General features: G+C 43.6%; 3 protein-coding genes and 1 long non-coding RNA gene across 4 annotated transcripts; all 4 read right to left on the bottom strand.

The window, feature by feature from the left end:
* Positions 1 to 8,395: 8,395 nt before the first annotated feature.
* Positions 8,396 to 10,377, bottom strand: LOC105697011 (pollen-specific leucine-rich repeat extensin-like protein 1). The gene is made up of 2 exons (XM_012419944.2): positions 10,373 to 10,377; positions 8,396 to 10,301 (listed from the first exon to the last, which is right to left on the bottom strand). The coding sequence occupies exons 1-2, from the start codon at positions 10,375 to 10,377 to the stop codon at positions 8,495 to 8,497; spliced, it is 1,812 nt and encodes a 603-aa protein (XP_012275367.1). The 3' UTR covers positions 8,396 to 8,494.
* Positions 10,378 to 10,394: 17 nt separating this feature from the next.
* On the bottom strand, positions 10,395 to 25,810 carry LOC105697026 (cyclin-dependent kinase 5 activator 1). The gene is made up of 4 exons (XM_012419964.2): positions 25,376 to 25,810; positions 23,936 to 24,178; positions 11,085 to 11,381; positions 10,395 to 10,682 (listed from the first exon to the last, which is right to left on the bottom strand). The coding sequence occupies exons 1-4, from the start codon at positions 25,808 to 25,810 to the stop codon at positions 10,587 to 10,589; spliced, it is 1,071 nt and encodes a 356-aa protein (XP_012275387.1). The 3' UTR covers positions 10,395 to 10,586.
* A 13,088-nt stretch (positions 25,811 to 38,898) lies between these two features.
* LOC105697030 (protein gustavus) lies at positions 38,899 to 105,047 on the bottom strand. Its single transcript, XM_012419968.1, has 6 exons — positions 104,803 to 105,047; positions 53,395 to 53,828; positions 49,327 to 49,556; positions 47,525 to 47,855; positions 46,645 to 46,803; positions 38,899 to 46,415 (listed from the first exon to the last, which is right to left on the bottom strand). The coding sequence occupies exons 1-6, from the start codon at positions 104,829 to 104,831 to the stop codon at positions 46,276 to 46,278; spliced, it is 1,323 nt and encodes a 440-aa protein (XP_012275391.1). The 5' UTR covers positions 104,832 to 105,047; the 3' UTR covers positions 38,899 to 46,275.
* Positions 69,337 to 70,330, bottom strand: LOC105697031. The gene is made up of 2 exons (XR_001103773.2): positions 70,168 to 70,330; positions 69,337 to 70,013 (listed from the first exon to the last, which is right to left on the bottom strand). It is a non-coding gene; the product is annotated as an uncharacterized LOC105697031 (long non-coding RNA).
* Positions 105,048 to 129,727: the final 24,680 nt, after the last annotated feature.

Here is a 129,727-nt window from a genome sequence, read left to right as displayed (position 1 = left end):
ATGGGCCACTTCGGAGAATCTGGCGACTTACTGGTGTTTCTTCAATGTTCTGCTTTACCTGTACTTTTGTGTCCCTTTGCAGGTTTAGGTGGATCACCTGGAAGCAGCCATTTTTGGTAAAGTCATCATGGGCAGTTAATCGAAATCGAGCTTGCTGCACTTGTTGGTAGAAGATGTTAAAGGATGTTTGTGAATTTTTTTCGCAACGCGAATTGCGTCCACAGTAGCTTGATAGGGAAGGTTGTTCGGTTTAAGTTGATCTCTCGAGCTAGTGGCTGCGATTTTTTTCGGAGGAGGTACAGGGTTTTGGTGTTTTTGTGAGGAGTTTTTCACTTTTTCAGCCGGTTCTCCGGCTGCCCAGAGTTGTAACAGGTGGCAAGTGCATTAACCGTCTGTATCCTCCACCGGAGGTCGCACAGGACGCGGTCGCTCGATCCTTCCCGTGAATCTCTGAACTCATCTCTGATTTAGCAGAGATGAGTTGGGAGACTGCCATAATGTTAAGCCACCACCGTCAACTGCCGCATGGTATTACCATCACGAATACGTGAGCCGCCAGCGGCAACTGGTAGATGGCACAGCCGTCGTGATTGCGCGAGCGCCTACCAGAAATTCGTTGCGCCGCCCTTGGGGGCAAAAAACGGTGAAAGCTAACGTACGAAACCAGAGGGCAGCACACGATGCGATCGCGCGACCCTGCCCGTGAGCAACCTCCCAACTCATCTCTGTATATAAGCACTTTAAAACAGCGTCGATCGGGTTTGGAAGACGTTTGACCACCGTTCGGTAAAGACGTATCCTCGGAACTTTCCGACTGTTAGAACTCTGCCTCAGTGTAGGGGACTGATCAGGCTTAGGTATCGATAGCCACCGTATGTACATCCTTAAGGTGAAGTGAAACACGTCGAGGAACTTGATCGACGTCAATAAAGAAGATTTTTCTAAATACCTACGTTGCCAACGTTCGTTTTTATATCGACGGTTGTGTCGAATTATACTGAGTATTGTACCAAATAACATACTCCATCTGTCGTTTTCGTACAATAATTATAAAGGAATCGAAGTAAAACTCCAGAAATCCTTTGGATTCATGTTTTCTGGGGCCGTAATTGACTGCAGAAGAACCCCCTGTGCCACCTGTGATTTCCAGGTCAATTCAATTTTCACTCCGAGACCTCGTATTCCTATCGTTTTAGCATAGAAGTGCATAAGACACTTTTTTTGCCTTTATCCCGCTCAAATGCGAGTTTATCGATTACCAGAGTGTTCTAAATCGTCATAAAATTGTTCTGACCCTTTCGTTTCTCATATCAGAGCCTTGAATAATTGTATATTGATCGAAATATGAAAGCTCGACGACATTTTGGTTCTGGTCTGGGCTGTTAAAAAATATTTTGGAAAAATCCAAATTTTGAATGTGTCAGGACAATTCTCAGATGATCACGAGTCATGTATCAAAGTTGCGGACAATTTGGTCCAATACCCTTAAAGAAAAGTGTTGTATTCGAATCGACTGATTTGAGGGGGTTTCGCTTCACCTTAAGGAGATTGAACAGGTCGTTGGTCGCGCAATTGGAAGATAGATTCGGGTCAGATCCGCGATCTTAGGATGTAGATTTCATTCAAGTACCCAGTAGTTTTAAATTCAGTCAATATGAAGAAGATGGTTCCACGCGAATTACACTCTATCGCGTTACTTTCAATCTTCATATTGTACCTAATCAGGATTTGCCCTGTATTCAGGGTAAATTGTTTCGTTTTTAATTAAACTTAATCTATACTTTCGATTCCATTCATTTGAAGACCCTCCATCCAGTCTTTTCTGAACCGCGAGGGCATGAACCAGTAATGTGTGCAAAGCACTTTGAAAGAGCAACGGACTCCTGCTAAGAATTTCTTAGTCGCTCGAGATATTCTTTTAAATATTCTCTCTGCATCGTTTCCGGTGTCAATCTAACAAGGAAGGTATCCCGGGTCGGTCTCTCCGATTTGATTTCTTTTATAATATGTTATAGTAGACTAAAAATAAAGCGACACGTATTTTTTTATCTGCGATTAAACACTTTAAGGGGGTGAAACCACCATCTAAAGTAAGGCATGTCAAGGGGCGATTTGGCAGTTTCACTCACAAGAACATAATATTTTTTAACCAATCCACCTGGAAAAGCTTTCCCATAACGAGAAATGAAAAATATAATTTTCTCAATTAAAAAAAAAATTAAGGGGTGAGCCACCCCTCACAGGCCTTACTTTGGTTGGTGGTTTCACCCCCTTAAAGTATTTAATGGCAGATAAAAAATATACGTGTCGCTCAGTTTTTAGTCTACTATAACATATTATAAAAGAAATCAAATCGGAGAGATCGATCTGGGATACCTTCCTTGTAAGAAGAGCATACTCGGGATTCAGAATCATCGGTCAAAACTTTAACGATCATTTTCCTTCCCGAATCTCTCACTCTGAATTTCGCCCTGGAAATTCAGAACCGTCGCTGCTGGCTCCGGTTACGTAACACTGATAATGTTGATTATTTGAACTTGTAAACAGATTTCATAAACATACGATTGCTTATGAGATTGCACGAAAAGAGTTAATACGTTAAGGTGATATGAATTCTATATAAACGTGAAAATATTTATAAAACTTTTCTCCAAACTGGGTGCACCGAATAATTTGAAACTTTAACCCGTGATTACAGAGGTCCAGTGAAGGTCTTGAAACTCGCGAAATTTCATTTTTCGAAAACAAAAAAATATTGTATTTATCCCGGAGAAGAATAAAAAAAAAGAAATGTTTTTTTCGGAAAATAAAATGTCGTGAGTTTCAAGACCTTCATTAGAACCTCCATAATCATGCGTTAAAGTTTCAAATTATTCGTTGGACCCAGTTTGGAGAAAAGTTTAATAAATACTTTGACTTTTGGTTTAGATGTGACACTTTCATAACAATTTAAGCACTGCTGACAACCAATCAAAAAGGATCGGATATGGTAACGATAACGATAAAAAGAGAGATAAACCCGGACAGACATTTAGATTTTCAAACTTACATTTATTTAAACAAATCAACACTGACCTCATAGTACGGGCTGTATGTCGTATTGTTGTACAGATAATGCATCATCCTACACGTGCTAAATATATCTCAATACGCCATACCGGTTAGGATCACAAATGATTCGAGGGGGGACGCAGTATGACAGGGAACAACGAAAAACTAGAATAATCGACTAGAAATCAATTCTCTTGGTCGTATTGATGCATCGGAAGCAACGCAACGGTAATTAATAACAAATCATCACATTTGAGTACATTCTATTATCCATAGGTTTCCACTGTCTACCTCTATTATAGGTATATGTGAATCGTCACTCGGCCGATCGATCGTTCGATTATACACGGATGAGAACCTAATTCAACCTGGGGACGCTAAATCATCTCTCGTGATTGCAAACGAATTACATGGGATTACGTGTATAATATACGTCGGGTAAGTGATAGTCTTCGTTAACTATTTTGGCTTCAGCTGACTTTGTTATGCTAATGGCAGCACGGATACACTGTACTGTGTAGCATCTTATTCGCCTTCGACTTATACGAATACTTTTTAGCCTTCGACGTCTCCTGCAGGAGGATCGTTAAACTTTCTTCAAATGTACAGTCTGCCGTGGAGACGTGCCCCGTCGGTGAAAAATCGTTCCCCGTGGATTCGCCGCCATCGTGGACGCTCGGAGGAAGAATTAACATATTAAATTAGCCGTGAAGTGCGCCTCGTTGAACTTTACCAGTAATCCAACGCGAGGTCGACCCAAAGGTACTCACGATGTAAAAATAGAACGTATCCAGAACTGATTTTCCACTTTCGGAGCACCTGTCGCCGGCGTGTCTCCGTTGCCTTCGTTAATCTCGTCGTTACGACGATGCCTATATCATTTAGAGTATGATAAATAGCGGGACTCGAGCCCAGGTCCGAAGAACCACCGGCTAGGAAAGGAATAACCCCTTCGTACGCTATACCACTTCGAGGTCGCCATTGACGAGCATTTGCGAAAAAACTGGTAGCGACAAGGCTAAACGGCGTTTAGTCTCGCGACCAGCGGATCGACAAAGGTCCTGCTGGTGCCCAGGTAAAGGTCGATTTATACTATCCGACGCGTATCGGTACCGACACGACTAAATTTCCTAGAGGTCGATCATTCGACACATGCCGGTGCCGAGTCAACAAAACAATGTAACATATCTATCAATCGCGCGGTTCATATTATCTGTACTGCGAACAGGGTGAACAGTGCCACTGAAATGCGTATTAAGGTTCATTCATACCGTTTAATACGGATCGACACGTATTGGTGCAGATCCGACAAAACAATGTAAAATGTTTTTCAACGACACAGTTCATATTATCTGTATCGTGTATAGGGTGAACGGTAGCATTGAAACGCGTGTTTAAGTTGATTTGTACAGACTGATTCGCACCGATACGTATCAACTCCAACACTTACCGGTGCAGATCCGACAAAACAATGTAATGTGTTTTTTAACGACACAGTTCATACTATTCGCACCGCGAACAAGGTGAACAGTGGCACTGAAATGCGCATGAAGGTTCAATCATACTCTTCGATACGGACCGACACGTATCGGTGCCGACACGTACTGGGGTCGATCCGACGAAACATTGTAACGTGTTTTTTAACAGCACAATTCAAAACAATATAAATGTTTTTCAACGACACAGTTCATATTACCTGTATTGTGTATACGGTGAACAGTACCATTGAAACTCGTGTAAAGTTGATTTGTACAGTCTGATTCGCACCGATACGTATCAACTCCGACACTTACCGGTGCAGATCCGACAAAACAATGTAATGTGTTTTTTAACAACACGGTTCATACTATTCGCACGGCGAACAGGGTGAACAGTTCCACTAAAATGCGCATTAAGGTTCATTTATATCGTTCGATACGGACCGACACGTATTGGTGCCAATCCGACAAAACAATATAAATGTTTTTCAACGACACAGTTCATATTATCTGTATCGTGTATCGGGTGAACAGTACCATTGAAACTCGTGTACAGTTGATTTATACTGTCTGATTCGTACCGATATATATCGGCTCCGACATGTACCGGTGCCGATCCGACAGAACAATGTAGTGGGTTTTTTAATGACACGGTTCATACTATTCGCACCGCGAACAGGGTGGACAGTGCCACTGAAATGCGCATTAAGGTTCATTTATATCGTTCAATACGGACCGACACGTACCGGAGTCGACCCGACAAAACAATGTAATGTGTTTTTTAACGACAGGGTTCATACTATTCGCTCCGCGAACAGGGTGAACAGTGCCATTGGAATCTGTGTAAAGGTTGATTCATACTGTTCTACGCGGGCCGACACGTATCGGCTCCGACACGTACCGGGGTCGATCCGACGAAACATTGTAACGTGCTTTTTAACAGCACAATTCATACTTTTCGCACCGTGAACAGCGTAAACAGTGCCATTGAAATGCGTATTATGGTTCATTTATACTGCCCGATACGGACCGACAAATATAAATGCCGATACGACAAAACTTTCCAACCAACCAACAGAATGCGCAGGTGGTGTCGGATAGTGTAAACACTGTCCGTAGACATTGAAACGCACGTTACAAAAGTTATCCGAATGGACACCGGTACGTGTCGGATAGTATGAATAGATCTTAACAATGTTTTGTCGGATCGGCATCGGAAGCGATAAGTATCGGATATGCGAATCAACCTTGACATGTGTTTTAATGGTACCGTTTATACCACCCGACACGTTCTACGCGTTCTGCCGGTGTCGGACAGTGCGAACAGTTGCATTGAAACGTGTGTTACAATTTTATCGGAACCGATAGGATAAATCGGCCTTAAAGCGTTCCATCGCGAGCTACTCTCCCCTGTCGACCGTGGTCGATCAGAATCGAACTCGCGTCCCAACCAAAGATAAATATCAATATGACAATATCGATCTCTGTACGGATGCAACTTATGCGCGTCCCTTAGCCACACTTATACCTAGGGAATGTGGATACACGGCAAATCAGGTTGAGAGCGAAAACGTAGAAAACATGATGAGACCGCGCATGCGCGATAGAGATAGAGAGAGGAGAAGAAATGTCTCCCCGTTCGTTCGGCCGATTCGTCCCTTCTCCCCTTTTCGTGTGTATTCGCATATCTTTAGAAAATAACTTTCATCTCCCTATAAATTCGACAGGGTCGGCGAGCTTGGCGATCGCATGGCAGACATCCAGGACATCCTTATGGTTGTGTTCGTCGATCAACCTCAAACCAAACGGACAAATCAACGAACGGACATGCAAACGATCGAGCGAGTATCTAAAGCGAACGGGTGGAGTCGCGGCCATCACAGACTCGGTGTGTCAACGTGGTTACACACGTAGCGATGAATCGTAGCGATTTGTAATTCGTACAGTTGAATCGAGTTTTTTCTATTAAGTCTACCGAGTACAGATGTCCTCGTTGAGATTTCGTTGCGAGAGAAATTTGCGTGAGCAAAATCTTGTCGGATGTCATCGTCCACGCGTTTTGATATAACTGCGCAAACGTAGTTAATGGAGATCAATACCTCGGGAGAATTAACTTGTTCCGACGAAGAGTGTAAGTGATAATATCGCCAACGATCTATTGACGATTTGTATCATCCACGCGTAAGACGAGTAAAGAGACGTAGAGCTCGGTCGAGGCTCATGAACTTGTCAGAAACGCAACTTCATTTTCTGCGTTATCCAATGTTAAGGCAAATTTTCTACTCTTCTCTTAAAAAAAAAATGACAAAATTTTGAGTATTTAAATGGCACGAACTTATGTGTCAACCCATCATTTGCGTGTCAGTTAAACAAAGAGAGGGTGCTCGTTGTCAGTCGAGGTCCATGAACTTGTCCAAGATGCGAGTTCATCTCTTGAGCTCCCCAACGTTAAAATCTCCTTTTCAACACCTCTCTTAAGCAAAGTATGAACAAATTTTGAGTATTTAATCGGCACGAATTTATGTGCCGATCCACCATCTAGGTATCAATAAAATAAAGAGACGCGATGCTCATTGTCAATCGAAGCTCATGAACTTATCCGAGACGCAACCTCGTCTCTTGATCTTCTCAATGTTAAGATCCTTTATCGACGCCTCTCTTAAAAAAGGTATGAAAAAATGTTGAGTATTTAAACGGCACGAACTTACGTACCAATAAAATAAAGAGACGCGGAGCTCATTGTTATTCGAAGCTCACGAACTTGTCCGAGACGCACCTCATCTCTTGATCTCCTCAATGTTCAGACAGTCCTCCAATCCCTCGATAAAAAAACATTGAATATTTCCCCTGCACGAATTCGTGTACCTTTACCATCCACGCGTAAGTTGTCTTTCCAGGAAAGTTTGCCAAGGTTTATCGCCACGTTTTATCGAAGCGTGCGTACCCACCTAAACGTAAAGATCGAAGACTCGCCGTAAACGGGCCGACAATCGCTGTAGTACGGTAGGGTCCGAAGGGGACGGTTCTCGTACCACCTCTACGTGACGCACGCGTAATCCGCGTAATCTAAAAATACTGACCGACCGCGTTACAACCTAGAGACGCGAATCCGCTTCTGGACGAAGAAGCATCTCCCCGGTATCTCCCTTGAGTATATAACTAATGAAACTTTAATCTAAGTAATATTGCACGCGCCGGCACGGGGGCCGCCCAGATAAAAACCCGACCAGCCCCATAAATAAATTACAATACGATCAACCCGAGAAGAAATCGGCGCCGACGACGCCCCGACGTCGCGGCCTCGCCCTCGCGTCGGATAAAAATGAATAACAAATTCGTCGCGCCCCGGGCGGCGATATAATACACATCTCGATGCACTTGGATCCGCATAACGTCCCGAGCCCACGTTAGCGTACCTTTACGGTATACATCCATACGTCGACACGACGCGACGCAACTTACACGCTACCCCGCCATTACACCACGACTACCGTTACCAGCGTTACCGTATAATCGTAAAGTCGTTAAGTTATCATTTAAACGTTATCCATAAATCCTATGAACGCTTACCCTCGCTAATATGTATATATTTATAAGTATACCTAGAAACGCGATCACCAGACTTGTAATCTTAGAAATCGTAAGAGCGGCTCGCGACGGGACCGTACGGCGGATCCGATCGCGAGGTCTGCGATCACGTCCGAATGGCGGGTTCGGGACGTTCTCGCGCTTCGCTAAATACACGTCTATCTCTTAGTCCATCGCCGAGCGCGTACAAAGTCCTTCCTGGAGCCGATCCCTGCATTTCGTTCCTTCCAGGGCGCTGGAGCACGGCCGCGAAGGAGCAGCGTCTGGTGTAGGCCTGCGAAGTGAGCGAAGAGAGAGGGGTCGTGCAGCGAGCGGAGCCCTCGCAGGAGTCCCCCGCAGCGCGCGGAGCCCTACGTAGGAGTCCTGGGGAGCAGATGCTAAACCGTGGTGACGTACTGGCAGAGCTCGTTGGCCTCGACGAACCTCGGGGGCCGTGGGGCCTCCTCGCTGCGCGCCCTGTAAGGGGCGCGTTCCCTGATGCGATAGCGCGGCACCTCTTCGCTAAGGGACCTTTTTGTAGGGTCGATCGGAGGTATCTGGGTGGGGACTTCGAGGAGCGCCATGGACCTCAGGAGCACCGGCCTGGGGCGTCCCCTGGCCTCTTCGCTAGAGGCCCTAGAAGCAGGTGGAGGACGCTCATCAGGGGCGAAGACGCTCTCGGCACGGCTGCGCGAGGCGCGTTTGGCCCTGCTGAGGGCGCGCTTCTTCAGCCTCCTCGGCGAGGGCTTCCTAGGTGGGGGGGTCGGCTCCCTCTCGGGTGGCGGGGGCGAAGGCTCCTGCGGCGACCACACCGGCGGCGAGAGGTCGTCCGGGGTGAGCACCCTCGGCGGTGGCGGCGCCGGCGACTTGGGGGGCGACTCGTCCTTCCAGGCACCTTGGTAGATGGGGAAGGGCGAGATCATGTTCAGGAATCGCCAGCGTCGCTCCTCGTCCTCGTCGGCGCTGTCAAGGGTCGGAGCCGCCTCGGGCGGAGGATGGTGCGTGGGGGTGACGCCCTGGTCGTAGTCCGCGGGGGACGACCACTCCGGGTCCTCCAGGTCCGGCGAGAGGCTCCTCGACGGCTCCGTCGGCGATCCGTCGTAGGGCGTCCACTTGATGTCACTAATGCGCTTTGGCTCGCGCTTCCTGATGCCGATGTTCGGCAGCGGGGAGTAACCCTCGTAGGGCGCCCATTTGGCGTCGCCACTGATGGTGATCTCGGGGGAGATGAGTCTCCGGACGACCCGGCTGTCCAGGCGCAGCAGGTGTCTCGGATCCGGCTCGGGCGAGACGCTCTTCTGCCGGAAATGGCGGTCCTTCGTGCTCTTGCTCTTCGGCTCGTCCTTGCTCCTGGACCACTTGGAGTCCTTCCTCTCTACCGGGAGGGAGAAGTGGGACTTGACGGCCCACCTGGAGCGCGCCTTGTGGGCGCCTTCCGGACTCAACACCCGCTGCTCCTTGGAGTCCCACTTCTTGGAGGTACTAGTGGAGCGCGCCATCTCCCTGGCCCGGTCCTTCGCCTTCTCGGTCCACTTTGGCTCCTCACTCGCGTGCTTCTTCAGTTCGGGCTTCTCGACCTGGGCCACCTGGGGCACCGGCAGTGCGGGGGGTTCGTCCGGGGACACCGATTGCGAGTACTGGAACTTCGCCTCCCGCCTCAACTCCTTCTTCGGCTCTCTTTTCTGCTCCTTCTTTGGCTCCTTGCGCTCCTCCTCCGGGAGCTCCGCCTGCTGCGCGGCCTTGGCCTTCGCGCAGGCGCACCGCGGCTTCGGATTCGGCAGCGCCTCTGGCACCTGCAGGTTCCAGCCCGTCTCCCGTGAGATCCGGGTGTCGGTGCTGTTGTGCTTCCGCAGGTCATGTGGTTGCCCATCGTCCGGCCGCAGGCTCCACTTGTCGGTCTCCGCACTGTGGTGCTTCCGTAGGTCCGATCGCTCGATCGGCTTCTTGTCGTCTGGCGTCAACGTGTGGCAGCTGCACTTCGCCTTCGCGCTGGTCGCCAAGTCGATGTCGGTCCTAGAGGTGTGCAGCGCCCAGCGGAACTCCGTGCCCTCGCTCACCTGCTTCCGCAGGTCCCACAGTGCGTCGTCCGGAGACAGGAAGCTGCTGCGGGCCCATCTAGAACTTGCGTCCACGGTTTGGAGTTTCCGCAAGTCCCCTCGATGCTGCTGCTGCTGCTGCTTGCTGCTCCCTGCCACCTGGCCGCAGCTGCAGGTGCGCGCGGACTTGCTGCCCCCTGGGGCCGGCTCGATAGCGTCCAGGTCCTCGATCGTGTATGCCACATCCTTACCCGGCGCGAATCCGCCGCACGCGAGGCAGCGTCGAGAGTCCGACTCGCGACTACCCTGCTGCGGCCGTGGCTGCTGCGCGCTGCTCGAGGTCGACGGCGAGGGGTCAAGCTGCGACGGCTGCTCGTCGGCGACCCGGTCGTCAGAGGGTCGTGACGTCGCAGCCGTGCCTTGCGGTGCGCACCAACAGGTGTGTGTAGCTCCGTCAAGCCGCCTTGGTGGGAACCGCGACTCCGGAGACGACGAGGCTCCGCTCCAGGCTGCTTCCAGTGAAACTGCCTCGCTCACCGGCTCCGCAGGCCTGGATGGCATATGGAATAATTTACATTTGCATATTGAGCACTGATCATTCCTGTGCTTTTTTCACTCACTGCCCGCAAATTGACGTTTATTCCCTGAACAATGTCGTCTCATCGACTGCGAGGAACTATTCACTCGAGAATCTATGAAAACGATTTTCTTCCTTGAGAGCCGATCGAAGGGGTATTCACTCAAGAAATCATGAATTTTAACGCTCGAAATCATGTGGAAGTGAGCTGGAAATCGTTGAAAATCACGAAACACTGTCACTATTTTAAGGCTGAACGTCATTTGTTACCGAACCGCATTGTTGTCTATCATGTAAAATCGATGGAAATCGGCACTTAAGGAAGGATATCGTTTTCACAAAATGAAGTATCGTGGGTATTATTGCAGGACCCACCTTCAGCTCGGTGAAGATCTCCGTGAAGAATCCAGGCTCGCTGTTGATGCGCAGCATCTTTGAGCTCAATCGGTTGACGATCAGGAGGCATCGGTCCCAGAACTTGTCCTTACGATCCTCGACAAGGAACGGCTTAAGGGGGTAGCTGATCTCGTTTCCCATGTAGCTGTAGCTTAGATACAAGCACGTCAGCACCGTGGCTTGCAACTCCCTTTCGGAGGCCTCCTCACCGTCCACCAACTCCCTCACCAACATGTAGACGAACACCACATTGGCGGGATTTATGAAGGCCACATCCTGCAAGAACAAGAGTTCACTTTATCCAACATACTCCTTTCATCCCTAAGTGCTATATCTCTATCGGTCTTACATAAAATGTATTATTTCTCTCAAAGGGATTACGGAATTAGCGCGAATAAAGGCGCCCATGCCCTGAGGAAAAATTTTCTATATAGATACGTAAGTGTGATATAAAGAAAGTCTATAAGTAATTACGTGTATTTATATACTTTCTAATATATTTACCGTATTACGGAATTTTTACTTGAATTAAATGTAATATTGTAATGTAATTTTCTTTTTATCTCAGATGCCGAATATGATGTTAAAGACCACGTAATTTTACTACAATTTATCTTGGCATCAAAATGATCAATGACTGAGTACATCGATTTAAATGGGTACTTTTATCAGTGTACGTTCCAGATTTTCGTGAATAGCCTCCTGAAGGTATTCTCCTTCCGAAACTTTTTTGCCAAAGGATGTTACTATCAAAGAAGAATGATTCATTCGTAGTCTCGAGTTACGGCGCTGGCTACAAATTACGATCCGAGACCCTTGCACCTGACAATCTGCCGATCGATATGCTTCTTTCGTGAGGTCACGAGCGCGTTCATTCGTCGAAAACACGCACGCCATAGCTCGTAGACACAGACCCTGGGTCCATACATCTAAAGTACCCCCTTAACATCCAGTCGAAATTTGAAATTTAGAATTTTCAATGTACGAATTTTGTCATCGTCCATTTCGTAACACAGAGCCACATAAACAAAAAATGTTCTGCATCTGTTATTACTTTTTAACCGACTTCAAGAGAAAGGAGGTTCTCGATTTGATCCGTATATTTTTTTAAATTTCTTTTATGTATGTTAACACATAACTTTTCCTCCCGATTAACGGATTTTTATCATTCTATTTTGTCTTAAAAACTTTCAAGGTGGTACCAAGTAAGTTCCATCATTAGTCGATTACAAAATCCGAAGACAGACAACGGAAATCATGAAAGGTTAACAGTAACCGCACTATGATTGGATTATTTTTTATTCCAACCCACCTCGTTTATTTTACATAATAAAAATGTTAGAACCTTAATGAAAGATGTAACAACTAAAAACTTTTTAATAACAAAATAATCGACTTCAATGAAGGCACTACAATGTAAAAAATAATTCTGTATAAACTACTCATCTACTAACTACTGCAAATATCTAAGTATTTTTAATAAAGTATCTTTATAATTTTAATTACATGGTAAAAAATATTCATATATTTTAATATATATATTTTGTTTAAGGATGACCATCTATAAGCGTCCTGCTTTCTATTTATATGGAAAAGATTTAAAAAGACATTATGAACCCATCCTTGCTCCAGAAACGAGTCCTTCGGCTCATAAGTGAATCAGGACGGGACTTGGTCCGCTGTGGTTGGAGCCTTGGGACGAAATGCATCGTCCGGAAGCATCCCTCGTCTGGGTTTGCATAGGTGTGTCTGTGGTCGTGTGTAGAAGTGTTACGGTGAGGCCCCGCGCTGACCCGGGAGAGGATCGATGCCCTCGATAGCGCGTTACTCGAGCAACCTGCTGCTGGTGTCGACGCTATTGCTGCCCTCCTCGTCGATGCCGATGTTGATGGCGTATAGCCGCCCGTAATTAAGTGCAACCTGTATGCATCCCGTACAACCGTCGACTTGCTGGATATGTGCGATGATATTTTGCCTCTGTGATGGTATTTCGCGAATTTCGAGCTTACCCTGCGTTCTGCCAGCTTGTCGAGCACGATACTGACGTCGTTTCGTGAGTAGTGTACAATGTCGTGTCGGCTTGATACGAGACAGTGATGGCGCTGATAACATATTTCAACGTGGAATTTCTTACAGAAAATTGTACATTAATTATATTATTATAAATTGCTGTTCAGAGTGCAATCCAATGGAGCGTAATCTGCTTAATTTGTGCTCTCTAATGTCACTCCAGAGATGGTTGGATTTTTCGAGGAGATTTGATTGAATTTGTGGTTCTTTTCCAGTTCCGCCATGTTGTCGAGCTTGAAACTGATATCGATTCGTGAGTTGGGTACAATGTCGTGTCGGCTTGATAAGAGGCAGTGATGGCGCTGATAACATATTTCAACGTGGAATTTCTTAAAGAAAATTGTACATTAATTGTATTATTATAAATTGCTGTTTAGAATGCAATCTAATGGAGTATAATCTGCGTGCTTCTCTAGCGTCATTCCATAGACGCTTGGATTTTCGACGATATTTGATTACATTTATCGTTCCATTTCAGATCTGTCAGTTTGTCGAGCACAATACTGACACGTGAACACACACAATACTCTGCAGGGTTAATGCGAGGCAGTGATGGCGCTGATGACATATTTCAGCGTGAAATTTCGTAGAGAAAATTGTACGTTATATCATTATAAATTGCTGTTTAAGACTTAGGTCCCACCTAGTGGATCACAATCTGCGTAGTTCGTGTTCTCTAGTGTCATTCCATAGATGGTTGAATTTCACGATGACATTTGACTCAATTTATTGTTCCATTTCATTTTACGAGCGAGTATGGGTTTCGTTTACAGGCTTCTGTTTACGAGCCGCGATACGCTGACGGAAGATGTCCCGCGGGACAGAAATTGAAATGCATTTTTCACGCACAATCCCTGCGGCTCGTATTCCCATTTTCATTGTCTGGAAAATTGTTTCGTAGCCCGCACGTAATCCTGCGCCGCATTTTGGGGTTTAATCGATTGGATATTTGATACGCAAAGATACCCGAAAATGGCTCCCAGCGTTTCCAATAACCACGAACTACATTTGACTGTTTATCGAAACCTCGATGATTAGCTTGGTCGAAATGAATTTCTTCATTTCTACATTTTATCTCTCGCCAACCCTCAGATGAAAATTTAATCGATAATCTCATTTTTTATTCCTCATCAAATCCTCACCGAATATCAATCGATCCAAGCTTGTTAATTTCTGAGCGTTCTCCCTCATCAGCTCTCAAATAAAAATTTTAATGAAAACGTTACATTTGATTCCTCATCAAAACCTCATTGAACGTCAATTGAACTAAATTCTTTAATTTCCGTATTTCATCTCCTATTAATCAGGCCAATTAACTCATTTCTACCATAAGTGCGTAGTAACCTATTCGGATAAATATTGTCGTATAAATATTTACACCCATGCGCTTACAAACTACGAAGTAGAAATATCATAAATACAGTAAGAACAATATTTCATTGTACTAAAGAAATATTTCTTTGAATGGTACCAAAGAGATATTTTGTTAATTCAAACAATAATTACTAGACTCAAATAAACTAAAATAAATAAGACGCAACATTTTCTCATAACTGCGACAATTTATTTGAGTTTATTCGGGTCAAATAATTATTTTCTGAATCATCGAAATATTTCTCAGGTACGATGAATTTTTTATGTCAATGAACGTAATTTACATTTCCAATGAAATCCATCAAACTACAGAATACGAAACAGTGTACGAGCGAACCTCCGCCTAGACGCCAGCCATTTAAAGTACTTCCCTAGTAGCACAAAATATTTGTCCTATATTTTCTATATATTTAACGAATACCGTACATTTTGTAAATATTTAGCAGACATTTGAAATATTTGCGAAACGTTTACTTTAGAATATTAGCTCCATGTGTTTTCATAATATTTTTCTACCAGATATACAAAACATTTCGTTTCATTTTAATACAAGTATTTTTTTAATATTATCTGCCGAATACATTATAAACGTTTTAAAAATATTTAAAATGAAAATCACACGTTTTGCTCCCATAATGAAATAGTGGCACGAAAATATTACATAAATTTCTTGTGTTTTTTGATACCAAATGGAGTGTCCGGTAATAGTCGTGAAGTAAAAGAAATGTATTTTTATTATATGTTCATAAATTAAAAAGTATAATGTCTATATATGTTTATAAATTATTGAAACTAATTATGTCATTGAGATTTTCAACAAATATTTCAGATATCTTCGAATGAAATCTACAAGAAATCTTAAAAAATCTGTCGTTTGAGATATTTAGTAAAGATTACAAACAAATATTTAGAAATTATTCTATGCTACTAGGGTTCCCCCCAAAGGACACTCCCCTTTCCGGGAGACGCTCGCTCAGTCATGACGGCTGAAAATCACGTTGCAGGACTTATCAAAATTTCAGGAAGAAAAGGGCAAAAATAAAAATCGCACCCCTCTCTCCGGCGAGTCAGGAAGGCGTAAGTAAGTGCGAGACCCTCGTGCGGTCCCTTGCTTCGAGGGTTTTCTTTTTCAGCGCTCCTTTTCAGGTGCAATCCAATAGGGAAGAGCGAAGGGTAGAAAACGAGGGGGGCTGTTACACCGGCGCTGGTCGGCCACGGTCGATATTCGCAGGGGTGAGCGCCCTGCCCTGCCCTGTCGGCGCGGCTTGGCGTCGCGGTTTCCACCCCCCAGCGGTTTCCTCCCGACCCTACCTCAACACCATCCCCTCGCCCCTACAACCCCGCAAGCAGTTCTTGTTAATGTTTTAATTAAGTTTCCGCGGATCGCCTGCGCGAAACGTCTTCGACGCCCCTGCTAATTAATTGCGGTAATTAGAGGTCGACCGTTTAGGGGTACAAAGGGGTACTTCTGGGCGGTCGGGCCGAGAGTGGACAAAATGGCCGACCTCGGAATTCGAGACACCGTGCTCGAGTTAATGCTTTCGTAATCCTCTCGTTAGCTCGCGGGGAGAAAGACGGAAAATGGGGGAAGAAAACCAGACATGACCCCGCAAACCTTTTACAAAAGTCCCCAGTCGACGATTTTTACCTCATATGAGTTTCAACGCGCGTTTTACTAATCCTGGATTTATTAGCACCAAATCGAGTTAATAGAGTTAAAATCTTTATTTGAGGGTTATTTGACGTGGGCGTAGAGTTAAGCACTCGATTTTGGGTGGCTACATAACAACGGATTTTGATCTTTGGTGAGCCTAATTTTTGTCGATATAACACGAATTTTGTTAATCCAAGATTTACTAATCCCTATTAAGAGATTTTATTCTAACTTCGCGGTTGGTGTAACCGGATTTAGGGCTAAATGAGACAGAAATTGCTGACGGTAATTAAAGTAAAAAAAAAACAGAATCTAGGATTTAGAGGTTCAACCGAGGTCGATAATTTCGAGTCGGGGTGCGCGCGTTTTTCACGCGAGGGGTGAGCCGTTCCGACAAAATGGCGGCTCAAATGTCATTCGAATCTGCGGGGGTGTGCGTGGGCTGGACAATTGCGCGTTTTTCTGCGGATCCTCACTGTTCGCGGTAAATCGGCCACTAAGCGACAGCCAGCTTTTGTATGTCCGTTAGGGGAGGGGTTCTTTTAATTAGGGCTTTTCAGGGGAGAGGATTTATTCAGCTACATTAGTATTCACATTGTTGGAAGCGTTCCGTGGTGTCCTTTTTACGTGCGTGTTCTGGATGCCTGCTTTCCTGGAAACGAGTGGACTATTATTTCGTCCTCTCATGGCGCTGGATAATTACATTACTTTTTCCAGGAATGTAATATTACCCTGAAATTACAAGCTAAAATGTGTAATGTTCTTAACCCTCCCCATGAAAACACTCGTTTTAATACGAATGTTCATATAATCTAGTTAACAGATTTGTAAGATTTATCGTATATATGTATACTCTTTTCTTTCACTGGAACACTATGTTAACTACGTCAGTCAAAGGCGTGTTTAAAACATTCACGTACGATATATGAATACCACACACCGATCCGACTATAAAGACAGCAGATCCGAAAGAGAGGAAACAAAAGGGCCAGTTTCTCATCTTTCTTCTGTTCTGTTTACGTGGAACAGTTGCGCAGCACAAGATGGCGACCGCCTATTCAACGGGAAGAGAAAGAGAAAAAACACAGTCCCTCTGTTGATTCTCCTTCCATTTCGCTGCCTTTACAAAATATCAAGGGAATAGTTGAATCTGTGAGGTCTATATATCCTAGGTTCATGGTTTAATTATCAAAACAGCAGAGCTGAAATAGAGAAAACAAATAGCCCGTTTCCTTGATGTTTTTCTCTCTCACCTGAAACAGCGCAACGCAACATGGCGGCTGTCAATCCAATGACAAAATAATGAGAAAAAGTAGCTCCTCTATTCCTTTTGTCTGCCTTAAAGTAATAATTCGGTTCGCAGTGTCCATGTATCCGACGTCCATGGTTTAAACATTTGTACATTCACTCGTAAGTAGAACTTCGAGGGTACTCGAGTTGCGAGTAAACGCTTTACTTTCATCGGAACAGCTAAATTATTCAGAAGGTGGCGTTCCACTCGGTCAACTAGCCATTTAAAAGTCCTCCCTTGATTGGAAGGACACAACGAGGCTCACGTAGATCGACTTCGGGGCTACGTGGTTGGCTCGTTTCCCTCAGAAGCTAAAACCATGAAGTAGTAGGAGCCAATGCCAATGGTCGGTTTCACATTAACTGACCCCAGAATCGGAACCCAGAATTTTAGATTTTCGCTGATCTAACGATGTGAGCGCTACTCGCGGAAAATGAGGGAACTCCAATCCTACATGACCAAAACGTTTCCTATCCACGTAAATGACCTAAAATGCTTTTAATTTTGCAATTAAGATACTCAAAGCAAAACGATAATCCCCGTATGACATGCGAAATGTGACGTTTTTAACGCGATAAAGACTAGCGGATACGCTAGCAGACGATAATTTTTAATTGCAAAATTTCATCGAGGAGGCGCTCCCAGCACGAGATTGGAAAAAATCTGAATATCTCGGACCTCTAAAGTAGGGACGATTTCAATACATGGCGCTGTATCTCTTTATCCTACTTCGTGGCGAAAATCGTCCTCGTGACTTGATTAGCGCCAACTTCGCCTCGTACTTTCCCTCCTGCTTCTGCTTCGAACCTCGGGCAAAGGAAATGCATTGGCAACGATTACGGCGCACGTGAAGACCGATTCACGAGACCGAGGACATCCAGACGGAACGCTCTAAGGGTTCCGCTAATTCGATTTCGGACAGTGGTCATTGCCAACCTCGGAATATACTCGCGAGCTAATTGCTGGAAGAGTCCGTCTAGACGAAAAAGATTAGGCCACATGTTGCTCGCGTGCTCATCGACGTTCTAGGCGTAGTAACGAGCGACTCTATAGTCCAGGACGTCATTCAGGTGGACACCGGGTCATGAAATTGATGACGTAATCGCTTTACGCCTACGACCGTGTGTACACCTCGGACTATCTAGACCATAAATGCCACAGACCCCAATGACACCAATGACGCGCTCCCCTGTTCAAACAAATATTGTTATTTCGTACAATTTTAAATAGATATATTTTATAAACCTTATAAATATAGTTGTAGGAATTTTTTGGCGCAATTTCACGACATCATGGAATATAAATTTAGTCAGAGATTCGTCATGAATGTGTACACTGAGAAAAAAATCTCATCAAACCAAAGAAATATTTTGTTAATTCGAAGAATAATTATTTTACTAATGTAAATTGTCACAATGTCCGAATAAATGTTACATCCAATTTATTCAAGTTCATTCGAGTCAAATAATTATTCAGTGCATTAACAACATATTGCTTTGGTTCAATGACATTTTTTTTTCTCAGGGTACCAATTCACTTTTAAAATGTCAAATTTATAATTTTACTGCGATTTTACAAATGTTATAAATTTAGTACATGGTTGTAGGAATTTTCCTAGGAATATGGTTGTAGGAATTTCATAATGCGATGTTATGGAAGGTACGTTTATTTACAGATTTGTAATGAATGTGTACTAATTCAAATTTAAAGCGCAAAGTTTTCAATTTTATTGCGATTTTATGTACGGAAGGTGTACGGGTTTTATGAATATTTTTAACCGTGTACTGCTGGCTTCAAAGAGACAATTACGGAGTGAGCCAATATTAATTACACCCGTATTACACCCGGTTTTCAAATAATTGTAACGGAAATTACGGTAGATTTAAACGAATATTATAATAGATAAAAACGACATTTCTGAAATGTCCGAGAGTGGAATAACCCACAATTACGATGTAATATTCGAAATTTCTATATTGCTCGATATTCGTGCCAGAGATGTGATATGTGTTATTAAAATCAAGAATTAGTAATATAATTGAACAATTAATTGAGTTTAACTGCTAACAATACTACCTTCTATTAAACCATACCTTATTAGGTCATTTTAAAAATTCTGACATTTTTATAGACAGAGATTGAAATAAGTCACAAATAGAGCACTAGGAGTTACATTGTTAAAAATATTCATACGTACACTTATACATACGATTGCAGTAAAATGATAAATTGGATGTCTTAAAAGTATTTCAGTATACATTCATTATAACCTATTAAATATATTTATAATTCTATAACATCACGTCATAGATGTATTTTCAACTCATATAAATTTCATTTTGACATATGTTATAAAATCGGTACACCATGTCAGTCTAAAACTTCCACGAAAAAGTTACAAAATTACAATATTTTTATTAATAGTATAATACACCGAGAAAAATGAGGTACTTGAAATCAAATAAATTTGCCTATTTAAAGATCAGATAGTTCACTCAAATAAAATGTTCAATGGTTGAATGAATTATTTCTTTAAGGTAATTAAAAGTACTTTCGACTTAATGAAAAATGTAGAAGTAAGTAAAAGTCTACTAGGTTCATGTACAACTAAAATTTATTCGTCTTGTTATACATTTTCCCGATGTATATGGGTAACGATTTGATATTATACGTAAGTAAGTCAGTAAGATTGGTAAAATGGCGATAAATGCCGGGAAACGACAGAATTCTAGGAACGTCCTAATAGTATGATCAATAAGGTACTAGGACTCGCGTTTCCTGATATTTCGTAGAATGCCCCCTCCTTCGTCGATTAATATGAGCTTTTCTAGGGGTGAGTGTCCCGATGGACAAGACTTTTCTGGCCGCCCTTTTAGGGCAGCTTTGCGACGTTGCCGCGTGCGGTTCTTATGGGACACGTGACCCCTTATTCCCCCTGCGCACTTTTACCCCGCATTGCTGCACATCCCTTTGAGGCAGTGCCTCTCAACCTCTCGCGCTTCACTTCGTCCCCGACCTGGTGCCTTGGGGCAAAAAAGAGGAAAAATCCGCGAGGGCCTCGATAAAGGAGCGCCTTAATCAGTCATCCCCAACGCATCGCTGCCGATCGGCCGAACCAGTCGAAGGATCACGTGACACAGTTTCGTCCGATACGCAGAGATTGGCAAAAAAAGATGGCGGCCGGAGTGACCGGCGATGAGGCCCTTTGTGCCTATATTTGAACATATGCACGAGGTTCAAAGCGAGACGAGATGGATCTCCACGAGACAATGCCATGTTCCTGCAGATGCTCAATTTAACTTTACCTGTAATTTATATCGTTTTATCTATATACAAAAGAGGACTGACTCATCATTGTCCAACCCAAACTGCTAAGCCTAGAAACGACAAATTTAGGGGGTATATTTTGTTCGTAACAGGTGCTCACTAGAAAGGGGTTTTCTCGACATTCAACCCCTAAAAGAGTGAAAAGGGGTTAACTGTGTTTATACAAATTTCTACTCGCACATATCGCGAGCAAAGCCGCGACGGAGGATATTAATGGTGGATTAATGCAATTGTTTTTACAGAGTCCAGTCAATTTGTGGTGGACTTGTAGGAGGAGAAGCAGCAGCAAAGAGATAAGTATTTGGCAGACCTATAGAAATGCTATATTGTTATGGTATAATTAGCAATGTCTTCTCCCTTATTATCAATCGAATTAATACAGTATTCCGAGGAAACGAGCCTAACATGTGGTTTCGTCTCACGTAAGAAATGCAGGTACATTATTTCTCGTCAAAAGGGAACAGACAGCAGACAAGGTGCATACTCCGAGCGAGTGGAAGAACAATAGTATCAGCGAATTCCGGAATGAAGCCTACATGTAAAGCTGGTGTTACGAAATAGGGGTGAAAGTGCATTAATGGCGTTGTGTGGGTGAAACTTTCTGCTTCTACTGTTCCAACCGTGGATATTTGAAAGCGGACCATAAAACCCGTAGTAAAACAAACTTTTCATTATATTTCAGAAATAAGGAATGCGTACCATCAGCCCACGACATATGAAAGAAGATAATCTGCAAACATCACATAAAATACATCGTTTTCCTGTACACTCAACTTCTGTTCAAGGTACAACAGAATCGATTTTTCTCGGTAAGTGCAATGATAATACTTCATCATTTTTGAAAGGTGGGAATAATGTACCATATAAATGCTGTATGAAAAAAGGACTGTTCAATAAACGTTACATGGATAACAGTATATTATTGCCCTTAATCTCTAAACGAGATATAACAAAATAAATTCTCCATAGTAAGTGCAGTGATCCTACCTACTCCATTACTTTTGAAGACAAGAACAATGTATAATAAATCCATGACAAATGAAGAAAAGTGGATCACAGTTTTTTTGTCTTTGTTTTCTGGACAAGGTACTTCAAAATCGAAATTCTATGGTAAGTGCAGAAATAATAACTTATTTTTTAGAAATAGTAACGTGTTACAAATCTGCCACATATGGGTAGGAGTTATCCAGAAACACAATATGAAACAGTGCTTTGCTTGAATAACTTCTGGGCGCAGTATTTGGCTTCTGGACAAGGTACACCAACACCGACTCGAGTAAGTGCAGCGTCCCTGTCGTTTACCTCTGTCGTCGCAACCTCGGCGACTCAGTGCACGTGGGCTTATCGATTTTCCGTTGCGATATCGAAGGTCGAAACGTTAATTTGAACTCTGGGATACCGTGTGCGTGTTCATGCAAATGTCCCCTGGAAGAGTACACGACGAGTTCCGAGTTGCGTGGGTGGCTGCGGGTGCGAGGACAGAGGATGACGTCGAGGAACATTTTTTAATCCCCCCGAAAATGGGCGGGAACCGTCCCACCTTTTTGGGGCCCGAATGAAAGTCTAGTGAGCTTTTGGTGATGTTGCGGCGGAGGCAAAATATTTTTATTAAAAGGAAAAAAATGATGGACGAGGTGCCAGGGCCTATTGTCGGTGCACCGAGCGGTGCACCCAAGTGCAAGTGCCTTCGAGACGTCCAAATGAATGATTCTCTTGTAATTGATCTTTAATGGTTGAGGCCATATGGACGATACGCCTTGTGCACTAAATGGAAACTCGTGTTTTGGCCCACGACCCCTTTACTGGGACACTTTTGTGTGACATATTGTGATTGGCGTGCCGGGCTTACTTCTCGTTACGAGCTCGATTCCCCAGGGTGGCATCCCTGGAGACTACCAGGACGGGAGAAGAGGGTCTTCTCTTCTAACGCGTTACGGGCACATGAACGTATGCCAGTAGACTCTTCGATTTTATTATACTTGGGGAACTACCGTCGATGGTGCCTCGAACGTATGTTCCGACCCTTCGCTATTTATATTGGACTTCTACCTTGCGGAACAACGCGTCAAAAATTAGTAGGGCACGCACTTATCACATAACAATTTTTGTTCTTTACGGTATTTCTATGAGAAGGGACGATTTTTTTAACGAAATTTCTATATAAAGGAACCATGTTTTTAAACGAAGTTTCTATATCAAGTGACGAATTCTATTCACGGAATTTCTGTACTAAAGAGCGATTTTTTTGTTTACAGAATTTCTATATCAAGGGATGCGGTAGCGTCTCGGACAAGTTCATAACTCTCACCTGGGCGCCACGTCTCTTTACTCTAAACAACGTTATAGACGCCATTTAATTTTTTTTAAACGGTAAATGCTATCACTCAGAGACTCTTGAAACATTTTAACACGAATAGCCTTATTAATTCTTTTTCTTTCGTTTAAGACCAACATTGTTAAAATTGATAAATTAAGTTGTATATAGAGAAATTTACAAATTTTTGATTTTTAAATGGTCGCCGGGAACCGATTAATTTGTAAAAGCAGGAACTACTTGTATGTCTGAACTCTTGCTCATAACTCCGAAGACTATACTTGATAAATCGTTGTTAGAGAAGTGGAGCGATTCATTTGAGAGCTGACCCATCGAAGTAAAACACTATCTGAGGAAGTCTGATGGTTACTCACGAGGCTAAATATACTCGTCTCTAGATGTTTCCTTATTCAGAATGTGCATGACCACTTGTCTCAATATCTTAATTTGCTGACATCAAACGTTATGTACATGTCGTGTACATACTCTACTCCCTTGCCTAGATATCTAAGCCCCGGAATATCATTTTTATCAGTGTATCCATCAAGGAGCTATTCATTCGGAAATCAGTGAAAACGATTTCCTTCGTTGAAAATCGATTACCTTTGATTGCATATGATAAACAACAATGCGATTCGGTAACATGTATCAGCCTTAAAATTGTGTCAATGCTTTGGTGATTTCAACGATTTTCAGTGTTTTTTGCTTGCGGTTTCCAAGTGATTTCTCGCATTAAAATCCATGATTTTCTGAGTGAATACCTCCTCGGTACCCATTTTGGGCTCCATTGGGTCACCCACCTGCCAGCCCTGAAGAAGTAAACTCTTGTCCACCGTCCTGAGCCACATGACTGCATCTCCAGCTTGGAAGTCCCGCAATCGCGTGCACTTCCCATGGAGGTAAACCCCGAGGCACTTGAGCAATTCTGAGGTGGACGCCTGGATGACCGTCTTCTTGGGTCCCGGAGGAAGAGGCTTCTGCACCAGCTTCTCGCAGGTCGGGTTGTGTGTCGTGTGATTGTTGTTCGACGCCGGTGCTTTAGTCTGGGAGGAAGGAATCATGATTAACATTCCCGCGGCGTAATTGCCCAGGGTATAAATTATCGTTCGGTTGTACTTTACTCTGGAGTCTGGGATGGATAACTTATCGATATTACTAATGCAACTACATTGCCCCTGATAGTTACTGAAATCGAATGACGACCAATTAGCGTTGAGCGTACTTTCGATTACAGGGGGAAGAAATACGATTTTATGTATATATACATCACTGAGAAAATAATTCATTAAATCAAATATTCCTTTAGTGCTATTCAACAGATATTTGGTTCAATGACATTTTTTTCTCGGTGTACTATCTACGCAACGAGACCGTGGAATTGTTGAAAGAGATGTGTCCCTTTTTATATAATTGCAAAAAAGTCAGGTGTTATTCGAGGTGGTGAAGGAGCAGAATTCAAGTAATCCTTTCTCCTGCTATGGCAGATCAAAATGTAAACACGCATTGATTGGATATGTTAAAACTAAAAAGTAGCGCAAATTTAACCCGTTGCGAGATCAGCTTTCGAATGTTTCCGCTAAGGCTGAAGAAGAAGAGTGGATAATGGCACTTGATGTATACATATGTCTTTGAAGAAAAAATCAATGAGATGGCTAGATTACGTCGTGTACGTTTTTTTTTCGCGAGATCGATGATCGGTGTCAGTCCAGGGATTGTCACGACATGTTCGAGTTTACAATCCACCGAGAAAAACGTGTGATTGCTAATCGTAATGGCTGCCGCCATTTGCGGACACTCGGTAATGCTCCCCAGTAATGTGCGGTCTGCAATTTCAGCGATTTTCTCGTCAATTCACGTGACCAAACTCGCATAATTCTTTAAACTTATTCATTCGCGGAAATCAAAGTCTTCCCTACAGTACCTCGCAACATTAAATCGATACTTGAAAGCTCCCTTTAGAGACCACCCCCACCCACCCACACGGAAAAATATCTTGAGTACAACAATACCCCAAGAACCTCTTTTTCGTTCCAACAATTTTTCAAAATACCCTTTTCTTCTTTTGAAAAATTGTCCCCACCAAAAAATGTTCCCTAACCCAAGAAAAACGATGAAAAGAAGTGGACATAAACACGACAAACTTGAACTTCTTCTTTTCAACATCCACTGACCTAACCAACCTCAAAAACGTATCCACGGGAACAACTAAACAGTCCAACAAACAACGACATTAAACTCACCTGTGGCGTCTGAATATTCTTGTTCTTGTCAACGATCGGCAGGTTATCGAGTGTCTGCCTGAACGTGATATTCTTGTTCTTATTATCGAGTTTCTTCTTGTTGTTATTGGTTGTGCTAAACCGCTTCCAAGACAGAGCATTGATAAACAGCGAGTGCTTCTTGAGGTTCTTCTCGAGGGCATTCTTCTCGGAGATGATGCGAGCATTGTCATTGTTCAGGTTGATGTTGTTGTTCTGGAGGCTGTTGTTGTTGGGCTGGTTCGTGGGCGCGGGGGCGACGGCAGCGGCGCTCTTGTTCTCTCGGTTTTTGGCGTTGTTGAGCTGCTCGTAATTGAAGTTGTTCAGGGTGAAGTCGGCAGGGTGTTGCTGGTGTCCAGTGGCGGGATACACGGAGCCCTTCCTTTCCTTGGGGCTAAAAGAGAGAACCGTTCCCATGTTGGCGGTATTGTGCTGGTCGTCGGTCTGCTGTTGAGCGGTCTGGGTCTGCTGGGGAGGCTGCTGCGGGGGTGGCGGCGGCGGGTGAGGCTGCTGGGGGGGTTGCGGGTGGTGTTGTTGCTGGTGTTGTTGCTGAAGCGAGTGTCGTCGTTGCTGGGGCGGAGGTCTCGCCGGGCTAGGAGACGCTATCCTTGGCGGAGGAGGGGGCGCTCGGGGAACCGAGGTCTCCCTCGAGGGTCCCGTCAGCGAGGTCGCATCCCCCGGCTCTATGGCCTCCTCCACGACGGGACCCACCACCTCGCTCAGCCGACCTCCCAGCCTGCTGACTTCTTCCCTCGAGCGGGAAACCGCCTCCGCGCGCTCTTCGCCGCGGCGAGAGAGCGCGGGAACGAATATGGCCGCCCGGAGGCGGGTCGATCAATACCCAAAACCGGCGGAGTCCGACGTCGCGCGCTCGTCTTCCAACCTGTCGCGGCCCTCCTGGAGCTGCCCCCGCGAGTCGCAGCGAGGTGGCCCTCGACTCCGGCCCCGAAGTCGCCGTGCGACCCGCCACCAGGGGCGGCTACCTCGGGGCAGCGCACGGAGCCCCTGGATCCCTAGACCTCGACGAAGTGCTCGGGCGAAGACGATGCGCACTCTAGAGCGGCATCGAGCTCCGTCCTCGAGGTCCCGTGCGCGTGGCCTCCTCCGCTGCACCTGATGCCCTTCGCCTCTTCCCTCGTTCCCCGACCTCTCTCGAGCTCCCCCTGAGACTCCACCCGGGGACCTCTCCTCCTGATCTCTTTTTTACTCCTTTCCTCGGATTTCTTCTTTTTATTCGCTGCTATCTTCTGCCGTACCTTTGGCGCTGCACTTTGCTTCACTTTCTCACGGATTGACCCCTGTCACCTGCTTCCTTGTCGCGAACTCCTCGATGATGGTGGATGTCTCACCCCCTGTTGGGTCTCGGTGCGGCGACGTAGCTACACCGTAGTGGCGTAGCTGCTGCACTCTCGTCGCACCTCACTGTGCGCTCGCCCGCGGCCTCTCCGCGGCCCAAGATGTACGCCCCTTCCGATTCCCTGCGCGCGCAATCGTTCGATAAACGCAAACGGCGAACGTCGATTGTCGGGGGTGGAGTAAGGGCTGCGAGTCAACGCGTTACGCCAAGGCGCGACGTCTACGCCCATGCACGGCCACGACGACGACCCTGGCTACCCCTGGCGGCACCCTCTCGACGCCCGCTCCTGTCGAGGGCTCCGCTGGCTGCTGAAGGCGGATCGCGAATGGCCTCCGATGTGGAACGCCGACTCCCGGGGGTTGCGAGCCCTGCCTGGGGAGTCGATATGTCGATACCACCCGCTCTGTCGGTAAAAATGATATGATTATATGGAAAAGTACTTTTTCTATCCCTACCATCATTTTTAACCCTTGCCCAAGGCGGTTGAATTAATAATTTTAAACTCAAACGAAATAACTTCGGACAACTTTGTCATGAGCGAACGGCCAAATTAATTTAGAATACGGTCACTATTGGTCATTATTAAAATCTGTAATAGTTCTTGACGTTACTTTTAACTACTTAATATGTTACATCCAGGTGTAAACAAATTAATTCAAGAACCAGATACTATCTGATCATTTTGATGTCGCTATTGTCGCGTCGTAGTGAAATCTAGAATTTCAGAATTTTTTTTTCTTTGCATTTAAAAATGATACAAGACGTAAATTTCGCGATTATTGGTCGAAAAATATTAAAGTAGGATTTTTAGTAGGATAATATTTTTAGCGATTTGGTACGTACTTGTTATAGGACGGAGAAAATAGGAAGTTAACCAGCTTATCTCAAAGGACTCCATAACGAGACAACAGATAAATCTCTACTAGATCGTTTAGAACAAGTGGCATTAAAGTTAACACCACTTTCTCCCACAAATTGTCAGAACCAATTATCTGGGTGAATGGATTCATCGCCACCATTGTCACGAATCATATGACATGACGAACGTTACCTTGAGTTGATTTGCGGTATTGTTCGAACCGCTTCCAAGTTCCGATCCTGATAGAACTTTGACGCGTGACGGGGCGTGCTTATAAACTTGTCACATTGGTACTTTCCACGACAAGGGAGGATCAAAACAGACCTTGGTGGGATTATACGCGGTATATGTACAATAGAATGTATAATAGAAAGTAACTATGTGGCTAAATGACACGTCATGATTCGGATGACACTTTTTCCGAACACTGCGCACCGAAATGGACGGGAGTGATAAATATACACACGCCGTATATGCGAACGCACGCAGTGTTTCCTCGAAACTTCTGTAACTAGGACTCTCAAAGTGACGTCAAAGTTGTGTTCAGTGATTAAGAAGTCCTCTGGGAATCAGAGGACGGAACTGAGAAGGGAAATGATACTCCGTGTATTTCCTTTGAAAAAGCATTGCCATATAAACGGATCCGGTCTTTTCTTTAAGCTTGGAGAAAAATTAGTGATATAAAGAGACCTATCGATGGTGAACCGAGTCATATTTTTTGACCTACGTGAAATACATGGAGATAATAATTATAATTATTGTGAATAGTTGACTCAAGACTAGAATTTTAAACAGTATTGAATAATTAAAAATGTTCACGGAAACGGATCCGGTCTTTTATTTAAGTCTTGGAGGAAAATTAGTGATATAAAGAAACCTATCGATGGTGAACCGAGTCATATTTTTTGACCTACGTGAAATACATGGAGATAATAATTATAATTATTGTGAATAGTTGACTCAAGACTAGAATTTTAAACAGTATTGAATAATTAAAAATGTTCACGGAAACGGATTCGGTCTTTTATTTAAGTCTTGGAGGAAAATTAGTGATATAAAGAAACCTATCGATGGTAAACCGAATCATATTTCTCCCTACGTGAAATAAATGGAGATAATAATTATAATTATTGTGAATAGTTGAGTTAAGATTCTAGAATTTTAATTAGTATTGATTAATTAAAAATGTTCAGGCTTCTAAGATTTTTGTAATTGGGATTTCCGATGCGACATTAATGTTTTGTAATTAGGAAATTCTTTTATCAATTAGAGGGTAGAAGAAAACATAAAAAATGTACTTTGGAATTATTTTTTAGAAAACTGTTGTTACCAATGATTATATTATTTTCTAAAATTCTAGAAAAATATCTGCGATATGATACGGATCATAGGACTGATCTAATGATAGTTTTACCGAATTATATCGAAACAGACGGAAACACCGTACACATATACACATCGTGGATAGTTTCCTCAGAACTTCAGGACTTCAAGACTTCGATAACTAGGACTCTCAGAGTATCGTCAAAGTTTCTCCGTGTGATTAAGATATCCTACGGAAGTCAGAATACGGAAGTGAATAAAGGAGAAAATAGTTTGCAATTTTTTTATGAGAAATTATTACAAGTGTTGATTGTGGCGGTGAATTTGACAACGCCTCTTCCTATGTGCGTTGAAATATATATGAATAATATATACACTCGTATAAAGTTTCTTCCGGATTGTAGGACTTCTACAACTGGAGCACTCGAAGTAACGTCAAAGTTTTGCTGTAAAATTAAGAAATCCTCTGAAAATTTGAGGACCGAAATGAAAAGGAGAGAAGTAGATACTTAGTATTTATTATCTTTTTACTACATTGCCAACGATTAAATTGTTCTCTAGATTCTCGGAGAAAAGTTTGGTGTATAATACAGATTCACAGGATTCTTAGATCGACAGAACAAATAACATTTGTTTAAAAAAAATCACCTCGAAATAGACTCAAATAATAAATATACCCACCATGGAAATTTTTCACAGCATTTCTTTAGCTGGATCATAAGAAATTACGTCAAAGTTTTGCTTTGTAATTAACAAATCCGCTGAAAATTAGAGGTTGGAAATAAAAAGGGGAAAAATAGGCACTCCGAATTTTTTTCTTCCCAAGTACGACATTCCCAACAATTTTAATATTCTCTAGAATTTTTGAAAAAAATCGATAGTGTTGTTGGTATTCGAAACCGCAATACGATATAAACTTATAGGATTGATAGATAATGGATCAAATGATAATATTTTCAACCTATTACCTCAAAACGGATTAAATTTTTAAAAACATACACATCATGGAAAATTTTCACATCACTCTAGGACTTCCTTAACTGCAGTATTCGGAATGTAAAAGTTTTGCTCTAATAAAAAGTCCCCCAAAAAATCGAGGTCGGACAAGAAAAGGGGAGAAGTAGGAATTTTGTATTTTTTTCTTGTCAAGTACAACATTCCCAACAGTTCCATTATTCTGAAAAATTCTGAAAAATAATCTATAAAAGGTTAACGTACTCGATATTCAAAACCGCAAATTCAGAAAAAATGTATATGATACGAATTTATAGAATCGATGGAGAGATTGGTGGTGAATTAAATGATAACATTTTCAATATACTACTTCGAAATAGTCTAAAATAAGAAATATATACCCATCACGGAGAATTTTCACAAGACTGCAGGACTTTTTCAACTGGCACACTCGGAATGACGTCAAAGTTTCGCTCTGTAATTATGAAATCCTTTGAAAATCAGAGGACGAAGATGAAAAGGGGAAAAGTAGGTGCTTCGTTCTTTTTCTTTTTTCAAAATGTCGCGGTACCAACGATTCCACCGTTCCCTAAAACCCCGGAGAAATGTCTGTGATATGGAAGAGACTCAAATAGGATTCCACGAATAAGATTCTTTACACCCACCACCCCTGACCTTACCAAATCCTACCGAGGACTACGTGACTTGTACTGGGATTTTCCAAGGAATGTATATTTGCAAGTTTTACAGCCGTATGCATTCTTTGCACATACCTTACCCCCTCCTGCCCCGTCGTCCGTATTTTTCTCATTTCTATGAGCCTCCCTTTCACACGAACGGACTGTATACACGCCTTTGTTGACGGTACTTGCACGGCTTCCTGCTTTGTATCAAGACCAAAACTGACAAGGTGTAATCGAGACCGGATATACAAGTAACGGCAAGTCTAGAGAGAGATGGAGAAGGATCGATAAGAATTAAATGAATATATTTTCCCGCAGTCTCAAGGTCTGAACCTTCGACAGGGTTTCCTATTATTCGTGGATCAATTGTAAAGCCCTCCGCTGATGCAGTTCCGCCTCTTTCAGGACCATATTGATCGTCGAATAATATTCCCAGCGAGGTCAATCGTGTTTTAATTAAACTGTTCAATTTTTTTTCTCTATTTTAATCCAAACGATAGGTTTCCCAGTTTCCTGGACACGAACAAGATGGCGTCGCACGTCGTTTCTCGTACCATAAAATCATTAATTCCGAGATCCATGAAAATCCACACTTTTTCAATCTACACTCTCAGAAAACAACAGTGTTCCAAAAAATGTATAACCCTCACGCTTTCGTTCTTCCTAAGGCTAAAACTGGTTTAAAATAACGGAGTAATAAGGTAATGGCAAAACATGACGAGTAACGATAAAAAATCAATTAAATCAGATTCCCTCCAGATGTATCGAAAATTCCAAGGATTACGGATTATAAGACTGCATATACATTTTTGGGGGGCATTTTGTGCATCATTTTCGCGCACGAGGTTGAGTTTCAAACGCTCTCTGGCTTTTTATTATCGTTTATTATTTGTGTCCCACTTAACCTTACTTTGTTCCATTAGTGCCTTATAGAGCGGTCGTCGTAGGGTTAACGTAAAGGGTTGTTGCGTCGGTGGCGATCCTTTTACCGTTGTAACGTCCTTTAACGTTCCCCGTGAGGTTCGCAGGGCGATCCCCGAGTTTCCAGGAGACTCGGCATAAATATTATAATTAGGTCAAGTCGAGGAGGCGCGTTACGCCCTGAGTATCGCTCGTAAGTCGAACCGGTCAGGTCGCGCTCGGATCGTCGACCGATGGTCTCCAATACTCGCGATTAGGCGCCGACAAAAGGGTCACAGGTGCCAGCTGGAGCGAGGATAAAGGGAGCTTGAAATAACTTTCTCTCGCGTAGCGTTGGCGTGAAAACCGCAACGCTCCGTTTATGCGGATATCGGCGTGGCCTCGATTTTCCGGGAGATCCGGCTCTCCAGAGTTCCGAGGCACACCCGGAAGGCATCCTGGAAATGTAAGGAATCGCTGATCGGCGCCTGTATCGATCTGAGCTTCTTCGAGAAGGATTCGACTTGCCTTTATTTGGTAGAAATTTTTATTCGTGTCTCATTTAACCTCACTTTGTTCCATAAGTGACTTGTAAAGCGTCGTTGTAGGGTTAATGTAAAGGGTTGTTGCGCCGTGGAAAATAAAACGATGCTTAAAGCTATTTGTATTCTAATGATTTGAGATGTTCATAAAGTATTTTGATTAAACTAGAAAATATAGATACCTCTTCATATCGTCTTCGAGAAGGATTCGACTTGTCTTTATTAGGTTGAAATTTTTATTCGTGTCCCATTTAACCTCACTTTCTTCCGTTAGTGTCTTGTAAAGAGGTCGTTGTAGGGTTAACGTAAAGGATTGTTGCGCCGTGGAAAAAAAACGATGCTTAAAGCTATTTGTATTCTAATGATTTGAGACGTTCATAAAGTATTTTGATGAAGCTAAAAAATATAGATACCTCTTCATATCGTCTTCGAGAAGGATTCGACTTGTCTTTATTTGGTTGAAATTTTTATTCGTGTCCCATTTAACCTCACTTTGTTCCATAAGTGTCTTGTAAAGCGTCGTTGTAGGGTTAACGTAAAGAGTTGTTGCGCCGTGGAAAAAAAACGATGCTTAAAGCTATTTGTATTCTAATGATTTGAGACGTTCATAAAGTGTTTTGATAGACTAGAAAGATATAGATAGTTGTTTTTCCGGAGGAATCGGCTCACTTCTAACTGAATAAAGTTTTTCTGTTCTAGAAAAAATGGACACAAACCGCAGAGAACATGATTCTAATACCTGCAGATTGAACATACATCGATTTATCTGGAGAATATTAATAGATAATTAAATCAGTGATAGAGGCACCGTTTGACATGAAACAATATCTTTACCACGAGATAATAATATCCTATTTTTTATGTGAAAAATAAGAACACCGAAGTAATAATATTCAATTTAACCAATGTTTTCAGGAATTACGTTTCCCTCGGGTTGGAAGTAATCTTCTTTAAATTGAACTGCAGGGAAATTAGAGTCTCGTAGGTCGGCTTCGCGAGGCTGGCAAATTAAAAAAAGATGAAGTAAGGCAATTTCTTTTATTTATGTAATATGTGCTCCTTCGACGGAAGACTATGCTCGTAATAAATTTCATCAGGGGCCGATCGATCGGCCTCAGGTTCGCAGAGAAGTATGTAGACCCTTCTGTACGGAAAACCTGTGATCGGCAAAGGATGCACCTTACGAAAGTTATTACAAAAAGAGCTCGATCGATGGAGCGTGGTAGTCGAAACTCAAGTACCTCTAGAGCCTTCTTGAAGAGACTAGAGCAAGAAAGACGTCAAGAGGATTTAGAGTCTTTGGAAAGTTATAAGAATTCATTGAGACTCCTCTTTTTCTCATCGAGCAGTGTCGCGGAATTTTCTTGCCTTCTACAGTTTTGCAAGTTTCTATATAGAAGTGTCGTCAACATCGGAAGGTCACCTGTAATCGAAAAAAACAATGTCATAAGGCATTCTTTCGCCTACCTTTTTTTATCGAATAAAAATAGTGTCTCGTCAATAAATAATATATCCCACAAAAAGTAGAATCTACCGAAATAATTTCATTCTATGGAGTTATACGTTTAATCTACATGCCAAAGTATTTCACGATTTTACATGAATTCATATCAGGGATTTTAAACACCACCTGAATATTTTATGTTGTTAAGCAAAGTTGTACATTTTATCATTTTAAAGACATTTTAGGATTTCACGTTAATCCACATTAGATATTTCAAACAGTGCCTGAATATTTTATATTGTTGGTTAAAGGTGCGTGTATAAAATTTCATGGTTTTATAGTAATTCATCCAGGAGGGTTTCAAAGAGTATTTAAATATTTTAGAGTGTCAGCCAAAGTTGAAGAGCCACCGTGATTTTTGGTCTTTTCCTTATTCACTTTGTTTATTACCTTTTTTATTTACAATTTATATATTACTTACAATTAGTAATTGACGATATGGCGCTGCGCACTCCTCGTCTACTCTCCCCACTGATTCAAGCGAAGCGCAGTGGATACAGAAGGATGGAAGGAATTTTGTTTTTTATGTTTTTCTTAATAAATAGATAAAAAGGTAGAGAAAGTGTCAAGCGATTAAGCGATGAAACGCCGGGCCAAACTGAGGTAGGCAAAGATGTAACAAACACGCTACGCCTAAAGACGTTCACCCGGATACTCTGTAATGGTTGTAACAAACTAAACGCAGGATAAATAAACTACTACTATTACTTACACTTATGTTCATTAACATTTAAGTAGATATCGTTTTGTTTTCCACCTCCTTTACTTGGCCTACACTTCATCATACGATATAAGTGTACTCCTCTATGAATTTGCATTCATTGACGTATCGCGTGCGGTTTTCGTTCTAGTTACGTCCTTGATTTAGTGGGCAAATTAAGCTAAAGTTGCTCAAACTTGGCAAATCTTCCTCACACAATATTGATTTTACCGACGGTGAGACTTAATCATAACATACTACCATATCATCATATCGTAGTCGACGAACCTTGGCCAGGTTAAGATTGTTTACCTGAAACCTGCTTGTTCCAGTTTCATTTCAATTACCTGATCCCTGACCTTAACTTCTATTCGGAGTTTTATTTTTGTAGTTCCTAGATAATCACGTTCACTCCCCGATTATTTTTCAGTGTTATTTTTACAGCCTGAAGATTGTCTCATTTCCCCCGGTAACCTAAAAAGCTGTGATCAAGAAACTCGGTAGAGTTTCGCGCCAAATACGTAAAGAAGCATGCGGCACCGACTACTTAATAACAAAGTTCGGCACATCAAATTAATAAATATTTATTTCTCGGTTAAGAGAATTTATCATGAGTTATAAATATTCTAAAGACTTCCACTTACCATTTCTTTAACTCTTTTCCAGTATACCATTTTTACAGTTTCTTGATCGCCTTATCATTACCGAAAAATTAAAGCACAATCAATCATGCCGATTTAAGAGAAAATTTACTTGAAAACATTCACTCTTCCATTATTTTCCGATGCACTGTTTCTTCAGCTTCCAGAGCTCGCTTCATTCCCGGTAACTAAGAAATTTAAATTACAAATACTCTAAGTGAAATATCGCAATGCTATTTTTGAAGATTTACAATCATCCAATGGTCTGTGAACTACAAGAATTATAATCATAAATATTTCGAGGAAATTTATTTAAAAGATCCCACTCACCCACTAAACTATTTCCTTTTAATTTTCAGTTTCTAAATCACCTCATCATCGTCGATGAATCAAAAGTGCTCTAACAATAAATATCTATATATAGACTACAAGAATCATAATCATAAATATGTAAAGTAAAACTGTTTTCTTTTGTATTTTCATTTTCTAGATTACCTCATCGTCGTCGATGAATCAAAAGTGCTCTAACAGTAAATATCTATATATGGACTACAAGAATCTTAATCATAAATATTCTGAGGAAATTTATTTAAAAGATCCCCCTCACCCACTAAACTGTTTATTTTTTTATTTTCATTATCTAGATCACCTCATCGTCATCAAGGAATCGAAAGTGCTCTAATAATAAATAATTAAGGTAAAATTGATCCGTAAGCTCCCACTCGTTATCATCGAGATCGTCCTTAGCCCATAAAATCTGTGCTTCCCACTCATGGTGTCCCATCGCGAAGGGGACATTTATGGTGCAGACAAGAGGTCGAGATCTCGTAGGTGTAACCAGGTAACCGAGGTATCACCCTCGCGCTCAGCTGGCGTAGAATAACTTGCGTGGGCATGACGATAGATTGGGGAACAAGTAGAATATCATCCCCTTTATAGACGGCTTCAGACAGACGTACCCCCGAGCAACCCCCTTGTCGTCCCATCGCCATAGCAACCCCTAGGACTCGGCTAACCCCGTTCCCCTTCCCGACGAGTCTCGAGCAATGTTGGCGCTGCGGGAATATAGAATTATCTTTTTTGAAATCGCTTCGCTCCCCTTTCACGACTTAAAGCGACAGGCCGAGGGTGGAAGTTCGACGACTCCGTCCTTTACGAACCTTCCGACGTGTCGGGACGATTTGTTAACTTCCGATTTAATTTGCTACCCCGGAAAAACTGAGATTGTCTCCGAAGATCAGTCGCTCAAAAGAAAGGATGAAAGGAGATGATATCGAAATTTTGCAGAAATTTTATTATGCTATTAAGCTAAAATATATATGTGTGTGTATATAGATAAATATTGTAGAATTTGAAGAAGATATTTTGAATGTATCGTCGAAAAGAGATTATGGTTTTCTGTATGAAAANTAATAATTGTTTTTATTGTTCATTCTTGAGGCCGTCTTAAATTCTCCTCATTAGTTATTCTGATCGCATTCAAGGTTAGTCGAAGAGTGTGTCGAACATTTTATCAGGTATGATGACAAATTTTAAATATTCGCAATCGAATTTGTCAACCCCAGTTTTGCACGACGAACTCCGTTCCTCCACTTCGGGGTCTCGTTATGTCAGAGATGCGGGGATAAGGGATTATCTTTTTTCGATATCACATTTTCTCCCCTACGTGTGGTCTTCCCGAATGAACGGGGATAAAAGTTCGGTGACGTGGGGCTTTTGAGAGCATTCGGAGTGTCGAAGAGACGATTTGTAAGCTTCCGATTTCGGTGACGATATCAGGAGGGAAGGCCCCAAATCACATAAGCGTCCCCTGATATTTCATTTGCAGAACTAAAACCGTTTCATATCAAATCTTGAGAAGCATTGAATATAAAATGATGCATCTAAAATAATCTTGGACATTTTGGAAGCTTTCGGAGCGATTTCACAATATATCAGAGGGGATGGCTACAGATCATAAGAGTCCCAAGATTTCATCTGCAATTTTTCAACTAGTTCAGCTAAAATAATTTTTAAACGTATACTATAAATATGTAACCCAAATTTCTTTCTTAATTCATTTTCCTTTAATAAAAGAAATGTTAGCAATATTTACAGTTTTTACATGATAGTTTAATTTAATTTATCAAAATTAGTACCTTCTGGAAATAAATCTCTTCCCTTCTTAGGCATCGTGAAAAATTGGTACCAAGTATTCCATTCGGCGAAGCAAATGATTGCAGGGTTCCTGTGGACTCCATTATTTCGTTAAATATAAGGCGGAAAATATTACCGGGAAAGTTTACATAAGGCCTGGACAAAATACAGACAACCTTTAGTTGCGACATATTTTTCTAAGAAACGTCGAAGATGGCGATTCCTTTCAAATTTTTCACGACGTTTCGAGCAAGCTGGATAATCCAGACCCTCCTTTTCAGCATAATGGCGAACGGCATAATAGGATTGACCTTAGAAAACGTAACTTTAGATTCTAAAAATGGAAATCACGTGTTCTTCGATCAGGAAGACGTGAAAGAATCATCCATCTCGCCATTCTCGTCGATCTTCCATCCCCTGTTGTCGTCAAATTATTATATACCAGGTAAATTATAATCAGTATTAGTATTTGGTATAGGCTCTGCTGTGCACCATCGATCGCTCCAAATTTAAAGATATCACTTATTCAAGCTGGGGTAAAAAAAATTAGGCCAGTTCGGCATGAACCGGCACTATTGATCATTAATCATGCAATGCCTATTTTTATTTCAGAGTCTCGTCGCACTAACCAACTGGTTTCTACACCGCAAATTGAACCTCTTCCATTTCCATACGATCATTCATTGGGGTATCCGGTGGTGCAAAGTAACAATGATTTATTGCCGTCATCGAAGCACTTCGTGGTCGTCAGTTTTATTGGCTTGCTTCTACTCTTTGCCATCATTCAGAACTCCATAATGACGACCAAGGGCAAGGACGCCATAGTAGATATCTTGACGTCTAGGAAGAAAAGGGATACTTTAGACATGGCGAATTTAGAAAAAACGGTTTGTACATCTCATTTTTTGTAGAGCATATTAAATTGGTTGTTACACCAAATACTTCATTCAATGAAAATAAACCTAAAATTATATTAGCAAATTAGCGGAATGTGTATTGGAATGTAACAAATTTATGCTTCATTGTTATCTTAAAATCCATTGATGTCGCAAACTCAGTTTTCAGACTCCGGAACAGGATGACGTGTGCACACTTACTAACAAAAATTTGTTTGAATCAATCAAATATTTTTCTGCATGTAATTCAGTGAAAATAAACGTGATTAGAAAATTAGCGGAATGTGTATTTGACTGTAAAAAATATATGCCTCATCGCTATTTTAAAATACATTGATGTCGCAAGCTCATGGACATTTTCAGACTCCGGAACAGGATGACGTGTTGAACACCTACGCACGAATCCGGTGCATCCAGAGGACTATTTGTTTGGAGAACAGGAGGCTGTTCAAGGATCTCGGAAGTGCCGGCAAAACGTTGGCCAGATACCTGACGTAAGTCTCGCGGAAACTCCGTCGTTCTTTGCCTAAAAGTACTTGTCTCCAGTTGCAAACTATCGTCGAGTGGTACCACGTACTGGAGAAACTTTACCGGAACTTGGGCATACTCCGCGCGAGCTTTCCTCAAGTTCTCGATGTAATATGGAGGCCGAGGAAACTTGGACCGAGTGTTTCTGAAACGTAGATTCTTTTCTCCAACATTTACAGGAACAGCGTAGAGAGCTCTTTACGAAATTCTTCTGGATGGGATCGCCTTGTAGAGGACGCAGGAGCAGCTGGCTTTCGTGGCGACGACTGCAACGTTCTTTACCGGGATTGCGACGTCGACTTTCCCAAAATTTCCATGACCCATTCTTCGGAAATCCTCAAGAGCTTCGATAAAAAGAAGTCTTTATATTCCCTGCTTCAAGTTCCCGATAAACGGCGCAAAGTAAAGCTTAACGATGAGAATTTATTAACAAAAATCGGGCCATTAATGTAGAACTTTTATCTCGTATTAATCAAATAAGATTTTCTTTTTCACAATTATCATTATTATTGTTTAGACTATCCTGTTATCTCGCCAGTTGAGTAGGACAATGTTATATTTGCGTTCAGTCGCAGAAGTTTTCAAACAATTTATATTTACTTAAGTAAACATTTTTTTTTAGCGGGAGTTAGTACCGAATTATTTATGTATTGAAATGAGGGAATAAATCATTTTACGTGACCGTGGGAGGAGAGGGTTAAGCATAAGCAATGAAAAGCCTGCGTATTAATGATTTTCAATTTTAATTACAATATGCTGTGTGTTTTTTTTTGTTTATTCGCTACAAACATCGACATCCAGCCTGAACTATTTTTGAGACAGCATTCCGCTCTATACACGTTCACTCTCGTCGTCGTCATCGTTATCGTCGTCGCATTTAGCTTCGCAGTCGTCGTCTCCGTCGATAATGTCAAGACACTTCGAAATGTACAAAAAGAAATGGAGGTCTTATCAAATCATGGAGCAGAGGGGGTAAAACGAGATTAATTGGGTGTACCGAGGCGTTCAACTAAAATAGCGCTATCATCGTAATCGTTAACATTAAGGCATTACAATATCAATAGAATCTTCGTCACTCGCCACTATACAGCAGTTTACCACGCTAAACTTACAAACCTTACATGCCTAAAAGACGTGAGATCGCTCGTTGCAATAGTCCAGGCTTAACGCAAAAGAAATAAATGTAAAATACATGTACACGGTGGACATGGCGCGGCCGGGGAAGGACATGACCGGCTCTTTCCCCTCTGGGTTACTTCGAAACATTCACCGTTTTTCGACACCGACAATGACACAATGAGTCCATATTAAGACAAGGCCGTTTTGGCGAAAATGTCCTTGTAGATTGGTTTCTCCAGGACTCGCAAGATTTCCTTTTTAAGCGACGCGAACACGCCCGAGGAACGCTTGTCAAAGGGGCAAAGAAGCTCGCTCTTATCATGGGCTACAACGTGAGTCAAGAGTACGATCAAAAGATGAAAAAAAGAAATGCAAGCGCATGGAAAATATTCCGGAAAAATACTGCCAACTAATGACTAAATTAGTGCAAAAATCTTCCTCTGAACCTATTCCTGTAAAATTCAGAAATATATGTCCTAAAATCGAGTCTAGACTGCACTCTTGAGACGTTCCCCTATTCATTGCATGCACAAGCAGTTTAGGCTATAGACCGAAGTGAAATAGCGTAAAATAATCTTGTGACGGAAAGGGACATGCATAATTCCAGAGTAAACTCGAAATTAGAGAGGAAATGCAACGTATCTGAAATAAAATTATCGGTTCCCTTAATGTCTTGATTAGAGTTGTCCTTCTGATCGACTTTTGACTCACGTTTGTAGTCTCTTTTATGGCTCGTCCAACACCGAAGCGCGCATTTATTCTCGGAGTAACTCTCGCATTCACTTGCAGGTAAAATCGTCCGTAACTGTGTCATATCATCAATAAATTAGACATATTTGTCGAGGCAATGTAGTTTACAGGCAGGTGGGCAGGCAGTTTGACTAAACCCGTTGACGCTGATCGTCACAAAATGTTCGATGCGCACCTCGGATGGGTTTTGCGTATCTTTTAAGGTGATATGAAAGTGACATCTGAGAGATGAATCGTTCGGGAAAGTTTTATTCGAAGTGGGTGTACCGAATAGTTTCAAATTTTAAACCGTGAACATGGAGACTATAAAGAAAGTCCCCACGCCCATGAAATTTTATTTTCTATAAAAAGTTTTGAAAATATCTATGAACAAATTTTCAAAACATTAGAATTTCACGAGTGCCAGGATCTTCTTCATAGCCCCCACATCCACGTTGTAAACTTTTAAACGATTCGGTACACCCAGTTAGGAGAAAAGCTTCACGAACAAGACCTCTTTGATTGATGCCACTTTCATAACACCTTAAGGACTCAGAGAAAAAAAAAGGATAAAATAAAAATCAAGGACTCTACGATAAATGAAAGCAACATGCAACGATGAGTCCGCGGCAGTCCTACTCGTCGGGCACATTAAACGAAAACGATATAAAAATCGACGTCGACACGGGTAAAACGCAAAGAAAACTTTTCCTCATTCGTCAAAGCGAAATGATTCGTCAGTGATTCAAATAAACTCAAGATGTCCGACAGCGACCAAAATAAAAATATGATCCTCCATTTTCACACACATTGTACAGTAATTCTCATCGCGTGTATACGCACAAATTAATTTGTGCCCGCGTACAGAAATTAAATTTAGCACTAGCGCAGTTCTGGAAACGGAAAGAATTCGTCCGTTGACTTAATCAAAATCGGTACCGTTAAAGAAAAACGAATTAACAACGTGATGTCACACGTGATTGAAAAACGCAACTAAGATACGCCATGCGAAGCTGAATGATCACTCCCATAATATACACTAATCGTGTCGAAAATGGTGTTATCAACCCCCTCATGCAAATGCCCCCATAAGTGGTCACCATGCATGAAAGAGTTAAGGGGGTCTTGATTATTTGACATTTCGAAATCTGCGAATTTTGGTAGAACTGCCTTACAAATTGGAAAAGTGTACAAGTGTCACGATCAATTCTTTTTTATCTTTTAACGTTTATCTAATTAATTCGCTACTTACGAACTGCCAAAAGTGAGGTCAAGATCCCGTAATGTATTATGCACTTCTTTTTTTTTTCCTTTTTTCTTTTAATCGAAAGAAATGAAATTAGCACCGAATAAGAGCATGCTGACGAATTCGCGATTCGCAAGACACATAATACCTAATTTCGCCGCTCCCTACTTCCCACCGTTTCTGTTCTCACTTCGTAATGTCGCACGCTGCGATTTTTAATCTTCACTTTCTTAGCACTCTCATTTAGTAATTAGATTATCGTTACAAAAGTATTACTATGTACACACGGCCCAGAAACAATATCGCGCGGGTCGAGTGCCGAACCGAGCGAGTCGTTCGAGCGAGCCTTGAAAGCGAAGCGAGTGACACGCGCGAGTAGATTTTTTTTTCAGCCGAGCCGGCTCGCCCGATCGGTCGTTTTATCAGACACCGCTTATTAAAAAAATGGCACAGTTCCTTTAGCGATCTCGTGTCAAAATCGCCGACCCTGACCGACGCCCCTCCGCAGCCATTTTTGGGTGAAAAGAGAGAAAGAAAGGATCACAGCGAGAAGAGAGAGCGACGAGGACAAATGAGTTCTTCGCCTCTCGAGTCGACTCTTCATTATTGAGCCGGAAGAGCGAGAGAGACGATGCGCTGTCAATAACTCGTTAAAATGCAATGCCAATTATGCCATAAGTACCCACGCAAGGGTCGGTTTCCAATCGCCATTGTCAAGTGACTTTATGACTTTAGTCCTCGGAAGTGATCCTTAATCTCAATATTAGTGTCATTTTCCGACCTGGTTCCAGATTCGCGTTCAAGAGACATACAAGATTCGGCAACAAAGATGGACAACGTAGATCGAAACACGCAACTAACGTTAAGGCATAGAAAGGAATAATTCCGACAACTAAAAGGCCAATTGTGTCACTTAACAAAGATTTCGATACAATAATCATATAATAGTAGGAATTAAACTCGGTGTCAATGCGACGTTAGAAGCAGAGTTACTTTCATTTTCTCATAATTCAGTGTCTCGGTTATTACAACTTGAATCGCCACCTGAATACCTTCTACCGCATGCGCAGTTTGTAGACGTTTTTTTAGATGTATCTTGAGCGTCGGAATATATGAATACGGAGCAAGGTTTAAACAAGCGAGGGTGTTACGCCGTGAGCGAAAATTAATGGGCGAACACGCGCCGTGTTCTTACCAAGGGGATAAAAAAAAAGAGAACGAAGCGGGATGAAGTGAAGCAGAAAGAAAGCGTGAGAAAAATCAGGGAAGAGCGACAAATAAAGAGAGACTCGAGTGCACCGTCGAATGTATGTATAAAAACACGAGTTCGTTTCCATGTTTATTTCTTTCATTATTAGTTTATTGGTTTACTCATCGAGGCGTTTAAAATTATAGGAAGAGCGCGCGCGGCCCTGGACCCTACGTTGGACCGTTGGGCGCGTCCGTAATTCTTTCTTTTTCTCTTGTCCTCGTGATTCACATTCGTCTATAGGTGTCTTACAAGCTGCGCGGCAAGCGTCCACCCGCCGCCATCTTGCGCTTTCTTTCCGCAAGTGAAAATACTCACATTCGCGCCGGTATCACCCGGCGCGTCGCGAACCTACCATATAAAATGAATCCACATTATGCCGACTAACACGATAATCGCTTAATTAATTAAACTATCAATTGATATAATAATATTAATACAATAATAATATGTACAATATTCTAACTCTATTTGTCCTGTCCTCGATTCTCGCGATGCGACGTGCGCCCTAGATTTTATAAAATAGTGTCGCGATAACAGCGCGCTAGGGTAAGTGCGCATGCGCGCACCGGGCAGGGGCCTCATCCGTTGCGCTGTCAAACGCACGTGGCCGCGCGTCGTCTGTTCTCTATGCACCGAGCTGGACATGCGGTACGTCCGCTCTCGTGGTTTCTCTCTTTCTTTCGCTCGCTTTCACTCGCTCACTTGCTCTCTCCCATTTTCTCTCTCCCTCCCTCTCTTTCTCTGGGTGTAACCTAGAATTTATACTATTATGCGCTTTGTTGCTTTTAGGCTCGCGCTCCTCTCGGCCCTTCATCGCGGACAAGGCGAGCCTGTGAATACGGGACGCTCACGCTCGTCCAGGATGAATGACGAGGCTCGGAGGCTTCGTATAATTCTATAAAATACGACAAATTATGAGTGGTCTAACGTGGACGGGAGGGCATGGTGCTCGAGCCTCGCCCCAACGACCTCCTCGACTCGCTCCCTCTTCGACTCGCTCCCTCCTCGACTCGCTCTCTCCTCGACCAGGCCCTCTCGTTAAGGGCCGAGAAGTACCAGAGCTTTTCGAACGTGCTTCTTTCGTTTTCACTCTTGTCGGTACACGTCGTCGAAACGGGGAAGGGGATCCGGTTGCGCGGGCGGACATGGCGACATTTCAGTTACAATCGCTGTTCTTTAACGTTTCCGTCCTCTCGCTAATGTCACAAAACATACACAATAGGTCTCAAGTGACCACACATTCCCGTAAATTTTAATTCACCTGCGCTTAATGCGATTTCAGGAGCACTGTCCATCGCTTTAAATAAATGCGCTTCCAGCATAAACAATGGACCATGAGACAGAAAAATGTCCTTTGGATGTCGTTAGGTACATACTCATGTGATATCATGTATCATTGAAGCGAATTTTCGGTGATGACAAAATGGTTCAAGTTGTTCAGTGAGTATGGTATGTATGCAGCCATTCGTGCAAGATTACAAGTTTTGTATCAGCGAGATTACGATTCGGTCTAGGAACAGATTCAACAATTAGATTCACGCATAAACGTGAAGCGCGCCTCGACGCAAACCGAGTAATTTGGAAGACACGTCGGACGCCGACTAATTTTTCGAAGTTGCTCGCCTTTAGAAGCCGGAGAGCACGGAGGAGGATAGGTCGAGAAGGCTCGACATGTCGAGCACCGTAAGCATCCCGACGTGCGATTAAATCCGAAGGCTCGGACGTATCGCTCGTGGCCGTCCACCGACCTGAGAGTATCGCGAGATCACCGCGCAAGGACACTCGTCGACGGCATATTAATGTAGTATTATGTACAAATCGAATGGCGCGACGGCGTGTCGACAGAAGGGACAAACGCAAGAGTTAAAGTTACTAGGGACCAGTCATAAGTTGTCATGCTAATAGTAGTAGTAGTTACACGCCCGACAATCGGCGCCGTCGTCGGATTACACGGAGAGTAGCGCGGCTCTCGATCGATGACAGTTTTAATTCGTGTTTGGAATATCCTGTCAATGCCCGTGTGCTGAGTCGCTTACATGTCCGCCTAGCAGCAGTAATAGCAGTAGTAGTAGGCGTGTCTCTCCTCCGATTAACATTATTACTTAGCCAAGGTAATCTTTTCCCCCTACGTCAGCATTTTAACCTCGGTGCGCACTTCCGGATCCTCTGGTCTTATCGAGACGTTCCCTCCTCGTCGAGTCCATCCCATTCCGGGCCTGACGGCGAAAGGGCTGGACCGCCTTCTATATTATCGGTTCGTCTAATTAATCTTACACAATTGCTCGAATACCGCGTGCCACTCGCAGTACCGCGACGTACTCTTCCTCTCCTTTTTCCGTTTCTTCCATCCTAGATCACGATACACGCGCACCACTAATTACTTCTTTAGACCTATCGCACTTAAAAAATACTTGGAAAAAATGAATCCGTGAAAGGTGGCTGTTCGGCTGCTTCCGTCATCTGACACATCCACGGTCCTGGGCGTTGGAGTCCTTGCGCGACAGTCGGCGTCGCGGTTCCTCTTCGTCCTCGTCATCGTCGTCGGTGCAGTCGTCGTCTTTTGTGTTCCCTTCGTCGAGGTCGGACTAGAGCAAGCCCGCTCCCCGTTCGCAGCTCTCCGGATGAGCTCAGAGCACGAAGTGACCAATGACTAAGTCCTCCAGGGTCGCCCAAGTCTGACTTTTCATCGGCGAGGCCCTCGAGAGTGTCCGGATCCTGGACCCCGAGCCACGTGTCTCCCTTCATCCTATTCCTCGACCGTTACTCCATCTCTCTACTTCCCTTCTCTCACCTAACCTCACATTGGCCTCGCTCGAGAGCGCTCGAACAACGCAGAAACTAAAAAGGAAAAGAAATACCGCGGGTCCGCTTGATGCGCAAGGCTACCAACCGCCGCGCGAACGGTGCAATATAACAATCAATAAACGCTCTACGATTTTAATCGCATAGACAACATAAAACAACAATATCACCTAATAATTCGCTAGGTCCCTGCCTCGTCGAGCCAGTCGTTCGACTCGTCGCCTCGCTCTCCTCATTGACGTTCCCCAACGCGTCCCGTCAGGGTCGGTGTCGACCCTCGCCAGGGTCTAATTCGCGATTCGCTCGACGTGGCCGTCAGTGGCAACGACTGACGGCTCTTCAGGACGGCTTCGAACTCTTCGTCTCGACCTGTCCGACCCGGCCTTTCGCACGGACGAACGACTGAGGCCTCGACGACCGAGTTGTCGCACTCCCTCGCTGCTTGCCTGCTCTCTATTCCCTCGTTTCCCTCTTTTAACCTGGAATCCTATCTACTTGCTCGGCTCTCTAGCTTCTGTCGTTGAACGTGTCAACGCGTCGCGTTTCGCTTCCTCCGTGGAGACACGCGGCTATCAGTGGGCTGTGGTCAATCGCGTGCGAAGGGGTTGTCGGGCGGTCCCCTGTGCGTTCAGATAGTAATCGATATCGCGTGGTGGTCTTAGTCGTAGTCGTGATCGTTAACGCTGAATCTTCATCGGTGGCACCCTGTGGTTACCTCCTGTCCCGGTAGAGGAGATAAGTCTTCATCGCCTGGGGCAGGTTCAACTCGTTGATCTTCTCCTCTAGTCGGTGCTTGCCGATCCGCTGTCGGATCACTCTTCGACAGAGATCCATCAGGGGTAGAGGCTCGGCTGAGGAAAGAAATAGGAACGTCAGGTGATCTCTATGAGACTAACGACACGTAATCATCGCTCCGTCCTCGCGCACCGAGTTCCCGCCAATTGTCAGCGACCTCCAATGATGGTGGGCAACCTTCTAACTGGAGAACGGGGAGGAACGAGGTCGCCGATTTTTTTGTCATACTTTTGTTGACTAGACGGCTAAACGAGAGGGACGAGACTTCTACTCTTGGATACTCACGATCAAGGCCGCCGATGTACTTCATCGTGATCTCGCAGTGTCCCCAGACTGCGGAGACGATGGGATGCAGCTTCCTCCCCTTCAGGCCTCTAAACGCTATTCCCAGGTACTGGCCATCCACCACGAAGGATAACGTGCCCTCGTCCATGTCCAGTACCACTGCAAGAATTTCAAACTCATTAGTCCTTGCTCACTTCTCCACTCCCTCTTCCTTGAAACGTCCTGGGGTGCTCCGTAAATGCCTGACAAATTATTTTTTTGCAGCGAATTTTTTTTCTTAAGATATTTGCATGCTTATGTAAAGTTACTGGAAGCGTGGCATGAATTCATTTAAAGTGCCGCAGGATACTCTATTAAACAACACGTTGTTCATTTTGTTGAAAAAAATAATAATTGCGCATTTAAAGAGGAATTTTTAAGTTCAACAGAATTACTAGATGATACTGAGCTTCATTATTCTTTCACGAAATGCACTTACGAGGTTCGAAACTGGTTGGGTTGGATACAATTATTTCTATATTATATTTCTAACACTAATGTTTACGCAAATCGCCTCGATATTAATACATAAAGATGAATATGATGCAGTGAACTGCAGAAATAAAATTTACGCGAAGTGTGCCTGTGTGAATTTCAATTATTGAATCTTTACAAATTTATGAAACTACCCAACCCATCATCATGGCGTACACAAGGACAAATGTAAATTGTAATTACCTGTGGGAACAAAATTAAAAAAAGAAATTCTTCACTTTTCAAATCGCCCCCCTTCATAACGCGCGAACCCATAGGTACTGCAATGCCATAAGAAGTTCCATTTTAATTGTTGAACCTTTACAAATTTATGGAACAGCCCAATGCACGAAGTCACAGTCGTTACCTAAGAACTTATCAGGAACGATAAACGTCTCGTCGGGCTTCAGCAAGGCGGGGTACGTGACGCCATTGTTGTTCTTCGAGTCGTGGTAGAGCTTGTTCCTTCCCAGGTCCCATCCCCAGCTAAGCTCGTTGTTGCCCACTAAACTCTGGTACCCAACACTATGCAATGGGGCGTTGGCTGTCGCGACGCCAACCACTGCATGGGTGCCTCGTTGCCTTGTGCTCCAATGCAGTTCCCAGACATGCATGCCCTTCGTGTATCCCACCTTCCCTCTTATGCAGTCCGTACTTTGTGCGACTGGGTGTCGATGGAAGGTCAGTTTGTCGTCATCCTGCGAAAGAAGATCAGCCAATTACTTTTTAATGAAAAATTGCCGCTCAATTTCCGGCTACCCTAAAACGCATCAGCATGCGCGTCGCGAGGTGCGCGTGGAATTCGTACCCAGTGAAAATAAATGGGCAACCATGCGCACTCCGCCAAGCATATAGAAACCGATGGGAAGAGAAACTCGTAGAACGCTCGCAAAAGTTCCCGGTTTGTCTGAGAATACGCAAACAGCGTGTGTGGTACCACTTCCTAGTTCTTAGGGACACCTCTTGGATCAACGAGGTTAGCGATGTACCAGTTTGCGCCGCCACTCTCGGTTAATGCCCAGGTAATTGCGGCACTACTGAGCTAAATACAGAGGAGGTGACTGACATTTTGATACAAAGTGAATTACGACCGCAATTATATTCTATTATATGTACCCTGGGTATTATGCAGTTTAGGACCGGCCGTTTCTTGATTAAATGCAATGAAGAGCGAAATGTGCGAAGCCCAACGCGGTAACGATAAATTACAGGTTTTAGGAGCATCGATGTGTCGGAAAGGGCAAGTGGTGGAAAATTGGGACTTTACTATTGCGCGGAAAACACTTTCGCCCGTGATTGAAAACCATCATTACGTTTTAAGTTCATCGATACGCGCAGGCCTAAACTCCAAGCGCCGTTTCTACGTTTCCATGGCGTTAAACCGTGGACGTGTTTTCACCGAGTAGACAATGTATATCGAGTTAACGACGAGTATTCGATACGCTGACGAGCATTGACGACCGGTTGACTTGTCACATGTGTATGTTGCAATCGCTTTGGGTACCATCACGCATCCGTGGCGTCAAAAGCGCAAAATCGCCCGCGGCAGCGGCCATTGAAAGTCTCCGGATTGGAACAATTGTTCTCTGTTTGGAAAAAGGGTCTACGGGGTTTTAACGAAAGAACCAGCTCGAATCCAGTGACTCGTAATGAGCATTGTAGCGTTGTTTATTTCCAACATGGGTCTAGAAAGAAATTCGTGGAGGGTTTTGCCAAGTAAGCGAAGCTTAAGCCGCAAGGCGAAGGAATGGGTGGCGGCCATCTTTCTTTTCTAGCGTCCTCGCGTTTTAAATAGATATTTTCGCGCATTCCGGTGCGTTTTAAAAGCGATTACACTCCGACTGCATAAAAATAACCTCACTGGCAGAAAAGCTAAATACTGACGTTTAGAGGAAAATTATGCACGACAGGAAAAAATAGTACAGGACTTTTCGACTCTTTTTTCAACAAGGATAGCGCTGTATAAACCGTGACCACCATTTCTGTTACACCCTGTACAATATCCATGTTCTTTGGTTAAAAACGAAACAAGACAAATTTTATTGGTTCAGCCAAGTGTTTTTCTGCGTGTAAAAATTCTACCATATCCCGGAAAGGAACCACCCCTTTCCCAGACGTCGCTTTTGATGATTTCTTTCTCTTCCATAGGAATAAAAAATAAAAGATCACCTTGACGAATATGTTGAGACTCCGGTCGTCGGCGTTCCAGCTGTGGTGGACCTGAGTCTCCCTGGAGACTGATGGCATGTCGAGGAGCACATCGAGACGCGCAGGCCTTGAAAAGTCCTGGGCCAGTTCCCTGGGGACGACGGGTTTGTACGTGACGGCGCCTCCACCCCCGACACCGACGCCACCGCCGGTGCCAGCGCCGCTTTCGCGCGTCACGCTCTTCACGCCTCCTGAAAGTGAGAATTCGCACGCTCATTAAAAAGCCCTCCCTTTCTCTTCGAGGCTCCTCTGGCCAAACAAAGCGAAGGCAAACCGCTACCTCCGATGACCAGCTACGACGCGAGGAACGAAAGCCGCCTTTGTGATGCAGATGGCCGAGGGAAAACGTGGAATGCAAATCGACCAATCCGAGATTCACCGAGTGGCCTGAAAAGGTCAGCCTGCACTTTTCTGCGACGGGAAGGAAAAACGACCCGGTGAGTCACTGCTTTGGGTGTATAAATAGGTGACAACTCTTCGAGACTGAGCTTTCGACGGAGCTTTCACCTGATAGGACCAAGCGACTCGAGGAAGATGAGCGAGGAACTCTAGCCGAAGCTAAGAGGGATGTTGAACGGCCTGAAGTAAAACGCTTCCTCCGAGAGAAAATATTATTTTCTGGGCGAAATTAATCACTTGCGCAATCTAGATTTCTTCATGCCAAAGAAAGCTCTTGGCTCCGGGGAAAACTGATTTCGTCGAAAATATCAGCATCGCAGGCCAAGTGATGAGAATCTTGAATTTTGTAGAAACACTTTTGAAATTGAATTAATTCCATTTCAAAAGTGTTTCACACGTTCACAGTTAATCTCGTTGATAACGGCAAGTAAAGATGCTATTATCACAAGACTTCTTATTTTTCCAGATTTCGTTCGGGGTAGTCACTTGACTTGAAAAATAATACATCCATGAGTTACCGAATTTTCTATAAAAGGAGGATAAGTCCCAACAACCGGAGCATCATTCATCTTAGTAATTTATTAGCTTAGGCGAACCTGAATGGCGAGGTACGAATCCGAGAGGAAGAGATCCTTGGCCGTTGGGAAATTACCAAAGGACTCTTTGAAAGAGGCGAAAAAAAGGACGTGAATCTGCAGATTTCCAATGGCGTTACTCCTGTGAGGTAGGTTAGGCGATGGGGTCAGCGATTCGCGAGCAGCTGTTTCGGCAAGAGATCGGGGGTCCTGCAGGACCAACGGGAAGAGGCAGGGCACGTCCCTTTCCTGAGGCCGTTTCCCGAAGGATATTCCATCGCTCTTTTCATGGTCCTTTCCCGACGGTTTTTGGGGATAATACGCCGGCTCGTAAATTTCCTGGCGGTAGCAGCTGATGCGTCTCTTCGTTTTCCGGAGCAGGCGCCGTGCCGGTGGATTAATAACGAATCGATTCCATGGAGAAAGGACCCGGGAGTGGTCCGGATTACGGGACGTCGTTTTCCAGGAGGACGAGCCCCAAAGAGAATGATCGACGATCCGCCGCGGATCGAGCCAGCTTTCGATACGATCCACTTGCCTCTTCCGATGCCCCTGGTGACTTCCTTTGAAGAGACCACGAGAGAAGTAAATAACCATCCCTCATTAATTATAAGAACTAGGGGTCTAATCATCGTCCTTAATTCCCTTTTCGGTTAAACTGGTCCTGCGACTGAAACAGACGAGGGCAGTTTCCACTCAAGAGAGATCGGGTACATAGAGATGTTGAAGAGGTCGAATTGGTCGAAAATACTCCAAAGGTCACCATCCCTTTTTATTCGGGTGTATCCATTCAGTTTTCTACGGGATTCTTCTAGATATGCAATGTATTAATGTTTAATAGCAGAAAAGGAACTTCCTATTTTTAATCCTAGCTGGACCACTGTAGAAAATTTGATTATAATACTTATACAGAAGGAATAATGAATCAAACAACAAGAAAATCATGTAATAATACCACTCCTTTTTTGGAAATAGCTGGAATTAAGATTATTTTTTTTACGATATGGATATGCATAGATCAATCGTAAAGCCCTTTAAGGTGATATAGAAATGGCGTCAAAGAGGTCTTATTTATACCGGGTGTACCGAATCGTTTCAAACTTTACAACGTGAATATGGAAGCTATAAGAAAAGTCCTGACCCCCGTGAAATTTCAATTCTTTTTTAATTTGTTTATAGAACTTTTAAAAAATTTGTATTATAAATGAAATTTCATGGGTGTTAGGACCTTCCTATAGCCTCCGTATTCACGTTGTAAAGTTTCAAAAGATTCGGTACACCCAATTCGCAGTAAAGTTTCATGAACGATTGATCTCTCAGATGCCTCTTTCACATCACCTTAAGGAATTCTTAGATACCTCGTGTATCAATAATCCAAAGAAAAACAGTAAAAACGGCCAATTAGACTGCAAGAAAATTAATCCAAGGTTCTGTTTTTAAGAATTAATCAGGCAGTTTTTACAAATATGCTTACAGTTACCGTTACGCGAGGTATTTGGAAAACATTCAATTATGGACTTAACAGCTTCCCTTGCCTACAAGCTTTTCACCAACCCCGATCAACTTCTTTCCAACTCTCTAAATCCTGCAATACAACCGGGAGGAAGATACACCATCCAAGCCTGGAGGCGGAATTACAATTCGAACTCGCAAACACGACCAGAGTTGGAACTTGGGCCATAACCGTATCTCCGAAGTTGCGAGGAGGCGCAAAGGGACTCAGGAGAGATCCAGGACTCGAAGTCCCAAAAGACCGGGTGTGTCGTGTACACCGAGGGAAAAATTTATTTTCTAGGCGAAATTGATTGCTTACAGCGATCTAAGTATTTCTCGCTAAAGAAATTCCTCGGCTACAGTAAAACAGATTTTGTAACAACCAGCGTTGCAATGAAAATGATAACAAATCAACATCAAGTGTATAATGATTTTGCAAAAAACATCTTATTCGCAAAGTTAATCTCTGGTAATGAAAATATTCATGAAAATTATATCACATTCTGGATAGAATGTTGTGCTGATCTCAACTTAGATACGACAAAATTATTAAAAATAAATTAAATATTGCTTAAGGTTCACAAGAACGAGTTCCCAGGTAACGATTAAAAGTATGAGAAACATCAGTTATTCTTCTAATTCCTTGAAATTCTATTTTCTCCCCGAAACATAATTATTTCTTTTAAACTGTTTCAATCAATCCAACTTTTCATTCCAACGCTGTACCCAAAAAATACAACGCCAATGAAACAGCTGTCTAAGGTAAGGCAATATGAAAGGGTCGTCCTATATATAATAATGCGTCCAAATATTGATAACAAATTTCCCCAAACAGGGTGCACCGATTAATTAGAAATTTAAACACGTCACTATGGAGATCCTAACGAAGGTCTGAAAACTCACAAAATTTCATTTTTTGAAAAGAAATTCTTTTTTTCTTCTTGCCCGGTATAAATAAAAAACCCTTTGCTCGAAAACTATAATTTTATGAATTTCAAGAACTACATAATGACGTTTTAAGTTTCGAATTTTTCACTGCCTCCAGTTTGACGGAAAAAGTTTTATAAATATTTAGACTTTCATATATATATAACACATTCATACCGGTTTACCCGTTTGAGTACCAGAGGTTTTTAAAAAAACGGTCGAAAAAAGCCGAGCAGCGCAATAGCGCTTTCTGAATGGGATGCGAAAAGATCTAAGCGGCGCGATAGCGCTCCTTTTATCCTGTGTCGAAAAGTTCGTCTGAAAATGCGTCTGGAATGTTGAGCGCGTTTCGTCAGATTGTGAGTGCGCGGTCAATTGTCGATATCATTCAAATGCCCTGAGTTTTTTCAACATGAAATCTGAAGAGCGCGAAAGCGACGCGTGGGACTCAAACTTTACTTAAGAAACTTTTTATCATTAGTTATTGGATTTTAAGAAAAGTGAATATATGTAATTCTCCTCAATTTCTTACGACCTCAATTTGTCCATCTAATAAACATCCAGTAAACACGAAATCGCTTTAAAAATGTCTTTCTTCCCCCAGTGTCGACTCGTTAGGCGTCGGTCGGCTAACCTGAAATCTTTTGGCCCATGTTCATGCCACGGTGGTGGGAGCGATGGTGAACGTGATGCCGGTGGTGGTGGGGGTGATGCCGGTGCTCGGTGCACTGCTTCCCCGCCGGCAGCTTGTGCCTGTAGTGCCTGGTGGTGGTAGTGGTGGTGGTGGTATGGTGGTGGTGATGGTGGTGGTGGTGGTGATGGCCGGTGGTCGGTGGTGGCGCCCCCCCGTCTAGTACGCCCCTGCCGGGGCTGCCGCCGCCGCCCCCGCCGCCGCCTCCGCCGCCGCCGCCGCCGCCGCCGCCGCACCCTCCCCCGGCCCAGCCGCGGCCCGCGACCGCTGCTCCGCTGCCGAGCCCTCCGCCTCCGGTCGCTCCAGTTGCCCCGGTCGCACCGGTTGCACCGTTTCCGCGGCTCCCGCCCCCGCTCACGCAACGATTCGCTTTATACCTGCAATTCGAGAACGGCCGCCATTAGATTCGAAGATTCCCGTCGGCGCTAAGTGCGCATGCACTTACGCTGAGCGACAAAAAAATTCATTTCTACCCTCAGAAAAGAGAATTCGTAGAACCAAAGAAATATTTTGTTAATTCCAAGAATTATTGACTGACAGAAATAAATTGTTATGATTCCGAAGAAATGTACCGTCCAATTTATTCGAATTTATCTCAGTCAAATAATCATTCTTTGAATTAACTAAATATTTCTTTGGATTAATATTGATAACCGTATATCACTGAAAATGAGAAATTTCATGGATTACGAGTGAATTAGCGTATATTTATTGTGGATTTTTAAATAAATTTGAAATTTTTTAGCATGTTCCAATTTGTACAATCGCGTAGAAAAATAAATACACCGATGTATCAAATTAATAGTACGTGTATATGTATGAAAGATAAACATATAAAATGTTATAAAATCAATATACCATGTCTGACCAAAACTTCCAAGAAAATTATATAAAATCGCAATGTTTTTTGTTTCGCATTGTACATCGTAGTTTAACTACAGACTACGGATTCAGATAATGCATAATGGAGAGTACCTAGGTAATGGTAGGGGGTATGGGTATTTGCACCGTGAATCCGCAATTTACCACTGTTTAAGTGCACGGTGTAAATCCGAATGTTTGCGCCGTGGCTCTGCTACGTATGACTATTTAATTGCGGGTTATGAACGGAGACGGGCGTATGCGCCGTACTTGCGACTCTGGGAAATCTAATTCGAGCACGTGAATAGAACGTACGAAGAGGTCCCAGGGGTTAATACGAAATCGAAGTTTCTTCACGAAGGTAGACGCTTCTCATAACCGCAACGTGCGAGAACATTTCTCTGTCAGAATGCACATGATGTTTCGCTGCATTCAGGGCATGCATTGGCAGAAAAGAATCGATATTTACTGCTGGAAAAAAGTATTCACGCGCCCTGAGAAAATATACTTCCCTAAACCAGAGAAATATTTCATTGAACAGTACCAAAGAAATGTACTTTCAATACAAACAATAATTATTTCATTCGAATTAGTTGCCACAATTCCGAAGAAACGTCGTATCCGATTTATTCGATTTCATTTCAGTCAAATAGTTATTCTTCGAATTAAGAAAATATTTCTCTGGTTAAATGAAAAATGTTTGTTCAGTGCACAGACTTCCATTTTCCACGTACAATAATTAAAGACTTGCATAAAGCAATGTAATATTTATAATTAACAGAGTGATTTCCGGAGTATAGACCCGTTTCGCTAGCTTTTCGGGCGTCTGATTAGACGCTGTCATTTGCATATTCATGGGACATCATCACAGAAGCTAGTGCGGCATCTTCATGATGAACATCAAAGGTTTAACGTTATTTATTACATATCTGTACGGCGATGTGGGAACGTCGCGAGGACTGAGTTCAACGTTCAGGAATCGAAATCACCGGCGGCGTTGCAGATGTTATCCCGAGGAATGTACATGAAGATTAACATGTACTTGATGACGATGCACCTTCGCCATGACGTCACCGGAGGGAAGATAGAATTTCATGGCTAGCGATTACTCTGGCGAGATTAATCGAATCGCTCTTTCGAGAAATTGTTCCCTATCGTCATTTCAACCATGACGTATAAAATGTATGGATTTTGCCCCTAAATTTAACTACGAACACATCAAAAACGAAAGAAAGGAAATAAAGGGGCTGTTTTCTTGCTCTTCTTCTTTCTTTTATGGGGATTCATTGAGCGACGCATTATGGCGAGAAAAAAAAAAAGAGAAAAAAGACAGCCCTTCTCATTGCTTTCTTTCAGATTTGCTGCTTTCAAAGTCAGATTCATGGACGTGTATAATAGAATATGTAAATCCCTCATATTGATATTACTACACTGAGAGAAAAAAAAACGTGATTGTACCAAAGAAATCTTTTCTTCATTCAAAGAATAATTATTTCCCTCAAATAAACTCAAACAAATTGGATGCAACGATTCCTCGTAATTATGACCATTCATTTGAGTTTATTAGAGTCAAATAATTATCCTTGGAATGAACAAAATATTTCTTTGGTTCAATGAATATTTTCTTCATCGCTGTATGAAGATATAAGAAATGAAAGAGAGGAAATAAAGGGACTGTTTCCTTGCTCTCTTATTACGCGAAACCCTCCAATATGGCCACAGCCCTTTCAACTTTAAAAAAGGAGAAAAATAATAGCCCTTCTACCCGTCATCTTTTTTACAGCCTTCACGGAATATCAAAGGGAAACGGTTAGATTGGCGGATCCATATATCCTCCGTCCATGGTTCCGACGAGTAAGCGTCGGCTTTTCGACGAGGCGTCGTAAAAAGCCGCGACGATTGCGAGTAAGCGTCTCGGGGACGGATAAATCTCACTTACGCGTCCATCGATTGCGCGAACCCATTGGCGAACGTGACCGATCCCATGGACGCCAACAGGAAGACAATCGGGCCGCAAGACAAAAGCCATCGGGAGGCGGACTTATGACTTATGTCCACCGCGTGTCCACTTTATCGGCGACGCCGACTACGTTCAACGGGCCATTTAAGCGGCGAGAACCGCCCAGAATGGACGAGCTTGTTCGATATAGCGAGCGGACCGCTTCCGTCACCGCTCGCTTCCGCTTGCGGAGGCCGGATGGTCGCGCTCCGATTGGACGATTTAGACTCCCGGCCTCGCGATTAGCGGACCGAAATTCAAGAATGCTACTGGAAAAGAGGTTTAAATGCGACAATTACATCTGGCATGAGACTCGGGATGAAACGCGGCTTGTCAAATTTCTGATGGGCGGTGATGATTAAAGCACGAAAAAGAAAAGAAAAGGAGAGGAAGTACATGCATCGAATATGATTTAGAGGGTTAGTTCTCGAAGTTCACGGCAATTTATTATCAATTAAATTGATATCACTTATTTCACGCGATTCAGATTTTTTAAGGATGCCTTACATTTGGAAATTTAACGAGTTGTCAAGGTTCAGGAATTAAATGTGATGGAAACGTCTAAAGTTAGAAATAATTCAAGGTTTCAAAGGTTGGGTAGGTTTTTACGTGGCACGTTTAGACGAGTTTCGGTAGCTCGGAAAAATATCAACGTGACTTCTCTGTCACGAACCTCAAATTAAATATGAAAAATAATCACAGATAGGAGAAGGGGAAAAAATCTTTCAGTCGAGAATCATTATGAGAGATTTTGCGTAACTTCTGCCATGCCGCTCAAACTAAATGCAGAGCAATAACTAGTGATAAGAGGGGACAAATTGTATAATTAGGAGTAATTCTTCGATCTTTCAAAGAGTGGGCGGATTTTCACGCGTGTAGCTTTTTCCGTGTCTTTAACAGCTCATAAAAGTGTCAGCGTAGTCTCCGCTCTGGGTCATTTCCTTCGCGCAGAAAAATAATATTGTAATCATTACATATGCTCGCGGGTCAAAGTATCGTTGTAACCTTAACAACAATTATTGTAGATGTAATTACAATTTTTTGTCCTTTTAACCATTGCGACTGTAGCACCAACTGCAGAATTCTTGTAAATAAATTGTAGTTATATTTGCATCTGACAGTATTACATATAGAACATTGGAAAGTAAAAATTATACATATAAAGGCACGGGTAAAAATGCCATTACAATTGCAAAATTTAAAAACAATTACAAACGTGAACTGTTGTTGTTCCTATTGTGCGTTTAAGACACAGCGCGAGAAGCATTCGGGTCGTGACATGCATTAGTTGCGCAGTTCTGCGAACTGTTAGATTCATTGTGACTTCGGTAGCCGCATCATTTGGTCCTTTTCGAAATTCGGTTTTCGATCTAATTTAAGATCGAGTTTTACTTTTTCAATTCATTGTAATAGTTTGATTAAGTGACTACATGGATGACTTTGTAAAAAATGAACTTCAAGAGTAGAGGTTAGAAAACCTACAACGATCGTTCCAAGGTAAGCTTTACATAAAACAAATATTTACCGTTTTCAATGTATTATATCTGTAGTGATTTCCCGAGTTCCCGACAGAAAAGGATACCGTCTACAATGATACTTTTTACATGCAGCAACGGCAACATATATGTACGTTTGTCAATGGTAATTTTTACACGAGCTGACTGTAATATACACATGTCGCTATTGTATTTTCTAGCTACCCCAACAGTAATAAATGCGTTGCTGCATGTTACTTTCTACATGTATCAACAGTAAAGGGTACATTAGCGAACGTTATCATATACACACGTTATGTGGTAACTATTGCTTCAGTTGACGAGTTTATGCTCTCACGATTGTAAATATACCTGTCGTATCGTTGTAACTGTAATCATTCTCTGTAATAACGTATACTACAATGAAATTGCACATTTGACATTTTTAGCAGAGTAATCATTACATTGTAGAACTGCTGCCCTTATATTTACCAGCAATTGCTGTTATATCTATCCCAAATGTAGTAATTATAACAACTTTTTTCTCCCCGTGTTCCACGGATGTGAGCAGCAAATTCAAGTCGGTCCAGTCCATCCGGCTCGTGCGATTTAACACTAACCGTCGCTGGCCGGGAAACCGAGAATTCTCGAGACAAAAGCAATCGAAAAGGGAACTTATGTCCGTGCTTCACCACCCATTGAACAAAATGGAACAATCGACCCAGCCGGGAGATCTAACGTCAGCGGATTCTTCCGACTCGGAGCCAACTACGAAGAACATTGGACGATTTCGCCCGATATTTGCGAGCAGTCGTCCCTACGGACCAGAAGATCGAAAATTCCCGAGACCCCGGGAAACCAATCGGGGAGTAGATCTACATTGATGGCACTCTACCGGTTACCGAACGGAATGTGCCAATCGAGAGATGGGCCATACGTCACGCAAGACCTCAACTGATTCTTGCCTTAAATCACCAATTTCGGATAAATTGGATGGAATCAATTTACCTTATCGTTTCGCATACGAAAAACAAGAAATTCTTACTAACAAAATCAATCGTAAAAATACACGACATCTGTGATCTATCCGATTCTTTTATTTTCACATGTATTACAGATCGTTCAAAGATTCTGCCATTTTTTTTGGTAACCTTTCTCCCCGTTTTAACATGCACCTATGAACATGGTAAAGCTTTTGGAATGACCTAACACTTTAGCGACTAACATTAATATTTTTTCTGAAAACTTAATAAAGAGTATTATCACCGTACACTATTAACAATAAATGACATAATCATCACGTTGAATCTATTATAAATCCCAGGGTATGCGATATTACATGTTAAGAAGCGACGTCAACTTCCGGCGCGCTAAATTGTACGTTTCGAGCGGATGTGTCCCAGCTCTGCGATTTCGCGTTACTCCCGCGATTAGTCGTCGACATCGCCGACTGGAAAAACCGGGAATTGCTCTAACGATTAGAGTGTACTTGGCCTTCATCGGTACACGAGTTTCTCGGCACTTACGACAGGTGCGCCAGGCGGTACTCGGAGTTGCGTAGAAGAACTTACGCCATATCATATTTCGGAACGACGGTCGCGACTTTCCATTAATCGCGACGCGGACCCGCAACAATGGCTGCGTTTTCACGCGAAATTCGCGCCGACTGTTAACCGCAGCGCCAGATATGAAATATCCGAGTAAATATCTCCCTTTTTCGTCGGCGCTTGCGAAGGTTAGTCTATTGATAAAAAAGGTTAGAGCCTTGAAAATAACAAGCAACACTTCCACGGCGACCGAATGAGAGACTGTTGGCAAACCGATGGATTTGATTTTATTGCCTCCTCGGAGTCAATCCAGTTTTTCCCCGAGGAGAAATGCCGCGAAAAGGAAATGCTTCAAATTGACTCACCGAGCTAGGAAAACGGGAGACCACGACGGAATAAAAAGCATGCCTTGCAAGACAAGAAAGTCTGAGAATCCGTCGTCGAAACGAATCACTTTTACGGGAAGGCCGAGGAGAAATGCTATCGAAAGGGCGTTTCGATTTGAATTTTTTTCATCCGTACTTTGCTTGTTCGAGAAAAACAACACGCCGAGTTATTCCAGTACTGCAGGACAAAAAATGCCACTCGACACCGCATTAAGTTCGAGACGTACATATCATTAAGGAAAAAAGTCAATGCTGGTTTGACGCAAAAGTAGGCTGCGGTAGAAAAAAAATTGCGTATCACACGTGTCACTCTATGCTGGGATTGCAAATCGAAGTCAAAAGAAAAATCGTAACCAGGAGTGATTTTTGTAGCGCTTTGAGAACGTTACTGTATAAAACCGTGCTTCATGAATAAAAATTATATAAATTACTTCGAGTATTGAGCGACGCAATTTCATTATTTCGAGACATTTAGCCGTATTTAAGATAAGGTTAAATCCGTGAGAATTTCTCATACAACGTAAATTTTAAGCAGAGTGAACAATTAGTTTCTACATTTTTTATTTGGCTCGGTGTATATTTACATTAATATTTGCTCTTGAAAGAAATTATCATTTTTCTGAATAGAGCTTATTTTACGCGACACATCTACCGTGACATTTGGCAGAAATATGTAATTTCAGTTTTCGATTAGATTTCAATTATTTCTGATATTAATTCAGGAAAGATAAATGTGTTTGGCTTTTGCACTCCAAAAGCTTCTTCTTTTCTTTTTTCTCGAAAATCCCTTATACGTGTATACCAAGCAGAATGAAAAATCCCGCCATAATTGTCCCGCGAGATGACTTCGTACGAACTTTCTCATTAATCACCTCCCTAACGAGTTTTCCGCGAGAAGTTGCAAATCCACGAAACACTAAGTTCAGCTCATCGTCGGTTGAAATTTCATCCTCAATTGTCGCGCCTCGTTACAAGGTTAAAATGAAATTCCAAAACCCGGGCGCGAGAGCGCCAAAAAAAAGGGTTATCCTCCAAAATAAACCCGTAATTTATTTACAGCGCGAGGTGAGTGAAAACGTTTCGGCGAAAGGCGGACGCATCACGTACATCCTCGCCAGTCCCATTTAATAGTGTCAAGGCTATAATTAACGTCACGGTAAACTTATTACAAAATTAAGCACCGTAGCGCGATTAATGACGCGCACAAACCGAATAGATTTACCTAGGGCAAATAACGCCAGAATTACTTTCTGGCGAAAACCGTGCCTCCATAACAAGTGAAATGTTAAAAAAACAAAAAAGATATAAATATTTGTCCCGTACAACCTCCTCCCGTACGAATTGAACAACGTCAATGTTGGCATTATGCCGGCAGGAAATTTATCGCATAATTGGATTTTCGGCGCGATTAAACCCGGCCAATTTATCGGATTTCGCGCAAGATCGCCGCAGGTCGGTAGTTTGCGAGCGCGGAATTGCCGGGCGGAAAGTTTCGGGTTCGCGCGGGTTAGGAGCATTAGGGGTAAAAATACGTTTTGCCGGGTATCGGAAAGTTCGACAGCGCCAATCGGTGTACGTCAGTCTAGCGGCGGCGGTCGACGGAGCAAGGTGGAGGCGCGACGGGCTGCGGTATTGATCCGCGTGCGGCCTCCCCTCGGCTCCACCCTGCCCCAAACCAACCCAAATCCACCCCCGGCCCTGCAGGCAGAACGGTAAAAATGCTCCGGGAAAAATCCACCACGGACTGGGACCAGCCACGCAAGTATCCACCCCGAAGAGCCAGAACTCACCGGCCAATTTTCGACACGATGTATCGCGAGGTCTCTACTAAGAAAAATAAAATAAAATAAAATAAATAGAAGAAATGAAAGAAAAGAAATAAGGGTAAAAACATATCGCCTAAAGTCATTTAAGGTGTTATGAAAGGGTCATTCTTCATATCAAAACGTCAATATGTCTATAAAACTTTTCTCCAAACTGGGTGCACCGAATCATGTGAAGCTTCAACACGTGATTACGGAGGCCTTAACGCAATGCTCGTGAAATTTCAATTTTCAAAAGAAAATATGTTCATGATTCTAGTCTGCGTTAAATAAATAAATTTTTTTCAATGAAATTTCATAAGCATAAATTCTTCCTTAGAGCCTCTATAATCACATGGTGAAGTTTCAAATGACTCGGTGCAACCAGTTTGAGAAAAGTTTTATAAATATTTTGACGTTTTGGTATATGTAGAATGATCGTTTTGTAACACCTTTACCCCCCCCCCCCCCCCCCTGAAATTTTCAGTTAAAGGGGCGATCTAAAGGTAAGTAATATTGAAGTAAGTACTACAACAGGGTGCAAAGTAATCTAATGTATGTAATATATGTGTGGGGAGGTAGACTCTCTTCAGTTTCAGACTTCGTTTTCTGATTGAATTATCTTTTGTAGGGAGATAAATCTGGCGACGCGAGTTGAAGGGAAAAGGTAAATTTTATCTAGAAGAGAATATGAGGTATAGTAGTCTAATTTGTTGAATGCATTTGTGGAGGAGTATATTTTAATTGTATTACGATCGAGGAGGTATTCACTCAGAAAATCAAGGAACTTAATGCTCGAAATCACGTGGAAGTCAGCTGGAAATTGTTGGAAGTCACCGAAATATTGTTAAGATTTTGAGGCCGAACGTCACTTGTTACCGAATCGCGTGGTTATTTATCATATGAAATCAAATGCAATCGGTTCTCAAAGAAGGAAATCATTTTCACTGATTTTCAAATGAATAATCCCTCAATCATGGATTTATAGCTAAAGTTTATAGACCCGAAATAAACGGTTTCGGGGTAAGTTTTCGGTTTTGATAAGTTAAGCCAGCGACGGGGGGTCGCCGACACTCCGGCTGAACGCAGAAAACGTCGCGGGAAACGGGGATCGATCGAACGGTCTAACCGTGCGGAATGGTCCGCGGCGTGTCGGCCGCACGCACGGTACCGCCAGCCATCGCGAAACCAGTTGGCAACCGGTACCGAACCCCTACAATTTTTTCCTTCGCGATCACGAGACGAAGCCCTCGGGAGGTCGGCGTAATTGTCTCGCGTGTGCACACACGACTCGCCCCTCGATCGGCGGGCATTTTTCTTTAACCACGTCTTTGTCGCGCAAATTGCAGCGGTACGTGGCAGCCCTTTGGCCGAACAAAGCGTGGCGATAACGTAAACGCTCTTCTACTTTATATTTCGAGTGATCCATGAGACAAGGCGCAGTACTTTGCGACAACGTCCACCCACTCGGCACGGCGAACTGATATATGCACAAAATGGCGGCCTCGAAGGCGGAACGACGCGTTCCCCGAAAACCACGCGAACTGTTGGTAACCCTGGCACCACGTTTCCCACCGGATCCGATGTGTCACGGACGCGTCGCGGTTTGACGAATGTGCGTGACGTGGAACTGACGTCTAATCAAACTTTAGGCTCCACTCGTTATTCGATGAGGCACACCCTAATTCGTCATCCACGGGAGCTTACTCGTTTTCTAACCCCACGAGACGACTTTTCCCCTCTCCTTTATATCATAAATTAATTTTGAAAAAATTGCCACGTGCTCGCTGGACTGAAAAAGAAAATGAACCCAAGAAATATTTTCTTCATTTAAAGAATCTTATTCGAATAAGTTGGATGCAACATTTCTTCGGAATTATGACAATTTCAGTTAAATAATTGTCCTTTGAATTAACAAAATATTTCTTTGGTTCCAAGTATTTCTTTTTCTCAGTGTACGCGCGATCCAAGTGAAACTCCTAAGTTAAAGAGAATTATTATTAAAGATTCTTGATTAGTCTTTCGCGCCCTTACTCGTTCAGTGTTGTTTTCTTACCGTAAATGTGTAAAAAATTAAATGTCTCTCTCGAAAAGACGAATTCACCTGTTTTCCCCTTCCGACGGTTATAAATCACTGGTATCTACGTGAGCTATAATAAAATTTCGGATTGCATATGCAAGGTGCAAGTTACGATATGATGTGGTATTGGGTAAAACTGAACGAATTTCCGATCAAGGATTTATTAATATTTCTCCGGGACTGTTGATAAATTTCAGCCATCTTCCCCACAGGTTTATTTAAGTAAGGAATTATTTCTAAAGAACATTCGCTGCGAGGAAATTTGTCCACGAACTTATGCAATCAGTTGACAGATGCAACGTCCCCCGATTTTGTTTTCGTTAGTGTTCCATATGGCAATGTTCGCGACGTCCCCCAGCAACCTTGAATCATTAGGATAATAGGTGGTGTACACGTCGGCTAGTTCACGCGTAGGCATGGTCTCTTATAGGCTGGACAAAATAATAACCATCGTTTACACCGCCGAGGTTAGGTACGAACAGCTGACGCTACTGATGTCGCTCTCTCGCTCTCTGTCTAGCTCACACCTGTTCACCAGCTGCGTCGACAAAGAGGTCCATTTTCGTTGTGCAGGCCCACGCCTAGACGGAAGCTTTTGTGGGACCTCTTTGGAGCTGCTAAAGACCGAGTTTGCCCCACTCTGGGATCAGACACTCCCCGAAACTCGATTTCACTCTCAGACGCGTGAAAACGAGTCGGGATTTGTTCACGGTACATTATTATAAAGACAGGTTCAACAAAGGCGGACATTAAGAAATGTTCACGTTAATAAATTTTGTTTTTAAATATTGAAATCACGAGTCAAGGTTTCTTAATTCTGCTTTAAAAATGCTGGAGAATAGATACTCTCAGAAGCGTGAAAATTAGTCAGGATTTTTTTCACAGTACCTTATAAAAAAAGACGTGTTCAATAAAAGCGGTTTTTTTTTAAATCTTCACGTCAATAAAGGGTTTGTTCAAATATTGCAACCATGAGTTAATATTACCTAATCCTGTTATAAAAACGCCTGCGGCCAGATTTTCTGATAAATTAAACGTGCCAATAAGTAACCGTATTGAGATTTATCACCGCCGCGTGAAATAGTAATAACGCCGGAGCATCTTCAGCGAGGCATCACGAGGCTGCCAAAGATTGAATTTGCTCTCCGCTTCCAATTTACCACTTTATGAGGCTTGATTGAATTCCGAGACCTCTGGAAACGATTCGCCCTGGTTGATCGGAGTGCTCGATCAAGGATTTTTCCATAGTCCATTACATCCGCGAACTGACCTAACGACTGGAAAGTAGATTCTGAAATGTATATTGAACATTCATAAAATACAATTATTCCCCGCTGACAATGACTTGACTTTAAACAATCCTCGGTACAACAAATCCCCTCTCAGCAAAAATTTCACTGAACCAAAGAAATATTTTGTTAAATCATAGAATAATAATTCGACTTGAATAAACTCAATTAAATTGAATGGAACGATTATTCGGAATTATGACAATTTACTTGGGTCGAATAATTATTCTTTGAATTATCAAAATACTCATTTCATACAATTCAAAAGAAATATTTCTGCACATTAACCACGCGAATGAAACGGCACAAAATCCTGTCCAGATAACAATAAACAATATTAAACAACTTCAAAATATATTTAAAAAAAAAAAGAGTCAATCTTCTTCAAAGAGAGGATGCATTTAAATTGCAAGTCCCTCCAGAAGTCCCTTTAAAAGGTTGATCGACCCGAGACAGCTGACTGACGCCGGCCCCGAGGACGTCATCACGGACCGGCTGATCGATATATGGAAAGGCAACCATACACGTCGGCCATCTTGGAAAATAATCTCGAAAAACTATTCCCTCGCGTCCGGTCCCTTATTGCTGCGAAACGCGAGGGTTTTACGAGGGCGTCCTCCGTTATTACGGATCCATTTCGAAGCAGCCGTTCCTAGGGTCCCTATCAAATTCAGCTGACCGATCCTAAAGGCTTTGTCGTTTCTCATCTAGGGATTTCTGACACTTCTGGGACTTGTGAGCCGAATAATCCTCCAGAAAACCCTCGTTTCCTGGCGCACTCGTCTAGCACGCCCGTTGCGGCCCGCGAGAAGATTGCGCTATCGCGATCTCAATGATGAAATTGAGAATCGAGGTAAGAAGATTTTCTCAAGGCCCGACTCCCATCGAAGGAAAAACGAAAGGCAAGAGAGGACTGGCTGCTTTTCTATATTCCGCGCACGCACTCGCGCGCACTTACGCGCACTTACGTGGGTACGGCCGCGCATGCGCGCGTTTTCGCGTTACGACGTCGCGGTTCGTCCTTGCGGACAATCCTGCCCCGCAACGGGACGTATCTTTTTTTTTTCCTCTCCTTTCGCGACCTGTATACCATTCGTTTTAAGAACGTCGAGTGTAAACAGCGAGCCCCACCGGTCGGCACTAAAAAGGGCCGCCGAGGATCGGGTTTTCGGGGAATCGCCGAGCGGCAAACAAAGAAAAAGAGAATGGAAAATGTGCAATTAAGACGGGGCTGTAAACGTCGGAAATCCCGGCACTCCTGGAGCTGAGAAATTAATAGCGCCCGCCACGTGTACTGCAAGAAGTCGAGGCGTCTTCATGGCGTCACTCATGGTTAGCGATGAGCAAACGCGAGACCATAGTGGTTTTGGTTTTTGCACTTTTTACATGATTGCAAGACCAAGACCAACTTTGCCAATCGCTACACGGAGAAATATTTTGTTCGTCTAAAGAATAATTATTTGCCTCAAACTCGAATAAATTGGATGCAACGTTTCTGCAGAATTATGAAGATTTATTCGAGTTTATTTGAGCGAAATAATAATGCTTTGGATTAACAAAATATTTCTTTGGATTAATAAATTTTTATTCTCGGGATATCTCTTAGTAAAGAGCAAATGGCATGGAATGGTAATTTTGGTTTTCATCCTCCGATTATAGTCTCGATCTTGCAGAAAGCGCCGTCATTTTGCAAGTGCTAAATTTTACCGTGACGTCAGAATTACTTAGGTGAATTATACTCCGACAATGTGGACGGCATAATGAGGGAGAGTACTGAATCTAATCACCCGACAAATGGCACGCGCTTGGGAAGAAAAATGTCCTTTATCCCCTGTGATTATGAGAAAATCCTTGTCCTAAGGAGCAATGAATGATTTCTCACGTTCAGTGAGGGAAACGGCACCGAGTAAATTCTCTCGGGAAAAGGTTCGATTACGTCATAAGTAAATTGCAAAATTCCACGTATTGAGAAATATTGGAATTAAAAGTACAACTTTCGTAAGGTTAAAATGAATTTTTTTGTTATGTTCTAACCCTTCATTACATTTCCAATATCAGTTGTAAGGAATATTTTCATCCGTTATAAGTTTTACGTTAGAAATTGAAGATTTTAAGATGTCTTTGATACATTTAAAATTTATTTTACATGTTTAAAGCCAAGGTACCGTCCGTTTATCCATGATAAAATCTACATGTAACAAATTAACAATTTTTAAACATCGTTTAATTCATATTAAAATTGACATTACAAATGCATCGATTAGGTGCTCAATGGACATATCGCAAGCTTTCGGGATATGTTCCGATGCCGATGAGAATCCTGAGAGGAAACCGATGCGGAAGTCCCGCGATGCGGTCGATCGCAAAAGGGCAGGGTGCGTTCGCGACCGCATCCCGAGCGCGCGTCTCACGCACGTGCGTGCACGAGCTTACCTGCGTCGTGCAGGTAGGAACGCACACGCGAAGAAACGGGCCCCGGGCCTCGGACAATGAACAATGTACATTGTTACGAGTTATAGCATTGTTAGTCCACCGTGCTCGGACCGTGTTCACATAATTAGGCTGTAAACGTTCCGAGACAATCACCATTGTTTTGTGCTCCCCGGATTAACCTCCAAGGAGCCAAAGTGGAGACACCGGAACAGTGGCCAGTTTCCATTGAATTTTGGGTTGTCGAAATGAAATTTAATCGCCGCGATCACCCCCCTAAATAAAAAATAAAACAAACTTTGGATCCCGTCGAAGGAAGAAAAAAGGATCAACAAATTCTTAAAATGATCACCCCCTGTGTCCAATAATCACCATGCCTTAATATCTCAACATGATGCGATGTAAACCTGAATACATACCAATGAACTGCATGAACTGTAAATTCGGACGAATTTACCCGAAACAAAATATTTTTCCATCTCAGCCTCCCGTGATCTGAATAAACGGACCCCATCTGTGATTATTACATGACGATTAGTTACAAAACGTCCAATTTGCCACGTATGCTCGAACTTACCAGAACGTAGGTAATCGACAGACATGGATCGTGTGGGTCGGAACCCGCGGGACGAAAAACCGCGCGCCAACCGGCCGCGTCCCTAACTGACGCGTCCCACGTGCGGCGCAGTCAAGAGCGAGCGAGCGCAGGAAACGCGGGAAAGGAGCAAAAAGAGGAGACGCGGAAAAGTCGGCTGTGGCGAGGACACCTCGGTAGAGGGGGAAGGGGGGACGGAAGGAGCGGAAGGGGCTCGCGTTACGCGCGAATTCGGAACGCACGAGGAGGAACGAGACGATGCGCTCGGGCGAACACGCACGGCAACAACGCAGCCGGCGAGCGCGGCGAGAGATAATTTATTGTTATTCTCGGTGCATTCGATGACGGTACACATTCTCAAGATGGCCGCGCTCGCCGCCGACCGGCACTTGGTAGCCGTGACCTTGTCTGGTCCCGACCCCACCGGCTCGGCGCGCGGCATCCTTCGCCGCCCCTCCGTCCCCTCTCGCGCCTCGCGCTGCACTGGCAGCGGAGCGCGAGAGGCAGCGAGGGCGGCCGAGTGAGCGAGCGAGCGAGAGGGCCGAAGGGCGCCGACCAACGGGATGGGGGGACGGATGCCACGGAGTGGGGGAACCGCGGCCGGGCGGCGGGAGGGAGGGGGAAGGGGGAAGGCCCGCGGCGGAGAGCGGCAGAGGGGCGAGAGCGGCCGACACGCGAGCGTCCACTCGCTGTTATCTAATTTAATGAATAGTTGGGTGCCGCGGCACGTGTGTGAGAATGCCTTAAAGCTCGTTAGTTTGTCCACGGGCGTGAAAAGACAATGGGAGGCTGCTCTCGTGTGTGGGAGGCCGCGTTTCGAAATCTCAATAACGAAGACGAGGCCTGCTTCCGCCGAGGGTTACTCGGGAAAATCCTGGGACGCGCGCCTCCGTACCTGTCACCGATCTTGAAGGATAGTGTACGTGAAAAGGAAGTCGGTTGATTGGAGAAAAGAAGGGAGGCATTTTTACCGAAGGAGGATTGCGATTTGATTGGTGCACTCCGAAAATCGGGCGGTTTAGGGACTGACATGATGGATTCGTTAGGATGTAGAGATAGCGACTCAATTTTGGGTTAGATATAGTTGCGATTGCCGAGATGTAGGTAACCTTCGTTATTTAAGCGATATACATTGTTATCAGATATGGGTAATGTCGAGCTCTTAGTGCTGCGATTATTTGGGACAGCGTATTCGTCGAACGAAATGAAATTCCACGTATACCCGAAAAACATATAGCATGTGTTATAACGGCCTTTCTCAAATGTTATTATTACTGGTCTAATAACTGTTGTTAGCTATTGCCAATTGTTAACTTGCTGATAATTATGATTAACCGGTTAGTGATATTGATTCGTTAATTCATGAGACAGTTGTATATATATGATGTATTTGAAAAAAGTCGAATATTTTCGCCACCTCCTCCTTAAAAATGACAATGTATTCTTCCCCTTTAAGTTATACATCCATGTCACCTTTTTAAAATTCGATATTTCCCGATATACTCGTCGAGTTTACATTTTGGTAAGAAGTAGAGAAGCGACTCTCGAGGGAAACGGCGACTTTCACCCCGGAAAGCACTGTCGAGAATGATCGTCGCTTCGTCACCGGAAGTCGAAAGCACGATGACGACAGGCGAGTATTCGCTTACAGGATGTTACGCGACCGCTTCCGGTCCCGGGAAATCTCGGATCCGGTAATCCGCGGGAAGAGGTCGCGATCCCGGGAACGACCGATCCGGATCTCGTCCATGACGGGAGGAGAGGTCAAGGTCGGCGATCCAGATGATCGCAGGGGTCGATATCCGCCGAGAGTCGTCGAGGTCGAGAAATCCGGGTGCATCTTCACCGCTGCACATCCTTCTACGGTAAAGCGTAAGAACGTCGTAGCCGAGAAAAGTGACTCATTTACTGATTAATGCCGGCTGCGAGGCATTTCCACTCTGCAATTAACATCTTTATTGCGATCCCCGAGTAATTCTCCCAAGTGACATTAAATCTTCCTTGCAGAAGTTCATCTCACGAGTATTGCGTAAACCGGTGACGTCACGCCCGTGGCATCAACGCATCCCAAGATGGCGACCAGAAGATCCTCGTGCTCCTGAAAAGGAATTCCCCTTAAGGTCGTATTTTTCCATTCATCCAACAACGGCGACAGGTGTATTTACGAAAGATACAAATTTCATCCTGTACGTGAAATGTACTTTGTGAAGTGTGGAACGTGTACACGATAGAAATTGTCGGATATTACTTACGGCAAAGTACGTCGACTTTCAGCAGCCAATCAGAATCTTTCAATTTTTCGTCGGACGACACAGTTGGAGAGATGAAATGCGATCTTTATGGCTCAATGTAGTTTAAGGAGTCATTGACCAGAATTTATTAATAGGAGAAGAATGATGTCTAGTGCAGACCGTGGACGTCGATCAACGAGGACTCGGTCGAGGAAAAAAATCGCCACGTGCAGAGACGTCCTCGATAAAGCATCGGAAAACGCGCGACGGAGGCGCCACTTGGGAAGGCCAGTTTACTCGTTTCCATTTCCACCGGCAATTCGATTCGATGAGCACGACCGACTCGTAAAGTCCATTCAACGAATTCCCCGAACGTTACGCATCTGGCCACGTGGTCGACGCGACTTTTAAAAGAAGAACTTTCCAAGCATGGAATCTAAAGATACTGGGTAGAACCTACCAATACACGGCCTGCATTGAAATATCGCACTTTTTTGTATAATGTCTAGCTAAGACATTCTAAGTTGGAATAATAAAGGCAAAATCGGACAAAATTACGATGATAGGTAATTTAAAAAGTAAACTTCAATCGATTTTCCTTAAGGTGGTATGAAAGGGTCATGCTATATACATACCAAAGCGTCAAAATATTTATAAAATTTATCTCCAAACTGGATGCACCGAATTATTTGAAACTTCAACACGCGATTATGTAGGTCCTAAAGAAGAATGCTCGCGAAATTTCATGAAAAAAAAATACAGATACGTTCATGATTATAGTCTGGGACAAATACAAAATTTGTTTAAAAAATGAAATTTCATGAGCACCACGTTCTTCTGCAGGGCCCCCTTAATCAGATGCTGAAATTTCAAACGATTCGGTGCATCCAGTTTGAAGAATTTTTATAAATATATTCTCCTTATGTTTTATAAATATTTTCATATATATACAGAATGACCATTTCGTAGCTTTTTGAAACCACGCAGGTTCAAAGGGTTACAATTTCAGCTCGAGCAGACACAATCCGTCATTTTCTAGCCATTGGACCGATTCGGAGATCGTCGGACGGCCCAAGGTCGACGATCCGGGGAGTCGATATCCCCCAAGGGTCGTCGAACGATCGCCGAGGTCGAGGACCAGGCCGGACCCCGTCACTCGGCGAGGGTCCGCCCGACGGACGCGTCCCCGAGAGGAGCGGCCGGCCCGATCGCAATGGCGGTGTGCGCGAGAGAACGAGTATTATTAGCATCGCGCAACGTGTCTGCTGGCCGTGAAACCAGTGAAAGTATTCCACCGACGCGCGCGCGCACGCCGGTCGCGCGAGACTCCCCCGAGACGGCGAGCGCGCGTGCGCGCCTGCACTCGTGCGCGCGCACGCCGCACACTGGTCCGCGCGCGCCTCGCGGGACCCGCCGGCCTTTGTCGTCTTTGTCCGCGCCGCCTCGACCAAGGCCCCTCGCGGCGGCGCCAGAGTGCCGCGGACTCTGCAAGAGTCTAGAGGGCGCTCTCCCCAGAACGGAAGAGCCCCAGAGGGCGGCGGGCGGATGTCTCGAAGCTCTAAGGATGTCGGATAACGACACCAGAGGCGCTCTTTTCAAAATGCTCTTCCGGTCACTCGACACCATTCACGGCACGTAAAGACCTGGTACTTGACCGCGGAAAACCGTTTTTCGACATTCGGAGCTGAGTATAATAGTACTGGATTCGCAGGTTGAATTTGAAGATACTGCGAGTGATCCGGTTGAGAAATACGTATTATTCCGTTTACGAGGAAATGTTAGATAAGGGTTTATGGAGATTAACTTTGAGGGTGGTTTTTAACCCAAACTCGTGAATTTGTGAGAAAAATATACGCGACCGTTGGTTTTCCAGGTACTATAACTTATGCAGGAATCGACAAATACCAGCGAGATACTCCTGAGGGCACTTTCGTTACAAGTGACGTCCTGTCTTTATAAATATATTACTTCTTATTGATAAATCTTTTATTCGTAATATTAAATACGCCTAACGTCTCAGTATTTACAGGAGCGGCGATTTGAAGTGTTCCGGGTCGGTAAGAATTAAGCGGAAATCCTCATAAATATATTAATTCACATTAATGAAACATTTATTATTGAAACTAAGCAAATACCTCATAACGGCTCACGTATTATTCACAGAAATGGCGCCTCGCCAAAGTGCTCCCGATTGTTAAGAATTAAGTCGAAATCCTCATATAAATATATTCTTTTTTCTTAAATAAATCTTGTACTAGTAAATTTAAATAAAACCGTTGTAACGGCTCATGCATTATTCATGTTCACGGCGACTCGAGGCCTTCCCGATCGGTAAGAATTAAGCGGAAACGGGCACTAAGCCGGGGACTCATTGATCCGACTTCCTTACGGATGAATCACGCGTCCCGGGGGTCAAGTGGCGGGAATCTACTTTTCCCGGGCCGATCGTGAATGAGCCAATGAGTGCATTCGACTTGGGACCGTGAGAGAGGCCCGAAGAGGCGGATGGTCGGTGCTTCCCCTTCGAGAACTCGGTCATCTCGGGTGACAGAAGGAGGGACCGTCGACCCGGCTGCCCTCTCGACTCGGTCGCACGACACGCCGAAGGAAATGCGACCGATTGATTCCAAGTGGTTACGTCACTGCGGCAATCACGTCAATTCGCGGTCGCGTCTTTCGACCTCGGCCGATGCGGAGCCGAGGCACGCTCTCCGAGGCTCCTTGTCGCTCGAGAGCACCTCCTTCTGCAAACCTGACGGACTTCGGTCAACAAAGAGCGAGATGAGACGTATCCTTGGCGCGCAATTCCTCACAAAGGAAAATATACTCACGGCCGTAATATTTAGAGTCGTAGAAGAAGTGGACGTGCTTTTGATTACGTTTAAGCAGGGAGATGAGACGTGTCCTTGGCGCGCAACTCTATGCGCATAACAAATTCAGTATTTCTAGTAAAAACTTCAAACTCGCTCCAAAGGATATAAAACAGTGAAAATGGGCCGACCAATTTTTAAGAATTTGTTATGTATGGTCATTGAAAAAACTCGGCAGAGTTTCGAACCAAATACATTTCTAAGCAAGAAACACGTGACGTTGAGTGCTATGATATTACGTGATAGCCAGAAAATTCGCTGCAAAACAAAACTCGTCCCCGAACTCGTGCAGCGCAAACAGTCCGATTCGTCGAGTGGAAAAAAGCATCCAGCGGAAGGTCGACCCTTGAAATTCTGAAGTGCTTAAGGCAGGGAACGCCATCGATGTAGCGGAGTCGAGGGTCAGGGAATATCTCGAGGGACTTCTTAAGAGCGAGGAAAGTCTCCTTTCGAGCCTCGAGTCTGGCGAAGACGACGAAAGCGAAGAGAGCCCCGCCCTCGTCCTAGCCTTGCAAGCCACCTCGTGAAAGTCTTGCCAGAGACCGACAGAGGTTTCGGAAACACGCGTGACGGGCGTGTCGCATGGATACGTGCCGGGCGGATTCTCATTCTGACCTCGACGAGGTCCCCTGGAGGCCCTGGAAGAGCCCTAGGCCGAACCCGGTCGTTTTCACTTCCTGCACGTCGCAGCGACCTCCTGACGCGCGGCGAATACGCGCGCTGGGAATTCGACTCTCGACGCCCCCAATGGCCGGAGCCAAGAGGCGAAAAAGTTCCGGCTACCGTGCCAACAATAGGAATAATCATTTCCCGGTCCATCCTGAACAGCTTCGACTGTGGAGACGAAAGGTCAGCCGATGCTAATGCCCGCCACGATAGTCATCTCGGTCTCCTCTCGAAAGAGATCCCCGTTGCAGGGGCGTGACTGCCGTTTGCTCCGGACCTCCCCGGGTTGCGTCATTTTTCTTTCCTCATCCTCGTCCTCGTTTTTCTCGGTTTCGGATACGTCGAGGAAAGAGGTCACTAACGTTGATATCGACGCCGAGGGAAAAGAGGGGAGACTCGAAGAGGCTCTTGAGCGGTGATCGGAAAGCATTCTAAGTTGAAGTCAGAACTGGGTATTGGGAAAGTCGGTTGAGTTTCGCGCCAAATATTTGTATATATACATTGTATGTATACACCCACTTTTTTTTTCTAGTTTCAGGTATATCGAGAAAAGAGGTTATTGACGTTGATTTTAATACGGAAGGAAAGAAGTGGAGAGTTCCTTCGAGAGATTCTTGCGAGATCGACTTATCCGAAAGCGTCCTAAGTCTTTGGAAGTTCAAAAAAAGGATTAAAAATTAGGCAGAGTTTCACGTCAAGTACTAACGGCTAGACCTAGCTTTAAAAAGCGTCTTTTAACCCTAAAAGTGAGGTTCGAGAACGGACCTAGGTCGTCTACCGCGCTGACATGTGTATTTGGCGCGAATCTCTGTCGAGTTGGTGGAGACTCCCTTCGAGAGCTTCTTGCGAGATCGGCTAACCGGAAAGCGTCCTGGGTCCTCGGAAGTCCAAAAAAAAACACGAGAGGCCCAGGGAAGAAGAAAAGGAGGGAAGAAATTGCCCGCATGCTTTCGTGCGGGACCATTGTGAGTCTGGCCTAACCGTCCGCGCCGAGAGAAAAACAAGAGCCGACAAATAAGCCATGCCCAATTTCGTTACTTGAACGCGCCGCCTGGTGGGCCCTTGGTTCAATGAACAATCGAACTCTTTACCAGCCAGGGTGCTGCGAATTCGGCAAGCTGCAACGAGATCGGGACAAATCAACGACCAAGCTATTCAGGGCGCAACCAAACCGGTGTCGCAAAATTCCTGGAACGCCCTCTGCACTTTAGACTACAAAGATTTCCACCAAGGTAAGTGCTTTAAGAATTACCCAACCTCTTAACCCCTTTAACACGTAATAACGGGCTAGACTCATGGTTATCAAACTCGAACCAACTTCAGAAATTACTTGTCGACCCTGTAATAAAAAATATAAAGGATCAAAGGAAAACATATTTTGCGATCTCCAGTTTCCGGGAATTTTGTCGTCCGCCTCTACCCCGCGCAGTACAAAATCCCGAGCTACGGCAAGGGACTAATTCCTCGATATTCCGTAGAATCATCACCCAGAATGATCTAACGTTTCCATCTCTTTTTCCAAGGTACGCAACCACGAGGCGCGATCGTCGGCCAGAACGGAACGTCCCGACTATCGGTCACGTCCCGCAGGGAGAAAATCGAATCGAATGGCAATTCCACGCCAAAATATTTCGTTAAACGGTTTTTTCCTTTCCTCGTTCCTCCGACAAACACAATTTCCGGCCCCAGCGCGCGCTATCGGGATCCTTCGACGCGGATCCTCTCGCTCTCTCGGGGCACACGTCGACGTCGTCCTCGAGGAGGGAGAAGAAAGGCCGAACAGCCGCCAGAGGGAGCCGGGGTGGTCTCTCGAGGCACTCGAGTGTTCCTCGAACGCGTCGGGAACGTCGGAAGGGCCAATGACCGGGGCCAGATCGATGTGTCGGCACACCGAGGCGTGACACCGTGTACGCGTCAGTCCGCCCTGAAGACCGGTAGCCCTCGAGAGCCATCGAGGTGGGGCCTCGTATCTCACCGACGCCGATCGGTGTTCGATATGTCGATAGATCGCCAGGGCGATGGGTTGATAGATCGACGCTCGATGCATACCGTGATCCAATCCCAGGTGGACATTTTTACCGCGGGTAAGAATCGTGAACGCATTTGGATTTCGAGTATAACGTGAGAATTTAACACTTTAAGCTGATGGCGTCAAAGAGGGCTCGTTTATTAAACACTCTGGGTGTATCGAATCTTTTCAAACTTGACAACGTGAATATGGAGGCTATAAGGAAGGTCTTGACTCTCATAAAATTTCATTTTTTATACAAAAATTTGAAAGGATCTATAAACAAATTAAAAAAAAAAAATGTTATCTTTATGGGTGTCAGGACCTTTCTTACAGCCTCCATGTTCACGTTGACAAGTTTGAAAAGATTCGGTACACCCAGGTCGGAGAAAAGTTTCATAAATGAGACCTCTTTGACGCCATTTTTGCATCACCTTAAGGTGTTATGAAAGTGTTATATATGTATATCAAAACTCGTTTAAAAAAGCTTTTGTCTGGTCCTTCCTTAACGCTTTGTGACTTTAGAATTACACACCCGACGATACCCATAAATTAAAAATGTATAAATAGTTATCAACTGGTTAATATTTGGAAAATAACACAGGAGTGTTTTGCAAGGTGTGTGTGATATAGAAGAATAAGAATAACAAAATTCAGGGCGTTAAATAAAAATATTAAAAAATTATCATTCTAGCTTTCATACTAGTTTGTTTGCCTACAAAAGATGGCCAGTAGGGCGCCGAGTAATTTTTTTTTCTGTTCATTTAAGATCGATAATTTCCATTCGAGAACAGCCTCTACCACGTCGCCGAAAAATGGCCTCTTCAGCCTCTCTCCAGGGGGTACGAAAGGGGTGACCCAACCTGAGTGGCAATTTTTCCACGCGATTGTTGTGGCGCGAAAAAATTGCCTATACAAGGCTCTCATGTATCGCCATAGGTGTTTCCGATATAGCGAGTCTCGAGTGGCGTGGAGGGGTCTACATACAACAGCTTATAGAAATGAACTAGACATTGCTATAGTGTGCATTCAATACATTTAAATGTCCATACGAGGTTGGACAGAGAGAGAAACGTTCTCTCTCCGCCATTGCCGGAAGTATTAGGAATTATTACCAGTCATAGACGAAATTTAAACGACAAGATGAACGACAAAAAACAAGCTCAAAAATGTTCCCATTTAATGAGAAATTTATATATTTCGAACGAGTATTATTTCCAGTTCCTTTTTGTTCTCTTTTTCACAAGTGCAAAATAATATAGTCACGACAAAATGTTACAAGTATACCCTTGCGCAGGATGAACATTCACAATTTTTTACACCGGAAAAAATGTTCATTAAACCAGAGAAATATTTCTTCAAATTATTAGACTCAAATAACCTCGAATCTATTGGATGCAACGTTTCTTCGTAATTCCGACAATTTATTTGAGTCCATTCGAGTCAAGTAATTATCCTTTGAATTATCAAAATATTTTCTTGGTTCAATGAATTTTTTTTTCTCTGCGTAGAGAGGAGACTATGACAATCCTTCGTTTATCCGAAGTACTCATGTTTTTTCTGTCAAGGAATTCGACAAAGTTTCGCGCCAAATGCATATAAAAGTGCAAAGTTTCTATAAGCACTTCGGGTCCATATGCAATTCGAAGCGAAATGCAAGGTGTCGTTGGAACACGTCGTAAGTTATTGGATTCACATCATATCTCTAGATATTTATGTAATACGAGATAGTAGGAAATTTGTTCGACGATATTCCGTATAAGGCTTTGTGTAAGACCACGAGTACGCGCGATAGGGTCGCAGCACTCGCCGAATGCGGTTTATCAGTGCCTCGAGCGTTAATCCCGATAAGTACTCCCCGGCGCATTATCGCGAGATATTTAATATCTCCATAGTGCGAAGCGGTACGCATGTCGCGGTGACTTCGGCTCGGTGCGTTCAGATTAATGAAATTGAACGGGAGAGGATTTATTGTCGCCCTGTTTCGGGGGCTTTTCTTGTATCAGGATTTTCGATAAGCCTTTCAGTAATGTGATCTAACAGACATACCGAAAATCATTCACCATTCTCAAAACCCATGCATGCACGCAGAAACAGAATTCATAATCATAACAAGAAATTTCACTTGCTGCAACAATTGTGACCGCTTGAAAATGGATGCGATTATTCCTGCAGTAAGAGCAAAACATTATCAGCATTGGTGCTCTTTGCTAGAAATGCAATGTTTTTTCTTGTATCACCACCCACCACGTACTTCCTCCACTCCGTCAACATAATGTACAACATAATCACCGGAAGCAAAAGTTTCTTTGGATTTTCAGAGAGTGCCCAAGCTACCATCAATATTTCCAGTGATTAAAGAAACAAACAATGTAACGTAAACAAGGAATCCAGTGTCACGTCGTACTTGTCAAGTGCTTTGGGGCAAGATACTAAACATCAAGTTCTTTGAAAAAGTCAAATTCATATCACGGGCGCCCCAAGTAATTGTAGCCAGTTCTACAAACACGTATGATTAGGTCTTATAAACCGTTAATATTATTATTTATTCGGTTGGGAGTATATAATACCGGAGAAACGTGACTCGCCCCGAGTCGTTTCCATTAGCGAGCGAAACGGTGCTCGTATTCAGGGGCCGGCCGATAAGGCAGGTCCCTGCGTCGCAATCGGCGCGATCCGTCGTGATCGATGCGATCCCACGACCTTCGATGAATCGACTGCGCGCGCAGCGCGGGTACATACGCTGCGAGGCTCGATCGCGCGGCGCCCGTACGTGCGCCCGCATTCGCGCGCGGGCGCTCGGCGCGCGCACACACGCGAGAGCGGCGAGCGGGTGTCTCGCGCCTCGCCCTTTCCCTCCGTCGGTGAGTACATGGTCCCGGTACATGGGTACATGGCCGGATACATATGAACCGGGCCGAAAACGTCGGCCCTTCTGCGCTCGGCTCGGACAAAGGGAGGACACCAAAGCGTACGCGACCGATCGCCCGCTCGACCCTGAAGAGAACGCCGCGGCGGATCTCGCGCGGAATTCTGCACAACCACTGCGGATATCGTCCGCGATCTCATCTCGGCGAATCACCTGCCGTCCTGGCTGGAAGACTGGGATTTCTTTCAGGCGTTGATATCGACATTGACATTGTAGTTTCCTAGTAATTCGGATAACGTAAGCTGTTTAATATTGATACGGTGATTTTTCAATTTCACGGGGGATTTAATAAAGCGGGGCGATGTATTTCCCGGGAAAAGCAGAAAATTGAAGAATTCGATTAGTGAGTTAGGAGGCGTGAGATTTTTTAGTTTGTAAGATATTTGCGTTTCTTGACATTGACTTTGTGGCTTCCTGGTAATTCCGGTAACGTAAGCTGTCTAATGCTGACAGGGCGGATTTAATGCCGGGGTGGGAAATATTTTCCGAGGAAAGACGAAAATTGACGAATTAAATTAGTAAGTTAGGAAGCGTGAGATTTTTTAGTTTGTAAGGTATTTGCATTTCTCGATATTGACTTCGCAGTTTCCTGGTAACTCTGGTAACGTAAGCTGCCTGATGTCGGCAGGGTGATTTTTCAATTTCAGATGGATTTAACGTAGAGGCGTAAAGCGTTCCCCAAGGAAAACAGAAACTTGAACAATTCGATTACTAAGTTAGGAAGCGTGTGTTTATTAGTTCATAAAGTACTTGCGTAGGAAATGTTTAGGGGATTTAAAATTCAAGAGCGAAGAAATTCCAAGATGGCTTCCGGGAAAGAAATTACATGGTGCACATCCTCGGAGGAGATGCAAGCGCGGTCAACCTTGCCCAGATAAATTACCTACAACCTCGTAAATAGCGCAACCGGTAATTACCGCCTGCTTCAAGGGATTTCTAAGATGGTTTTGAACTTCGCCTCGGATCCGCCAGCGGTGGTTGACATTTTCAAGATTCAGGCCACGGAGTTGGCCCTGCGTTTTTCTCGTCGTTATGTAAAGCGTTATCTACGGGCTAACAGACTCCGGCGGCGGTGGCCAGCGAAATAGGGCCGCGATAACGGATGGACTAAAAGCCCCTGAAACACCTCCGCCGTTATCAAGCGCAAGGGCATTATGTCAACACAAGTAAAGTCCTTGCAAAATAAAACCCGCGATAATTCCTCCAGATATGAGAACACGTAAAGTGCGCCGCGTAAAATGTAAAACAAAGCAAAAAACTATGCTTGGTCGCCAGGCACGTTGTAAGTGAAATTTCTAAGTTAAATAGAATTATTAGATATTCATTCATTTCCTTTCACAAACCGCCTTTAATCATTTGGTACGGATTGTTTCTGGGTATAAAAACAATAATTACCAGTCTTCAAGACGGGTAAAAACTTGAATTTCGACTACCATTTATTCATGGCGAAACCCCAAGTTCTATGGTTTAGAAAACGGCCGTGTAACGCGGAATAACGATGCGGGTACCAGCAATGAATTTTTGAGGTTAGGTCTCCGCACAGTAGCGCGCATGCGCCACTTCCACCTTTAGATATCACCAAATCGGACAATGATAAAAATGTAAAACTTGAGACGGTTTATGATAATATAACATTAATGTGGGAATATATTACAAATTCGAGTCCAGCCATCGATTTTGATTACAATTTTTAACCGTACAACTACCAGACCCTTCAAAATACCGGATTTCAGATGGCCGGCCAAAAAATCTGCAAGTAGTTTGTGTTAATCCAGCGAAATTATTCGTACAGTTTATTTTCAACGTGGCATATGAACAAGCCTTAACTCTCGGCGAGGACAAATCTGTCGAGCTTGCAGTAAAGATTAAGCACTCTCGTCGCGGTTGTCGCTCTACTTTTTAACGCAGACGCTTACTCGGCCATAGGTTGCAGGTCCTCGAAAGAGAGAGAGAGAGAGCGAGAGAAAGAGAGAAACGCGAGGATAAAACGCCGCTCGGCCGATAAACCGAGAAGAGGCGAGATCAGAACGCGCTTGCTCTCCTCCTCGTCGGATTTTCCCGTTTCAATTGCAGTTTTCAAAGGCAAAGAACGAGCACGGATAGCGGATGGACTGATATACCCGTGTTATCGGTATGTATCGCGTATCCGATAATGCCCCCCGGCGGGGGCTGTGACCGATACCGCCCATATGTGCGCACTCCGAACATCAAGGCGACGTCGCACAAAAAGTCCATATCCGAGATTAATATGCAGCCCCTCTCGGAAGAGTGTTCTCGCGAATGCACCGTGAATCGCCGAGGGACGATGTGAGCATGCAATTTGCACCGCGCGGTATATCGCCGACTTGATTTTTCGAAAGATCCTCTCAACTACCCGCCGAGTATCGGGGAAAAGGAGCCCTGCTCGGAAAGGCTCTTTGGTTATTATCCGTAGACTCGGCTCAATCACTGGATGCAGCGTTACATTTATTTCTTATTTTTTTATATTTTGAAGACAGATTTTAACGTGAGCGATTATATTATGTCGCAATGTTATGGATAAGTAACAAGACTTATTCAGAGATATTGTGTATAAACAAGGTTCATTCCATAGAATAAATTGCATTGACTTGTCGGTACGCGAAATTACAATCTCTGGAGATTTCAGATCGTATAACAAAGTTTAATGTGCAGTTGATTGCAGATGAGTATTCGAGAATGGAAGTCCTATTCGGAAATGAAAAAATAACAGCGTTCTCTTTTTTTTGTATTTATTTAAGTCTGCATTTAATCTCCCAAGATACCATTATTCCTCGATGCGCGTTATGTTTACGATATTATTGACTTCGACAAGAACGATCACAGGTGTCAGCACGGTTTATCCCAGAGTAAGGAATAAATTGCATTAAGACACCCAATCACAACGTAGTTAGAAGGTCGCAGGAGGTATTAATACATCGTGTGATAAGGTTAAATATAGCGGATCGCAAATAAAAACTGCATTAGCAGTAATACCGATGACTATGTACACCACAGGTTAGCCTCGTCAACAGCCTCGGGGTAAAATCGTCATTATGACCCTTCCCTTCGCAAGCTCTAATTGAATTAAAACCTCTCATTGCTTTATAAAAGCACGGATAAACCAGGGATAAAAATTCGCAATTTTTCAAAACTTCCAAAAAATACATCTACACATGACACCTCAGGGTTAAAACTTCGCCATTTTTCAACATTTCTAAGAAAATGCATCCACGGATAATATGTAACAATGTATAAATCCTATCGATAATCCAATCTATTCGTGCAGTTAATTTTCAATCATTTATTCTAGGACGCGTTGGAATTATCGGCGACCCTTCTTGCCGAGATTCAATATGGTGGACACATCGTATGGCGGCCATCATAGAAAAAAAGAAGCGCTCGCTAAACGTCGTTTCTGAGAAGCAGAAGACAGGCACCACGACACGAAATTACCGATCGAAGACGCCCGGCGTGTCTTGCGAGATGCATCCCGGCAAATTACCGAGGGGGATAAAAAGTGGAATACGGGAGTAAGGATAATTGCCGCGCCATTCCGCCACCGAGTTAGAGAAGAATCATGTTTTATGGCCCTATATTACAATGATTCTCGGGAGGCTGCGCCCTTACGCGCTCCTCCACTCGGTGGACCATAAGAAGAGCGCCGTGCGTGAGGCGCAGGGAAAAGGGCGACGGAAAAAATATGTCGGAGAGGAAGTAACGCCGATTCGAAGAAAGCATTGTAAGGTGGGCTGCGATGCGACGGAGAAGGCAAAGGAAACGGAGAAGACATCCGCAAAAGAGAAGACTCGAGGATATACTCCATCGTCCAAACCGATTAATTCCACGGTACAAAAACTAAAGAAAGAAAAAAAAATAGACAAATACAAAAGGCATTGTCAGTAAAATTGTAAAAAATTGTAAATGTGAACTGACGCTCGGAAACCATCAAATGGAAGGCATCTTACCCAAGTTAGAGGCCTGAAAATTTTCAAACTGGAGAACTTTAAATTGAAGAACTTCCCCATAATGGAATTTAAATCCCATTCGAAATAGTTCACTGCATTCATAAAGAGTGTAACGATAAATGTGTAGAATTTAGTATCCCAATTTATGTTAATAATTTATATAAAATTGTAATTCTAGGGCCAGGAATGGGGAGGAAATCGACGATGAAACGAGGCTCAAACTAATGTGTACATTTGGGGTCCAAATGAGACAGATTTCCTTAAGTCCTTCCTGCCTTAAATTCTTATTATACTTGAAATTCTCCCGTGAATTCACGAGGATTACGAAATCGTTCGAGAAACGATATTTTCTGTCCAGTCTGACGCACCGGGCTAAACATCCCAGATAATGACTGGGTCAGTGTTTCGCGCCTACATATATATTTGGCCGCGAAATTATATCGAGTTTCTTTACAAACGCTTTTAACCCGGGAGAGCAAAGAAAATATGAAGACTCGAGAATCTTCCAACCCTCGACGTCCAGGGTAGCTCGCCGATCTTTGGATAATCGTTACGCGTGCACCGGCATTACGAGAAGGCTAACGGCTACTTTTAACGGCGGCCATTGCCGACTCGGCCCCTAACTTTGACGTTTTATCGTTCCCTCTTCCTGGAGAGGCGTCACCTTCGGGGAAGGCCGACGCACTCGTTCGGCATCGGCTTCCTCGAACTTCGCCTCTCCCGAGGGAGAAGAAACCTTCGGGTTCAGGGGCACGGTTGAACAGCCGAGGATGCATCGACGGGGCCCCAAGGATGCGTAGAAACGACCGCCCCAAGGATCTTCCCACGGCACGAGAAAACATCCCGCGGCCATTTTCCAGAACCCTTAAGGTAATATGAAAGTAGAGGCTGAGGGGTCAATCGCTTATCAAACTTTTCTGCGAACTGAGTGCACCTAATCGTTTGAAATTATACCTCGTGAATATGGAGGAATGTGACTTTTTTGTAAACATTTATAAAATGCTTATTAATAAATGCGAAGGAAATTAAATTTCACGGGTGCCGAGACCTTCCCCGGGGTCTTCACGTCCACGTGGTAAAATTTAAAACGATTTGGTAGTCACGGGTCGGAGAAAAGTTTCATAAGCGATTGGCTCCGCAGACCTTAAGGTGATATGAAAGTGATATCAGAAAGGTCAATCGTTTATAACATTTTTCTTCAAACTGGGTGTACCGAATTGTTTGCAATTTGGCTTTGTGTATATGGAGGCCCTAAGGAAGGTCCTGACACCAATGAAATTTCATTTCGTTATGATACATTTAAAACATATTTATGAAATTAAGAAAATCAAATTTCTCGTGGTAAAATTTCAAACCATCGAATACACTCAGGGCGAAGATGTAAGGGGGGCGAATTCAGATGTAAATACAGGTAAAGTGTAGATTCATCAATTAGGGTCAATTCCCCGATTTTTACGTTTAACAGTAAGATGTTAAGATATCTCACTTGCGCCTCGTAACAGAAGTTCTTATAGCATTTAACCCATTCCTTACGTCATGCGCACGTAATGTTACTTACCGCGTGTAACCGATGATATGATAATAAGGGAAATGTCATAACCACAAACGGTAATTGCCGAGTGCTTAATGAATTCAATAGAGAAACGTTTCCGCCAAGGCCTCCTCGATTGCACAGAAGATACCATGACTCGGTCGTGTCAATGCTTAAAAAAATCCCCGCGCTGCCAGATAGCATCTTAAATCGATGCACGCGAGCAAACATTACTTTTCACTTAAAAATTTCCCTCGGGCTAGAGATCGCCGATATCCGACCGAGACAAATGAAATCGATAAAACCTAAGCCTACCTCATTACTGAACGCGACTATGTCCATGATTAATATAAACTAACCTAAGAAAAAAACACAAACAAAAAAGATGTCGATAATCATCTCTCTCAAGTACATGTGCACAACAATAAAAACACATTATAAACGTTTCATAATATAACAAAAAGATACAATAATGAAAAAACCTTATCCCGAAGTGGACTCATCCCTGGGAGGCATCCACGCGCTAAAATAAAAATATATAATGTACGTTCCCCGCGACCCAATTTCCGGCGTCCTAGCTTGGTAATAATTCTGCGTGGATTTCCGCGATGGCGGTGATTTCGAGCCGCGAAGGCGAACTTAATAATTCTTACGGCCCTGGCCCGCCCCCAGACACTGGGGCCCCCGTAATTCGTAAAGGTGTTGTAATCGTCGACACTGCAGAGGTGTGTGGCAACGAGAGTCGCAGTTTCACAAATGGGTCAGGAGGCAACGGCAATGCCAGAGACGAGGCTCTTTGGTAATATATTTACCGTCGCTTACATATAAATACACGCGGGTACACGAAAAAGGCCCCCCTTTTTCGGGACGTGCGAGGATTTTTCAAAAGTTGTGCAAAAGCATCGAAATAGTTGGGGTCGAGTCACGCAGCAGCAGGGTTGAGCTGATTCAAATCATTTGATTCAAATCAACTGATTATTTAAAAAACACGATTTATCTTTTCAACAATAAACAATGATCGCTCTGTTCGCGTTGTCATAACAAAAAGCTAAAAATTAACGTAGCTTAAGTGTTACAAGTTTATACGGAATTGGTAATTTAGATGTTTTTTGAGTGCCCAGTCCTATATTCCTAATAATTGAACGTACAAGCCCGTATAAAGGAAAGATTTCATTCAACATTTCTGCAGGCGATGAGACAACGCACAAAATGATAATTATCGGATGGTCGCTCGTATGAAAACGATCGCCCGTCGCTCTCGAATTGAGGAAACAAATCATGACCATTTTTTTAGTAATATCGATTTAACCAAATCTTTTGAACGAGGATTTAAATGATTAAGACTTTTCACGATATTTAAATGGTTAAGATTTAAAAAAAAATCACCATTTAAAAGGGTCAGCGATTTCTGATTTTTTTAAAAAGAAATCGTGATTTTTATCAACCCTGCCCAGCAGGGCTGCCTAGGTAAGGAAGCCCGAGGGCTCAGAAAATGGAGTAGCTAGCTAATTCCGGTGGCGGAAGCGTGCTACTCGAATATCGCCGACCAACACACGCCTCTCCAAAAGCAACACCGCAACGACACCTTCAGGGGACGATGACCCGGAAGCGACTGCCACTCCAGACTGGGGGTGCACGCAACGCGGCGCGGGACTGCTCGAGAGGGGTTCCTGCACCTCGCTTTTCACCTGGCCGAGTCATCGACATCTTCGCTTCGAAATGTTTTTTTCAATCTGGCGTGGAAGGGAAATTTGTAACTTTGGAGGGAAAATAACCGTCGAATACCCTGATAAAAATCGATGGAAATTTACAGGCCTCGTAATTGAAATATCACAGAAAACCGTAAAATGCAATGACAAACTAGAAAATGTATAAATACACGTAACATCGTATACTCACCGTACTTTTGCTTGTAATACATGTAATATTACAATGTTCTTTAACTTAACTCAGATGCTAAACGTGATATTACAGAGACAATGTAATTTTACTGCAATTTATTGGGGCATCAAAATAGTCAACTATTACGTTCATTTTTATGGGCATTTTCATCAGAAAGGACATAAATGAACCACGTTTTTATTGTTAGGAGTTAATATTATTAACAAGTAGTGATCCTGCGTTGTTGCATAAGTAGTCGGTATCCGATGACTCCGACAGACGGCAGTAATTTTCTGCTCATTGTATTAGAAAGAGAAAAGCAGCTTTGTTCCTGTGATTTCAAGTCTTAAAATCCGTGATTTCCTGAATGAATATCCCTTCATGGAAAACCTCCTTCCCTTGACACGGTGAATCATCAACAGACACGATGAATAATCAATGAACACGAAAATAGAGTCCAAATGTACAAACCATAAAAGCGACTGATTTCACCTGATCGTATCCCGAGCTCTTAGGCTAACGTTGGAAAAACTACTTAAGAGGAAATTCGAGGAACCCGAAGTGCGTCGTTGGGAATAATGGTATTCGAAAGGCTTACTTTCCCGTAAGCGATGAATCAACGTCCACGTAATCCGGGGTTTTAGGGTTCGTTTTTGGGCTTAGGTCATTGGCGATTCCCGAAAGACGTCACGGGCGTGGAATGCAATTCGAAAACGAGGGACTCACAACTTTACGACGGGACAAGGATCGAAGGGACGCGCGGTCGGCTGTATAATCGGGATTCGATCACGGTGGGTCATCGATAAGTTTTAGGGACTTGGAGTCATCGAAGTGACTCAAAGCGGGTCTCTCGGTAGGTGCCTCTCGAGGGACTTTCTCGACGCTTTGAAAAAGCCGTGCTAATGAAAACGACCCTGTTGGGTCCGAAGGCGGTCGTCGCGACGACGTCCGTCGAAGGACTTAATTAGGACTCGTTAGAGCCGGCCGTATCATTGGTCGGTTCGTAGATTAAGCGTTGGGACCCTGGCAATCTCTCGACACTCTCCTTGGGTCACGTCAACGCGTTATGGAAATGATGTAGCGGCCATTAAGTGGGTCTTAATTCCAGAAGAGGCGATTAAGTGCTCGAGTAAATACGGAAGCACTCAAGCCGGCGATTGTTAAAATTTGCTGCTCAAAGACACATCGTGGAAATAATTTTTAAAGATACATTCTTTGGGTTATTGCGAAATATTCTTCGAGTACGCCAGGGTACTATGGCGATGACTTAGAGGACGTTCAATGGATCTTAAGTCTTAAAGAGATGACTATTATCGAGTAAATTTGGGAAATATGGGACTTGGCAATCGTTAAAATTCACGTCTCCAGCGAATACAGTCAAACTAATTGATATTTCAAAATGTAGAATTCTGTATTCTGTCCTGACTGGGAATATACAATTCGGTCGCATATAAAATCATTCTCTTCGATTTAATTCCATTTCATAGCTCATAAGAATAAACATATCTCCGGCCGCGAAGCGACCGTGAAGTTGGTGTGACATAAAAATTCGTAGCTGCGGTCAGAATCAGTTACGCAACAATATCCGACTCGCCACTATTATCATATAACAGAATATATTTGTCCGTTTATTTATCCGCAGTAACGCAATCCGAGGCTAAAGGAAGGAGGCCAGTCACAAACCGAACTTTTCTCCCGAGGAATAAGCGTCAACCAACTTGAACCCGAAGTTCCGTACGCAGTTTCCAACGCAACGCGGAACATAATATGACCCATGGAATACGATATTGAAAAATGTCGAAAGTACATTCGTCGGGAATATATCTCCGTTCCTTTTAGTGCTGCGAAAATGCCTCTAGGAAAGCAAAGCTTCAGAGAGAGTCGAACGCTTTGATACCGTGTTAAAAAAAAGATCTATAAAAATAAAGTGCAGGTACACACAGCCGATGCTTCCTCAAAATACAATATTCTGATATTTAGCGTACATCCATGTTCGGAATTTCATTTACAAGTAATCTCAGAGAGTGCGTACAATTTCGAAATCTTTTTGTACAGTGATTTTTATCACATCTACCTCACGAGTGCTGTTGCTGACTTTAGTTTACATGCGTATTCGAAAGTGTCTAAGATATCGAAAAATTGTTAATAGGGTATATATCGACCCTCCGACTGGCCATTGAACCTCGCAAGGTGCAGACCCTGCAAAGCGAAGCATTCGATGCACGTGCGTCGACGACGTGACGTAACGCGACAACGAAGAGCCAAGGGTTTCGTTGTGGGATGAGTCACTAATCGAACGTAATCGAGTTCTGGCTGCAAGTGTTTGTAGACGTTAAATCCCATCTCTCGTTCTGGGATACGAGCCAAAGTGGAACCGGTCGAAACGGGGTTCGCAGTGAAATACGAGCGTCAGCTCGCTGGTCAGTGATGAGCAAAATCGGTCTTCATCGGGCAAAATGTGCAAGACCAAGACTTGAGGGTACAAAACCACGATGAAGACCAAAGTCATGGTAGTTTTGGACTCGATAATGAATTTGCTTATCGGTAGAAGGCAGTATCGAGCAAAATCGGTATTAGTCCAGCAGTCCAGAGTCCATCCTTCTGTCTCACTTTTACCGTTAAGACGTCTTTTATCCGTAGTTTCTACTTGATAAAGACGACTTTCAGCGCCAACAGTGAGGCAGGAGTCCAAGCCTCGATCTTGCATTTGCTCATCGCTTACATTAACGAGCAAAATCAATCTTGGCCTTGCAGTCTTGAATTCCCATTTATGCCTGCCTCTTAGCATTAAAAGACGTCTTTTATCTCGAGTCTTCAAATGGCTAAAAGTTGTCTTTTAGCGCCTAAAGTGAGGTACACTGCCATCCATCGATGGTTATCTCGCGGACCTACTGCCCTCTCCGGCCGCGCGGCGTACTAGCTGCGGGAGCAAACCCGGAATTTCAGCCGCCCAAGGAGCAGAGACCGCCGAGTCGAGCCGTAACGTGCTGTAAGGTGCCGTAACGTGCTGTAACGTGTCGTGGCGTGCTGTGGCGTGCCGTAGCGGTTCCAGAGGCAACGCCAATGGGGGCCTATTGGCGTCGCCTCGGAGCCCCCCATTGGCGTCGCTTCAAACGGCCCCATTGGAGTCACCCCACGAGTACTAGCCTAGATCTTGGTCTTGCATTTGTTCATCACCAACGTCGAAGAGCGTTCCACAAATTTCGTACTACGAGTTCCATTTCTCTCTGGGTGCAGACCGTCTGCAGCAAATCACCTGTTATCCCAGGGGTAATAAGCTTGGCGAAGTGCAATGAATTAGGTGCACTCTTTGGGCGGGGAATAAAATTAAAGTAAATAAATATAATGGATGGAACTCGACGAGCCACGCGCGCTGCCCAGAAGGAAAGGGAGGAGGTTTCAGAGTGGCGCGCCGTTTCCGAGCCATTCGGAACCAGTTAACCGAGCTCTGTACTTAACGTTAAAGCCCAACTGGAAATCCGAAAATTACCGAGCCTCGCATAAATTGCGGCCTAAATCGGCAAAGTAAATCAGCCCATAAAAAGCCCGCCGCACCACGATCCAAGCCACGCAAAAACGGCATTAACTTCGGGCGGAGTTTGCAATAATCGGTGGCGCGTTTGCAAATACCCGAATATGGATATGGAGGTCAATCCCGGGCTCGTAATAAAAGAAACTTAATTATTCGAGCCCGGTTATTACGGCTGCGATCTCGCGCGGCTCTACTTGTCCGCGAATCGGGAATTACTCTGACCCCCCTGCAATTATTGCTCCTATTATTTCCTGGGCTTCGCATTTGTAATCATTCGCGGGTCGATATCCCTGTCTATTTTACCTTCCCCCGTTTGCAATAATTTTTCGGGTTTTAATTTCTTAAACCACGTATGATAATACTTTATTGTGCTCTCATTTTTATAATATATATTATGCATATGCATATTTTTATTTCTGAAGTGAAACTTCCTGTACGAGGGTATTGCAGTGTAAATTCTTAGGTTAACGGGGAGCGTAACGAAAAGGGAAACACTTTATTTTGTTCCCATTTCATTTGCAATTAACGGTTGATTACTATTTCTATTCACCTTCGTGGTACTTTGAATGTACGTACAAATTTTCGTTGGGCTTGGTGCGCTGTTCTCAAATATATATATTTTTTTTCTTTCTTTCAACGAAGAATTCCAGAAGAATCAAACGAATTCTCAGGGAAACTATGCCATCTTTGAGGAGACGAAGCTCGGTGCGTGTGCACAACTTACGCACACGTTGAACACGGCTCGTTGAACCGGTAGACAGAATCAGCGAGATTCGACGGTTAGAAAGAATATAAACGACCGGTACTAGCCGTACGACAAACGTCGCGTCCAGGTGGGCGACGCCGGCCGCCGCGACGGCGTCGCTTGAGGGGTAGAGCCGGAACGGCTCCGAAAATGTCTTTCACGTTGGAAAGGCCGGAACGGTCGACGTGGACGCGGAACGTTGGCGGACGGAACGGCCGCACGTTCCGCCGCGGTTTGGACGGCACGGTCGAGCTCAGATCAACGGAAAAAGGAAACCCATGAAACGTAATTTATTCCCGGCATTTCAAACGTCCTCCGTGAACCGAATACATTTTTACACGGCGTGCTGAAGTACTCCAAAGATACGTTAATAGAAAAAAAAAATCCCCGTTTGCATGAAATTCATATAAGACTATTTCTCTCTTATAGAAATGGATTTCTAACGCAACCGAAAAAAAATTCCGAGAATGGAAGAGAGAATGGAGAATTCACAATTTCTTCGAGAACAATATAAAATTACTTCTGCATCAAATTCTATCTAATTGAAATGAGGGTTTTCCACGCGGACCTCGAAATATTATATAACGTGAGCATTGTAAAAATCCTTTTCATAAAATAGGATTCACAGGCTTGTAATCCAGGATTTTTATTTAAATTAATATAAAATTAAGTGGGCTTCAAACAACGAAAAAAAAAGTTCATTGAAGCAGAAAAATATTTCTTTAGACAGTACCAAAGAACTATGCTGTTAATCCAAAGTATATTTACACGGCTCAAACAAAATCGAATAAATCGGATGCGACGTTTCTTCGGAATAGCGACAACTTATTTAAGCGAAATAATTATTCTTCGAATAAAACGTAAATATCTTATATAATATAAATATCAAACAAACACCTCCTAGTTACAATGAATTTACAATTTAAGTATAAGCCTGCGTTCTCCAAATTAATATAAAATCACAGATATAAACATCCCCTCTCTCGAAAATCGGGATATAAAACGGACTGTAAATTACTCTCCGATAAATTAATACGACTTAGAATTTCATCAAGGGTACGCATCGGGTCTCGGAAAGTAAAACAAGGCCGACTAATCGGCAAGTCCCCGTAAACCGCGTAACACCTCGCGTAAATCGTTAATTGCACAATTCCCGCGAGGAGGTCCGGTCGAACGCACGTTCCCTTCGGCGGTCGCGCGGGCAATGGACCTCCTTTAAAGGCGACATTAAAGCCCGAGGAGAGCCCGCGAGCGGCGCCTCTCGGTGCGTGGGTGACGTCAGAGCGAGAGGGCGCTCGCGGCCGCCGCCGATAATTCCGGACGAGCGTCGCGCCACTCCGGGAGGATTCCTCGACCGGAACACGCCGGGGCCCTCCCCCTCTCCGCCGCCCCTCTTCCTCTTCCTGCGTTTCCGAGACCGAAATAAATGCGGCGCCTCGCGCGACTATCACCCGCAGGAAAGACGCAAATTGACTCGGCCCTTTCTTGCAATCAGCAACCGTAAAAACCATAAAAATCGTCCCATCGCTCTAAATTACTGGATTTAAATATATTTAGAAGCGTTAGAAATGATTCATGAATTTCAACGATTATTTTCGATATTTTTTAATTTGTCAGGTTTACTATATTGAACGCGTGGGTTGGTGCAGTTTGAGGTTAGGACGTATTTGGAGGTTTACTCCCAACAATCAGGAGAACCATAAAAATCGACACATCACTCGAAATTATTAAATAACATGAAATGTTTCTACTTCAACATTGAAATAATTTGCGAAAAGATTTGATCATTCTGTTCATCTTGTTGAATCTTTTTCAGATTCGTTGTAGCTACTTGAAGAATGGAACGTCCCTGGAACGATTTAAAAAAAATAAAAATAAAAATTTTCGAGTTCACATTTAATTTGCTATGCTAAGTCATGTATTGTTCACTCTGACCGGTACAATTTAAGGTTAGGTTGTCTTCTGAAGCTTGCGAGGGTTTTGAAAATCGTTGAAAAGTGGAAAGATATTTATCCAGTGACATGTTTCGGATTCCCGTTTCGTTAGGAGGGATGAACGAGTCCGAAGAATCCAAAGTCGCATTTTATCACTCATTTCATATGATTCGCGCGTTTTAACGATACCAGCCCTTACTAAATAGCCATAAAAACCATTAAAATCGTCTCATCGTAAAAAATTATTGATTAAAATTAGATATTTCCATTTATTCATGGTCGCATTTTATCACGCATTTCATATGATTCGCGCGTTTTAACGATACCAGCCCTTACTAAATAGCCATAAAAACCATTAAAATCGTCTCATCGTAAAAAATTATTGATTAAAATTAGATATTTCCATTTATTCATGGTAAGAATAATTCACGAAAGAATTTTACTATTTTCATTACGTCTTTCTTCATTTTTTTGGTTCACTGTATGGTGCGCGCCGATCGGTGCAGTTTGAGGTTAGGACGTCTTCCTAAGTTCACGAGGGTTTTAGAAATCGCAGGATGGTGGAATGATATTTATACAGTGACATGTATCAGGTCCCCGTCTCGTTTAGGAGAGATGGACGAGTCGGGAGCATCCAAAGTCGCGTTTTATCTCCTCTCTCGAAAGATTCGCAGCGCACGCGACGTCGGCAAGAAGAGCGTCGGCGGTGCCGACAGTCTACGTACGCGCAATTAAGGCTGCGCCAAAGGAAGCGGTTAACTAAGAAAGGGCGACGTTGAATGAAAACAGCTGCTGGGCGGTGACACGCCGTCGAAACGGCAAACCGCTAACAGCTTAAACGCGTTATTTTCACCGGAAAGTCGGACCGTGTGATCGCCCAGAAGCTCCGAAATACGATTTCGGAATCCCCTCCGAAATCGGAAACGCGAGGGACGTCTCTCGGCTTAAATAGTTTAATCCCATCAGATCCCCATTGACTGGCACTCAGATAGAAATTTCCGTCTTAAGGATACCCGATCCCACCTCGCACGCGAACGAAGCCTAGATAAATTTATAGATCGCAGATGAAAGTATAGTTTCTACGCTCGAAGAACTTCAACGCGAACTGCGAAATAATGGGGCATTGTCCTTTTTATTTAATACTTAACACTAGGTTTACGGGACCCGTCAATTTGACGGAATTCAAACTTCGAATAAAAATACCGCAAAAACCATAGCATTAATTTAATCATTTTTCTATCGTAAATTAATCATTTCATCCAAAGAATTTATACACACAATTATTTTTTCCTAAACCTTCTAGTTTTGAACACTATGCCGTCCGGCGACACCACAGTGGTGACGTGCGCAAACTAGCGGTCAACGGCCGGTGACACCACAGTGGTGATGTGCGCCGGCGACACCACAGTGGTGTCGATAACGTCAAAAACGGCCGGCGACAAGTCAAGTGATCCGAATTAGCGCTGCCGGCGCCAAGCGAATAAATATTTACGAATCGTGCGGACGGCAAAGTGTTAATATCTGTACGTGGTATACCTATCTCTACGAAATCCGTCAAATTGACGGACTAACTAATTTCATGAACGATCCATATATATTGGCTTCTTTGTAATGAGTGGAAGGACGTTTCTCAAAGACAGGGTGCAAAAGTTTCATTTATTGTAGACAGTCTCCACTTATTGTATCTACAACAGGATAGTTGAATTTGGGCACAGTATTTTTATTTTTTATTTTTACCAATCTCCCTTTTCTAGCAATCATGAGTAAATTCAGGAGATATAATAAGAAATTGAACAAATTTGTCAACATCAATGAAGATTGTTCTGAGGATACCTCCAAAGATGATTGATATGAATTACGCCAAAGCGAAGATGAGAGTAAAAGTTCCGAATGCATTCAAAATGGAGAGATAGGAGAATCTACAGATAGTGTAGAGGAAAACTTTTTGAAAGTGTGTCGTAGCAAGAAAATGATGAGTATTCTTTCTAGTTCTGATTCCGAGGATGAGAGGACGAGCATTCCAATCATTTTCATGATAATTTTTAAAAAAGGACTTTTTTACTTATTAATAATTTATTCAAACGTAAAGCCTAGTGTTGTCTAATTCAGACTTAATTTGAATAAATCGATTTTTTAAAGAAAATCCGTATTTTCGTTTACCCGTCAATTTGACGGGTGCTCGTAGAAATAGGTATATAAAAAACGCCCGTAAACCTAGTGTTAAGGAGAAGCACACGTAAACATGGGAATATTAAGAACCGAAGAGTGGACCGTTTTAATTTTAATTCGGGGTTTCCGTAAATTTGGAAAATGGCCTGGATGACGTTGGATGCATGTAGGAATATCTTTTTTAGTTTTAATAGTTGCTCTTCGTGGTCGGCGATCTGACGCGTATTGATAGTTTCTTTCGAAAGAGAAGGCGGATAATACGGCGTTTGGAGCGGAAGGTGTCGACCGATTTTCGATAAATTCGTGCCGTATATTAGTGCGATATTTTGGAATCATCGGTGACAAAGACGGATCACGTAGGAGAGCGTATATGCGTGCGTTCATGCGTACCTACCCAAACTACGCCTTAACGCCGCGTCGAGGAAGTGACTTTCGCGATTACGTGCGGCTGGAACGCGCGGAATTAACCGCCGGCTGGATAGGGAGACAAAAAGAAAGAGAGGGAACTTTCCTCGCGCGGGTGCTCGTAAACGCTTTCGTGCCTTTACTTTCGCGACTTTTCATCGGCCGCGACACGAAATACCAATCGGCGATCGATTCGCCGTCATTCTCGATTCTGTCGCTCTCAAATTGGGACGCCTCTCGTAAAATTCACTTTTTTAATAAAAATTAGTTTATACGTATACTTAACAAAACCACGTAAAAAAAAATACATATCTAAAAGTTGTTTAACGGAGTAATTACATAATCTATGGTCAAGCTTAATATTTGTTTACTTCTACAATTGAATCATATTGTGGTAATAAATCAAAGAGAACTCAATAACAACAATCAGTACTCTCAGCTTACTCCGAAAAGACGATGCCAATTAAAAGGGACCATAAAAAAAATAGTTTCAGGGAATAATTATACAATTAACAGGCGAGTTTAATGTTTTCAAAGTTTCCAGCACATCCTCATATCATGACCATAGACTTTCTTAGGCATGATAATTATTTCCATCCGAGCCGAGAAATTCGTGACCGTATTATGTTGCCCTGAGTTTCCGAGGAAAAAAAGAAGAATAAAATACGAAATGGGAGCAAAATTTCATCTTCATCTTCGATGTCGGAGCGTGTTCTTCCCACGGCTTGAAATTGTCAGCCAGACTCCGAAAAATCGTTTGACAAATCACCAAGAATAGGTAGGTCACTAGGTCCACGAAGATCCGGCCGATCCAGTCGGATGCTGCGAGATCCTCGAGGGCGGTAAAAATCCGCGATCCTAGTTGACTCTTGCGCTTTGGTTTTCTGCCAATAAATTCACGCCATCTACCGACCCGATCTGCGGCAAGGATCGTGAGTCGATATCGAGCAGGAAGAAGCAAGTGGGTCAATGTTCTAAGTGTCCGTGTACCCGCCCGCAATTGCAGTTGCATCCACGAGATGCACCCTGCGAGTGCATAAATATCCGCCGGAGAGATCCACGGAAGGAATCGACGATCTTGCGACTTGGCCGACGAGAAGTGACACCTTGGAAACGTATTTGCTAACAGGAAAGTCCTGGGCCCCTTTCGACCGGCGCGTTTCCTGTTAAATGCACTTACCACGGCCAATTTGCATAAAGTTATTCGCTGCAGCCGTCATCCCGGGGTCTTTGAATTCTGAGTCACGTTCGTGAATGTTTTCAAGAAATGGAATTAGAAAAAAATTAGAACTTAGAAGAAATCGATGAGTATTCGTGGAGGTTTCGAATTCTTATGGGGGAAATAACCTTTTTCTACAGACTGACTAGCCATCTGAAGGTGCACCAGTTAAGAATGTTTGTCAATTTCATACATTTTTAATAGGCACCGTTACGCCGAAAGCATCGATTCCATGGGATGATTGAAATCAGCCGTTTGAAGGTGTTAAAATTTCGAGTCGCGTCTACGACTTTCATCGTCGATAAAAAAAATTAAAAAAAAAGTAAGAAAAAAGTGGAATTCGAGGTAAAGTCCACATGCATCAGGGTGTTTCGAAATCGTATGCAGAGGCTGAAAACCCCCTCCATAACCAGTTGCAAGGTAAAAGGCCGGGAGAATAGAAAGGCAAGACAGGCCAGGAAGATCCTGCCACTTTGTCCGGAATTTTAGGCAAAGAGCCCTTGGAACCAGTTATGTAGAGTCGCCGCATCGAAAGCTCCGAGTCCTTCTGGGGCCCGACAAAGGCCAAAACGTGGGACCGAAGGCCCTGCAGGGAAGGGCCCGATTATTCTTGGTCCCGTCGCAGAGAGAGAAAGAGAAAGAGAGAGGGGCCTCTTGCCCGGGTTCCGTAAAACGACTTTCAAGGGGCACAAAGTCCAGAGCGCGCTTTTGAATTCTAAGAGGGGCGAGTTTCAAAGGAGGCGAAATGGGGGAAAAAAAGTGAAAAGAACTGGAGAGACAAAAAAAAATGAAGAAAATATTACAAAAATCGACGGATCACCCGCGTCTCGAGTTCCGCGAATTTTTCGCCGGATCTCGTATAAGCCCCTCTTCTTTTTTTCTACGGCCAATAGCAGGGCGTGAAATTTCCGCGGCGGAGCGTGTAAACGAAACGGCGAGCGAGAAACGAAGTGCAAATGAAACTCCATTTTCTGAAAGCGTTCGTGGTGCCCCCCTCGCCCCCGAATAAAGCGAATCCTCGACAAACGCGGAGTGCAACGAGCTATCATTATCCATTTTTCGAATTACCCCCTCCCCGTCGTTGAATCCCGAATGGGTTTGATATTAAGGATTAATTAGTCCGTGAGTAAATTCACCCGATTATCCCAAACCGAGTCGCGTCCTACGAAGAGTGGGAATGAAAATCAGCCGGCAAAAAAAAACCGGCCGCTTTTCATTTCGCTCCGACGAGAAAGAGTTTCGGCGCGAGGAGGTCAGCTGGAATTATCATCAGCTTTTTGTCACGGTAGGCGTATTATTTCTCTGCCGTTTTCGTATCGTTTCCCCCCTTCCTCTGACAGGCGATAAACGTGGCTCTGGACGATTCCTCCTGTTTCTCGCATTTTTTTTTTATATATATTTTTTTAGGGGTCTACATAACCGAGAATAGAAATTCGAACGCGACCCCTCGCAATTTCCCTTCGCCATGGACCATCCTGGGCCTTCATCCTGGAATCGGCGATCCGATTTCCATCACGAATCGGCCCGCGAGGTCTCATTTCCGTTGTCATGATTCCTCCAAGGTAGAGGTGGAGGTCAACCGTGCCATTTCGCGATTGGCAGATCGCGTGCCCGCCATAATTCCTCGGAAATTTTCCCCAGGCCAATCTGCTCCATTTTTCATCTCGCGCTGGAAGATAAACTCCGAGAGGGTCACGTACAACGTGTCACGAATTCCCCCCCCGAGCAAAATACTCGCTCTAATGCCTTCAATAACGGACCCTAAAGGCCCGAAAAGTCGGTCAAAAAATTCGCGAAACCAGCGATTTAACGTCAAATCTCAGAAATCCCCTTGAACCCTCGCACTTTTTAATAATTCCCATTCCATTAAAACTCCTTTAAACCGCACACTTTTTAAATACAAAGTTACCCTAAAATCCAATACGATTTAAATTAACCCGCAAAATTTTCATAAACATACGAGCAAGTTTCGAATTTCGCGGTATACTATCGGAAATTTTTTTTATACATTATCTCGTAGAATTAATATTAAAAAGAATATTGAATACATGTACGAGTGTTGCATGAATTCAAGTACAATCTGTGTGATAAACATTGAAAACAGATGTTTCATGAAGTATTTTTACATTTTCTTTAAACGGAGTACGGTCAGTTGATACCTGAGAGTTTCTCGCCACAGTGGTCGAAAGTGGCAATAGTTTCGCTATTTCGTTGTATTCCTCGCCTGGTCAACCTACGGGGGAATTTTCCTGGTGGTTCGGGCTCCCTGATAAACTCTCGAAAGAACTCACTGGCCTAATGGTCACGTACTGACCGAGGAATCGCAAATCTCGGCAGCACGGTCCGCTAATTTTCGCTCCGACGGCGGTACCTCCGGAGTACAACGACCGACTGTTTCGGAGTACCCGGCCAAAGACGTATCGGTCTCAAGGGGGTTTTATCACGGCCTGTAAACAGTACGGCCTGTATCTCCGCGTTATCAACCTTATCCTTCCCTTAAGGATACATCGGCGTATGAACACCGGATTACGTAACGTCCTGTTTATAAGAGCGCGTCGGATAAATAATTGCCGATTCAAGTCTCGCCAGAGGTGACGTCCGATCGGCTCGATTCGCAAAGCCCATCATGACGTCTTTTATAAACACCTCCAACAAATTGGGCGACGGCTATAAAAAAATAAAACCATAAATCTTCGAAGGAGACCAAACGAAGCCTTCCTGCCAACCGATATCGTTAAGATCTCCCTCGTCAGTCTGCACGTTTATTTGATTAACTTTTTGACTCGCCAAAAAAGTTAACATTTAATAACAAAAATCGTATAAATCAGGATCTGATTATATCTTTCGGTCCGTGCTTACTACTTGTATATACAAGACGATCGGAACACATTTCACTACTTTTAATTCATTAACGTCGTTTTTTTTTCAAGTGCCCGAAAAAACCACGAACGATACTGTATATCGTTAAGAGACAGTGACTCAATTTCGTATTAAAAAATACTTTTCATTGCCGAGACATGGTCATGGTCCTGTTTCATTACTCTAAGCTGCTTACCTGCTTATCAGATATGCACCCACTGATTTTTAATTCGCTTACCCATTTATCAGATATGCACGCACTGATTTTTAATCTTTCTTCACGGGCATCGCATTAATTTACTAAATTACTAATTTAAATAATCCGCGCCCGAGTCGGCGAAGTCGCGATAAGCGACCAGATATCCTTCGTTTAGCAAAACGGGTCTGATTTCCGTATCCACGTGATATCTACGAGAACAACCTCTATCTCCCTATCGCGATCCGAGGTCAGTGTCGGAGCTACATGAAGCCGCGTTTTCATGTCTTCCAAACGCCGCGTATCCACTGGAGCGGAGAGAAAAACGTTTTCAACCTCCCTCTTCTCGAGCTCGCATAAAATTGTGCCAGGGCGCCGAGAATGCAAGAATTTCCATCCCCCTTCGCACGAGGATCGTCTTTCCCAGTTCCGCGGAAAGTACGAAAAAAAAAATCCAGTTAAAGGGCCATAATTTCGAATATTTCGCCTGAATTAAATTGTCAAATGCGCCATAATTATTTTATCGATTTAAACACATTAGATACTTCCGAGTAAAATATTATCTGGGTCCGTTAACATGTTTCCTGGTTAATTTTAAAGGGAATTTCTGGACGGCAGAACAGGAATTTTTTATAAGGAATGGATCCAATAGTTAAAAAATCAGATTAAAATCCCCATATACGTATATTTAGCGAAACTTCAGCATTTGGAGCTCTCTACCCTGAGGAAAAGAAATTCATTGAACCAAAGAAATACTTTTCTCCAAATTCAAAGAATAATTATCCCGACTGACGTGAACTTAAATAAATTGTCACGATTCCGAAGAAACGTTGCATCCAATTTACTCGAGTTTATTCGAGTCAAATAATGAATTCTTTGAATTTTAAAAATATCTCCTCGGTTCAATGGACCTTTTCTCTCGGTGTAGGAATCCTTTAACCATGCGCATTTGGAATAACACTAACCGAAACTTCATTTTCGTAGGGTATGATCTAGAAGTCGTGTTTCCATCGACGGTCGGTTTCGGTTCGCAGGAAACGCCCGGTCGGCAATGACCGTTTATATGTTGGCGAGCTGCCGTAAACTCGAAGAAACCTGGCCATGATTCCTGAAGTAAAATCACCCAACCATATCGGGCTATATTAATTATTAAATTCCCCCAGGGGGCTTCACTGGCGAAGTGCAGCTCATCTGGATTAGGTCTCCGCATCGGCTCTTCGTGGTCCCGGCAGACCTCTTCGAGGAAAGCCTGCAGGCTGCAGCTGCTTCTTCTTTTTTTTTTCCTCCCGTGATCCCTATCCCGGGATCGGCTCCAACATCTTTCCCAGAAGGTTGCCACACATTTCGAGCAAACGCCGACAGGGATGCTTCGCTCCCCGCTCGGACTGTTACCAGCCCAAGTAACGTATCTCGTTGATTCCCAGAAGGTTGGGCAGGAAGTATGCCGTTGTCAATGATCGCGTCAACGTGTCATAAACTTGCCTTGACTGTCCTCGCCGAGTCGCCGTCGCGAATTTCTCTCACGAGAGAGAGATACGTGTCGCCACTGGCCAGAGTCTATCCTCGAAATTATGGAAACGTCGGGTCTCCACTCGATGAGGTCCTTCGACGTTTCACGCAAGTGGTAGTATTTACAGCTACCAGAAAATGCCGATGATATCGGGAATTACAGGAATTTAGGGCTCAAAGTTGAGAATCTCGGTAGGAGTCATTTTCGTGGGGTCCGTGGTGGCGTCGATGAAACTGGAATCCTTGGCCAAGGATTTTACAGATGACCAGGTTTTAACGGTATTTCGAAAATTCGGATATCCAGAAATTAGAATGGAGTAGAGCGGTTGAGAACCTCTCGAAATATGATCCTTCAACGAGGATTTCGAAGAAGATCAAATTTCAACGGTTACCGAAAGATTCCAGGTTTCCAAAAATTGGAGAAACGTCGTACTCGAAGTTGAGCACCTCGACGAAGGGTGGGCTCGCTCACAATCTGGCGGCCATCTTTCGCCGAGCCCGCGGTGGTATCTCCGAACTCGAAACGTCTGGCCTAGCAAAGCTCTTAACGAATCATTGGAAACTTCAAACTACTTCCTGCGCGTCTCTCCGGCAAGAATAACGACCGGATCGGGAGACGAGGAGCGCAGGCTCCGGCCGGTGCTCCAAATTCCATGTTTACTCCAGCGCAACATTCGGCTTCCGCGTCGAGGCTTCGGATGCCGCTCTCATCCTCCAAGTAGCGATCTCGATCGACGGTTTCCATTGGTCGAGAAACGTGAAGTGGCATACAAGGGTCGAAGTAGGATAAAAATTTCGATTCGCGTCTTCGTGTTTGGGATCAAAACTAACCTCGACGGGTTCCCGGTGGTCTTGACCGAGCGTTATGGAGTAGAACGGTTATCGGGTCTTCCCGCGTTGAGAACCCCGGCTGAGGGTAAGCTCGCTCGCAATCTGGCGGCCATGTTTCGTCGTGGCTAAGCGCGCGCCGTATCGGCCCCACGAAGAAAACACCCGGCTGCCAACGACCGCTGCGAGTCGTCGTAAACTCCTCGAGGAAGCCCCGACCCGTCCCGTCCTTCCCGGTGCGCGCCTGCCGAGGCTTTCCGGTGCCCAGAAGAACGCCCTCCGGCATTCCGAAGCCAGCAGCGGAGCCCGACGCAGCCAACGCCGCCGGAATCTCAACCAGCGCGTCGGGTGTCGCATAGAACGCGACGACTCGCGAATTAATAGAATCTGATGGTTCAATCCTTTTCACGGAATCGCAACATCTTAACATTGCACGTAGAATTACCCAATGTTAAATATCGAATAGTTGAAATAATCACTTTTCAATATTAATTTGTGTAAGACTCGTTTAACTCGATATAAATTATTTAGGAGTCCCGACGTGCGCGTAGGGTGTCGTACAGAACGCGATGAATCGCGAATTAACAGAATTTGACGGTCCAATTCTTTGCCCGGAATCGCAACATGTTAACATTGCACGTAGAATTACGCAATGTTAAATATCGAATAATTGAAATATTCACTTTTCAATATTAATATGTACAGGATTCGTTTAACTAGATATAAACTATTTTAGAGTCTCGACAAGCGCGTAGGGTGGTGTATAGAGCGCGGCCTGTCCGGTGTCACACAGAACGCGGCAAGTCGCGGATGAATAGAATTTGACGGTTCAATCCTTTAACATTGTGTTAACATTGCGCGCAGAATTACGTGACGTGAAAATGTCGGTTGAAATAATAACTTTTCACTAATCGTGTATAGCACTGTTCGGTGTTAATGCGTTATAAGGGGGTTCTTCCTCTTTAACGCGATGTTTAATTTTGTGGAATGTTTAAACCGTGGACAATTGCACGTTCAGTTGGTACCGTGTCTATCATGAAAATAAAGACATAATTCTACGTCGGAACCAGTCAGAACGCGTCGGAAGTGAGGCACGGTTAAACGCAGTTTCGGATTAGCGTTTCATCCACGATGCGGCGAGATCAATGGGACACGGCGTAATGCTCGACGCCGACGCTCCCTTGTAACGTTTCGGCCGAATTCACGGCACAAACCGTCGCAACATAATTTAGATCGATCTAGATTTCGACGTCGACTTATCTCCCCTTGCGAGAAAAAAGGTCGATTGCGTGAAACTAAGGACAACCGAGTAAACACGAATATTTACACTTTCATATCGACATCGAGTACCGTTGGCATCGAAACCCTCGTTCTCCAATGCTTCGCAAAGGTGAAAAGTACTCGTATAGAATTGGATAGAATAAACATATTCGGGTACTTTTCATTACCTTTTGTCACGTACTGGTACTTCATTCGACATCTTTACTAATCAAGAAATAAATTATTAACGATTAATTTTCTCCGTGCACTTCTTAAGATGATATAAAAGTGGCGTCTGAGGAGTTACTTGTCAGTGAGACATTTCTACAAATTTGTTGCTTCAAATTGTTTAAAATCTCACCACGTGAATATGGAGGCCCAAAGACACCGATGAAATTTCATTTTTTATAAATTCGCTTATAAGCACTTTTCGAGTATATCATAAAATACAAAAATTAAAATCCAGATCAACGTGATGAAATTTCAAACGATTCGATACACTTACTTCGGAGAAATTTTTGATAAACGATCGCCCCCTCAGACGCTGCTGTCATATAACCTTAAACTCGGCAAGAACTATTCTTCCAGAGATAACTCGCATTTTGAAGTCGCATAACAAAGGTAAGTATTAACCGTTTGCCCTCCTTTGTCGAGTGTGACTTGACATCAGCAATCAACATCTCAATAATTGGGAGTGCGAAGAGGTTAATTCCAAGCACCAACTCCAAGCATCACTCGCACGTTTCACGTGTTGACAAAGAAAATTATCTCCATGGAAGATTTCAAGAAGTCGAGAAAGTTCGCCTCGGGTCACCCGAACGAATACTGACCTAACCTCAAAAACCGCCCGCTACATGACCACGGCAAATGCGAAGTTAGCATTCGACTCGATTTTTGGAAGAAAGCATGTCTTCTTAAGATGTTATGAAACTGTCATACATATATATGTACATATATCTATATATAAAAAAGTAAAAATATTTATGAAACTTTTCCAACTTGGGTGCACCGAATAATTTGAAACTTTAACCCGTGCTTACAGAGATCCTAACAAAGGTCTTGCAGCTCACAAAATTTCACTTTTCGAAAAAATTTCATTATCTCGGACAAGAACTAAAATAGAAAACATTTTTTCTCGAAAAATGAAATTTCACGAGTTTTGAACTGTTCATTAGGACCTCCATAATCACGCATTAGTTTTAAATTAGTCGCACCCAGTTTCAAGAAAAATGTTATTAACATTCTGACGTGTCGTTATACATAGAATGATCCTTTCGTATCACTTTAAAATTCGAAGGCGTTCGGAATATAAGGTTCAGGAATATAAACCGTTTCGAATTGATATTACGGAACGGGGCGCTTTGATATCGAAAGTGTCGAGTCGGAATCAGGAGTCGAAGGAAAGTCAAGCTCTCGCCGAGCTTATCCTTATTGACGATATTCCGAGTAGTAAACAGTAGCGACGAAACCGTTCCGTAGGTCACTGAAGATCCTCGGTTTCCTCTCCGAGGTACCGATAGAACAAGATGGAATAATTCACCGGGTAATGCCACCACTCGTGTAAACATAAAGCAACGCACAAGTTCACTGTCCCCTCCGGCTAGTGCTCATTAGAGAACCCAAAATAAATTCGAACGACATTCCGTAGTCGAGCCGTTGCACGAGTTCCAAGAGAACCATTCGGCGTACTTCGCAAGGGTCCCACCACAAAGGTGAGAAAGTTCACTTCCTTTGGCGGGTTTTTCAGCCGACGATAAACACATGTATTTAAATTCAAAGTACACGTCGCCAGTGCCGTTACGGGTGTAAAGGGGGAGGGGGGGCAGACGTCGTTGAGTTCGAAACCGTCATACGTAGCCAGAGGCGCGCATTTATCACTTTTTGTATTTCTCCTCCCCTAGCGCGATTTCCAGGCCGTCCTAAAATACACGCACTTGGTTAATCAGCTCCATTTAGCCCTTCCGTTCCGCCGCACTTTGGGGTTATTCGCGCCTGGATATTTTTCTTGTTTTTTTCTTTTGTACGGAGGGGAAGAAAGGGCCGACGCTTCGGAGGTTAGGAATTTTCTACGGCGACGCAAGGAACCGCGTCGTATTTTCGCCGTTAGATGAGGCGATAAGAGGGGAGGACAGGGGAACCCTTAGACTTACGTTCTGCGCGCCTTTACTGCCCAATCCATAATCTCGTACGTATCCAAGGGGACGCACGATTGCGTGAAATCCCGCTCTTAATCTATTGCACTTAGGGCACACACCACTGGCTCGCGCGAGACTAGTCGGTCCGATCGTCGCGGATCAGGGTGGGCACCGCCGCGAGATACATATAAAATCGGGAAGGGGTGGTGAAGCCACGCGACGATCGACAAAGGAAACGAAACACGACACCACCTCGGCGACGGCCCGTCGGCGACTGAGCGCGCCGACGCGCAGCGACCGCGACCGGCGTGGAGCGCCGCGCCGTGGTGGGGGAAGGAAGGTACGCTCGACGCTGTCTCTCTCGTGCCCGGCGGAGCCCGCATGCCCGCGTCTCGCTTGCTCTCCAGCACTGCAGCACCGTTGCCTCTCTCTCGCTCCCGCGCAACGGCCCCTATTTCCGTCCTCCTCGCTCCCTCATGGTGCCCCCATATCCCGTCTGCCTCGCTCCCGGCCGACCGACTGGTTCGCTCGTTCTTTTCCCCCGGCCACCCTTGTTATCGCAGCGTCTCTCTCTTGCCCGGCTCTTATCCCACAGTTCTCTCTCCTACTTCCTCGCGATAGGGGGCTATCTATATATTATATATATATATACGTCTCTCTCGCTTTCTCGGTTCTCTATCCCCTCTATTTCCCTCTCTCTCTTTCTCTAGCCCAGGCTGGCCCGTCTCGCCGCGGTCGCTCTCCCTCGAGCACCCCTGTTATCGCTTCCTTCTCTCTCGCACCACCTGGCTTCCCGTAAGTCTGTCTCTCTCTCACTCCCGGCACTGCCCCGCAGTGCCTGCATATCTAACTCCCTCGCGACACCCCAATTCTACTTCTTCTCCCTCTCCGAGTCTTTCTCCTTTCGTGCCGTTGCCAGCTGTATCGCTCTGTCTCTTTTCTTGGAGGCGCTCTTATCGAGTGAGTCTGCCAAGAAAGGAGAGATGTACCGGAGGAGAACCTTCGTTCACCGGGTTTCGCGGAGCCCCCTTTTGCTTTTTCTCCCTCCCTCTCTTCCCCTTCCCTTCTCACTCTCTCTCTTTCTCCCCTTGTTTCGTGCCCGCCCAGTCGGATGGACTGGGTTAACCCTGGAAAAATGCGTGCATCGAGATAGCCTGCGCCATGGCGGCCACTTTGCGAGGTGCAAGCCAATCACCTCCCGTGGAGGTCACGTGACCCCGCTATGGCGGCCATTTTGAAAATTCCGCGTTTTCATCCGGGAAGGAGCGGAGACAACCAACCGGGGTATTTATTTATCTTTGCAACGTTTAGGGTAATATTAACCTTAAGTGCTCATTTCGAGAATGGCTAATGACCCTGCAGGTACAAAAATCCGAGTTCTTCGGAGAATAAGAACAATATTAGGTATTCCAGAAAGTTTTCTCGTGTTTCGGAAACCTTTATTGCCGTTTTATTGACTTTAGTTACATTATCAACCGGCTGATTTACTGTTTACAAGCAGCACATTGCTGACCAATTATCGGTGCTCTGCTCGTGACTTTAAAAGGTTTACTTTCAAACTTTTGGAGTGACTTGATATTAGTAACAAAAATCACGTAGTATGCGAAGATTTATGACGAATGAATATTTCACGGATATAAAGAAACGTTAAAGTGTAATATACGCAGTAAGTTTATATAGCGTTTCCTAGGGGATCTTTTTCTTCTGATTTTTTACGTCCCTAATTCAGAGGATGCTTTATTTTCCTCGGTAGAGAGGAAGGGAAATTGAATTCGCGAGCCTCCGATTGCATTACTTTTTTTAAGGAGCATCACCTGCAGCATCGCGCTGTCTTAAATGTTGCAATGAGATTTTTTATGCACCTCTTAAGTACGGGTAAATGTTACGTCCGGATAATGTACAGCCGACCGTGGAGCTACAACCTCTGGATGAAACTACGAGAATACCCTTCACGGCGGGGACCACCTTCGGGTAAACGCATACAAGTACACAATCTTTACGGCAGTTCGCACTCACGTTGTTTCACGTTACGATCACAGATGTGGAGTAGTGTTGATAATCATAAACTATCTCGGGATAAATATTCGTGACGCCTACTTGCAGTCTGACGCTCCGGCCTCAATGGCGAACCGTCTTATCAATTCATGAATATAGATCGATCATGAGGTAATCGCGACGCGTTACAAGTTGTATTACTTACTGCAGCGAGCCATGTTCTAGACACATTTGTTGTGACAAATTGTTTATAGACCGGTCGGGTTAAGAGTTATCAATTTAACGGAAGTTCACGGTCCAATCGTCTTCCAAGTCCGACACTACAGTCAGTACTCCGTCGATTGGCATTGTCGTCATGTAACTGTGATTCACTTTCCGTACCATTTGCGTCGGGTGGCTCTGCGAGTTCCCGTAGTTCGAAGGAACGTGGGTAGTTTCCCTAAAATCGGTCCGCTTTAGCGAGGTGTTCCCAGCCCACTGGTACAACTTAAACCCGAACGAAGCATCCCGTCGTCTTTGTGCACGAGCGGAGAGGGCGCTTCGAACGACTTTACGAAACACCCACAAGACCCACACACAGACGTTTCAGGCCGAAAACGCACCGAGAAGGTTCAGGGTAGACCCTCTACCCGTCGACCATTGGTACTTCTGTGTCTGCTTCTTTCGGCATCCCTAGACACATCCGTGCGATACGCATTTATGGGGTTCGTTATATGTATAGTCGGATGCGAACGAATAAATTAAAGATGTTTTAAATCGTATTTTGCATTTCGATGTAGGGCATATTATGGGACGCTTACTCGAAAATTATTGGTACTCCTGCATTTCGGCATCCCTGGAAACATCCGTGCGACACGCATTTATGGGGTTTGATACGTAATCGCTTGCAAACGTGCAAATCGATACCGTTTCAACTTGTATTTTATATATAGATGTAGGGTATATTAAACCCGTAATTCCAACAAACCTCCGCATTAACAATGCCACATAGAAAATTTAAGCCACCACTTGCATTTCCTCTCCATACGTTTCTTCATAGCTGGAATATCGGCATTCGTACCTCATCGTAAGAAGTATAAATTCCAGAAAACGTAACTACATGTCCAACCATGTGATCAATAGTTGTCAAGATTTGATATCCCCAGATCACCGAAAAAGAATGAAAAACAAGATCACATTTGAGTAACATTATTAAGGGCGTATTTTCCAGGGTACGAGTCATGTGTACCCGAGAGATTAATTCCAGAGTCACAAGGTGAGTGTCGGGATCCAAGCTGGCGCGGGTCAAGAGATTTCCTAGAGGGAGGGGCAGGTGGGGCCAGGGGGACACCATCGGTAGGTAACCTTAGGAAGTCCCAAGGTCAGGCCCGAAGGTTCGACCAAGGCGAAGGGCCGGACCCGGCCCAGGTAGAAGGAAGTCGGGCAAAGGTGGGCAAAGCTCGGCAAAGGACTCGGCGGAATGACAAATGCGCGCCATGGTGAAGGGAAAGGTGAAAGGACCGGGGAGACCCGAGAAGGTCCGAGGTGCGACGAGTCGGGACTGAATTCAGGAGCTCGGCTCAACCGTGGACTGCGAAAATCCTCGGCGGATCAGCTGGCATTTTGCCGTCTCGAGACCCTTCCGAAACCCTAATTGCACATTTCGGATGAATTCGATTGTGTGAAAGGCTGTGGTATAAATGGCAAGTGCGGATTAATTTAATTTATGCACTGGGGAAAAACATCTTTTTGTTTCTAAGAAATTATAACTTTGAGTGAAGTTACAGAAAGACTAATATCAAAGAAATATTGTCCGCACGCCGAAATTTCGAATGTTTAACTCTGATGCGTTGCATCGATTGAATACATCGTGTCTTAAAATGATGAAGAAAGAAATCGAAACTATACGTTTAATTACTTCAACTTCATTTGAAGAAATAATTTTTTGGAAATAATTTTTTTTTAATTTTGTGCACTGAGCAAAAGAAATTAAATATGTTTTCATGCTTAAGAGACTATTTCTTTCGATAGATCGAATAAAATATTTCAACGTTATTTGTTTCAATTAAACGCGTCATAGTTTTAAACAAACTCGCAGAGTATTATCATTTCTTTCAATGAAAAATAAATACTTCTTTGGGGTAATTACATGTGCTTCCTACCAAAACCCTGTTATTTGATCTAAATGAGCATTTTTTTAAGAAATCATTTACTTTGAATCAAAGTTTTTTTTTCTCAGGGTCGGCTCGCACTCATACCCCACTTTTTGCGCTAAAATATGTTTTTCTGCCATTTACTGGTAAAAGACGTCTTTTAATGCCAAAAGTGAGGTATGGGAATGGACCTTGGCATTTTACTTTTCGAGTCTTTTAGGATATCCCTGGATACTGCCATGACATTTTTTAAGTTCTTTTTAACATTCGGGAAAAGATTATTACGGTACCTTATTATTGTACCAGATTGATATAAATTGTATATTTATAAAGATTTTAGTTAATAGAGATTTACAAAAATCGTGGATGGATGAACGAATAGTTTATTCATACCCAGAAGGTTAATAGCTGGAAATTTCACGTTATAGCAGTTTTTTCTTGGCTTCGTGAAAATTTGGATTATATCTACAGAATTAACCGCTTACAGAAATTCTTAATGGGTTGTGAAAGTGGCATCCGAAAGCTCAATCGTTCATAAAACTTTTCTACGGACGGGGTGTCTCAAATCGTTTCATACTTTAAAATGTGAATATGGAGACCCTAAGGTAGGTCCTAAAACTCGCGAAATTTCATTTTTTATTTACTATTTTTAAAATACCTATAAACAAATTTGAAAAGAATTGAAATTTCATGAGTTTCAGGACCTTCCTTATAGTCTCCCTACTCACGTTTTAAAGTTTCAAACTATTCGGTAAATCGAGTTGGGAGAAAAGTTTTATAAACAAAACCTCTTCGACGCCACTTTCACATCACCTTAAAATTTGTAGAATAATTCTAACCTTCAAAATCACGGTTTCCGTGGATTATACGGAACGTAAGAGTACCAGGAATGTTTTCGATGGTGTATCGTTGGATGTACTTCAGGTTAATGGTGAAACGTCAATTTTTAAGTACATTCGAGTCCTCGCGTCATGCGGACGTCTTGCTGACTCAAGACTCGACCTCGAGGGACAGGAAAATGAAAAAGAAAAAACCGGAAAAGGGAAAGATTCTCTGCTTTTCTCGAAATCGTCGTTTTACGTCCCGCCATAATGGAGTTCCGGCCTCTTGAGACGGCTCCACAATTTAAACTTCCGAAACGATCGTGTGCGTTTTGTCGGGACACCTGGGTACCTACTTCGTTGCATAAGTAAACGTCGAATTTGTGGAGTTTACTTAAACTGTACATCTATTTCATTTCATAAAGAATCTGAACATATCCGTCTGGTAAGGACTAACGACTTCAAGGAAACGGTAATTATCAGTATTAATGCGAAATAAATATCGCAGAAGAAATGTTTATTCGGAAAGAATATCGACGACATGTTGAAATCACAGCTCGCGGTACAGAATTTAATGGTGTAAGTATGCACTTATATAAGACCTGATTCGAACATGTTATAAATATGTTTCCCACGTAGGCATTCTTTACTCCGATACATTCATACGCAAGAACGAACGGCATGCGGTACGGTTTAGATACGACTCTTTATAAATTCCAGGCATTCTTAACAGCCGATAGTACAAATAAAAATTCGCCCGAAACACTTTCTACCGATATTACACAGCGTATGTCATGAACTACCGATAATTTGAGAAACGTGACCGTAATTTAAAAGCGGTATGTCGAAACCCTTAATAAATAAATAAATTCATCCCATATTTATTTCATGTTTTGTTATATCTATCTAAATTCAATAACATGAAATCAACTTCGAATAACAAGAATTCCTTAGGACACTGTCATAATCACAACATAGATAATATTAAGGGGATATGAAAGTGGCATCTGAGAGGTTAATCGTTCATGAAACTTTTCTCTTCCCGAGTTTTTGAAACTCACGAAATTTCCTTCTTCGAAAAAAAGTCTCCTTGGTTCATGTCTGGGATAAATACAAATTTTTTGTCGAAAATTGAAATTTCGCGAGACCTTCGCTAGGACCTCCATAATTACGCGTCAAAGTTTCAAATTATTCGGTGCCCTCGGTTTAAAGAAAAGTTTCATCGATATTCTCTTATTTTGATATACATGGAATGCCTCTTTCATGTCACCTTAATATCTCGGGGGGAATAATTTGCACTTCATTATCAGGGATTATCAGGCCGGCCTCCACTCAAATCCACCCAATTTTGCCCCCGTCTTCAGGGGTAACGGAATAAAATCATCTTCTTTGCAAGTCGAAAAGTTCTCAGTGCGATGGCCTCTGCGAGTCTCGGACGGTCTGGATGTGCGAGACTCGCCGGCGGCTGCGAATTTCCATGCGGCACACGCTCGGCGGGCCTTCGACGACTTCCTCGTGTCGTGTACGCACGCGAAGGCCCGGCCTGAGGCTCTGGAGAATTTAAACGGGGCATTAATCCGCGGACCAACCGCGCCGCCGAGTTGCCGGGCCCACAAGGGACGGGGCCCACAAAAGGCCACCTGAATCCCTGACCCGGCAGGACTAGACAGAGGCAGGCCCAACATTTCCACGGTCCAACCTGGACCCAACCTGGACCCGATCTGAGCCCAACCTGGACCCGATCTGGGCCCGACCTGGCCCGACTTGGGCCCGACCTGGGCCCTACCTGCCTCTGTCTGTCCCTGACTGCCCCTGGTTACCCGATTAGGCTGCCTGCACGGCCGGCCCGTCTGGTTCGGATAGGTTAGGTTGCCAGGTTAGGTTGCAGCCCAAAACCTCCCGAGATGCGGCGGCAAGATACTTATAATCTCGATGCAACCTTGATTCGACAAAACTGCAACACCTAAAAATCCATGTGAGGATACATGATAACCATGCATTTTTTAAGATAATGAAAGGGCCATGTTTTGGTAATTACACGTAATTATAAGTATTTTCTAAATCAGGATTGAATTACTAGTGCATAACATCTTGCACGATATATCTATAATTGTTACCCCATAATTTGGACGCTTTTTATTTCTAAAGTTGCCATTTTTGGCGAATTTTTGGCGTATACTGGTAAGTAATGCTGTTACTTTATGACATTTTACTTATGTATTTTATGAACATGTATTAAAAATTTAGTACGTGTGTGTATTAAATTTTCGACGAAATTTCTCGAAATTATGACGAGATGTTATAAAATTATGAATTTATGTACTAAAAGTGTATGGATTTCGTGAATATTTTTGAAATGAAATCATTGTTTATGAGTTATGGATGCTATAAATAAATTTTCCGTTCTGTAAATAATGTAACGAGGTGTACGAATATATGATACGCTACCGGATACTTCTTTTTTCTCAAACTTCCGAGCGTAATGCAAGGATAAGTACAAAAGAGACATTTTTACGACTCCCTTCGCATCACGAGTGGTCGGATGTAAATATTTTTTTAATTACTGGGTGGTGGCTTCGCTTTTAATTAGGTCGCACATGTCTTCCGAGCTAATGGCTGAATAATTGCGTCAATACGCGTAATGCTACACGTTTTCCGAGAGAGAGATAAATGTGTATCGAGGTGAAGCTAATTTGTTACTTTCATGTCCGGACAATATTGTTGCGTGTTGTCAGTATTGCGTTCGGTAGAAAACGCGTGGACGCCTGTATCTCGTAGTTGCAAATACATTCTGCAATTAATACCAACCTGATGGCTATGACATTTAACGTTATAAAAAAAAATGTATGTAAAAATGTACACGCAGAGACCGTGCAACAACCAAGTAGAATGGGAGTAGAATTATGCTGCAAAATGTCATCCCTGCTCTGAGAAAAAAATGTCATTAATCCAAAGAAAATGATTTTTTTGAAAATGTTCACGTGGATCGATCAGTCTTTAAATAGAAAGAATGCGTAAATACCCCAAATAAATATCTATTTATCATTTTAAAAAAATTGTAATATTCTGCGAATTTCTTTAACATTGTAACGTGCTTGACAGCAACAAATAACTCGATGGAATATTTTATTCGATCCATCGAAAGGAATGATTTCATAGGTATGAAAATCTATTTTATGCATCGAGAAAAGAATGTCTGAATAAAAAAGAATTCTTTTCTCCGAAAAATATTATTTCTTCGAATGGAGTTAAAGAAATAAAACCTAGTCTCGATTTCTAACTTAATCGTTTTTAGATATCAATCGATCAATGCAGGACATCGGACAGTTCGTTTGGCATTTTTGTAGAGGACTATATTTTTCTGATTTTATGCCGTTTCTTTGATTTCTTTCAAAGAAGAAATTTTCTTGAAACAAATAGAATCTTTTTTTCATCGTGCGATTCATTTTTCCCTGCATTGCCGTCTAGGGTCTTATAGCAAGGCTCGGCCATGTCTGCTGGAAATAATAAATGCCGGGACGGTAGGTAATGGGCCGAAGCCTACTCTTAGGCCGAACGGATCGTTAACCCTTTACCCACCGTCCCGACTTTGTTCCCGAAGTTGGCCCTCGCCAACTTCTCTTAGGTCCCCTTGGAGCCTTCGTCACATCACCAGGGACCTGCCGAGGAATGTAGCTAACGAATTTTCCCGACGTGAAATTTCGCGACGTATGGACGACCCGGAATGCCATCTCGGAAATGAACCAGGACGTGGACCAGGTTTGATTGGAATGGCCGGCTGGATTGACCGGTGGCCATTGTTTGCAAGTCCCGAACGGGTAATTACAAATAGGAGAGACGACTTCGGCTGCCTAAATCGACCACTGCTCTTCAGTCGGTCGGCGTTTTGCCTCGAGCGAATGCTGAGCAGTCGTATACATTGGTTGCCGGATATTTCGAGAGCTGCACATCGTTTGAGGAATTTCATTAACTACTCCGCTCGTTGTATCGATCGTTCCCCTCTGGACGGGACATACGGAGTTTTATGATCAACCGATGGACCCTCGATAGAATTTTAGTAGTTCCCTTCCTTCGATTTGCCCATTTCGAGGCGATGGTCAGCCATAACCGATGGCATATTAAACGGTTGAAGAGTTTTACATCGAGTGAGATTGATTTAACAGCCCGTCAACGTACTTTTACTGCATTACGCGATTTGAGATAGCAGCTGGAAGAGTACTTCTCCCTGAACGTTGTTCATAGATCCTCGATAATTGATACATTTCATTTTCAGATATTTTCATCCTTCGAGTCGAAGTGCGGCTGGAACAGGTGAGGCATTGGAAACATTGAATTACACGATTGAAGATACCAGCTGGAAGAGAGTACTCTCCATCGACGACGTCATTTATTGGTGCTGAGAAATTAATACATTATTCATAATTATTCCCATTCATCGTGTCGAGGCAAGGCTGGAACAAGTGTAGAATTTCTCTTCTGCACGCGTTCGAAGAATTGAGCTTGATACTTGTCTTCTCCCTTTTTAGTTGGAGAATCAAGAGCAACTTAATCATCGGCTTCCGGCCAACTTCCAGGTTGGATGTGCGGTCGACTCCGGACAGGTCTTGGGTCTTGATTTTCCAGGAAAGCTCCAGAGGCGTCAGTTCGTCTCGGAATTCCAGGCGATGTCCAAATCGAGGTGGCTGAAGAGATCTTTTAAGTTCCAAGGTATTATGGAGACGGGCGAAGCGTTCCTTAAATGTTTCCGCTCGATCGAGGGGCTCAGCTTGCTGGACGTACATTCAAGGTCAGACCACGTCCCATCGAGCGGATGAAATTTAATTTGGACCTGCGAGCAGGAGCACGATCCACTCGAAGTACATTTATCAAGGAGAAAAGTCAATGGTGAATTTTTTGACTTAGCTTTACTGGTCCTCCGAGAGTGGAGATCGTCTTGTTGGGGTAATTAAGGTGATATGAGAGTCATTCTATATATATGTATCAAAACGTTAAATAATTAATAAAACTTTTCTCCAAACCGAGTGCACCAAACTGTTGTATTTATCTCGGACATGAACCAAAAAAATTATTTTCTATTTCAAAAAAATGAAATTTTGCGAGTTTCAAGGCGTTCTTTAGGATCCATAATCTCCATAATCAGGTGTTTTACATTATTCGGTGCACCCATGTTGGAGAAATGTTTTATAAATATTTTGACGTTTCGATATATGTGGAATGACCGTTTCATAATACCGTAAGAGTGGAACGAGCCACGATTGGTCGACTCTCAACACTTGGGCTGGAACTTACCGAACGTTTACTCAATTTTTTGGAGAGGGAATGAGATAAGGAAGGAAACGAAATGGAAGTTTTCTGATAAAGGGAAGATAACCTGAAAACGTTTGAGGATTTTATGAAGGAACAGAACCTGCTCCAAAAGAATTCTCGGTTGGTTTCTGGATTTTTGAATATTCACTAGCTGGTCGAAAATAATTTTAGAATTTCAAGCGTGTTAGCAATATTAAGATTTCAGGCTGCTTAGATAAAGGGGAGCGTTTGAGACTTTAGAGGGAAAGTAAAACCTCTTCAAAAAGAACTTTTCTTTCGACGTAGGATCTCTTTCCTCTCATTACCTCGTTCAAAACAATACAATGATCTCAAATCATAAAAAAAATCACTTTCCGAGTCTTCACCGCCAAGCAAAAGCCACAATTCGACAAACCGGCAATTTTCAATCCTGCCCCTTTCCCTCATTTTCCAGCCTACATCTCCCTCAAAGACCCACTTCCAAATAGTATCTCCCCTAGGAGTTCTAAAAAACGCAACGCGTATAAAATTCTACAACAAAGCACCTGAGGAAAAAACGAAACGAAAGAATCATCCGTCAAAGCCCCCGTTCGGGATACGAATTCCTGTCGGAGCGTTTCTGCCCAGAAGAAGCTGCGGCAGGAAAAGTCCCCGTCCCCTGACCGGGAAGGCAGACTCGGAATGCCTATCCAAAGTTTTGAAGAGAAGGTCGGGCCGAGGACGGCCGAGGACGGCCGAGGACGGCCGAGCGCAGCCGAGCGGGATGACGGGTCTTTGTGCTCGCCGTCTCGGTCGGGTCCAGTCTCGAGGAAGATCGGGCCCGGAACGGGCACCGCCGATGGAAGGGAGGAGTGGGAGAGAGAGGGGCCGGTGGGTGGGAGCGAGACGGAGGGAGAACCTCGAACGCCGAGTGAATGTCAGGCCCGAAGGTCGGCTTTTGTCAGGTCCGAGAGTGGTGGGTTCGTCGGGTGAGCGCTCGTCCACCTATATCCGTCCGTGTGTATCGAGGCGCACATGCAGTCGGCGCTCGATAGATAGCGCACCGTCGGGACAATGACCACGGCAACGACCACGACTGTGGCGCGTCGACCACGACCACGACATTGGCCGTAGTACGCGGCGCGCGCACTCGTTTCAGGTGGCGCTGGACGAAACTGAGCCTCGATTAATGGCCGCCGGTCCATCTACCCGGCGACGTATTAATTGCTCGCCGGTCGTTAGCGGAAACGTCGCCGACCCCCGGGACGTAAGCTGCGGTCGCGGACCGCTCGCCGATTAGGACGCTTCGTTTACTTTTACATGCGAAGCCGATGTCGGTGTCATGTCGGCCTTGCCGATTCTATTAAACTTTGCGATAAGACTTCTCGTTCTGACTTTTTCGAGCTATGTTAATATATTTTATACGATATGAATGGATTTGTGGCAGGAAATAAATAAAAGAATCCGTAGAAGGTATCTGTGTTAAATTAAGTACAGGTGTGTATAGAAATATTTTAATTTTCGTACGGTTGAGCGAGATTCCTGTATATGTTTGTACTAGCTGTTAAGCTTGATAGTGCGTGATTCGTATACTTTTTTGTAATTTAGTAACTTTATGGTACACTCTCTAAGGTAATACGTTTGGATATTTATATTTGATGTTTTTTTATCAGAGGGTGCTAGAATGAATTGGGGATGCTTTTTCCTTAGAAGAAAAAAATTGTACAGGACTTTTTGACTCTGTTTCCCCAATGACGACGATATGTAAACTGTGGGCACGAATTCTGTTCCACCCTGTATACCCTGAGAAGAAAAATGTTATCGAATCAGAGAAACATTTCTTTGGATAGTACCAAAAAAATAGTTTGAAAATTCAAAAAATAAATATTTGCCTCAAATAAACTCGAAATAAATAGGATGCAACGTTTCTTCAGAATGATCATAATTTATTTGAGCTTATTTGAGTCAAATAATTATTCTTTGAATTAACAAAATATTTCTTTGGTTGAATGAAATGTTTTTTCAGTGTATGGACGAATACAGGTCTTGAAACCCGTCGCGCGAATAATACGATTGTTTATTATGATGATTTCCTTGAGTTTATTTGATTCAAGTAATTATTGCTTGAATTAACAGAATATTTCTTCGGTACTATTCAAAGAAATATTTCATTGGTTCGATGACTTCTCAGGGTGGTATGATTAAAATTTTCTCTTATCTCTCTTGTTTTTCTAATTATTGCTTGAATTAACAGAATATTTCTTTGGTACTATTCAAAGAAATATTTCATTGGTTCGATGACTTCTCAGGGTAGAATGATTAAAATTGTCTCTAGTTTTCTCGAGATCCGTGCGTATTTACGTCTTTTTCACCAAGTCGCAGGCGGACGTCGAAGCCCCAAGGAGAGAAACCCCTGATTTCGAGGTAATTGGAGGAAGGCTTTCGGCCTCGGTCTCGCCTTGGAGTAGGTCCGTGTCGACACGGGTTCCACCTGCCGTTTGGCCTGCCATTTTACCTTCCTCTCGGAGCAGAAGGTCGCAGGGAAGAGGGACGGAAGGAAAGCGCTCGGTCCGGTGCAAGGAACCCGCAATGAGCCCCTCCCCTGCGAGCGGACGGATCGGCGGATAAGTATTGCGCGGACTGGCTTATCGATCAGCGATTACGAGGGCGATCACCCTAATGACAGGTCGTGTCCACGAGTGCCAGTGCATCGAAACCTCGAGCCGATTATACGCTTGTCGGCCGTAAGTCCCAGACCGAGGTAGTTAAGAATCTATCGCCGATACGCCGGGGAGTAATTTAATTCTTCGAGTGCTCCGAGCGGGGTACCGGTCTCTTGCAGGTTCTAGTTCATTGTCCCAGTGCTCCGCACTATCCGAGTCAAGGCTAATGTAGTTCCAGTAATTTCATGCGGCCATTGCCGGCTACAGGGCCGAACGCACCCGGTTTCATGGATTATTAATATCAGCGACTTAACCCGCTGCTGCTCGGTCATGGGCACATCGCCTGCCGAGACTCTCCTTCCCCCGTGAGAACAAATTTTTATTGAACCAGAGACACGTTTTTTCCGAACACTACCGATGAAATATATCGCTAATTTAGCACGGAAAAACAAAAATAGAATGATCAGGAAAGCCACAATTATAATCGTAACCATTTGGGACAACCTGGGTAGACGGTTGCAGTAACCAACCTAACATACGCTGAGAAGAAAATGTCATTGAATCAAAGAAATATTTTGATAATTCAGAGAATTTGCAATCATTTGACCCTAATAAATTGTCATGATTTCGAAGAAATGTTGCATTGAATTTAATCAAGTTTATTTGAGTGAAATAATTATTCTTTGAATTTATTATGTATTTCTTTGACACTATTCAAAGAAATATTTCTTTGGTTCAATGAATTTTTTTTCTCAGTGCAGGACCCGTTTCCCGTTTCGGTGGCAGATGCATCTCGGGCCGCATCCCGGTCCAGGGGAAAGTCGGGGCTCCAAGGGAGCACCTGCGACCCGAGGGAAAGCTAAACGACTTTTCTCACCGTTTTTCAGACACTCGAAAGGAATTTTCTGGCAAAAAGAGGCGGTACTTATTGATTTCATGGATCAATGCGCGGCTTGTACTTGTTCTTAATTTTGGCGAGTTTGCGTGGTTTTTATACGAGGATTGGATTTAGGTGGCGCGTTTAGTTTTGGGAAAAGTTTTGTTTATATGTTTCGTACGAAAATAATCTCGCGTGATATAAGTGTTTAGCTTTATTGTTATGTTGAGGATAAATAAGGAAAAACCTAATTTACATGATTTTCAAGGTCTCCCGTGACGTCATCAGGATGATAATGTCATTTCTCCGGAGGGGCCTTGAACACCTCAAAAGTCATGAAACATCCTTGACTTTCTCGACATGCCGTTCGAATGTCGGCTTGATAATCTCTATCTGGGTAAAAAAGTTTTATAATCAGCATATGTTTGTGGAATGATCGATACGCTCTGTCACTGGAAACTGTTGAATGATTACGCGATAAGAATTTTGAAGGGCTAAGAGGAAGGTAATGCATAGATTTTTGTGAGATTTTTAGGTTAGGAGTTACAAAGGATTCTTTGTTTCGGGGCAAGCTCTGGAATATCTACTGGTGCAGGGCCCGGAACGGAAGGGAAGGGAAGAACGTGGATATGGACAGCTGATTTTTGTAGGAAACCGGTGTCGCCGTGTCAGCTGGTAGAAGTGGAAACTCCGAGCACGTGACCGTGAACGCAGTCGTCTTAAAATTGTTAAACCACTTTGTGACGAAAAAAACCAAATGTAGAGAAAAGATCGTATGTGCAAGGAGCAGGATAATTTATCGATTTTCTTGACATTTTTAGGGTAGGAGTTGGGAAGCATTCTTTGTTTTGGAACAAGCCCTATAATGTAACGTGGTTGTCGGAAGATTGTTGAGTCGTTTTGGGGAAAAAAGAATGTAATGAAAAAATCATAACTGCAAGGAAAGGTATTATTCCCCGATTTTCTTGATATTTATAGGTTAGGAGTTAGAAAGGGTCCTTTGTTTTAGAACAAGCCGTATAATGTCTACGGTTGCAGGGCCCGTGACGGAAGGGAACGAGGTAGATGTGGACAGCTGATTTTCGTAGAAAACCGGTGTCGCGACTCCTCGTCAGCTGGTAGAAGTGGAAACTCCTCGCCGTCGCCATGCCGTCGACCGGTCGGAGAGGCGAAACGACCGCGTGTACACGCTGCACCTGCTTCTGGGAAAAGGAAATGGAGAAGAAATAAAATATCGAACGGTCGGTACCTGGTAGGCTGCGCCATGGAAATTGTACACGTTTAATAGAACCTATCCGAAGATGAGTCGCCTCGGGTAAGGATGTGGCAAGCGTCCAGAGCACACCGGTGCACTTGTGCCTAATCAACTGCAGATGCACACGTCAGCGAGAATATTATAATTCAAGCAATGTTGAAGAACATTTATAGCAAAGCTAATAATTTCTTGCGACATGGCCCTTCGGCGTGTTACGACGCTGCTGTGTTGGTCCGATGTCGAGGGTAATGAATTTCAGATAATGTGAAATTGGTAATGCCGCGGAAATTATGCTAACGTGTTTATTTGTTTTGAAAGACTTACTTATAACTGCTGGTGCATTGTAGGTACTTTATCAGAACGAAAGGGACTATAAGAAAAAGTGAAATATCTATCCGGAAGTTTACTAAGCTCATACACTCGTGGATGCATTTAATATCCGTGTTTCCTAATTTTGTAGGCTAGTTTAAATAATTGCCGATAAAATGCTATAAAAACACATTCGGAAATGCTGCATGTCAATTTAAATCATCGTATAAAAATTGATATTTTGCTAAAACCTAGTGTATTTCAATATTGCAAAATGTTTGAAACTTTTTAACGGAATAATTGGCAATTGGTTGATGTTAAATGCTATTCCGGATAGGGTACCTAGATTGGCACGTTCTTTATTAAATATAATTGGGTGTACTTTCAGAAATTTCATTTTTTAATTTCAGATTTCGATTAATATTTCCAATATTTTGCAGGGTATAGGTAGATCTTTTTTTCTCTTTAGAGGAAGCTCTTGAAGATCACTCGAATGTTTTCACTGGAGTCATACGATCAAGTTCCGATAGCAGGCACGCTTCTTTATTAAATGTAATTAGTTTTACTTTTAAGGAATTTCATATTTTGATTCCAGATTTCGATTAATTTTTCCAATTTTTTTGAAGGGTAAAAATGGATCCTTCTTCTCTCTAGAGGAAGCTCTTGAACAGCATTCGATATTTCCACTACAGTCATACGATCATCTTCCAATGGCAAGCACATTCGACAGTTTGTTTATTAAATGTAATTAGTCTCACATTTAAGGAACTCCATATGTCCATTTCAAATTTCGATTAATATTTCCAATGTTTTTCAAAGTAAAAGTATATATTTCCTCTCTCTAGAGGAAACCCTTGAAGAGCACTCGGATGTTTCCACTACAGTCGTACGATCAAGTTCCGATGGCAGGCACGATCGGCAGCCGTAGGAAAGGACCGACAAGAGAAGTCCTGGCAGACTCGACCTGAGGGAGCACAGCTGGGTTCGGGGCTCGGCCAGCTGTTGATGGAAGGTGTAGGTATGTCGACCGAAGCCTCGGTCGTGAGAAAAGGACGAGTCCTTTACGAGGGTTTCAGCCTGCGACATCCTCCTAGGAGACCCAACGTAATCTCACCACTACCTAGGGTCTCCGAGGAGCCCGAAACTTTCCAACCCCAGCAATCTCCCGGTAACGCGTCCCCGATACATTACCAAAAGACATCGATCCGAAGGGATGCTCCAACCCCTAGGATAGAGGGAAATAATTTCACAAAATGATAAGTGTCTCGGGAATTTTTATATCGCTTTTAGGGGCATACTTCGAGGGAAATAATTTCGCAAAGTTATAAGCGTTGGGGGTACTTTTACATCGCTTCAAGGAGCATACCTGGGGAGGAGTGGAGGCATCGCCTTTCGTTACGAAAAGAACGAATTCTTTATGAAGGTTTTAGGCTTCGACGCCTTCCTAGAAGACCCAACGTAATTTCACCACTATTCGAAGTTAAATGCAATTTAGTATAAGGTACCTAAATTGGCACCTAATTTTCACTTAGCGTCTCCGAGGAGCCCGAAACATTCCAGCCTCCCCAATTTTATGGTAACCCCAATGTATTGTCAAAAGATATCGATACAAAGTAACGCTCCAACTCCTTGCATGGAAGGAAATAATTTCGCAAAATTATAAGTGTCATAGGTACTTTTATTATGCTTCCAGGAGCATACATTGCGGAGAGCGGAGGCATTGCCTTTCATTACGAAAAGGACGAATCCTTTACGAGGATTTCACGCTGCGACGTCCTCACGGAAGATCCCACGTTATCTCGACAATACTTGCATGGAGAAAAAAAGATATTTTTGTTGCTCCTATAATTTTAGAATGCTTCAAATATACCAGTTTTATCCCTGTCAATATTAACAGCCCTTTTCAGCTGCATTTACAGATGGCTTTTACAGAAATGTTCCTGTTACCTGTACATGTGGGAAAGTAAAGTTAGCTGAATTAATGAATCAATGGGACAGCTTTTAACTGTATCGAGAACAGAAGTTTCCAACAGATAGGCATCTGTAACTTTTAAGCTCTTATTTTTCTCCGTGTACGGTCTCCAAAAATGTCCAAAATTTCTCAAACTCAGCGATAATCCGGTAACGTATCCTCAGTATATTATCAAAAAACACCGATGCAAAGTGATGCTCTGACCCCTCGCATAAAGGGAAATAATATCACAAAATTATAAGCATCTCGGACAGTTTTATATCGCTTCCAGGAGTATACATGGCGGAGAGCGGAGGCATCGCCTTTCATTATGGGAATGAACGTTCGGTCCATTAAACCTCATTCCGCGAGACCAGACCTCGAGGCAGAGGACGAGGACGAGGATTACTCGAAATCCCGTCGAGCGATGTTCCCAGGAAAAATACGAGGAGTCTCCTTGACCTCGTCGAGAGCGAAGCTACTTCAAGGAAGCTTCCTGAGAACGTCTGCCCGGAGTAACTCGAGGAGCGTGGAACGCCCAAGAGTTTTCGATTCGATTTCACCTATCTCGACTTTGCGGCGGATGGTTGGCCGAGTGTTCTCCGATCCGTGGGTTGGACTGTCTGGGACTGATCCTAGGTTACGTGGATGCGAGGAGGGCGAGGAAAGGCAAAGTGCCTGCACCGTCCCAGCTATCGGCAACCTATCTCGTGCCCACGGTGACCCATATGTCGCACCACCGAGGACCAGGGGGAACCAGAGGGAACCAGTTCGAACCACGAGAAACGACTTCCAAGGGGTTCTTGTCTCGCCTCTATGTCGAGCAACATTGAAACTCGCGCTCGATACCTTACTCTTCCCAGTATCTACGATAACCCATCTACAAGAGTCGTAACTCCACTTCTGGGGGATTTTATAAAAATCGCAACATTGTTCTCGTGTCGACACGTTTGACCCTCGGATAAAGGTGGTCAACCTGGTGGAACGATCGCGGTAATGAGCGACTTGTACAATGAGGAAAAAAATCCATTGAGCTAAGGAAGTGTTTCTTTGAATAGCATCGAAGAATTAATTTGTAATTCAAGGAATAATTAGTTGCCTGGAATAAACGCAAATAAATTGTCGTAATTTCGACGAAACGTTACATCCCGATTATTCGAGTTTGTTTGAGTTAAATAATTATTCTTTGAATTAACAGTACATATTTCATTTGTTCAATAAAATGTACTTCTCAGTGTAAGAGTAACACATTTTTAAAATCGCAGCCTTTGTAGAGAGAAGAATACAATTTGACTAATGTCGTTAAAATTTACGCAACATTGTATCGTGTTCACGGTTTTTACGTGTTTTTTTCACTCGCAGTTATTTATCATTGCTGTAAATAAAATTTCGAGAGGTGTCAACGGAATTTCAATATGGTTTTAATAATTATTAATTAGAAGTAGAATTTCGTAATTACCTCTACAGCCGCGGCGGGTAATTGGTCAATAAATTGTCCAATTAAAGTCAAATTACTTTTATGTATAAATATGTGTGATGGTTATTGCAATATGTTTTTTTTTTCTTATGTTGCGGAATTGTAATATTAATGGATCGTGCTTAAATCATGCGAATCCGTTTGAAATTAGAGATTCTTAATTCAGAAGCCGATAAACCATCTTCTCTGTAGGTATCGGATGTCTCCTCGCGTTGCACATAATTTCGAGGGAAACTCCAAATTCGCCCAGAATGTACGAGTACAAGTTGGAAGCCGAATTCCCTAACAAACGATCCCCTCTTCTTCTCCCTTTCAAGTAACGTCAAAAGGATTGCGGGAAGATTTATCGAGAAAGTTCTTGTTCCGTCAAATAAGTCAGCTCTCGCATCGTGTAGAAAAATTGTTGTTACGGTTAAATTAATTTTACATAAGAATACATGTAATGAATACAGCAATTTTTCTTCCCTGCGTTGTGGCATTATACTGCATCGAATAAATGATACAAAAATCGTTGTTACAGTTAATTTATTTTTATGTATGAATACCTGTAATGTGTACAGCAATTTTTTTTCATACACTGTGGCATTTTATCATCAGTGGTCAGTGCATGAATCACGACGATCCATTTAAAATGAGAAGTTCTATGAATTTTCAAGCGGACAAATCTTTATCACAGTTAACGGATGTCTCTTCGCGTGACACGTCATTTCCATGATAACTCGAAATTCGTCCAGGACGTACGAGTACAAGTTGGAGCCAAATTTTTTAATAAACGACCCCCTCTTCTTTTCCTATCAGGTGATATCAGGATCGATAACTCGAAATTCGTCCACGACGTACGAGTACAAGTTGGAGCCAAATTTCTTAATAAACGATCCCCTCTTCTGTTCCTATCAGGTGATATCAGGATCGCGGGAGAATTTATCGAGGAAGTTCCTATTCCGTCAAATAAATCGGCGCGTGTAAAATTATTTTTACAAATGAATATATGTAATGTATACAGCAATATTTTCTTTTTCATATATTGCGGCATAATACTATTAGTGGACCGTGCATAAATCACGACGATCCATTTAAAATCAGAGGTTCTCTGAATTTTCAAGCCGATAAATCTTTTTCACAGCTATCGGATGTCTCTTCCCGTTGCCTGTCATTTCCACGATAACTCGAAATTCGTTTAAGACGTGCGAGTACAAGTTGGAGCCAAATTTCTTAACAAATTTTCCCCTTTTCTTCTCCTATCAGATGACGTCAGGATCGAGGGAGAATTTATCGAGGAAATTCCTGTTCCGTCAAATAAATCGGCGCTCGTTAAATTATTTTTACAAATGAATATATGTAATGTATACAGCAATATTTTCTTTTTCATATATTGCGGCATAATACTATTAGTGGACCGTGCATAAATCACGACGATCCATTTAAAATCAGAGGTTCTCTGAATTTTCAAGCCGATAAATCTTTTTCACAGCTATCGGATGTCTCTTCCCGTTGCCTGTCATTTCCACGATAACTCGAAATTCGTTTAAGACGTACGAGTACAAGTTGGAGCCAAATTTCTTAACAAATGATCCCCTCTTCTTCTCCTATCAGGTGACGTCAGGATTGAGGGAGAATTTATCGAGGAAGTTCTTGTTCCGTCGAATAAGTCGGCGCGCATTGGAAGTCGCGTTCGCGCCGGCCTTACCGGATGGACGCGACGGCTTCCTTCTTCCCGCTTCACGCTCCCGTCTCGCCTTACCGCGTCTCCCGCGGTCTTCATGGTTTCATGGAAACGCGGCGACAGGAACTTCGCTCGAGGAATGGAAGAACAGTCGAAGGAAGGAGCCATGTCGGTTCGCGCAGGTTGTCGGTCCCTGGAGGGGCGGTTTCGCGGCAGCTCGCAGGATGCGCGTTGCACACCAATCAGAGCTGCATTCTGGGGTCAATAAGCTACAAAAAGAGACCAAACCGGCTCTACAAATTCCCCCAGAAAATTTTGAACAGAAAACTCAGACTAACCGCCAAAAATCGACCCAAAGCTCTCGGTTTCAGCGAAAAACGAAGTTCGCCGCTCTTCAACCTGAGAACTTGCGAAAGTCACTCACCAAATAACTTGGATGTTATCCTTGGAGATTAAGTACACGGTTGAGACTTAGTCGTTTACATGAAATGTTTATTTGTGCAGATGCACGCCGGTGCAAGGTGCATCTCGATGAACAGGGCGTCTATATCGTGCGAAAACGAAGCTGCGAGATCGTCTCGGTGTTTTCAAGCGAGCTAAGAAAGCTCGATATGTAGGTCAGGATAAGGTGGATATTACCAAGACCGTGAAGAAAGAATAATAAACGTGGGTCTCGAAGAGAACCAGAAAAGTGGCGGACTAGAGGCTGTTCTGTTCGATGAACGAATGCGCGGTCCATTACATTACATTGCATTAAAAATGTAAATGAAGGAATTATAAAAGTGCAAGATCGTCTCGATATTTCCAAAAGAGTTAAGAAAGCTCGATATGTAGGTCAAGACAATGAGAATGTTGCCAAGACCCTGGAGAACGAATAATAAACGTAGTACCGAAAAAAGTAAGATGAGTAGCGAATTTGGCGGACAAATGCGCGGTACGTTACATTGCATTAACCCTTTCGTTACCTTGGACGAGATATCTCGCGACCCAATACTGGCCGATCAATGCTTTTGACGAGATATCTCGCGACCCGATACTGGCCGATCAACGCTTTTGACGAGATATCTCGCGATCCGGTAGTAGCGGATTAACGCTTTTGACGATAATCTAGCTTTCTAGCACCAATATTTTGACATTCTAGATGAATATATTTTATAACTAATTCTATTCGTATAGCTAAAAGGAAGAAATAAATACAGCTACTACCGGATCGCGAGATATCTCATCAAAAGCGTTGATCGGCTACTACCGGGTCGCGAGATATCTCGTCAAAAGTAACGAAAGGGTTAAAAATGCGAATGAAGAAATTACGAAAGTGTCGGATTCGCCATCGGCTAGGGTGCTCGCTTCGATTGATTTTAAATATACAGCCGATGAAAGGCCGCTTGCTTCCATAAATCAGAGTTTACGGCGCACTATCAGGTCTCGAGAGTCCGCTCGTGATAGGCGATAAATGCGGGAGAAGAGTCGGATGGGAATCGGAGAAAACTGGCGAATGGCTCGATTTCATGATGCTCGGCGCGATCGATGGTCGATCGAGAGGCTCGAGATCGATCATGAGTAACAAGTCGCGTTCCCTGTAATTCCGTGGTACAACGAGTGGGGCGTGTAAACAGGTTCGGAATTCGTGCTACCGAGACAGCACGAACCGAGAACGAGCGGCCATTGTTCGTGTCTGGAGATGCCAAGAAGCCGTCATTGTCGAGAAGATCGTTTTTCTAATTCTTTGATGATACGTCGGGCAACAGGTCCAGAGGGCATCGAAGAGCTCTTCGGACATGTAGATGCATAGAAGTCAAGGGAACGATTGGCTTCTCCTTACCGCGCACGCGACGGTAATTGACATCTTGTTGCCAGCAACCAACATCTTCAGCGAGCCGAAGTGAATTTCGCCTCCTGGATCTTCCCACGTGTGGATTACGTGGATTCGATCATTATGATACACATTTTCGCAGGAGATAGCGGAGGCTACGTTACGTGGATTCGGTTATTCAATACACATTGTTGTAGGTTATAGAGCAGGTTACGTTTTGTAAATTCGGATATGAATATTGAAATACAAATTTTCGTATGATACAGAGGAAGTTACGTAACGTGAATTCGATTTTTCAATAACAATTTTCGTAAGAAAATAAAGGAGGCTACATTACGTGGTTTCGGATATTCAATAAAAATTATCGTGGGATATTGAAGAGGTTACGTTACGTGAATTTGATTTTTCAATAACAATTCTCGTAGGAAATAGAGGAGGTTACATTACTTGGATTCGGTTATTCAATAAAAATTTTCGATACAGAGGCTACCGAGCGAATGCGTCGGAGAGAAAAGAAGTGGGTTTCCAAAATGGTAGCGAAACTTGCGCAAGGATGACGATAAATGGCGGCGGGGAGGTAAGAATGCCAGCGGGGTCTTTGTTGAGCCCGCAGGACCGGGTTCCTTTCAAACTCGTACAAGAAGGTGCCGGAGATCGGCATTTTCGAAACAGCTGTCGGTCTCGAGGATGAGTGGGAAGAGGGAAGAAGGGCACCCACGCTTTTAGTTGGATAGGGAAGGAACAGGGACAGGGATGACAGTGGAGGTCTCGACCGTCCCAACGGACTACTGGAGGATCTAGGTACGTACCTGGGCACAGCTGCACCTTCCATGATGAGGGACCTTCCCCCATATATATATAAAAATTCTTTCTCCGGATAAAAAGATACCTTTCCCGAATAAAAAACTTGGACACAGCGTAAGTGCATCCGGGGATAGATCCCGAAGAGTCACTCCGCTGAGAAACGGTTCCAGAGGAAATGCTTAGAGGAAGACGCGTATATTTGTATCTTCTCGACGAAGACACTTTTATTTCAACCCTTGGTCATTGGCAGAGAAGAAGAGAAAATTTCAAAATCGACTTCACCTTCTAAGGTAGATAGTGTAATTTTTTTATGTACATAAAGTGGTTATTTCCGTTGAAATAAAATATCCACATTACAAGGGGATGGGAAGGATGCTGGAATGTTCACAGACCATTTTTTTCCATCTTTGATCACTTCCAAAGAGGAAAAGAAAAGTGGAGCGTCTGCATAATCTCGTTAGGTAGATGTTGCGATTTTTTATTGCGTGTGAAACGTTAGAATAAAAAATTCACTTTCAAGAGGTGCAGCGACGATGGATCTAGGATTCGCACCCATTGCGTGTTGCCACGACGCGTAAGGTCAGTCGATCGTAAATCACGGGTCTGTAATAAAACCTGAGATGTTCGCTCCTCGTCGTTTACGGTCCCTTAATTACGCGTTAATTCATTTCCTGGGGGGAAATAATCGGCGACGACGTCGAGGACCACCGCGAGAAGAAAGAAACGCTAACCTCTTCCTTCCTCTCGCGGGAACGGTTTATGAAGTGGATATTCCATCTCTTCGTTTTTTCCTCTTTCCCTCGCCTAGGAGTTTTTTACCCGAGTTTGCACGTCCCGATGTGGTCACGCGCAGGGATGAGCCAAAAGAACGGAAGTGATCATCCAGGACGATGATCGTTCCCGAGGATCGATGACTCAGGATTCGTCGCCGATCGCAGTTCTTCTCTTCGTGACGTCACTGGGACCAGAAATCGAAGACACCCGACAAAAGTAAACAATTTGTTCACCCCAAAAATATTGAAAAATTTCGATAATTCTTTCGGTCAAATTCAGAAGCTTCTCTCTCCTTCCTGAGTTACCTCATGAGTGACTTCTTTCACTCCTTTCCCCTCTCTGTAAATATTTATTACATGTCGAGTTCTCACACCTTTTCAGAATATTTCCGCTCAGTCGGAAGACCGCTGTAGTATAATTTGCATTTGTAACGAACATTACAAATTAGTCGTCACTGATTATTGATCAGTTGGTACCAATCTGTCTTTTTTCTCCAGACTCGTTTCCTTATTTACCCCACGTCTCTTCAACGCCATTAGCAACAGGAAATACTTAAAAAGCCCGTAAAAATTCAAGTCCACCGCCTCGAATAAATCATCCTGTTCCTGATAAACGCAACCCGCAAGACCGTGTAATCGTCGCTCACGCACGCAACAGTTGGGGTAGGTCAATCCAAGTCCTCTTTCGTTTCGAGGCATTAGAACTGGACTACTGCGCTACTGCGCTAAAGTGTGTGCAAAAACGCGGGGTTAATTTTCTCTCCGGCGAAGCCGACATTTTTCGTGCGACAACCGCTCGTTGGCGGGACCGTTAATGAAAAGAGGGAAAAAGAGAGAAATTCGAGGGCTCACACGGGATCATCATGCTGTCGCAATCGGTTGTTCAAACGGACGCGGCGACACGCGCGAGGCGTGTGCGTGAAACGCTTCCGCGTTTTATCCCGTTATTAAGCGAACTCGGCCCAAGGGTGCGGTTTCCTCTCCTTTCCCTGGCTCCCTTCCCGCTTGTCGCGAATGACAAAAAAGGGGCACCGGTTTGCAGTGGGCGAGCGGTAAAACGGTGCCGTTTTCGAAAATCTCGCCGCCCGTGACTTCTCAGGGGACACACCGAAAATGTGAAACAGTGGAAATGTGAGTAAATG

Source organism: Orussus abietinus, unplaced genomic scaffold (assembly GCF_000612105.2).
Source record: "Orussus abietinus isolate OABI.00-Male unplaced genomic scaffold, Oabi_2.0 scaffold102, whole genome shotgun sequence".
In the NCBI taxonomy this organism is placed as follows: Eukaryota; Metazoa; Arthropoda; class Insecta; order Hymenoptera; family Orussidae; genus Orussus; species Orussus abietinus.
Note: the sequence above shows the minus strand (reverse complement) of the source record. Positions and strands in the feature narration are given on the sequence as shown.

Bases quoted from the DNA above. Each gene is read 5' to 3' on its own strand.
- LOC105697026 (XM_012419964.2), bottom strand. From the start codon at position 25,810: ATGGGAACGGTTCTCTCTTTTAGCCCCAAGGAAAGGAAGGGCTCCGTG. The intron at 24,179-25,375 runs GTGAGTTTAATG...CCTTCCTCCCAG, and splicing joins AGAATATTCAGACGCCACAG to ACTAAAGCACCGGCGTCGAA. The intron at 10,683-11,084 runs GTGGGTCCTGCA...TATGCCATCCAG, and splicing joins AGATCTTCACCGAGCTGAAG to GCCTGCGGAGCCGGTGAGCG.
- LOC105697030 (XM_012419968.1), bottom strand. From the start codon at position 104,831: ATGGATTGGGCAGTAAAGGCGCGCAGAAC. The intron at 53,829-104,802 runs GTAAGTCTAAGG...CTCGAATTGCAG, and splicing joins GCAGTAAAGGCGCGCAGAAC to GTATAAAGCGAATCGTTGCG. The intron at 49,557-53,394 runs GTTAGCCGACCG...TCTCACTTTCAG, and splicing joins CATGGGCCAAAAGATTTCAG to GAGGCGTGAAGAGCGTGACG.